General features: G+C 36.1%; 1 protein-coding gene across 1 annotated transcript in view; it reads left to right on the forward strand.

Moving 5' to 3' along the window:
• LOC133523889 (uncharacterized) overlaps nucleotides 1-2,299 on the forward strand; it is a 5,265-nt gene extending 2,966 nt beyond the window's left edge. Inside the window, exon 1 of the mRNA XM_061859642.1 lies at nucleotides 1-2,299. This exon is cut by the window's left edge and continues 2,966 nt beyond it. Within this exon, the coding sequence (XP_061715626.1) occupies nucleotides 1-2,299 (2,299 nt within the window).
• Nucleotides 2,300-144,179: the final 141,880 nt, after the last annotated feature.

Raw genomic sequence — 144,179 nt, forward strand, 5'->3', positions numbered from 1 at the left:
AACTGTCATCGCTTCCCTGTTTGATCCAATGGGTTGGCTAGCACCATCTGTAGTCATGGCGAAGATATTTCTACAGAAAACATGGTCAAGAGGATTATCATGGGACACAGAGTTACCTGAAGACTTGAAGACAGAGTGGAAGACTTTCTGCAGAGGTCTAGAGCACTTGTCAGACGTGAAACTTGAGAGATGGATTGGAACGAGCAACAAGAGCGAGTTAGTGAAACTGCATGGCTTTGCTGATGCATCAATGTCAGCCTACGCAGCAGTAGTCTACAGCAGAGTAATCCAATCAAATGGAGAAGTCAAAGTATCACTCATCATGGCAAAAACAAAAATCTCTTCGATGAAAAAACAACTCACTTTGCCCCGTCTTGAGCTGAGTGCAGCACTGCTACTGAGTCAACTACTGAAACACGTCGCTACAGCTATGAGAATCGAGCACAAAAACACATATGCATATTCAGATTCAAAGATAACCTTAGCCTGGATTCTCGGAGACCCGCTGAAGTGGACAACATTTGTGAAGAACCGAGTCATTGCAATCAACAACAATATAGATACTACATGGTCTTACGTGAACACAAAAGAAAACCCCGCAGATCCAGCATCAAGAGGAGTCACACCTGAGAAATTAAAAGAACATACACTATGGTTTAAAGGCCCAACATTTTTAAATCAAAGAGAATGGAGAAGAGAACCCTGTGAAATAGAAGATACAGATCTAGAAACCAGAAAATCTATCAAATGCGCAACTACTACAGTGTCAGAGAAGAAAGAAGATTTCATTCTTACTATTTCAAAGAGATATTCATCATTGAGAAAACTCATCTCAGTCATAGCCTACTGTCGAAGATGGCTCATCTTAAAAAACAAAGATGTAAAAGAAAACTTATGTCAATATGTAACTCATGATGAGCGAGAAGAAGCACTTACAATATGTATTAAGCTGTCACAACAACTAGAATTTCCAGAAGAAATCGAAGCTCTGAGAAATCACACAACTTTGAAGAACAGAAGTCGTTTACTGTCACTTACGCCCTTTCTAGATGACAAAGAAGTACTGAGAGTTGGAGGAAGATTGAAACATGCAGATTTAGAGTTCTTGAGCAAACATCCAATTATCCTGTCCAAAAACAACGTACTAGTACCACTTTTACTTAACGACGCACACAAGAAGACGTTGCATGGAGGCCCTCAACTGATGACAACATATCTTAGAGGAAGATACTGGCTGATTGACGCAGGAAACACTATAAAGACATATGTGAGAAATTGCTTTCCTTGCGCTAAACAAAAAGCGAAGACAGTAACTCAACTGATGGGCGATTTACCTGAAATACGAGTGAAGCCGTCAAGAGCATTCCTTACAACTGGTGTAGATTTCGCAGGTCCAGTAAATGTGCGCATGAGCCCTGGACGAGGATCAAAGACATTCAAAGCATATATAAGTATTTTCATCTGCATGGTAACTAAAGCTATACATATTGAATGTGTGAGCAACATGACTATGGAAGCATTCATGGCAGCATTTAGAAGATTTACATCACGAAGAGGATTCGTCAAGGAGATGTGGAGTGACCATGGAACTAACTTCATTTCCTCGAGCAAAGAGATACTTGAGATGTGGCGACTTGGCAAGTCAACAATCCCTGTTGAATTAGCAGCCCTATTAGATACAGAAGGCACCAAGTGGAAGTTCATCCCTCCAGGATCACCAAACCATGGCGGATTGTGGGAGGCCGGAGTCAAGAGTATAAAGTTTCATCTTAAGAGAACTCTCGGAGATGCTACACCTACCTTCGAAGAATTTACAACTCTCTTGAACCAGGTCGAAGCTTGTCTGAACTCAAGACCTTTATCACCATTGAGCGATCATCCTGATGACCTAGAGCCGCTGACACCAGCACATTTTCTTGTTGGAGAACCATTAGTCACCATTCCAGAGAGAGATTTGACACAACATAAGACAAATTCACTATCGAGATGGCAAAATATTCAAAAAATGCTACAAATATTTTGGAGAAAATGGCAAACGGAATTCCTAACAAGATTACAAGAGAGACCGAAGTGGAAAATCAGAAAACAAGAGTTTAACGTCGGAGATCTAGTACTAATTAAGGATCATAGATTACCTCCTAGTAAATGGCTACTAGGTAGAGTTTTACAGAAACATCCTGGACAAGACAACGTGACAAGAGTCTACGACATCCGCACAGCAACTGGAGTGCTGACCCGCTCGATTTCGAAGCTCTGTCCACTACCAGATGTGAGAAGAAAAGATTCTGTTATCCTTTAGGCGGGAGTATGTTGCGGCAAGCAAGAAAGTTTACTCAATTTCATGGTAGATGGCGCTGCTCTGCATACATCGCGCGTTACGAGTTCCCAGCAACCTATATAAGCGGCGGCGGATTGTCAAGCTTTTTATTTTTGCAATAGGTATTCTTTATCGAATGAACATGTATACGCGTTAAAATGTTATAATATAAAAGTGTGTTGTAAATGGCGTCTCAATTCTTATTTCACAAAATATGAGTAACTAGAGTGTACAGTAACTAAACTAGGAAGTTATGGGGCAACTCATCTGACATATCTAAAGTTTTTATAGCTTAAAAGCGCTGCATAAGAGCGATATTCGGTTTAAAACCTTTAGACTCATGTAGACCTATATTTAGACAACACAGGATTCTAACGCTTACATTTTTATACATTCTGGAGGCATGTACCTTTCTCAAAAAACACATGGATCTGTTTCTGATTAAAGACAACAATAATAAGCGAACAATTACACAAAAACCTCTGAACATGCCAGTAACAAAATTGAGCCTATTTAAAAAGAATTCCTAGTATATGCTAAGCAAAATTTATAATACAGTGCCGAAATCTATTACTAGTTTAGTTGGACATACATTTTATACTAATCTTAAGACATGGTTAATCGAAGAATTCATTAAATGATTTCTTTAATAAAAATAATAATTAATAATTTTTTTTAAGCAGCTAATAACCCTTGTTCGAGCTGCTGACGTGAAAATGTTATTATTTAGTTTCTGAATTTTTAAATTTTATAATTATATTGTATATTTGTATAGACTACTGTACCTGAATATTTCTACGCCCATGCATGCCGGCAGAATATGCTGACCTAACACCCTCTACTAACCAACATTGTTCCATATTCTCAGAAATAAATGATTGATTGATTGAAAAGTTCTGGTAATGAAGGTGAATATGTCATTAGTTTAAATCCAATTCTTAAAACGACCATCTTGAGTTAAATATAGTCCGGTTAGCCGGTGGCCTGCCAAAGAATGAAAATAGATGCTCTTCTATTTACTTTTTGTCTATTGAAAATAAACTCCATGAGCCTGATACCAGAAGGTCTATTCAGATAGTTTTTCTTGTTCTGGATATGATGTGTCAGCCATCAACAGTGACATTTTTTCAACCAGAAATGTCACTGTGCTCACAAGAAACAGGTCATATAACGAACCTTATCATAGCAAAATTATAAAGTTCGAATTGCCCTCCTGCGCAGTGCGTGCATTCAACTTTCGTAAAGACAAGAATACATTCTCAAGTACTTATTTTTTATTTACTGACATTAAAAGATGAATTCCACTAGAGATATAAAACGATGAAAGGTGCTAAAACTCATAGCGCATCATGGCGCTGCGTGCGATTTCATTTGTCAACACTATTAACTTATACCTAAACGTCGTATATTTGAGTTAGCAGCTGAAAATAACCATTATTTCATTTTGAATCAACTATCTTTGAGCAGTAAGGTCGCTATTTATATGGACTGTTTTGTCTTAACGGGACAAATGGGGAGAACAGTGCTAGTATAGAAATAATTTCAATTGGCCGATCACTGAAAATAACAGATTTTTCATTTTCAATCTTATATCTACATATTATAGACGCTTTTTGAATGTATTGTATATAATAACTCGGCAAATTTAAATGCAACAGCCTGTGTCAGTATCAGAATAAGGCCTTTACGTCTTTTGTTACTTTGGGCTGCGTTTGCGCCGATTTGTTAGCGCTGGTGATGCACGGCGCGCGCGCCGCGAGTGACTTCGCGCATTAGTTGGGATGGTCGAGGTGGATGATGTTATGCAACATAAAGGAGCTCAATACTGAAATAAACATTTAAATTTTGTTACTATTTTAAAAAGTGTCTTAATTTGTGCGCAACCTTTTTCGTAAGCGAAAAGCCAAACATATTAGAGTGTAACTGTGATTATTTTTTTACATTTAGCCTATACAATCCAGCAGTATACCGTTGGAGTCAGTTTCATGGACGGTCAAGGAGTTTAAGCTATGTACCACTTCGACCCTTGTCACAATGAGATGAGAATCTTAGGGGCTTTCATATTCAGAACACAAATTTAACAAGAAACCAAATTCTTCGACTTTACTAAAAGAAAACAATCCAACATTTAGTCATACAAAGTCAATATTTTCCTTTTCACATTGAGATATCCGAATAATATGCGTATATAAAATTACGTATAAGATTTATGTTTCTGGGAAATTCCTTTTTCCCGAGGTTTCAGACACTCGCCTAAAGCAAAATAAATTACGCAAGCAATTTTTATTATTAGCACTAAGCCTTAATAGCAATAAAATTTAATGAACTAGATATCAAGCCGGACAAACTGCAAAATGTTTGTTAGTAAACGAGTTATAGAAAATAGTTCCTGTCAGCATAACGTCACCCTCGACCGCACGCATAGCGTATGCGTGCGACATTGCAGGTGACTCGCGACCTCTGACACCGCGCCGCCGGACACTCGGTAATTATTCACATCTTCTACGCCATAAGGTCCAAATTCGGCTGCAGGGTCGCATAGGTCAGTCTTAAGTACCTGACCGATTCAGTTTCGCAAGGATAATAATTTTAATTTTAGTCATAATGTTAGGAACAGGTTTGCGTGGAGATTACTAGGTTTTTGCTGCTTTTTCATCAGGTATATTATGTTATGCACCCAGTATATACTGATACTATGGGAGTATAATCTACCTACCTTAGTACCTTTAATCTGGTTTAGGCGAGAAATAATTTCATAGGCGTGTGTCTTTTTAGCAGATTCTATTTGCATTAGAAAAGTAAACTTATCTATCGTATCTTGAAGTGTCATTTTAATGAAAATTATTGAAAAATGCTTTTTTTAATTTGTTTATATTACTTATGAAAGCAAAATAATGTAAAAAATCGTATATGATTTATTATTGTTACAAATTTGCTGTGACTTATTTTATTTTACAGTGTTAAAAAAAGCCATGGCTTGGTGGCTTACCTTCTTTCTAATCCTATTAAAAAAAATAACTATAGATAATAGTGTTAAATATGTAAATATACAGACAATATACAGTTGTACTGAATTACCGCTTAATTTACTTGGACCCTTTTGGAGTTACAAGGGTTATAGTAAATTAGGCATTGTTTGGCCCCATAAAGTTCTTACTTAGGAACAGTAATTAATCTCTTAGGTAGGTACCTTTTTAAAACCATAATGACTAGGATATAACATCCAATCAAAATGCGAATTGTGAGTTTTTATGACCAATACCATCAAAGGAGAGTACCGAGTAAAATCGTGAACAAAAGGTTCTCATCACAACATCATTAGGTGATACACTTGGGGACGTAAAACTGGTTTGTAAACTTAATTATAACATATTTTTTTTAAATATATTCAATGTTCTGACATTTACTTGATCTAACAGTGTGTCTACATATACCGGGTGTGGCCAGTAACAGGAGCAAAAAATTAAACTGTAGGCTGTACTCCTCAAACTGGTCAACATTTGTTCAGCAACTTTTAAAAATAACTTTTTATTTTGAGTTTTAGAACACTTTAAACTTTATTCTAAGACGCAATGTATTGCGAATTTTGTAACGTTTAAAGCGTGACCATCAACATCAATAACACTGATTCATGACAGCGTATATTGAAGGCAATATTTAATTTGTATGAAAAATAGGAAGTCTAAATTCATAATTTTCTAAAATCGCTGAATAAATGTTGGTAAGTTTGAGGAGTACATCCTACAGTTAAATTTATTGCTCGTATTACAGGCCACACTCGGTATGTGTGTAGTCTATGCATATGTGTAGTATGTGTATATTTCTAGTATAGGTAGTTGTTCACTTGATTATGACTTAGGTTGGTAATGCGTCTCGGATAGCAAATACGGGGCTAATTCGACGGTGACATAGTCCAACCGAAAGTAAAAAATATGACTATAATACAAACTGTTATGTAATTAATGATCTTTATTTAACAATATTACAAAAAGTATAGCAGTTTTCAGATGAAAGCGGAAAAACTAACATGCGTTCGTATTAGTGTCCATAGAACTCCATTTCCACCAGCATCTCTTATTATACAGGTAATGAAAAAATAATAAGTCAACTCGCTCCGGTTTTCCTATAGACATACCTATAACGCCGACATAGAAAACAAAAAAAAAGTTTTTTTTACCATTTTCTTTATATTAAACTGTAAAAGTATAATAAGTACATCAAAGTAAATGTGAATATTTTCCTGTTTTGAAAAAAGCTTCTACCATTTTTCTTGTCCGCAAGTGTAACCATCAACTTTCCGCAATACGCTATAACAGTGCTTAGAGCCTTTAAAAGCTTTGAGCCTCATAAAGATCTAACACCTAATAATCATGCACGTACGCGCGAAATTCGAAATAATTACTATTGTACGGAGTGCAGGTATGCTTCCTAGATTTGTATTCCTGAAAAGAGTGAAGGGTGATTTTAATTGTTGTTATATGTCTTTGACTAGACATATAACAACAATTAAAATGACCCTAATTTGTAAGCCAAACTTAACATTATTTAATATGAGAAAAATGCTGAAATATAAGTAAATAAATTTTCATTGTCTTTGGAATACCTAGTTGTAGTCAGCCACGATTTCGGGGTTGATTGCATTGTCCCCGTGGTCTCGGAAGGACACTGGCTAAAGTTGACATCAACGTCTTCTAACTGCGCGAGTTTATCGAACTAGCTATACTTGGTTTTGTTTCTCAACTTGAACATTTTGTACACTATGGATGTCACTCGATCGACACACAACATTCACGATGTTTGGTTTTTCAACGGGCGATATTCGTTTTCGCTAATGACTGGATTCCATGTGGATGAGATCCTGAAGCCGACGTTCCGGTTTATTTATTTATTTATTAGGAAAAGGTAAGCATTTGACCACAATCTCACCTGATGGTAAGTGCCGATGCAGTCTAGGATGGAACATGCTTACCTAAAAGATGTCTATTTACTCTTGAAATTAGTAGCTCAATCCAGTGGTCTGGTCCTGACTCTAGTAAATGCTCAGCCACGACAGACTTGTCCACTAGACGATTTTGTCGTAGGGTAGCTAAAAGGGATCCATCATAGGAATAAGTCTGCCTTTGTACTTTCTAATATATATCTGCTCTTGCCTATCCTTGTTTCGTAATATTAAGTATTTGTTACTTACTGACACTATCTGATAAACCTGTCCGCTTAAATCTATGATCCTTTAAATTATATGAAACAAGTTGTCCATCAACTACACAATTAACCAATTAATTATTACCGTCGTATCTCTTGTTAAATCAGCTAATTGTAAAAGGTATTAAAGGTATATTTTTCTTCTTCTTTATTGGGTACTCTTGGCACAGCAGTAGTGGTCATGTTGAACGACGGTCGATTTTACGCCAGTTATCCCTGACTGACGCTTCTCTGGCATATGTATTGTATATGGTCATCCAACGCGCAAGGGAGCGTCCTCTTGATTTACTGTCATTGATCTTTCCTGAACAACATGCACGAAGTAGGTATGCGCTCTGTCAATGTATGGTGGTGATATTTTAATAAGTGGTTGTCAAAAAAAAAATAGGTACGCTCTTTCACCTTCATTACTTCAAGTATGGAGACGTTGATGAGGTGTGTATCCTCCATAACCACATTTTTTTATTATAAAGAAGTAAACTTTCAATAGATCCGGTTAGGTATGCTATTTATATAGCACCTTTTATGATTAGTAGGGCAATCTTGTATTTTAGCAATGCATTGCGTATTAAAGTTGACGTAAGTTTAAATGCCACCTCCCTATCAAATTTTTGATTATTAATGTCATGGCAATGTCACGGATGGCATGGCAATGACGCAAGAAATCAATAAAGACAAGTCGAATGTAGCCCTGTTTCACATGTAGCCAATGCCAATGTTTTTATTAAGATTCATTGTTAATGAGTACCAAAGAACAATACCAACATGTGTACCACCATATTGGCAGGTTATATGACTAATTCATTATCATATTTAGGTGAAGGACATACAATATCAGATCGCCGGCATTGTATTATCATTTGCATTTAATAATATTTCGAAGCACTTCTACTTCTCTGATTTGCTTTGTGAAAAGTGCGCACTTCTGGCATGTTGGATGTTCCATAGGAATCTATCCAATCCTATACCAGAACAACAGGTGATGCAGCACAGAACTTTTGTGTCTACCAATGAGTTTCTAGGGATGATACTAACAATTCGTATCCAACCAAAGATATAAATCGCCAACCTGTAGCCTAACCACGGCTGCCTTAGCAGTGTGAAACTGACATTCGCTAAGTTATGCTCACGCTAACGAATATGCCTGTGTCAAACTGGTGGTAACCGTCTTAACTGACCATTTGTACACCTTTCATGTCATTAGAATAAGGTTTAGGGATACTTTGTATGATTTTTATTAATGATGAATATTTAAGCAACAATATCTATCACTGTAATTTTATCTGCATAATGAATAAAAGGAACATGCAATAAATAGTGACTTGCGTCAATCTTGCTATTGAACGCAACGTGGACGCCTTACGAATTAAATGTGTGTTCGATCGATATTTTATTCTCTTCATCATGGTCTGTTGGGGGATAGGGCTCGAATGATATTTTTCTACTGACTCTGGTCTTGGGCATTTTGAATTAAGATCCAAACTCCCACCCCAACCCCAATACTTAGACTCAATTCCTGCCTCACGTAACCGTGCCAAATAATTGAGGGCGACTATGTTACTGTGTTTACGTTTGCCGGGCCTTATGGACGATGGTACCTAAGAATCAATAATATATGAATGAGTAATGCATTAACAAAATCAGGTGAAGGATGTTGAAGGTATTGTAATATCAGATCGTCTGTCTGTTCGCGCACGGTATTAAATTATTGCAAACACTGCGAGGTGAATGTCAGGATTAGTCCTTGTGATTTTATTCTGTATATTTGTACATATACAATGTTTACGTTGCAATTAAAATTAATATCGAGAAAGAGGTCTCTCTTTAGAAACGAAATATGATCGGTAAATATTGATGTTTAATTGAAATACCTTTAGCGGATCTAATTATCAAGGAAACTTTTTGGTATGGGCTGGTATAGTGAAAAAAGTTCACCTGACATTAGTTTTGTTAAGCATACTTGGACATGGACATTATCATATGACGGATAGGAATAGTTTATACACTAGTAGTAGAAATTTCACATTACTACTTTCATTGAATGGGTACAAAGGCAAAATATTAAATTATGCCGATGAAAATTGAGTTCATCCAAACTAGTATACGGATTTCGGTGATTATTTAGATTTTTGATTCATATACCATTATTTTAGGTATCTAAATTAGACAAAAACATTAGAATTATTGAAACAATCAAAGTTCAAGTCAGATCGGTAGTTAAACCTACAAGTTACTCCGTGACGGCGTTATCGCGATAATCAGGTGATTTACTGGGGCGCCCGCGCAGGGTTCTGCGTGAATCACCGCGTTGGCGGAGATGCCACGATACGTTAGGCTAGGTTAGGTTACGTTTGGTATGGATTCTTAAAGAATAGTCAGAGACTTAGTTTATTCAGAGATAAGAATATTTTACTCAGATTTGATCTTCTGATGTCCTTTTTATTGTCATAAAAGTTATATTCCAGCCTGAAAGAATTCGACAATTACTAATATTATTTCAATGATCGAGAATCAAGAAACAGGCGTGAATAATAAAACGATAAAAAAAATGTTTTATGGAATTAAGAAAGGTATAGAAATATATTTTAAAACAGAAAGAAAAAACTTACTTTTTTAATATTTCTGATTTAACACGCCCATAATGCTCAAACCAATTCTTGATATTATTGCGTTCTTGATATGTTGTTTCTATTTGTTTTTTTATTTTATTTTATCTAATGATGATACAGCTAGTATAATATTTTACGTCTTTTTAACACTATGACCTTTAAAATGGCTGCCCACATTTCTCACTAGTCGTGTGCAAACGGCTCAATTTTTAATTTTGCGACATTTTCCCCTCGAACTGTCAAAATTAAATATTGGGCCTATTATGTTTTGGTTTGAAAAATGAGACCCGCCAAATTGTTGAATGATGACTCAGAATAACTGTTAGTATGAGTACACTGCGAGGCATTAAAACAGTCACATTAAATATAAGTAACTAAATAAAATAACATACTTCTCAATATATTGTTATATTGTAAATTCTTATTTGAGTTAATTAATATAAACAGGGAGGCTTAGGCATATCTGAATAAATTCCACCATCCAAATTAAGACAAACTTTCGTTTTATCCCTTTGCACACAAAATCTTCTTCACCTTTACGCTCTTTCAGTACATTACAGCTCTTGCTTTGTATACCTACCATGCCACAAAAGCACTTTAGAAGTCATTCTCCATGTATAATGTCTATAAATTTCAAATTAATTTAAACGTAACTAACAAATTAGGTGTAAGAACGGCCAGGCCTATAGTGAAACGAAAACTGAGAAGGTAAAAGTGATTGTATTTTTGTTACCACTAAGTGTAAACTTATAACAAGCGATGTGTAGGTTTCCACTGATTCGGTAAATGAGCCGCGTTGCGAAACTTATTAATCTAAGAGTGGGTTTAGATTATCGCACGATTGTGTCGCTCGTTTCAAAATAGCATCTCGGAGGCGATATATCATAGAGATGAGGTATGAAGGGTTAGCATAACTAGTGGTCGTATCTGGAAGACATCTGGTAATGCTATTATAATATTAATGCCTATGGCGTTATAGGTAGTATATCTGAGTAAGATATTGTGTATAATGATTACCGAGGAGCGGAAGACGTAGCTTTATCAGGAACGTTTTATAGGAAAACCTTTTTTTTTCCTTTTTAACCGACTTCAAAAAAAATTTCGACGATCGGTAATGTATAAAATAGTTCTGCATCCAAGTTCTTGGACCATTGGATCAAGAAATTGGTCTTTTACCGCAATCACTCTCCTCGTCTCCGAGAAAATTTTGTGTTTGCAAAAATAAATAATACTTTGTTTGAAACCCATTCTCAAAATTGTAATTGCACATGCGATACGGATCTGTGTAAGCGGTCCGCGCAAACACCTCAAGTGGCACCCTTGGCTCCTGCACTTAGCTTTGAAAGCTCGCGAAAGCTCATTAAGCTCTAGTTGTTGGCCCTGTGACTTTACTTGGCGAGATTATTCAAAATACGAGATGCATCCTCATCTGTTTTCATTAGCAAACTCGTGCCAAGTTTTGAGCGAATAGTATGATTTAATATTAGTTGGCAACAAGTTTACAGGCATGGGATTAAATAAATCTATCTACCTATTTTAAGTCATTCCTAAAGGTCATCTTGAAGTTTCTTGAGGACTTCTGGCACTATTCGTGTCCATTCTATTTTCCCTCACAGATCCTCGTAGTAGTCGATATTTTAGACTTGTGTCTGTCTATATTTTGAACAGTATTTGAACGGAAATCTCATCTTGAAGTATGTTGCTGATTACTTACGAATCTTATCTTAGGCCACGCTCAATTTTTTTGTAATCATAGTAGCTTAATTATATATACTTTACAAACATACAAACAAACCAGCGCACATCACAAGTATAGCCATTACTGTCGCCGGCGCTCCCTGTATTTGTGCTGGCGCAGAGCTGACAGGATCCCATACCATAAAGGTCTAAATTGCATTCACGATATTTCAATTCTAAACCTAATACGGCTGCAATAAAGTTAAATGTATGCTGGCCAAGTTGTTAAGTTAGGATATTTCAAAGATGATGTTGGATTAAACATCGATATCTGAGAGCTTCCGTTCAAGTTTACGGCCCGATTCGAAGAATGCAATACGATAAGTTCTGGGTTAGATAAGTTCTCATTTAGCTATCATTTGCATGTCGTAAAATTGACAGAAGCAGCTCGATTCGGGCATTCAATGTCACTTTGACGTTAGAAATATCGTAGATAGATCTTATTGGGATCATAGCGGAATCGAAATAAACGTCGATTTTGACATGTCGTTTAGTTATCGATCTTTTAAAGATCTTTCCAAGATCTTAAACGTGTCTTAATCATTCTTCGAATTGGGCCGTTAGTCCGCTGATATAGCAAATCGCTCCGTCTTTTTATTTTTGAAATAACTCTTTCTTAATATACAACCGCTTATACAATGGGCTGTGCTCTGAACAATTGTTCGACATGATGCCAACGGCCGCTTTCTATCGCTCTCGCCGTCAGCAACATGTTTATCCTCACACCCTAGAACCTAAATGGCCCCGCGGTTCAAGAAGAATTTCCTCCCGCGGCCGCTCCGGCTGTGCAATAAGATTTTCTCAAGGGAAGCGTCTTGGGATTTTATGGGGTTCTACAAAAAAAGATTGTACAGGTTTTTAAAGGGCCGGCAACGCGCATATAACGGGCTGGAATAATTTATAAGAGCTGTTTTTGGACTGATTTCCTTAGATTCATGTACTTAGACCTTATTTTAGAAATCAGCATATTTTATCTCTCCCGTTTATTTAAATTTTTAATGCTTGCATATTTGTGTATCAACATGGCCACCTTTTCCAGCAAGTCAAAGAAGTGTATCGAAATCCTGTGCGGCCACAATATCGGAACAAACTATATATACCTCCAACAAATCTGTCGCTGGTAGCAAAGAATTGCAGTATTAGCATTGTTATGTGCATGAAGATTATAATAAAGCGCCAGATGAGATTAAAGATTTACCATTCATCAAATTCAAAAAAGCTTTAAAAAATGGCTTGTAGATAAATGTTTTTATAGCATAAATGAATTTCTAGACTATAAGTAGCTCAATAAGTATCTGTCAATTGTACATTATGTATGACTATAAGTTAGTTTTAGTGATACCATCAATGTACATACTTTGTATATATATATATATATATATATATATATATATATATATATATATATATATTATATGTATATTTAAAATAAAATAATAAAAATATCAGAAATTTCAAATTAGATACAATCAATTACAATTCATTACTATTAAAATCTAGACTACATTGTTACATTGCTTGTTTGGCTACATTGTTTGTTTGTTTGTGTTATATATATATATATATATATATATTCATAAAAACTGTACCTCAAACTATGCATAATAAATATTTCATTCATTCATTCATTCATTGGAGTTGCAGGCGTCCACAGGCATGGTGACTGCTTACCATCAGGCGGGTCGTATGCTTCATTACCACCGGTGTAAAAAAATGCTTTGAATTCACTACTTCAGATCCTTACCCGGTGGTAATACAAAAACATATTTTCTTGGCACCCAACCCGCGGTTTTCCCGCTCGTCTGTATGCAGATACGACGCGTGCCAGACAGCACAATGCATATGTCAATAGAACTACTCCTAAAAACAACTTACAATGTTTATAATTGCATGCGATTTCAATCTATATTTCCATTATATTAAGGATAAATTTTGCAATCGATTGGAAATAGAGTTGAGGTTTACGATTTGAACTGTTGTGCGACTTGTGCGTTATAGATAATCATCAATAACATTTTAGTGCTTTGTATTTTTTGATATGTGTGTTATTGTTTGAATAAATATACTCTAATTTACCACTTTTTCAAGTGATTTATCTAGGGTAGAGGCGAGGCGAATCGGATCACTGGGCGAATCATATCAACCTAAAAATCACCGGATCAAACTAAAGAAATCAGATTAATCAAAATAAAATATTTCTTATGACTGGCATTGCCGGCTACGAGGAGCGACGTACGTTGTCATTTTAATGTTCTCTTATCAATGCAATATATCAAATATCACCCTGTGACCCGATTCGCCGCGGTCTACCCTAATTGTTATTTCTTGGATAAGTATTTCATGAAACTGAAGTGTTTTTATTTTTCATATGTTATTTTTTAAATGGTTAAATATTTACGCTTGTATCATAATATATGTCTTCATTATATATGTTGTAGATGTAAATATGTCATGTGTACTAGTTCTCTTATTTTGGGCATTCCAGAAAACACACTTCTTCTTTTAACACTTCTCATAAAGCTAAGAACGTTTAATAATTTAGCTTTAAATTTATCGGTAGATATGGAATATTGATTTCTGCAGGTTATTAATGTAGCTGTCATATGCGTCACGTCTCCGACCATTTTATTGAATGACCCGTTTTCTTCAATTATTTGCAATATCTGTAAATAAGTAAGTAAGTAAATATTCTTTATTGTGCAACCACCACAGGCCTTTGCTTCTATTGCAGACGATTTAAAAATAGACAGGAAAAGAAAAAACACGTAAAAGTTAGGTAACAACAGGCGGTCTTATCGCTAAGAAGAGATCCCTTCCAGACAACCTTTGGGTAGCAGGATTAGCGGAATAGTTATGAGATCTTCATTTCGTACTTTAATTTAACTTACTTTTGGGTTTTTGGGGGTATGGTAAGATAGTTTTGTACTACAATGTTGTAAAGTTATGTTTAATTTTTGATTACTTTGTTAGTTACAAAATGGTGCAATAAATAATATTTTACCTATGTCAAAAATGAATGCTCACTCCAGAAATTGTAGAAAGCCCAATTGAAAGAACATGTTTACTTAACTTCTAGTGCAAAATGTATATTACTTACTGTAGATTTTGAATTACACTCTTACTAAGATTTACCTACAAACATTATCTAAATTTTGAATAATTTGCTGCTTCTATCAACGCTACAGATCCTGCGCGTGGGCAGGTTGCGCAAGCGCTGTGACTCAGTCGCGCCTGATTAATGAAGGGAGCTTCTTAATTGGTTCACTTAGTGTGGGAAAACTGTTGGAAAAATATACATACTTAGTAGCCCCTACAGTTAGTTGCCAAGATAACTGGTCAATACATACCTATATAAACTTGTTCATATGGGTTCATAGGGGCTCAACTATCTCTGCAGCTTTCTGTACACACTCGTAAGTGTAGGATTTTGGAAATAAAAGTAATAAAAATATTCAACAATTAGTAATAGTAGGCAGCTCAGCACGTAGCGCGGCTGCTGAGCTAGAGGATGTGGGCTTGAACCCCAGCTTATAAAAGAAGTTCCTCGAAATTTATCGGTGAAAATATTGTAAGGAAACCGAGACAATTCCAAGAATTTTTGAATATGATATATTAATATTAATATTCATTGAGGTAATGTCATTAATAAACAAAATCTAATACATAGACCAGAACTAGTTATAACCATAAACGATATAAGGGGTCCGGTGTTTAAGCGCTGGATTTCTGTTCACATGGATCAGAACAAAAAATGACTGCACATACCATGTGCAATTTTAATTTTATACTTAATTTTAATTTAATATTAACATGAGTGGCACCTCTTTACAGTGTCAATTTAGTTTAGTTTAGTTTTAATTTAGTAATAATAACTTTGTATGCACTATGGGTACTGACAGCCTGAAATAAAAGCCTTTTAGTTTTTTTATTTTTATAAAAGGAGGAACTTTTACGAAATGGGTAAAACTAGTTCGAAGAAAGAACCGTTATTGAATGACGTCGAGCTTATTATTTCAAACTTGATTTCGGTAAAAGTACCTGATCACAAGTAGCTCTGATTTCAGGTGTATATTGAATAAAATTTCCAGAATAATAAATAGATGTCCTGGTTGATTTTGGGGTCGTGATCACGAATGTGAAAAATGTATTAAGATGGTCATACTGAACAAGGTTTCGCATGGCTCATACGTTTCACCTACTTTAACGCATTCATTGCCAACGTTTTCGTAGCGGTACACGCGTAGCCGATTCTAGCGTTTTCCCGCTTTGTAGAGGAAAGCGACTACGAACAGAGCGCCCGCCAAGCGGGTTCCCGGCACTCAATGTGTTAAGCCCTCAAGGTGTCCCATGGGCAACTTTGTACACCCAGTATCGGAGTAGCCAAGGTGCCACAAATATCTGACCACGCCTCTATTCTCAAGCCGCTACAGTGCGTGTTCAGATATTTATGAGCGCCGAGGCGCTCCCGTATATCTGATAGCGACTGTACCTTCTTTTACAGTCTATTAACTATCTCTCGCCTTTTATTTATCATAAGTAAGGTCATAAAAGTAATAAGTTATTACTGCGCCACCAAATTTGGCTCTAAAATCAATCAACATCTAATTCATAGCCATTGCGTCATGTCAGTTTGGCATCCATTGTTTCCCATTCAGAAATCTGCGTAAGAACACGTGGGTTTTACTCTACACTACCGAGGAGCAGTGTTTCATCTTTGACCTCGAAGTTATTGGGGCATCAATCTATTCTACTCAAATGTACACTTTATGTATGTATGTATAATTTTTACACATAAACACTAATATAATACAGGAAAGGCAGTACAAAGGGGAACTTATCCCTTTAAAGGATCTCTTCCAGTTAACCTTATTACTGACAATGAAAACTCTATTTTCTTCTGTATTTCTTTCTCTTTTCTCATGTTGTTCCCTTTATTTTTGTACTTATATACAAAGTGATTTTGTTATGTCTGACCATGCTCCGATGGTAAAAAAAATTGTGGATGCTCGAAGATAAAAACTAAATAATAAGCTGTTCAGTAAATCCTATTTGGGTTCTGTAATAAATCTTGGGATAAAACTAATCAATATTAAACAACTGAACATCGGATTCTAAGTTATACCTTACCTGTGGCCTCCAACATGGCCTAAGAACTACTGTCAAATAACACATTCAATAAAGTTAGGTAGACAAATAACTGCGACGAAAACTCCTGCAAATCTATCAAGAGCTTAAACCAAGAATCAGATATTCTAGTGGATGTTCGTAAGTTTAGTAAGTATAAAAAGTGTACACAAGTTCAGCATGTCCTTAGGCTGATTTAATTACTGTGAAACTATATAAATAACAATAATTACATATAAGTGGGCTATATTATATTACTACAATAGTGTTAAAAATTATAATGATTATTTTTTAGTTTTGTGAATTGGAACTCTCACAAACCGACATAAGGTGGTCTTTTCAATGACTCACATATATCCAGATCGCTAGTCGATAGTCACGGCATAATTCGGCAGCTCCCGTAATAGCTCGTTGGACCTGCGGTAAGATGACGAGACTTGAGTGCAAGAGGGCGTGCGTTCGATCCCCGGCTCCCGTAGTATCTTTTTCCATTTATTTATTTTAAAGTTTGCATTCCGTACTGCAGTTTAGATTTATTAGTTTAAGGTGGTTCGACTAGGTTACCCAAAGCTTAAACCTCACTAGATGGCGCCACAATTGCAAATTTTGAGTTTTAATTTTTTTGTGGAGTAGTCTTGGTATTTCTATTCTGTAAATTATGTTTAGCGCACTCTTTAAATAAATATTGAACTATTACAACAAACATTGAACACTTCATTGTACAAAAACTACCCCTTAATGTCGACAGAATGTTTCTTGACTCTATTTCTAAGTATCACTCACACATTCAAACAGTCTTACTGGGATCCTTGTAGTAGACAATTTGGGCACAGCGGGAGTAGGCTTCAATAGCGTTGCGGTATGTACGTGGAAATACATGCAAGAGGATGTGGGTTCGAGACTCATTAAATTTTTTTTTGTTATCAGTATTATCAAGTACCTATTATTAATAAATTATTTTATGAGAAATATGAGCGTTTTCCATAAAAATATTAAAAATCTGATCCTCACACATCATGATATTTTTGGGTTCTTCCAACTCAGAATCACTAGCATAATCAATCCTCGTGCTAAAAAAACCCGAAAATTTGTATTGAAATTTTAGTTTTACATTGAAATTTCTTTCACACTAAAATGTGACGTAATGGTATGGATATTTTAGGATATCTTTTTTTAATGCTAGGGTGGAGAAGATTCTAAGTAGAATGAACCTAAGAAAGTCCAAATTTGTAAGTCAGATTTTCCGGTATTTTTTTAAAAAAAAAAACGCTGTTTTGTTCTAAAATTAAAGCAATCCCTTACTGCCCAGCCTTTAAAAAAGTAGGTAATATTTTACAGTAGAATTAAAACATTTTTTTTACGATACATTTAATTAAATTACAGTGAGTTACAAAATTGGATGGCCTTCTATTTATAACCATTATAAAAAGAAATGAGATATTTACCATGTTTGTTTATATTATTGATTTCCCGATATTTTGACACAACTAGAAGTTTCACACAATGCCTAGAGATAGAAAATTATTTATTTATTTTATTTATTGTCAATTTCATTCAACGGATCACATCATATCCAATTTATGTGTTTATGTATTTCATTGTTTTCTACCTAGTTGGTTATTAAATTCTGTTACTGCAAAAATCTTTATCTACATAAAATATACCAACGAAAGTTTAATAAAGTATATATTAAAATGAAGTACACGAAATCAGGAATTACATATGACAATATCATTCAAAATCGCCTCCTCTGGCTTTGACACAGGCCCTCAAACGACGAGGCCAGTCATCAATAGCGGCACGCACGATTGTCATGTCTAATTCCGTCACTGTCTTAACTATGGCCCGCTTGAGGGAGTTAAGATTTGTGTGGGGTTTAGCACAGGCTTTCTCCTCAATAACCTACTATATGGCATAATCCAGGGGGTTAAGGTCCGGGCTGGAGGACGGCCAGTCTTCGTGGGCAATAAAGTCAATTTTGTTCCTTCGAAACCAGGCTTGAGTTGTTTTTGCCTTATGTGCAGGAGCTGAGTCCTGTTCAAAGATCCATGGCTGGTTTTGAAATAGGGTGTGACTTAAGGGCTTCACTATTGGTTCGAGAACGGTTTCCAGTTTCCGGTTTTCACACCTTTTTCATAGAAATGAATCTGTGTTAGCCCTGAGTATGACACACCCAAAATCATGTTTGGCGGGTGCCCACATTTGTGCAATGCAATAGGGTTGTTTCCATCTACAAATCTTAGAGCATAATTGTATCCCAAAAAATTCTTTTGGATTATAAGAACATGTTAAACTACTTTTAGGGGACCTGTAATGACCATATTTTTGTAAATATTGAATTTAAAATATCTTTTGGCACACGTCACGTGACCAAACCCGAAACGTCATTGAAGATTCTGATGACGTCACAACTCTCGGATCGACACTGTTGACAGTTAGGCGATTCACAACAAATGACAAATATCAGTTGACAGTTCGTATCTTCTACGTGTGTATGTAGTTATGTGTCAAACCATAAACTGTGACGTCACACAATTTTCAAAGAGCGTTTTGGGCGCGAAAGCATCTGTCAAAATATATTTTGTTAATTGAACATATTTAAAGCCGTTTTTAGTATAAAAGCTGAATTTTAAGGCAACTTTTAGTTAATATAAAAAGTAATACAAGCGTTTCAAAAATTTGGAATACGATTCTCTTTTAGGCCCCAATTCATTATAGATACGACGAGATAAGCGTTATTTGTGGTATATAATTATAGCTCACAAATCCACCACATTATGTCATTTTTTATTTTTTCGGTAGCATTTGTTTTAACGGAAATAAAGAGGTTGCAAATTGAGTAACAGAACTTCAGAACAGATATCATTTGATATTTACCAGTCGCTTTTCGGTGAAGGAAAACATCGTGAGGAAACTGGACTAATCCCAACAAGGCTTAGTTTTACCCTCTGGGTTGGAAGGTCAGATGGCAGTGGCTTTCGTAAAAACTAGTGCCTACGCCAAATCTTGGGATTAGTTGTCAAAGCGGACCCCAAGCTCCATTGAGCCGTGGCAATATGCTGGGACAACGCTAGGAAGAAAGAAAGAAATCGAGTAACAGAACTTAGTAACCAACTAGGTATAATAGTTATGATGTAAATGTCCATATCATGTTGGAGTCATATATGTATTAGCCAACTAATTATTCAAGATCGATACACTTAGCTCCCTTAGGTATTCGCCTAAGTACAATCTCGGGCAAAATTGAATTTTATAAAAGTGAACTAGTTTCTAGGTCATATTTTCTATGAATTGGTCATTTTTGTAGACTCCAATTACAGTTACACTTTTCCTGGTTTTTCGCGGACCAGAATATCGATGATTTTTGTAACTTGATTTAGACGTTGCTATCATTTTCAATCCAAAAACACATAAAATCACAATTCAGAACATGCGGCAGCGTTGCTTTCTATCAAGTACCTCAAGCACCAGGGCGGCTACCGGGACAATCGAAATTCGTCAATTTCGGGCATTTTTCTCTGTCACTCTAATTACGTCTTAGTGAGAGTAAAAGAGAAAGATCCCCGCAATTTGCGAATTTAGGTTTTCGCGGTAGGCCCCCAGGTCCTGTCAAGTTTCAGCAGTGTTGCCAGGTGAGCGGAAGAGAATTATCGTACTTGAGTGTCAATATTATTGTACAGTCAAGGTATTAAATATCGACACGTACAAAGTGCCAAAAATATGTGCACACGACCTTATTGCCTATACATTAAAGTAGTGTATACATATTTTTGGCACTTTGTCCGTGTCGATATTTAATACCTTGACTGTACCGTAAAAAAAAATATCGTACGCCAATCAAAAAGGCAGCCCCTAAAAATGTCTAGCAAAATAAGCTTAAACTTCCAATTAATAATAAAAAAAAGACAATTTTCGTCTAAATTGCGCAAAAAATCTGTTTATGTTTGTGTATTTTTGGGATAGACTCAAACGGTATACAGGAAATTGTGACATTTTAAACTTTAAACTTACACCAAGGAGCCGAACACCCAAAAGATACTAATTTTAGCCTATATCTGAGAGAAAGTGTCATATTTTGCTTCAAATTACTTGACTTTTAAGGTGGCATCATCCAAGGGCTGAAATTATAGTACTTTAGTGTACGATAATGCTCTTTGGAACATTACGTCATACCGGGGCCCAAATTATCGTACATGTACGACAATTATCGTACGCCTGGTCACACTGAGTGTCAGTGTCGACAGAGTCAGCTAAAAACGCGTCAAACATCGCAACGTCGCGCCGATGCATGGAGTGGCAACGCCGCAATGTATTTGTACACGACATTTGTCACACACACATGAGTAAAATTTATAAAAATATAACGTTGATTATTGCATGATTTCTGTATGAAACAAAGTTTTTCTATTAATTTAGCGCAAATGAATATTCGAAAGTAGATAGATGCGCAACTATTTATGTAATAATATTGTGTAATTAATTAATAAATAGCGATTGTTTTTTGTATGAAAATCGAACCACCTTAAATAACAGCAATGTCTGGTCGTAAGTCATTCCCGCTCATCTCTCGGATGTGTTCACACCGATGTAAAGACGGTGGTGTCGTCATGTGTTAAGTTTACCCTCCAAAATGGAGATGAAAATACAATGGTGTAAATGACAGGCAAATTATAAATGTAAAACCTGTGTTTAATAGACATTTTTGCAATTTGTTTGTGTTTGTACGGCGAAGGGGTAAGTGTTAATTTTAAGCTAAAATCAGAACCTGTGATTAAGCACTATTCCAAAATGCAGTGGAAATAAATTAGTGCAATTATTGTTTTAGCCTCTGGACATGCCCTTCAAGTTCCGGGTTACAATTTGTTGTTATTATAACAATATAACGATTGAACAGAGGACTATTCCGATTGGATTTTACGTCGCTAGCCGGTGGCAACTGGATAGGCAGGGTTCCAGATATCATAGAAAATCCCTCCTGGCGCCTAACAAAACTTAGTTTACGATAATTAGATTTAAGTTTCTCTTTCGCTGATTGTATCTTAGTATATTAGTACTCACTTATTAAATTTATGCAAACGTGTCAGTTGGTTATCTTTACACCTCAACAACCCGTAACAAATAGCGCCCAACGTAAAAATAAAAATAAACGGGTTTAGGTTGTGTTAGTGTTGATATTTTTAGATTTAGTTAGGTTAAATGTTGTGCTCATAAATCATAGTGCTTAAAAGATTTGGAATATTTTTTTTTTTTAGTTATTTTGTTTTGGGTTGCAAACAAAATAAGTGTGAATAGGATTTAAATGAAAATTACTTAGTAATTTAGCAATTATATTAGTATAGGCGTAGTCCTTAGTATAGAAAACTCTTAGTGTGGTAGTGTTATTTTTTTATTTGTCTAGTTTTTTTTCTCTAATGTCTTGATTAGACATTAAGGACGAGTTGTAGTTTTTGGTAATAAATAATCTTACAAGAGATATTAAATGATAATGGATCCGAACTTTTTGTTAAAGGATGAGCTGGAATTTGAACTTGCGTGCCGGGGTGTTACCATTAAAAGTTCAGTGCCGGTATTGAAGAAGCTTCTGAAAGAACTCATGTTAAGTGATACGTCGGGGGCCTCCGGGTCAAGTAATAAGCCGGTGTTAGGGGTCAGTGACAGATTATCCGCCGAGTTACATACATGTGCATCGAAGTTAACTGTGTTGAGCAATTATATTACAGAAGTCGAAGGGAAGCCTGACCGAAATTTATTTAAAAGGTTAGTCTCAAGATTATATCACGTCATTAACAGGCTAAGTCTCGTATCGCCTGGTACAGAAGCTGAAAATGCTCGGCAGGTAGAATTAACGCAACAAGCACACTCCCTCATAACTAAGTTGGAGGAACAGGATGATTTGTCAGAAAATGAGGACTTAACTGAAGAGGACAAGAGAGTGCTACAGGAGACATTAGGAGACGCAGGCCAGCAGATTATAGTAAAATTAGACAGCAATAGAGAAAGCACCTCTAAGCCAAAGGAGGTAGGCACATCTAAACAGAGGGAAGAGGATGCACGGATTAATAGAAGTATAGACATTAGGGTAGGTCAGTTGGGAATGCCGGGGAGTAATAGAGATAGACTCATACGAACATCTACCCTCGATGAAGACTTTTCCACACGTAAGCTTGTGCCGATCGTAAAATGGGGAATAAAGTTTTCAGGGAGCAATACCTCGAGTGTAAATGCGTTTATTGAACGGGTCAGTGAACTTAAGGAAGCAAGGAATGCGTCTGATGAGGATCTATGGAGGTGTGCGATAGATTTCTTTGAGGGTGACGCGTTAATATGGTTTAGAGCCAACAAGGAGTATGCCACTTGTTGGGAAGAATTAGTGATCCTCCTCAAGCGCACATTTCAACCACCGTTTTATCAAGAGGAGTTGCTTACGGAAATTAAAGCGAGAACCCAGGGTAGGGATGAATCGGTGGTTATTTACATTTCAATTATGCAAAATATGTTTAACAGACTACCTACAAAAATCACAGAAAAAGAAAAAATTATGATAATAATACGTAACATTCAACCCTATTACCAGCGAGCTGTGTGTAGAGATGATTTTTCTTCACTTATGGATTTATTTAATGTATTGCGGGTGGTAGAACGAACAAAGATACATTGCGACAATTTTAAGGAACCCCAGGCACCTAAAAACTTGCTTGAACCAGACTTAGCTTATAAACTACCACAGGTTGCTTCTGATGCTACGGAGGTGAGTGAGCTGATTCATATGTCAAAAACAAAGGTGGATCCGGTGGCTCAAAGGAGGTGCTGGAACTGCCGTGAGGCAGGGCATTTGTTCAGAGATTGCACTATACCAAGACAGCGCTTGTTTTGTTATCGCTGCGGTCGTTTTGGTATTACTTCAAAAGATTGTAAATGCACAAAGGGAAACGCTCCGGGGGAAGTTTCAAAACCTGCCCAGTAAACTTACCCCATAATAAAGACACAGAGTGGCAGGAATGGTTGTTGATAGTAAGAAAATTTTTCTCGCAGGGAGATAAGGAACTGTGTCCGGTGTTAGTCAACAAGGAAAATGATAACAGGACGTATGTATACGTGGATATATTGCAGGTGCAGTTAATTGGCATGCTAGATTGTGGGGCAAATCGGACAGTAGTTAATGACAAATATGCAGAAATTTTAAGCTCACTAGGATTGAGGCCCATTAAAGTTACTAGTATGCAGGCTTCCACAGCAGGCGGAGAGAATCACAAAATCACTCAGATATTCCATGTTCCATGCAAGTTTGATAACCAATATAAAGTCATTCCGATTTTAGTTATGCCCAGTTTGAAACAGAATCTGATATTGGGTAGGGATTTTTTTATTCAATTTGGGATTGCAATTAAGTTTAGAAACGAACTGATGTTAGATCAGACTGCAATAGACACCGTGACACTAAGGGATAAAGCGGTGATTCCCAGAGAATGTTTGGAAGCACATCAGCAAGCACAATTGGCGGAAGTTATAGACGAGATGAAACGGACAATTGGGACAGGTAATCTTGGAAGAACGGATATGTTAAGCCACACAATAGATACAGGAGAGGTAAAGCCAATCCACCAAAAGCAATACAATTTTTCTCCGGTAGTAAAAAAAGAAATCGAGCAGGAATTGAATGACATGCTTTCTAAAGATGTAGTCGAGCCCTCCGTCAGTGCATGGTGTTCGCCTGTGCTCATTGTTAAAAAACCCAACGGGGAAAACAGGTTGTGCTTAGATAGCAGGCAGTTAAATAAGGTTACAAAGAGGGACACATATCCACTGCCACGAGTGACTAATATCCTAGACAACCTTCGAAATGCGAAATATCTAAGTACGATTGATTTGAAGTCAGCTTTCTGGCAAATACCCCTGTCAGAAGAAAGTAAAGAGAAAACTGCGTTTGCGATAGCCGGCAGGGGCCTGTTTCAATTTAAAGTGATGCCATTTGGCCTGGTGAATGCTTCTCAAACCCAGCAACGACTAATGGATATTCTTTTTTGCTCTAATGAAGATAAGGTGTGGTCTTACTTGGATGACATAGTGGTATGCTCAGCAGACTTTGAGGAACATCTGACCTTGTTAAGGAAGGTCATGAACACTTTACAAGGGGCCAAGTTAACAATTAATGTTGAAAAATGTAAATTTGCTCGGTCCAGTTTACGATTTCTAGGCTATGTAATAGATAGGGATGGGTTGAGGACAGATCCTGATAAGGTATCGGCAATATTGAACTTCCAAAGACCAAAGACCTTTAGAGAACTTAAGCGATTTATTGGGCTAGCGAGTTGGTACAGACGCTTTGTACGAGACTTTTCAACGATAGCAGCGCCGCTTCACGTCCTAACAAAAGGCAATAAGAAAAAGCTCCTAGACTGGAATGAAGACGCCGAGGCAGCATTTATCAGGTTGAAAACCTTACTTACGACAACACCAGTAATGACATGCCCAGACTATTCTAAGCCATTTATTATACAATGTGACGCCTCAAACACGGGCGTCGGAGCTGTCTTGTGTCAAAAGGAGGGGGAAATAGAACAACCAGTGGCGTATTTGAGCAGGAAACTTACGGACCAAGAATGTCGGTATTCTACGTCTGAGAGGGAGTTGCTGAGTGTTGTGTATGCAGTTGACAAGTTTAGGCCATATATCGACGGAACGCATTTCACCGTCATAACAGATCATAGTGCATTGCAGTGGTTGCACAAAATGAAGGACCCTCACGGTAGACTAGCCAGATGGGCAATGAAGCTACAACAGTTTAGTTTCGATATTATTCACAAGCCAGGTAAAAATCACACAGTCCCAGACGCGTTATCTAGATCGAAGGTAACTTCCGAAATAAATAATATAGAAATACTAGACCATCATAAGGATCAATGGTATAAAGATAAAGTGAAACAAGTCATCGACAATACGGAAGCATCAGATTGGAAGGTAGCTGACGGGCGATTATTTAAGAAAATGAGTTTGAAGTTGTATCCTAAGTCAAATGCGTTGAAACTAGTGGTACCAGAAGTTTTACGAAAAGCAGTATTTAAAGAATGTCACGACAAACCCACAGCAGGTCATCTGGGGGTTCGTAAAACATACTTTAAAATTAAACAAAAATACTTCTGGCCAAATATATTACAAGACGTTAAAACATATGTAAGTAACTGTGAGACTTGCGCAAAATATAAAGTTTCCCAACAGGTACCCTATGGTCTAATGGGCCAACACAGAGACGCTACAGAACCTTGGCAAATAGTGTCATTAGATTTGATGGGTCCATTTCCAAAAAGTAAGAAATGTAATACGATGCTTCTGGTTATCACGTGCTGGTTCAGTAAATTTACACTTCTTTTCCCCTTAAGAACCGGAAAGGTTGAAAAAATATGTGAGATCCTAGAGGATCAGTTCCTGTTATTTGGAGCACCCCAAGCTCTAATCTGTGATAATGGCAAGCAATTTGTTTCTCATTTATTTAAAGATCTGGCGGTTAAATATAATTCAAAGATATGGTATACCCCGAACTACCATCCCCAAGCGAATCCCACAGAACGCGTGAATAGAGTCATAGGGACTATGATAGCATCATATACTACGACAAAAAAGCACAACGAGTGGGATGTACATTTGCAAGAATTCGGCAATGCCATTAGGACGGCTAGGCATGAAACTACGACATATACACCCTCTTACCTATTCTATGGCCGTGAAACGGCAGTTCCTAACCCATACACTTTTGATTTCGGAAATGAATCAGATGCAGAGAACATGCTGCCACATTCAGATGTTACGAATTACATAAATGAACTAGAACACAGGCGCAAAGTATTCTTCGAAGTGCGGGAACGGTTAAAAAAGGCACATGAAAGCAGTAAAGGGTATTACAATAAAACTAGAAGGCAGAGTGAGTTTCAGGTGGGAAATGTGGTATTACGTAGGACAAAATTTTTGTCGAGCGCTCAAAAAAAATTCAAGGCGAAGTTAGCTCCTAAATTTGAAAAGGCCGTTATTACTGCAAAACTATCAGAGAACGTTTATCGTCTTAATAATGCATATGGCAAAGATATTGGAGTATGGCATGCGAAAGACTTGAAAAGGTAAAAAATAAAAAAATAATAAAAAAAAATGATATTTTTTTTTTAAAGAGGGAGAGGGCATATATAATGATTATTTTTTAGTTTTGTGAATTGGAACTCTCACAAACCGACATAAGGTGGTCTTTTCAATGACTCACATATATCCAGATCGCTAGTCGATAGTCACGGCATAATTCGGCAGCTCCCGTAATAGCTCGTTGGACCTGCGGTAAGATGACGAGACTTGAGTGCAAGAGGGCGTGCGTTCGATCCCCGGCTCCCGTAGTATCTTTTTCCATTTATTTATTTTAAAGTTTGCATTCCGTACTGCAGTTTAGATTTATTAGTTTAAATAACAGCAATGTCTGGTCGTAAGTCATTCCCGCTCATCTCTCGGATGTGTTCACACCGATGTAAAGACGGTGGTGTCGTCATGTGTTAAGTTTACCCTCCAAAATGGAGATGAAAATACAATGGTGTAAATGACAGGCAAATTATAAATGTAAAACCTGTGTTTAATAGACATTTTTGCAATTTGTTTGTGTTTGTACGGCGAAGGGGTAAGTGTTAATTTTAAGCTAAAATCAGAACCTGTGATTAAGCACTATTCCAAAATGCAGTGGAAATAAATTAGTGCAATTATTGTTTTAGCCTCTGGACATGCCCTTCAAGTTCCGGGTTACAATTTGTTGTTATTATAACAATATAACGATTGAACAGAGGACTATTCCGATTGGATTTTACGTCGCTAGCCGGTGGCAACTGGATAGGCAGGGTTCCAGATATCATAGAAAATCCCTCCTGGCGCCTAACAAAACTTAGTTTACGATAATTAGATTTAAGTTTCTCTTTCGCTGATTGTATCTTAGTATATTAGTACTCACTTATTAAATTTATGCAAACGTGTCAGTTGGTTATCTTTACACCTCAACAACCCGTAACAAAATAAACTGCTATAAGCTACCTACTACCTAAATGTGCGGAACCCCCGGTAGGCGAGACCAGTTTTTTTTAAATAGTTGTCATTTCAACGGCTTACCTCTATTTTTCCATAAAATTGTACCAATTTTATTTTTATAATCTGTATACAATACATTATGTTTACTTGTTTGTTGCATTGTCACTTGTGCAGGTGTAATGTTTCACTTCAGTTCACTGAAAAACGTCTAAAAGTAAGTCACTCAAAGGCTATATATTTCGCTCAACATGGCTAAAGAAAACTTGTCATAGATAACACCTGGATCAAAACTCGGTATAAAAAACGATGACGAAACCCCAGACAAAACGAGTCTCCTTAAAGAGCTTAAAACAAGAATCAATATTCCAGTGGATCTTCGTAACGCCACAGTAAGTTTAGTATAATAAGCGCACACATGTATTAATCCGCTTTAAATTCAGCGTGTCGGCACCGCGCGTGCGCGGGCACTAGCACGCGTCGCGACGCGCAGGGCGACAACGGATTCAGGATTTATGTGGACAGTAGGCACAAATCTGTAACATAACTGAGAAGTTTAAATAACAATAATTACCGGCAAACCACTCAACTATACAAGGCGTTTTTTGGTATCGAGCTATGATTAGGATAAAGTTGAAAAAAAAAATTGTCGCGAATTTTTTTTCGCCTTTGTATGGAGGGGCTAGCTGGTTTGGTCACTTTGGACAACCTGCCCCATAGAAAAAAACGGGTCAGATTTTCTTCCTATAAGTAACTATTTCCTAATCGGAAGACGATGCCAAATATACTCTTAAACGGGTCCCCACTATTTTTGCTACCCCTTGTAAACCAGTACTACAAATATAGTCCATAATATAGTTGGGAAAAGGCTACGACCGTTTAGAGGGAGGACCCTTGCGAAATCGCCTGTTCATATAAACGTAGTTCTCATTTTCCTCTCTGGATATTCACATTATTGAATTGTATATCAACCGCAGCTATGCCCCTACGTTTAATTTTTTTTTCGAGTTAGGAGCATTTAAAAATTTGAATGAAATCTGTTTTTCGCTCCAAATTTTTACAATAATCAAAAAAATCGAAGCTATTGGAGCTATGGTTAATATACATTAAATTATGTAAACGTATAATGGGTACTACGTTTGTATGGAAAAGCGGCTGTCCCCTTTCGTCTTAAAGAAAAGACGCTTGCACAAGGATTTTCGACACTGACCCGCCTGTTGCTATCTCTATTGGACACGCATAATTATATTGCTGTCCTGCCCATGATGCCGGCTGTCAATGTTACTGTGCGAGCGTAACAGCGATATTATTATGCGTGTGTAACAGGCAGGCCAATTTTTTTAATTTAAAGTTTGCTCGTTGCAATTTCGAGACTGTCCCGCTAAAGCGTGGTCCAACTCCATCGCATTCCGCCACTAACTTTATTCCAGATCACGTGCGCCCGCGACGGTTGCCGCAATAACGTATAACGATCGTGCTATTGTTATTGTCACTTGAATTTCAAGTAAACGCGAGCTTTGGTCATACCTACGAAAATTGAATGGGTGGTGTTTAAAATTGCTCACTAAAAATAATTCCGTAGCATGTAAGTAGATACAGATAAATAGGGTAATTCGAACGTACACTGATATCAGAATGAAACCTTACTGAAGCGGCAAACCAGGTACGGACAATGGTGAGCGAAATGCACGATAAGTGTATAATGCTATTTAAATATAATTCTGATGTCAGTGCACGTTAAAATTGGCCTATATATCTAAGTACTAATCTCTATACACATAATCACATAAATATTATATGAAATGAATCTGAGTCTGATAGGTACAAAAACCTGTAAGAAAATAATTTATATGGTGCATTTTTTTCTAAATTTTTGTTAATAACTGACGATAATATTTCTTATGTTTTTAAAAATATAGCTTTTACATACGACGCTTGCGCGGTCAACGCCGCTATTTTTAAATCTTAGCAATTACCTAATTAGTTTACCTTGCCAACTGAGACGAATGAACTAAAACACAAACTACGTGCGATCCGCGGAATAATATTTGCCGATCCATTACTGGTCTTATTCCGCAGAAACTCGATCTGTTGATCAACTGATCTGGATGCAGTTTGCTTTGGGAGAAATCTGGGCTAAGAGTGTTTTCTACTTCGCTATACGAGTTAAGTCAATACGAAATGATTTGTTATGAGTATTTGGGCTAATGAACCGAGTTCAACGATTAGTGCCAGTTTCTATGATCGTTAATTATGTGCTGTTATATTCTTGTTTACATATGTATAGATCGTGTCATTCACGAGGACGCGTGCCTTAGTTCGTATTTTTTGAAATTCGCGCGTCATAGTCAGTGACACGATCTAATCCTTTCAACTTAACTCTTGCAGTATTAAATTGTAATCTGAGACATTAGAAGCTTGCGGTGATATTCAGATGCCAATTGTAACTGCATTACTGTTGCAACATTACTGCGGCGGCGAGCATCACTCATTTTGTCAAAAAGATACAGCGGTGATACTAACGCCGCCGCAGTAATGCATCTACAGTTGACATTCGAATATATAAGGTATATTAGAGGTGAATTCAGATTTAAATAAATAAATATTATAGGACAGTATTACACATATTGACTACTCCCACAGTCAGCTCATAAGGCTTGTGTTGTAGCTACCTACATATAATATATAAATATATATAAATACTTAAATACATATAAAACACCCATAACTCAGGAACAAGTATCATACAAATAAATGCCCTTACCAGGATTTGAACCCGGAACCATCAGCTTCGTAGACCCTGCGTCACGAGTGTCACACTACCCACTAGGCCAGACAGGTCGTCAGATAAAAAAAAAATATATTGATTTGAAACTATACCTATAGTACATAAAAAAATACTTATACTAACAAAGTTTGTATATCCACCGTTCTAGTATTATTATTCTACAGGTGTTTATTTAATCACCTGCAATAATTTACGGGTTAAATAATATCGGTCAAACTGAGCAACTTTTACTATGGGACCAACCCCGAAATCGCAAAAAAAAAAATGTCAAGGTCAAGCAGCCAAAATGTATGAAACAGCCAATTTTTTTTTTCGCGTTTTCGGGGTTGGTCCCATAGTAAAAGTTGCTCACAATCAGTATGACCTATACAAGGTGCCCGTGAGCATTGCGAGACATTTAAACTAAGCATTCCTGGTAATATTTAGAAACTAAAATGTCATATAAAATTTTCTGGATTAGGCCTAGTTTCAGAGATAATTAAATGTTTTTCTAAATCATTCTTTCGCCATAAGTCTGTACAAAACACATTTTTGACTGCGGTATTGCCACTTTGAGGTCTAGTCTGGACATACCTATTGATTGGCATCGAAAAATTTTAAAAATGTATTCGAGAGGCTACCCCCAAATAAAAAAAAAACTTTTTAGTTAATTTTAGGTTATGTGTTTATCAATAAAAAATACGTTTTATGTACAGGAGTGTTCAAAAAAAGGGGGAAAAGAAACAATACAAATTTTTTTTTCGAATTTCACAAAAAGGCTTATAACATTTTTTGCTTTTGTTGCCATCAGGAATGCACCGTTAAAATCTCTCGCAATGCTCACGGGCACCTTGTATATTCACTCCGTAAATTATTGCAGATGACTAAATATATATCCAGTATATTATGCGCTACTATTTTGTTTATCTTTATACTCGTAATAAAAAATAACGTTTTGTCACTTCTCATTTGACGACCGGTTTGGCCCAGTGGGTAGTGACACTGCCTACGAAGCTGATGGTCCCGGGTTCAAATCCTGGTAAGGGCATTTATTCGTGTGACGAGCATGGATATTTGTTCCTGAGTCATGGGTGTTTTCTATGTATTTAAGTATTTATAAATATTTATATCTTATATATATCGTTGTCTAAGTACCCTCAACACAAGCCTTATTGAGCTTACTGTGGGACTTAGTCAATTTGTGTAATAATGTCCTATAATATTTATTCATTTATTTATTTATTTAGTTTTATATAAATATTTTAATGCATATAGCTGAAGTCTTAAAATTATGTACATAGATTCTGCACGTGTCACGAAATCTATTGCAAAACGCAATGACCAGAGCCCACATACGAAACAAAAGCAACAATCAATACCTAACCTTCATCCGCAAAGTGGGTGCTACAAGTGTAAAATAAAACAATTAACTCACAAATCAATTAATGAATGCCTACATGTGAGCGTGACCTTTTAGTGATTGAACCGTGAATGCACTGTTCACTGATTCACTTCGAGGCCTTGGGAGTGATAGACAATGCAGCCAGGCCCACGATGAGTTTAATCTTAACGAAACCTACACAGTGTTCAAAGGTCGACATAGATCTTTGGTATTGCAGATTGCACGATGTCTAAATTACCAATGACAGTTTGTGTAAGTTAGCCAAAGGATTTTTTTAAATGACAGTACGAGTGTAGGACGGATTATACAGGATATTTATTTAGTTACCTGCAATAATTTACGGGCTGAATATATAGGTCACACTGAGCAACTTTTACTATGCGCACAAAAAAAAAAATTACTCTCCCTTAGAAAATGTCGAGGTTAGAGAGACAAAATGTATGAAATGTCGGCCGTATTAATTTAAAATCATGGTAAACATTACTTACATTCAGCATAAAACAAAACAAATATTGCTCCTTATTTCGTGGTAAACAACTTATGTATTTATGTTTTACATTTTTGTCTTTAATCTGTACTTTAATGATTGATATCTCCGTTAGATATATCATGTCGTATGTTAAATGTGACATGTAACTTCAAAATAAATAAACTACACTAATTTTGGACATAATTTGGGCGGCAAAGTAGCTTCTTCAGAGTTCAGGGGGCGGAATATTATCTGGTGGTCTCAATTCCTGACAACTTGCTTCGTAAATCACTTTGACAGGTAGTGACAGCCCCCTGTCATATTATATATAAGTCATGCGACTACTGTTAATTTTGTGACAAGATGCATAGGAATTTATAAATTTCAAACGAATGAAAATAAATGATACACTTTTTGCTAATACTAACATTAGGGAAGGATGCTGGTCTACTGGTTTACTATGGTCGTAAATTGTTTGGTCTTAAGTTACCCCGTAACCCATCGGACTCAGAATTTCTACAGCCTTAACTAAATATTTATATAATCATATTTACCCTAAGTACAGGTTCACCATATTTTCCTAAGAACTCATTTGATGAATAGATAAAATGATATAAATATGGACATAACTGATATCAAAAAGTTACGCATTTCCAATATATTCATATTTATTATTAATAATGTACACATACATTACATGTCAAAATTACAATTAGGGGGCGTCCACAAATTACGTAACGCAAAATTCCAAATTTTTTGACCCCCCCCCTCCCCCATGTAACAGGACCGTCACGCTTATCTGGGACCCCCCCCCCCTTCAATTCCGTTACGTAACAAGTGTAATATTCAGAAAAGAAAGACAGGTGGTAGTATATATACTTTTTAATCAAAAATCTGTCTGTTTTGATAAATCATTAAACTGTGGTTTCAAGGAATCAAGAAATTTAATCATCTATGAACGGGTTTTGGTTCCATTTCTTAATACATTCTATTAAAGGTAAATCAGAATCGCTTTCACAATCGGTATCGGCTTCGGCGGCGATCCCATCTTCTGTGGCTAATATTTTATAATAATACATAAAAAAACAAAAACCCCCCCCCCTCCCCAACGTAACAGGACCGTAACGCTTGGCCTGACCCCCTCCCTCCCTCCAATTTGCGTTACGTAATTTGTGGACGCCCCCTTAGTGAAATGATCATTAAGCAAATTTTAGTGAATACCAACATCTAAATAATAATATTAAAAAATATTCACATAATGTGTTCAGTAAAGTTACAAATTAAAAACTATAATATTTTACTATGTTCTAAGTTTGCAATATTTCATCAATGTCATAAAAAGCGTTGTCAATTAGCCATTTTATTTATTTATTATAAAATGGATTATCATTTGATATAGTGGCAATTTGTTCTGGAATAGCATTATAGATTTTTGGGCCCATAGCATAGGTCGTTTTGGTTGACTTAGTTAGTCTGAATCTGGATGTTTCGAGTATACCTCTGTTCCTATTCCTTAAACATCTTAGGTTACCCGACCTGTGGGGAAATGTGTCAATGTTGGATCGTACGAACTTTATGATGTTGAAAATGTACTGCGATGGTAATGTCATTATTCGTAATTATATCAATAGTTGTCGAGCTGGTGAGCCGGGAGCGGCGTTGTATAAGTGTGATTTCGCCTCCATCTAGTGGGTAAGTGGTCTTGTTTAAACGCCAGTAAACGGTTTAAAATGTTTATTACTAATGTTAAGGTTTACTTCTTAAAAGATAAACCTTAATGTCTGCAATGTTTTGTGTGTTAGCTGAAGAAAAAATTAATAAATGACACCAACAAAAAAAAAAAACCTAAGATACCTCATTTTCATATAATTTCCATAACAATCAAGCATGTTCGTGTCGAGATCAAGTAAAAAACTAAAGAGCTACTTAAAAAAAGTCACCAACTGTCATAGTACAAATCAGGGCACCCAAAAAAACGACCCTTTTTTAACCTCATACATATCCTGAGGCTTGCATACAATGCTTTGAGAACGCATTAGTGAACCCTTTAAGCCTCTTTACGATTTATGACAAATTAAACCCTATTGTAATGAATTAAAATTTAAACAACGCGAACTCATAAGTTGGTGCCTCCACACATTACTCTAAACAAAACAATGATAATTGTGTAAAGAATTAAGCAACGTTAAACCTTAGTACGTAAATAATAAGGGAGAATGTGGCAGAAAATATATGTTTGAAGAACATTCACAGTAGGTTGACTTTGCCAAGTGGAGACAATGAGTAAGTACACCTAAATAGTTTAAGTCTTAATGTACGAAGAAGTGAAGATAAATGAATGAGGTAACTTTAATATTGAACAAGTTTTTAAACTTATTTTATTTAAATTATAGGTTTATGAGATTTTAACAATACTAAACAGATTCATTGAAAGAATCCAGTCAGCTGAAAATCACCTGTAGTAAAGCCAAATTGTATCTAGTTCTCAACTCGTACAAAATATAATAAAATTTTTACCAGATGCATATTGGTGAAGACACATATATTGCAAAAATACTGGCACATATTTGCGAAAAACAAAGGTTTCTGTGAAGGTTAACTATAAGAGATCCCTGAAAGGGATAAGTTCGCCTTTGTACAAATTATGTGTGTTCTTTCCTGTTTTATGTTTCTTTTTGTACAACAAAGTGTTTTACTACTACTACTAAGACCCCAACCTGAATAAGCGTGGAGACTATAGACAAAAAACTTGTGAAATTGCCCTATGCCCAGCAGTGGAACATATTGTATACTGAACTGAAAATGACTGATGATAATCAATAGTTGACACCGTAGTTAATTTTATTTTATGAGAGTACCTTAATTTCTAACTAATACGCCACCTCCAAACAAAACCAAGTTACTACATCAACCGTCCTACTTAACTAAACTCAAACGACGCAGGCAGAACGCGGCACACGGTAGCTCTTCCCTCCCATAACTTATTAGCATAAAACTGACTAATGCTCAGTTAATGGTTGCACCAATACCCATCTATCAATCATCATCAATAATCATCTGTGTAAGCATTTTAAAATTAGAGCTAAGCGTCCGGTTTTTAAAAATAATCTAAATTTATAATAAAGTTGTCAACAGCATATTTATCACGGCGTCCAATTTAATCATTGTCAGCCCAAAAAAGAGCACATGACGTATTTAGTTTTAGCTTAAGGTGACCCTTCTTAGGATAATCGATTTGGCAGTCATTGACATTAACAGGAATAATTCAAATATCAACCATATGTCTTTGTTTGGTGATCATTGCGTGCTTTGCATGGTCTGTTTACCGTTGATGTCTGGGAGACCAGTATTGTATTTGATGCTTCAGCAAAAGTTAAATATGAGTGTATTATCGTTATGCAAGTACAAGATCTGAATGTGATTGGTTTGCTAAAAGGGGTGGTCGCATTGAAATGGTTATGGAGTGATTTGTATGATCGACGACCGCTCTGATATTGATATTTGCATACTAATCTGTTGACTGAATTGTGGGATGACTTTCTAGAATTATTTTGACTTTTCCTTATGCTGGTTAAGACATTGCTATATATAATTGTAATTGATAGTTCAAATGAAATTTTTACCGAATAAAATAAAGCGGACCTTCACCTTATTTACAGCGTCTTAAAGAATTTCGTGGTTGCCAGGCGACAGGAAAAGATACACGTGCTATTTATAAAAAGTAAGTGCCATCTGATTATCTAAGAGTGAAGCTATGTAGGTCTTGTTAGAGCCAATATTTCCTTGATGTTTGCTTTCGCCTATAAACTAATTTAAAATATTTCATGCAGTGCAGACATTTTGAAGAAATATTAATTTAATTAAAGAAAAACATATAAATACGAAACAGAAAAACATAAACGGAAAATAATTTAATACATTTATAGGACGTGAAAGACATGTTCAATGCAGTGCAGACATTTTGAAGAAATATTAATTTAATTAAAGAAAAACATATAAATATGAAACAGAAAAACATATAAACGGAAAGTAATTTAATACATTTATAGGGCGTGAAAGACATGTTCAAGCAGAGAATAAACGAGAATATTAAAACGAGACGAGTAGGTACCTACATATTAAAATATTTATATGTTGTTATTGAAAAAGTGAAAGGCTACGGAAAAATTAAAACATTCTCATAAATATACTATTCTTATTCTCTCAGTCAATGAACGATGTAAATCAAAACAGGTTATAACAAAAAAATCTACAAGAACCTAAAACAATGACAGTCATCATGACAATATGTAAATTATACCGATCTGAAATATAACTATAAAGGTGGTTGACCACCGCAGACTTACACCAGGTGTCAAGTTTATATGTAAGTACATTTACGGCCTTCAGAAGATAAATGACGTAAGGGCCTTATTAGTTTTAAGGCGCTTAAGCCTTTCTGTACTAGAAGTTTATGTTTTAATGTATACAAATAGGTTATGCGTACGCGTCGCACGTAGAGGATACGATGGCGATGATCTTTAGTGTAAGCATTTTGTAAGCTCACTTCTAAATTACCATGATATGATATTTGTAATAAAATGTAACATAAGGTCTTAATTAATTGCATTTATTCACATGGTCGGTGATTAAGATGATTATTCGATAACACAAAGTCTGATTACGTGACACTGTTATTAGGGCGTGGTTTTTGTACAAAACTAAAATTAATACCTAAAATGAACATTAAGCTAATTAATTACACGGTTTCACTCACGTATTTTTAGCCACTCGAGCGACAACATCTGCGCCACCAACCCCAACCTATTATCTCATCAGCGAGCTGCGCGGCGAACGGCAGTACGCGGCGCGCGGCTATCATACTGACTGCTACTCATGCACTGTTAGTGCTTGAAAATGGAGACCTAGGCTCTCCGAAATATGTCGCGCGAGTGACTAAAACTAGTGTTAGTATGACTCATGACGTTAGTTTAAATCCGACCTGAGGTTAGGACACCATGTGTTATGTACGGTCACGTCTGAAAATATCGATACGAGAAATGTGCCAAAAATATGTATACACTACCTTAATATATGGGCAATAAAGTCGTGTATACATATTTTTGGCACTTTTTTCGTATACCTACAAAATAAAATGGTTGAAGTTACGATATAGGTACTTGAAAAAATCTTTAAGCAATGTTAGTAGAGGCTTGCGTTGCTGAGATGATTTGGATTCCGAATCGGTACCGTCGCCAATTTCGGTGATGTACCATCAATACCGTCAGTACCACTAGCCATATGACTGTTGAATATCAATTGGACGCCTTGCATTCGCGAATCAAGGTAATAAACTATTTAACTGATCTTAACGAATTTGGCAAAATAATTTTAACCTAATAAAGCTAAAGGTTAATCCGTAAGGCTACCGATTCATATTTTTATGGACCTCATTGGAATTGTATAGCGTAATTCATCGAATTACCAAACCATTAAACCGAAATCGTGACAAATCTATAAATGGGCTTTTAATTGATCGAATCGATATTCAAGTAAACGATTCGATCCGATTTTATTGTGGGAATTATGTTTGACCGCGTCGGAAAGTCAAATAAAAGGCGAAGTTATTAATATAATAAAATTATTAATGTAATAAACTTGACTTTGAACTAATCTATCAAAGCACGTTTATTGATTCCAGGAAAGAAATTGAATATGAGTAAGAGTATAAATGTGTTAAAAGTGGCTGAAATTTTATTAAGGTCTGTCGATAACTAATAATTATCCTCAGTGATAGAAGCTAGCTATAAACCTAAAATATACAGGGTGCACAATCTAAGTTGGACATTGATCGAAATACAGAAACTATAAGAAAGTAAACTTTGGCGAAGAAATCTCGAGGTTGATTTGCGCTAGACTTAGAATACTTAGAAAAAACAGCCTAATACGTACTAAAGTGATGGTAAGCAGATAAAGTAGCGTGTAGACGTTTCAGCAAATGCGGAGTTATCACCTGCGTGTTTCCCACCTCGTAAGAAATCAATGTATTGACAGTTTGAGGGCAGAACAACAATTAGCAAATTATGCTGTTACAAATTGAGCGAGATAAGGGAATTTCGTTTCAAAACAGCAGCTTCTGAGCAACACCCATTAATTTTTGATATCCGTCTTTATTTGGCATAACGAATGTTCTCACTGCAGTTTATTACATACTGTTTTGTTTTACTACTGTCGGGCCTTCCTTTAATCATTATAAAATTTTACTATCACCATCCTAGACTATCAGTTCTAAGTATTCCTCTATACTGCCCTGTTTTTAACGGTTAGTACTAGTTTATATTGATTCGCATTGAGAAAAAATATCATTTAAAACAATTGAAATTGCATTTATACTTTAAACAGTTCCGTATGAGCCTATCGAACAAAACAGTAAATTTTACTGTTCCGAAAAGACAGTAAATTTTACTGTTTTGAGTAGCTAAAATATAGTAACAGTTCGCTTAGTGTTATCGTTTTTTTTATACTGAGTGTTAACGTTACTGTTTTGTATTTAACCGTTTTTCAAACATTTGTTGATATTGCATAGCAGTTAATCTTAATGATCACTCACTCACTTAATGATAAATCACTTTAATGTGTGCTCAATAGATCATATTTTTTCAGTGCGTTCCTTACTTTTGAGAGCCCTTAATTTAGGAAAACTTTATTCTAATCAAAATTATCCGATTCAATCCTTGAATTGGAAAAATGAGTCGCGGGCGCATGGATATTTAAGTTAGTCTTCGTAACTGTTCTCGCAGGAGGTTTATTGTCTTTAATGAAACTTATTCAAAACTATGAATACAGGGTGAAATTCTTAGTTTTGACCGTAAGCTAAATATGTGGGTTATAGTGAACAACTTTAACTATGGGGCCAATCCCGAAATTGCGAAAAAAATCAGCTGTTCAATAAAAATATTGAGATGTGATTCACAAAAATGTAACACGGCAGATTTTATAAGTAAACTATACCGAAAGTAATTACATATTATTACGTACTATAAACATATTATTTTCTGGGATAGATGAAATATTATTCTGTAATAGTTGTAATAGATAACTTAACCACCAATTGGGCCCCACAAAATCGAGCCCGAGGTCGCGGCAAACCTCGACGGCGTTGGCGAGATGACCTTGATGCCTTCGACAGGAGCTTGTGGGAAACAGGTCTAGACCAGGATACATGGAAAGGGAGCAGGGAGGCCTCTGCCCAGCAGTGAGACACTCTCGGCTCAAATAAATAAATAAATAAAGTTGTCTTACATGGAGCTGGCGAACTATTCGAAATTTGCTACAAAATGAATGTCAATATTTATAATTTAATATAGACAAAAAAAGCTTTACCACTATTTACGCCCCAACATAGAAAGTCAAGAAATCTCAAAAACACCTCCGCTCTCTTAGTCTAGCTTGGAACAATTCGATCTCGATCGTGGGAATGGTGGGCACGCGCTATCTCGATCTCATCTGATAGCGTTATCGCGGGATCTGCGCACGAGGCGTTGGCGCCGATGTTGTCGCTTTTAAATAGCTAATAGGTTTTTAGGTTTCTTTGCGAGGATTATTGGTAGGGGTGAGTTTGGAAATATGTAAAGTAAATACCTAATAAATTAAAGGATTACTAGGCTATGACGCACATGATTTGAGATCTGGGGAAAAAATAAAAAAAAGTCGCAGAGAATGGTTTATCGCTCTTTAATATATTTTTTGAGATTTTTAGTATTTTTCGTCTCATTATCATCATCATATCAGCCTTCTATCGTCCACTGCTGAGCATAGCCCTCAATCCAGTACGCCACTTATCCCGGTCCTGAGCCAATCTCATCCAGTTTTCGTCTGCTAGAGGATAACTAAACCGGTTAACTCATTTGATTATTTACCTACTTACTTACTGTTTTTTATAAGTATGTAATTTATAAATATTAAACTATCATTTTTAATACTCAACTTACTTACTGTTAACTAGCTCCTGCCTGCGACTTTGTGTAATAAATAACAAAATTCTGTGATAAAAAATTACTATTCTGTCTTTTCTGGGACTCATATATACTATCTCTAGAGTATCTAAACTGGGACCTAAGAAGTATATTGAGATAACTTTTGCTTAGAATAAAATGAAAATTATTAACCAATCAAAATAATTGGGCCCGCAATGTAAAGCAACACACAAGCTTGCGAGATGCGAGCTTTTTATAGTTACTTTCAACGCTTGTTGGCAGTTGAAATAAAAACCTCGTATCTTATAATGCCATGTCATGTTATGTTTGCAGTACATTGCCGCTCGGTGAATATTCAAAAAATAATTACGGGGTCATTATAATTAAGTGTAATTTAAAAAACTTCTTAGTTCATGATTACAAGGGTAAATACTATGTCTGGTTTGATTTATTGCCCGTATTGGATTTACACACTGTATACTAAATTTCACCTAGAATCGGTTCAGCGTTTTAAGTGTGAAGGAGTAAGAGAAAGAAAAATAGGGAAAGTTGCTTCTCATTTATAATACTTATTAGTAGGAACTATCGAAACCCTGTTAAACTATATTTTTTCCTGAACCAAGCTAATACTAATTTTATAGACCCACTTGAATCAAATGTTATAAAATCATATTAAAAACTATTTCCTTTACCGCCTATTAAATAAATTCCATGCTCGATCGTTCTATTGATAGAATCGATGCATAGTTTCAAACAATCGATATAACAAACTAGACCGATACAAATTGGGACCGACTCGAATCACAATCGAGCCGAACAAAGAGCCTTTTACACTAATTATCGATATCGGAAACAAAGTGAACATATTACGTTATGGGTACGGTGGGAATATATTTTGAATCGAGTTTTTTTAAGAGTAATAATATTTTAATATGAAAAATATAGAATATTATTACAAGGGCCGGGAAATGGTAATTTGTGGGTGAGATTCGATTTTAATGAAGTTGAGGTTCTATCCCGCTTGAAATGATAGCTGTACTTAGTATTGTTAACGAAGTTTTAATAATTGACCATTTGCATTGATTTTCCTTAGTTAAAGGATTTTTGTACAACTTTCCGTCCTGTAAAACATTACTGTTTACCGTTACCTTACGGTAATGATTATTTTTGAGTTTGTCCATAATCAAAAACTTACCGTAATATTTTTTGCGATATTAAGACATATAAACATTTCAGAGCATATAAAGTATATTTGCCGTGGTTGAAACATAAAGAAAACGATAACTTATAGTATTGTTAAATATATTTTTATGTAAACAATAACCAATGAGGCTATTCATATTAATATCTACCTTAAATTAACAGACGGGTATTTCAAGTTTAAAATTTTAGTTTTTTTTTGTTACCTCGTCGGTGGTAAATAAGCATACGGCACGCCTGATGGTCAGCAGTCGCCGTAGCCTATGAACGTTATCATTTGATCAATTTATGTTGTATACTAGTAATACAATTAAACAAATAAAATTAGTCTTGCCAAAAACACTAGTAAAACTACTGTTATCCGCCAAAAAAATTTTAGAACTTCGTAATTAACATAGTGAGTCATTCTAATCCAAAATCGCAATGACGCCTCAATTAAAAAATTAGCCATTCTTATTCCCATGCTGACTATACAGAAATAGCAAATCGAATTCAAATCAAGCGCAATCGACACGTCCATGATACAGAATCAATAAAATCATCGACACTAAGGCGGCGTCTTAGATCTCGGGTCACTTTTCGGCACTCTTTTGATATGACCCTTTAATTATGTAAAGACTAATATCCACAATAATTTGATATGGGATTTAGCGCCTTAAGAATATACAGAAAAGGTTTAGTTTTGCGTTTTAGGATGAATAATTGTCCTGTATTCAACTGACTCTTCAAATCATTTGATCTCATTACGAAAGACTTCAACGAGCGTGTCTAAGGCATTTAATTATTAACTTAATGGCTTAGATTATTGAGTCTGTTTTGTTTTAAAGATGCAATAGTTTTTTGATCTTTGATATTTACGTATTGTTTTAGTAATGCGGTTGATTTAAGTTAGAGACAGTGTGACGAATTGGGTTATCAAAGTGTTTCGTCGAGTTTTGGGGTGACGGTCTGTGCGGGTTAATGTATTGATTAATTGAAGATTATTATATGTCCAAGTAATCTATTTAATACCAGATGAATACTCGTACTTTCGATTGGTGATACTTCTAAATATCAAGTTAAATCCATATTTTTCCATAAAATTAAAAGACAAAAAGCGCCATTTACTCTAAAGTGCAAATCATTGAAAAATTATCAAAGATTTTGTTTTAAGTCACGTAACGCAAACTTTATTGTGATGCTAATTGATTTAACAGGGGAATTAACAAATCTTCTTTTACATAGCTGTCTAGCTAGGTCTTTCACACCTGAATGTTAAATGGAAAGGAGATGATTGGCCGTTCTAGTATTTTATTTATTACGAAAGACTTCAACGCGCGTTTGATGTAAATTAAACATATTTTTAAAGCAAAAACAATATTTCACCATCATAAACCATAATATTTTTTTACGAGATTTATCGTAAAAACATTTCTGAATTTGTTTATATATAAATTATTCAAACTTGATGTAGCAAAGAAATAAAATCAGAAAAGAAATAGTCGTCACCAGGAAGCTCAAGCCTTAGTAGAAAGAGCGTAAATAGTCGTATATTTTTTATTCATTCATTAGTTATAATGAGCCTGTGCACCGGAAACGTCGTGGCAGACCTAGGAATGTCTGAGAATGTCTGAGAACTTTAGAATAGCCTAGAAAGCGTAAATGAGAAATTTAAGTTGATCACGTGCGAATATTTCTTTAGTGACGCGTGATTGAATGCATTTAACCCTTTTTTAAAGTGAGACTGTTTTTTTTTTACGTTTACATTACTTGATTTGATTACGCCTGATTACACCTAATGCCTAATGCCTTGATTACACCTAACGAGTACAGTGGCGACACTAGAGAATGTCACTCTGCCGAGAGAGTTAAATGACCGTGTGAATGTTTGGAGACAATTCGGAATTTTGTGGCGAATCAATCAGACCGTCTAGCAATAGTTGCGTACTTGCGCGCGAGTCTATACTTGAAGTCGCGCAGGATGTAATGGAGTCGCGCGCGAGAACGCAACTCACGCTAGCTGGTCAGTTTCCTAATAGTAAGAAATAGTGAAATGCAAAGAAATCATTGGAAAATATACGAACCTTTATAACAACTTTTAAAAGAGGAATTAATACATTTGTTAGGCAGAAGACTTGCGTGTATCATCCGCCTTCACAAGTTACCTAATATCTATAGAAGTAACTTGTGTAGGTACAAATTTATAAATATCGTCATAGACAGTCAGTACCAGGTCTTATACGTATTGCTTTAAACAATGCACAATGGTCCCTATGACAGCTCCTTCAAGCCGCTTTTGATTGGGTATGATTATAAAAATAATTGAATAAATATGTTATTTTATTACCGTATTTTTATTACTTAAATGGCATATTTCTAAGTTAACGTGTTAAAATGTTATAACAATCATGTCGTATATGACATCAATCATCATTCGACGCACGAGGTACATAATATTGTATTCGTAGTAGTAAATATGGACATGGATTACACAGTCGACCGGTCTGGCCTAGTTGGTAGTGACCCTGCCTATGAAGCCGATGATCCTCGGTTCAAATCCCAGAAAGGTCGTCTATTTGTGTGATGAACAACAGATATTTGTTCCTATGCCATGGGTATTTCCTATGTATTTAAGTATTTAGTTGTCCGAGTACCCAAAACACAAGTCTTCTTGAGCTTACCATTAGACTTCGTCAATCTGTGTGAGAAGATGTATAATATTTAAATAAATAAATATTATAGGACATTATTACACAAATTGACTAAGTCCCACAGTAAGCTCAATAAGGCTTGTGTTGATGGTACTTAGACAACGATATATATAATATATAAATAATTATAAATACTTAAATACATAGAAAACACCCATGAACAAATATCCATGCTCATCACACGAATAAATGCCCTAACCAGGATTTGAACCCGGGACCATCGGCTTCATAGGCAGGGTCACTACCCATGAGGCCAGACCGGTCGTCAATATTCGTCGGTCGGTATTTATTTATTTAGTCTTCCAAAAGTTCAATTCCAATCGGGGCTAGGACCTTTCTACGTCCTAACCAAGTCTACACCAGGCTAAACGGTGCGAACGTCGGCGAGTAGCCGTACGAGCACGTTGACAGTTTACCAGCTACCGACGAACAGACGGACACGCACGCGATGCCTTTGTTTGACTGATATCTTCCGCAAACACTAGGTTTAAAAGCTAGCTTAGTGAATTTAATACATACGCATTAGTTGAGAGAAACTTATATAGATTCAAGAAGATTAAAAAGCAGCTCGTAATGTAAATAATTCTCTAACCTTTCAGGCGTAGAAATTCTGTTTTCTTATGGAATAGTAAAGATATCGTATTTATATTGGATATCGTTGTTAAAATAAAATCAAACTTGATGTGGTAGTGTTGGGCTTGGCAGACTAGAGGCAGAGTCTACATGGGGAGCCAGATTTCCCGGCGAGAGCCCACCTACAGAAAAAACTAGCCAAGCTGCCTGGGACTCGGTAAATATAAAATCGGTCCACACAACACTTTTGAACGACAGTTGTAACCCCAGCGAGCGCGCCCGATTATTGGCTGTATCTGAGCCAGAGTCAGGGCACTGGTTACACGCTTTGCCGTCGCGGAACATAGGATCTCTTTTAGTCCCGGCCGCACTGCGTGTAGCCGTATGCCTCAGGCTCGGGCTAAAGATCTGCGAACCGCACCCCTGCTGCCGCTGCGGAGGCCCAGTCGAAGCCCTCGGACGCCATGGACTATACTGTCAGTCAAGTGCGGGCCGAAATTTCAGGCACGCGGCGCTCAATGATTTGATCCGCAGAGCTCTCGGCACAGTCAATATACCGGCAACCCTCGAACCAGTTGGCTTGTCAGCGGCGGACGGGAAAAGACCCGATGGATGCTCGCTTGTACCTTGGTTTTTGGGGCGTCCCTTGGCATGGGATGTGACCTGCGTGGATACATTGGCTCCGTCCCACGTCCAGGGCTCGTCCCGAAAACCGGGGACGGCTGCAGAAGACGCCCAACTTAACAAGTGCCGCAAATATGCATTTTTAAAAAACAATTACATATTTGCGGCACTTGCAGTTGAAACCTTTGGGCCGTGGTCATCGGACACCAAACAAGTAGTTAAAGAAATTTCTCACAAACTTGTGTGGGTGTCCGGCGACCTTCGTGCGGGGGAATACTTCGCTCAGCGGCTAAGTCTGGCAATTCAACGGGGAAATGCAGCAAGCGTTCTGGGGACGATGCCCCAGGCAACTCTAATGTAATTCAATTTAATGTACCTAATCTTGACGTGTAATTAATAAATCTTCCCAACTTGGTTTTCCATACAAATGTAGTTACGCTCTCATTTTAAAACGACTAGCTAGATTGCTCTGTAACTTTCTCCTTACAATAGGATAAGGTATATCTAGTTATGTAATTAGTTTAAGTTGCTTGAGATACCATAGTTACAACAATACAGCTAATTTAAGTTTTTCATCAGAACTTGTTTTTGCTCTATTTTATTTGTTTTATATACTGGAACTATATAAACTAATTACAGGACTAGATATACCTCATGTCATTGTATGTGCAAAGTTTCATTATAATCCAACACGTAGTATTAAAATAAGAACGAAACTCCGTTTGTATGTATGGTATAAATACCCATACCTACGCTTTATCAATTTAATTGATAGACTTTTAAATAGTAGGTACAGTCAGCATCAAAAGTAACGTATCAAATAACGTTTCATAAGTATCTACCATTCTGTAACAGCTTAACAAAAAGTGATGTCCTTAATATAGAACAACTAAGACTGTAAAAGATATGCTTTTGGACGCGAACTTTAGAAATTTATTTATATTTGGAAAAGTTACCCGGAATATCAGATACTTTTGGCGCGTTGTTTCATCCGCTACTTTTGATGCTGACTGTACAGAGGTTCAACTCGTCTATGAATATTTTTTGTAGTTTATTTAGTTCAAGAAGCGCTGGTGGCCTAGCAGTAAGAGCGTGAGACTTTCAATCCGGAGGTCGCGGGTTCAAACCCCGGCTCGTACCAATGAGTTTTTCGGAATTTACTTATGTACGAAATATCATTTGATATTTACCATTCGCTTTTCGGTGAAGGGTAACATCTAGTTCTAGTTTACCCTCAGGGTTGGAAGGTCAGATGGCAGTCACTTTCTTAAAAACTAGAGCCAAAGCCAATTCTAGAGATTAGTGAGCCGGAAAAAATGCCGGATCAATGCGAGGAAGAAAAAGAAGAATTAATTTTCCCTTATGTAAACTGACTTTTAACCATAGCTACACGTAAGCTATTTTAGACTGTAGACTAGTTATATTTAGCTTTCATGTGTATCGCGAACGAAGTGCTTTGCCCTTACGTATTAAAATTCAAGATGGCGGTAAAGATAGTCATCATTCGTATTGACGTCGGGTCATTACAGAACCGCGTCTTAATTGAACGGTTATTTAGTTCGAGAGCAGCACTGCGGAGAACTACAGTGCATTTGGTCCTTTGATTATTGCATATTTAGTGTAAGATGTAAGCAATTATTTTAATTTGATATGTCTTTAGTCCTGATCATGAGAGCTTTATTGTGCAGTACAATTACATTGAAGATGAATCACGTTGCAAGCTTATAGATCGTGTCATTCACGAAGACGCGTGCCTTGTATTGTATGTTATTAAAGGTTAGTTTTGACAAATCTGTGCGTCATCGTGGATGACACGAACTATACTGCTTTAATCGTGCTCACACAAGATATTATTCTATATAACATTTTATAAGACTAATTCCTAATTTTATAAGTTTTTTTCCTCTGGAGTTGCAGGCATACATAGGCTACGGAGACTGCTTACCATCAGGCGGGCCGTATGCTTGTTTGCCACCGACGTAGTATAAAAGATTTATAAGGCAAATATTTTTAGCAGAATAGGCATTAATTGAATAGAAAAGTGGTCACGATTTTTTTTTTTATAAACCAGGGAGAGAACTTTTACCCTTAGTAAAAGAAATAATCCCATTTGAAGGGCTGATTTTTCAGTTACATTGCGGACTATTGAGGTTACAACCAATTCGGCCGACCGATCATATACCGCAATGTAATAAACCTCACATGCGTCAGGAATGTTCGCCGAGCGGAGCACAGACGGCTTTCACGCAGTGCTGCGTAAGAAGGTGGCGTTCCTGTGGCAACGCGTGCGGAGCAGCACCAACACTCTCCTGAAGGTGATTGCGGAAAGGGTCGATAGCCCTCTTATGGCTCACTGAGCTCCAATGAGCATTATATGTTCTACTAACATTAACGTTTTAGTTTTATAGTTTTGTTTTTCTTTGTTAGCTGTTGTGCGTTTGTTTGTTAGTCTTGTAGACAAAAATATGGATACGTGTTGTCTGAAATAAATATTTTCATTTCATTTCATTTCTAGCACCGTGTGTGCCCTAAATGAGCCCTAAATGTTCGTACCTGTATTCTCTTACCCTTCTTTACTTTTGTACATTCTTTATTCACACCAACTCTGGTATTTTTTTATTTCTATACATTTTGTGTTTTTTTTTTACAGTCAACAGAGTTAAAACTTTAATACTAGTACAGAACCCCTTACTTACTTACTTACTGCTGTGACGCAGCGACCCGAAGTGGATCTTGGCCTCCGACACTAAAGACCGCCATGCTTCTCTGTCCAAAGCTGTTTCTGTCCAGTCGACGGCGCTGAGTTCGCTAAGGTCTTTTTGCACTTCATCTCTGCAGCGGTACCTAGGGCGTCCAGACGGTCTTCGGCCATTTGGAACTCCAGAGTACGCCCTCCAGACTGCACGATCCTCACCCATCCGGACTACGTGCCCGAGCCATCGGAGTCTGGCGGCTTTCGTTTCTCCAATGATGTTCGGCTCGGACAACAGATCTTCCATCTCCTGGTTCCTGCGGAGTCTCCAGGTTCCATCCTCTCCACGTGTGAGTCCTAGGATTTTTCGGTAGATCTTCCTCTCCGCTACCAGTAGCGCGCGCTCTTCCTCAATCTTCTTCTTCTTTCCTTCTTTTTTCACTTTTTTGCGCTTTCCTCGTTTTGTTCAGGGGGAACAGAACCCCTAGTGTAAATTTATTCGATAGCGTGACGTGACGTACGCGTTTACGTTAAGTCTCATTTTGTATAGGATTTAGAAACAGCGCGCCAAGCGGGACGTTTTGGAAACTCAAAATCCCATACAAAATGAGACAACGCAAACGCGTAACGTCACGTTTCGCTATCAAATCAATTTACACTAGGGGTACATATATGGATGCTGTTCAGTAAGTTCGAGTAAGTAATCGTACGAGTACTCTACTACACCGATTTAATCAATACGGCGAAAGGCTATTCTGTATCTTAAATGTAAGATAAAGATTAATCTATGCTGTTACTTGAATACTAGATTTCATTCGTTTTGTTTTTCTTTTTGTTAGATATTAAAACGATTGGGTCTAATCTTAGTCCTTACCGCGAGTGCGCCAGTAATCGCGTTAGCTGGTCGGCGCGCGCGCACCTAATAATGATGAATGATCGCGCGCGCCAGAAAAATGCCAAATATTCCATACATCACCTATAGTTTGAATACTGACAGGCGGGCGAGGCAGAGCTACGATGGATAGAGGTGGCTGTCGAAAATCTATAAGTAACTTATTTACAGAACCCTTGAAATTATTCGCTGGAATAAACACTACCAGATATACCTATGTAGTCAGATATAAGTTTAATAAAATAATCTACAAACTTGACAGGGAAGCCTATCTGGCTGTACTGCGACAGAAAGAGCAACAAAAAATTAAACTGCATTGCATCTGAAAATAGGGTGGAAGGGATCACTAAAACAGGATTGAAAAAATACAAACAATAATTATTGTAATTAATTATCATGATATTTTTAGCTTGCCTTTTTTGTAACCATAAGATAATGACAGAGGTCTATTTATTGTATTTTGCAGCGGACTGTTTCAATACGTATTTTTTATTTAACCGCGATATCTTGAATTACATGTTACCTGTCATCTGTACCCCTAGTGTAAATTTATTCGATATCGTGACGTGACGTACGCGTTTGCGTTAAGTCTCATTTTGTATGGGATTTTGAGTTTCCAAAATGCCTAGCTAGGCGCGCTGTTTCAAAATCCCATACAAAATGAGTCTTAATGCAAACGCATACGCCACGTCAGGCTATCGATTAAATTTACACTAGGGGTTCTGTTGTATTTGTTTCTATTCTACTTCGTCCTAAGTCTACACGAAACCTAAGCACCGCATAAGGTCAAAAACGTAAACCTACAAAAAACGTTTGGCGAGCCACGAGAGCACTTTTGATTACTATTTGTAACGTTTATATTAATCCATCTGTGCGCTGACGTGATTGACGTGCCGTGTAACGAGGCTATTTTGTACGATCGGTCGGGACGAACCTGTCCGATAAAATATGTGCAGAGTGGTCAGTGCTTATGGAGGCCTGAAGGTGCTGTGCCGTTTAAGACCCGAGAGACCGAGAGCGGTCAAGTAGGACTCCCCGTTAACTTTTCTAATAGAATCCCATTTCTTATCTTAATCACAATACAAAACAATATTTCAAGTCAAATTATGAAACGCCTTCTTAACTGCCTCCTAGAATAGCCCGGGTTCGAATCCTCGTAAGGGCATATGTTTGTGCGTTTGTTCCTGAGTTATGGATGTTTGGTATGTATTTAAGAATTTATTTATATCTCTCTATTATGTATATCATTGTCTCGTACCTACAAAACAATCCTCATTGCGTCCTTGTACCACGAGTCACTGACAGTGTCAACACTGACAATAAGCTATCGTCTACGTAGCTTACTTTCTATACATCTCGCTCGCACTAATATGTCAGTACGAGCGAGATGAATAGAAAGTAAGTTACGTAGAATATGTTAGCGTAGGTATATGTCAATGTTGACACTGTCAGTGATTCGTGGTAAGGGTATAGGTATAGATTTTCTGTAAGATTGTCCTATTACAAAAAAAATAGAATATGAGCAAACTAGAACTACTTCACAAATGACTGAGCGCCTAATGCCAATGGCTTCAAGTTTATTAATGGTGGGTTTCTTTCAAGAACTTAGCTGGAAGCATTCTAACGCGAAGTTGTCCAAGGCTAGGTACGGTACTAATCATTAACCTTAGTAAAGTCAAGGTATTAGATATCGCCACGGAGAAAGTGCCAAAAATATCGATACACTACCTTATTGTATGGGAAATAATGTCTAGTATACATATTCTGATACTTTGTTCGCACATTAAAATTGGCAATGTATACTTAATTAATACCTTGACTGTACCAGTAACCAAAATCGATCTATTAGATATTATAACTTCGATCGCAGCAGTATAATAAGAAAGCAAGTCATTTCCTATAAATTACGTCGAGCTAACTAGATTGAAAATTTGGTGTCTTCCAACAACTTGTTCTGACAAAGAAATTACCATTCTGAACTTTAAGCTATAATCTTTGCCCGTATTGACAATGTGCGATACCGACAAAGCGTTTGACTTCGCGACCCCGCGCTTGAATTGAGGTGGCTCTGGGGGCCTACCGCGAACCACGATCGATGTTTTGCCTCTCTGTCGCTCTTGTAAACTCGTATATAAGCGTGACAGGGGGGCAACACGTCGAACGTGGTTCGCGGTAGGCCCTCAGATTACATGAGGTGAGCTTTTGGCACGTTCCCACGAGCTTCTGTTACGGTTGTTTTTAAGCGTATAGCTCTTGTAAGCGGACACCGCAGCCTATGGACACTTGTCACTTCAGCGTATTATAACATACCCCCTTTAAGTCATTGGAAATATTTAATTCAGAAATAATAAGTGATTGCGTAAAGTATTTTTTACATTTGTAATAGTGTATTCCAAGATATAATCCCTCATTGATCATCATCATCAAAGATTTTCCAGTAAGCTGTCCGCTAACCTTATGGCTCCTCTACACGATGGCCCAACATACTGGCCCACTAAAATGGGCCAGCGTGTAGAGAGGGTAGTGGTGGCTTATAGCGCGGTGGGATGACGATGGGATGGCCACAATGTCGGTTTTTCGTCCGCACATCAAAGGTGCACGTGGCCCATTCCATAGTGCGTGCTTTCAACCATCGCATGGCCATGCTGCTCGACTCGACTACAATCTATTTAATAAAATGTAAATGAAAACAATATCCTCATAATACAGCACAATATAAAAGTAAAAAAAAAGTTACACATTAGGAAATAAATCTAAAATAAACCAACCCGAATCGTACCTGTTACTTATGTTAGGTTGGAATTATTACATTACTGTTATATTTAAGTAAGTACCGAAAGTAGAGTAAGCCGCAGTACGTGAGCAGCCCTCCTCTATTTCAATTTGAAACGCATAACAAACGCTTTGCCGATGTTAGCAATATTTTGGTTTAAATTGTTATTTAGGTCATAGGGACATGTAGTTTAGAAGTATTTGTAAGTAGATGTCGCTTTTTCTTTACGTTTTTGCATTTTATTTTGTATGCTAAGCTTTAGGCTTGTAAGATACATTTACTGACAAGCTATGGATATTGATGATCCGAAAGGAACAAGCTAAGTCTGCGTGGCATTTGCAATGTCAAAGTGTGGGAATGTCATCATTAATGTCAATTATCTTTGGAAATGTTTATAATGACATTCCCTCACTTTGTTCCATTCAAATCGATGCAAAGTTAGCTTAACTTTTTCTATCAGGTAAGTCAAATTTCGACCCTAAAATTATTTACACGCAATAGTAGATTGTGTCATAAGGGAGCAAAATAATATACAGGTGTTTATTTAGTCACCTGCATTGGAACCAACTCTGAAATCGCAAAAAAAAAAATCTCCCTTGGAAAATGTCAAGGTCATACAGCCAAAATATATGAATCAGCCAATTTTTTTGCGCGGATTCGGGGTTAGTCCCATAGTAAAAATTGCTCAGTATGATCTATACACCCCGTAAATTATTGCAGGTGACAAAATTAACAGCCTGTATTTATGACGTAGGCTAGGCGTACATTGTAACAAACCTAAGGATTTAACTATATTTATATAAATATTTCTACCATGTGACACATCACCTGTGAGGAAATGATTCTAAATACTACATAGGTAATTGAGATAAATAAATATAATGAAAAAAAATTGTGTCCTACAGTAGATAAGTGCTACTTTGGCCCCTATTAGCAAGAAAGATAAGTGCCCCGATCCCTCCTAGCAGGGAAGAAAAAGCCCTTAGCACAAGTTAACAAGTTATTGTTACTTCATAATAAAATAAAAATTGCTTGACAGAATGGAGGAATTCTTAGTTTAATCGTCAAAATGTTTATTATTTCTTGAACAATCAAAGTTGATACGGTTTTTTTAACAACCAGAGGGTCAAAAAAAAATAATGACACGGTGACCGGTAGCTGTGGGTCCTAATTCTAAATAAATTATAAATAACGTTTGCCTCCATTAAATCCGTAATTGCTTGATCGGCTTGTGAATTAGGGATCTATAAAAATTAAATTTGAAATATTTTATTTACAATTAAGTAATAAATAAATAAATTTAAAAAGTTTTTACAGCTGACATTTATTATGGTCCATGTTCTTATGAACATATACCTATAATTCGGGTATCGTAATCAATTCGTGCCAAGTATTAGTTAAACATATTATTCTGGAACATACTTACACTGTTAATTGACCCAGTCACAAATTTGAAAAATTCATGTATGTAGTTACTATAGGTGATTGATTACATACGAATTTATATAAATAAATAGGATGATGCCTAAATAACTCTGCCTATAGACTTAAAGCGCGCTCAATCTCCTAATTATTTCAAGAGACTCATTAAACTTCACTTTTTATCTGCTCCGTAATACGTTTAGGTAGGTATCTGCTTCGTTTTCCCTACAGCTGGCATTTTTATATACTTTTTATATTTTAATATATGTATTTTATTTTATTTTTATTTGTATTATATATTGTTTTGTGTATATTTTGTGATAGACTTCTTTTATTGCATCTCGAACACCTACTGACATGACATAAATTTATTAGATTCCGCTACCTAAAGGTTGTCTGGAAGTGAGCGCTGTTAAGCGATAGGACCACCTGTTGTTTACCTCTTCATAATGTGCTGTATTCTTTGTATTGTTTCTGTATTGAGGTGTGCTTAAAGAGTAGTTGTATTGTCATGTAACTCCATTCTATAGTAAATTTCATAATTTGTTTGATTTATTCTATATAATATTATCTACCCCATTTACTTAGATATGTCTAAATATCGACACATGGGAATAGTATCCCTACCAATTGACTACGGAACCTTCGTAACAAAAACCATTTTTCGTCTTGAGTTTTTGCGAAGCGTCTCAAACCTTTAAATCACCAAAAAAGCGAACCTCCTTCAACATGCTGATGGCACGAGTCATGCAAAAATCCATTTTTTTTTGTCCAATCAGCCCGGGACCGCAAAAAACTCATTACAACACTACCTTTTTGTTTCAGTATTTTTGTAATTAGAACAAACAAAATGTGTGCAAAAATTACCAAATTATATTTACTGCTGATAATTTTTGTAGCTTTAGAAATATCCTTATATTTAATATGAAAAGGTATTATTTACAAAGTTTTCCGCTAGATGGCATAAGTTTGTAATAATATATTAAAATCGTGATCATCGGAAGGGTTTCTTAGTAAATTCCGTTCTGATTGGATGATGTCAAGAATGGCGGACGTTTAGCGTTTAGTTTTTTGACGCTAATCTTTTTTGACAGCAATCGACGCCCACGCATATGGTTCACAATTTTAAAGGTTTTAATGGACGATAAAAACCATGTCCAATTGATTATTTCGGGCAACAGGTTGATTGTTATTGAGGGTCAATATTTTTGTATATATTACATCATAGTTAGTAAATATTTTCTTATAGGACGAATCATCTTTACCTTCTTCATATTAAACAGTATCCTGTACTTATAATAAATTTTGGTTCGATGCGTCTTACAATCTAGCCAAATTGAAACGTCCTATTTATTCGGACTATATTTTGCTTATTATGTCCTGAAAAAGTCGGGAATAGGAAAATCGAATTTAATTTTTCACTAACCGGATGACGTATAGAAGCAGTCAGTAATTACAGTGAAAGTAACAAGCCCACCTAAGATTTGATCGGGAACCAAAACGCTTCACACGGGAAAAGCCAAGCGTTAACCATATTAATAACCGAATGCGTATTAGCACCACCCGGTCCACTATAAATTGACCTTCACTGACCTATAAAATTACCCGCTATTGTGAGAACTAGGAAGAATGCCGTAGGATGCAGGGGTCAGGCTAAAATTGATGATAGTGGACGGGAAGGGACAGTAAAATCTTTAGCGAGGCGAGGAATGCACACGCTTTATGACAGTATGATTTTGGAGCAAGTAACTGGACATTCAAGTTACTGTGGTGTGTCTATCAAGAAAAGATTTTTAAAAATGAAAGATAAAATTTTCACAAAGGTGGGAGTGGGAAACGAAAGTACATTTTATTTGGGCGCAATTGTGAGACCATGCAGTCCCCGTGCCAAATTGTTTCTAGCTTTAGACAACTTAGGAGTATGGACAATTTTTAGATTCTTGTAAGGGCGTGAAAAATTCTTCCCAAACGACGGGAGCTATTCTGTTGAAGATCCCAATCACTACATTCATTAGCAACTTGACACAGACAGACAGACGTCAGCCCCGACCTTAACAAAATAGACCACAAAACCTGAACAAAAACCGTGTCAATCCCACAAAAAGGAAAACAAACATTTATCACCATAACAAAGGAAGATGGTAAAAAACTGACCTATGTTAACGAATTCTCAGAAGGGTGTTTTGTCATGTGGCGAATTCTTAATATTCAGGAGTTATGTTTGTAAGGGGTGGGGAGAAATGGTAAAAAAGTGTCACAGGCGTGACATTAATAGTACATTGTGCAACGAGGGGGGTAAGTGAAATTTTGTATATGAGGGTGGTAATTGGTGGTGGTGGTGGAAAGTAAGACCCGAGTTTGCAATATTCTTACCCCCGGAGTGACACACAATGTTTTTCATCACACTTGCGAAGAAAAAACTAAATTTTAAGCGAAATCATTCTTAAATACGGTGACATTTCAAAAATTCGTCCGCCAGTTTGCAATTTCTTGGCAGATGAGGCACCGAAGGCACAGGCCTATTCGGCATTCAACTACGATGAAATAAGATCTTTTTCGAGCAAGTGTGATGAAAAAAAATATAAAATAAAATAAACTTTCCATTAAGAAAGTTAAACTAGCAATACCATACAGACTACATCTCTGTTGTTTTGTAGTAAATATTTATTTTAAGATTATTATAATGTAATGTTTACCCAGGTATTGGCTGTTGTATTTATAAATATTGTTGTATTTTTCATATCACTATATGATATTATTATAAACGTTGAATTGACTTTATAAAAGAGCCCTTGAGGCCTACTTGCAGAATAAATGTTTGAATTTTGAAAATTGAGCATTGAGTGACAAATGAAAATACCTACCCTATAATCATACACTATATCTGTTATTAATAGTACATTACGATACAAGTGCGAAAAATAGGAAATTCGAAACGAGTGGCGATAAATTAAAACACGACCGAAGGGAGTGTTTTAAATCGACACGAGTTGCGAATTACCTATTCGCACATGTATCGTACAACGTTTAACAGTACATATGGCCCTTTAAATGTTCGACACAGTAACGTAATATGCAAATTTTCGCACTAGTGCGGTAAAGTAGCACCATATGTACTGTAAAGGATTTTATAAATTAGTACTCAAAAATAGCTCTAGGTAATACGATATTAATTTGTTTTCAGAATCGAGAAAACCATATTAATGTTTTGTACATAAAATAAGCAAATTTCCTTTATCTCGTTTTTATTCATTGATATAAATAAATAAATAAATATAAATATATATAGGACATTATTACACAAATTGACTAAGTCCCACAGTAAGCTCAATAAGGCTTGTGTTGAGGGTACTTAGACAACGATATATATAATATATAAATATTTATAAATACTTAAATACATAGAAAACACCCATGACTCAGGAACAAATATCCATGCTCGTCACACGAATAAATGCCCTTACCAGGATTTGAACCCGGGACCATCAGCTTAACCATAAACCAACCATAAATAAGACAATATTTTCCAAAATAACTTTATCACCTCTCCTATCTTCACTGCGGGCATTATACCTAAAATATATGAAAAATAATTTTAAATATCTAAATAAAAATCAAGCGGTGGTGACCGAGTGGATATGACGTTCAACTTTCAATCCAGAGGTCGCGGGTTCAAATCCTGGCTTGTACCAATGAGTTTTTCGGAACTTATGAACCAAAAGTCATTTGATATTTACCACCAGCTTTTCGGTGAAGGAAAACATCGTGAGGGAACCTGCATACATCTGCGAAGAAATTCAAAGGTGTATGTGGAGTCCCCAATCCGCATTGGGCTAGCGTGGGGACTATAGCCCGAGCCCTCTCGCGCATGAGAGGAGGCCTGTGCCCAGCAGTGGGACGTATATAGGCTGAATTATTATTATATATCTAAACCCTACTTATAGTGTTGTGTTCCTGCCGGTGACTAAGGTTGCCAAAGCTCAAAGAAGGGGGGGGTGGGTTTGGGGTCGGCAACGCGCATGTAACTCTTCTGGAGTTGCAGGCGTACATAGGCTACGGAGACTGCTTACCATCAGGCGGGCCGTATGCTTGTTTGCCACCGACGTAGTATAAAAAAAATCCGGTTCTCTACTATACTATTAGAAACTTTATTTACAATAGCAATATACAGAGGACTACTCTAAGTGGCTTAAGTCTAAAATAGGTCCTTGAGGCATTGTACCAAGGATGCTGGCGGGATTTCCTCATTGTATCGCAATACTGATACGTTGTGCGAGGAAGCTGCTAGCTCTTCGGTCACCAGTTACGTCAACCAGAAAACAATATTTCAACCAATTATGCTATTATATGAAAATATTCATATGTTCACCTATGCTAGGTATTTAAAATCATTTTTTTTTAGTAATTAGAGATATCAAATAACTTTACTGAAGCCAACAAATATACCTCAAATATCAGTTAAATGGTACATACATGGTATATTACCAGATTACTTAACTTAGAACGGTTTGAGTTTTGTCAAAATCAGGCTTGCTGTAACACTGCTACTGCTGTTCTCGGCCAACTTTAATTTATTTTATGTGCTGCTCCCAGTTTATGGCGGTTTGTTCGTGTAACTTTTCTGCGGTGGCAGATGACAACTACGCCAGATAGAAACAAATTAGTTAAGTGATACTGTGACGAAAAGTCTTGATAGTTTGTCGGTTACAATGTCGGTACAAGCTTTGAATAGAAAAATATGGACATATAATTTGATGATGAATGAGGGAAGTAAGTATATGAAAGAATACATTATTAATTCTGCTAAATGCGTGTTATAAAAAGTTACTTGTATTGGAACTTCTTCTTGTAAAAACGAAAAATCAATAAAATGAAATATGTATAGACATAACTGTTATCAATCCGTAAGTACCTCAAGTCTATAGAGAATAACAACATTGTTTAAGATAATATCTAAAACAAACCGCGAAATATTACTTTAATATATGCATCATTCCTAAGTCCTCTAGGGCATCCTTTATATACAATAGTTTTCGTTTTAATAATCAGGTACTTTATATGTGTATTTGGATTTGATTAATATTCTTGTAAAATACTTCTTTTTTGCTATACAAAGTTCTAAGTTTAATTAAGTAAGTAAGTAAGAAATTGTGTTATAATTTTATTTTTTAAATCGTTATTTCCATTATTGAACTTCGCGTACTATATAGGAGATTGTTGTTACGTTCCCGATTATAGACTTGAAGCAGCTTAGAACAATAGGCTTATGTTTGATTTGACCAATAGTTGGAAGATTTGGCACAGTATGATTTTCCTAGTAAAAATAATACCTGTTTTGAAATTGAAGCTTTAACTTCATTGAATCTACATATAACTTAAAAAAATATAATTTTAAAATACCTACTTCAAACGGGAACTACAATGCCATGTAGAACAACAATGATCAAAACATTTCGCACCGCACAATACTAATCTCATTGCGGTAACCACCGCGGAAGTGTAAAAATATAATCTATTTTAAACATTTCGTGACGCTTCCTCCATTGTTGGCGTAATGATACGGCGGCTAACCATGCCTTTACGAGAACTCAATTACTTTACTTTGTCCTGGATGCGTTCGGTTTCCGCTTAGCAACAGCGGTTTTAGGTTCAGTTGTATGTATCGTATAAGTATGCTTAATCTTTTCGCCGCCATTGACTTGATATAAAGTCAGTACATTTCGTGCCCCACCCGCCACGACTTTATATCAATTATTTCATTGACGTAGCGGCGAAAAGATTAAAGTGCTCTTAGACGGGCATATTCCTTACTTAATATTATAAGTTGTATGGGAGGTATGGTTAATAAGTTTTAATGAATACTGTTATGTTGACTTCTTATTTCTCTATGGTTGTATCTACAACTTGTAGCTGAAATGGACTTAAGCTTGGACCTTAACCACATAGTAACTTCATAATAACTATGACTTGAAATATTCATACAAATGTAAAGTTTACAATGATATCGTATTTGTATATAAGGATAATTAATTTAAAACGCTTGTATGTAAAACATATTATAACATAAAAAAACATTACACACATCTAGTGTATTTCAGGGAATGCAGCTTTAGCAATATTTTATAGAGAACCTTATCTTTTTGGACAGTCGGTAAAAAAGTAGATCGTGTCACAAGGGAGCCAAATGACATATAATAATGGGCGTACATTGAATAGTAGTGAGGGATTCAAGTGTTAACGACCAAGGTCTAAGTACCCTCAACACAAGCCTTATTGAGCTTACTGTGGGACTTATATGTATAGTCAATTTGTGTAATAATGTCCTGTAATTTTTTTTTTTTTTAAGGTAGAAATAATTTTGCTACCATGTGACACATACTGCTTTTCACATCATCTATGAGGAAATTGTTATGTCTCTAAATATTATTTACGCAAAAATACTAGTATGCAAATCAATAATCTATAAATGATGTGCATACTTACAATTTTAATATTTCATTGTATTAATATTTTATACTGGCAATAAAATGTCCTGAACAGAAAAATGCCACTTTGATCCCTCGTAGCTGGGAAGAAAAAGCCCTTTTTCCTTCATGTGAAAATGTATATTTCATCTGGGTTATGAATACGAATCGATAAGCACCTAAAATGAGGATATGTTTAAAATGGAATAAGTTCTTGGAGATTTAGAAATTGTTGAAAGAAATTTTGGAAGTTAAAAGCGGAATGTTTTGCAAATTTGGAAACACTCTGTCGTCATTACAGTAAAATAAGAATATCATAAGCCGCCTTGTATTCAATTAACCATATTTTAAAATTCCTCATACTTAAAATGTAGAGTAGAAAGTAGAATAGAGTAGAGAGAGTTTATTCGTGGTAAATTAAAAAAGAAAACAACAAGTAACATAACATATAAGCCACGAAATGGTCCCGACTCAACATGGTGCTAGCCTGGCTGGGCTAGCGCTGGTCTTCCGTCGGGGCCATGACCGTGTACAACACGAAGCGGAACATAATATTTACAACAACACAAACAAATTGGAAAGTAAAGAAGTAACTTTAAATAACGAATTTATAGAATACACATTAAAAGAATCAAAGCGATAAATGTAAAAATCGTGAACGCTACGAACTTTGACATAAGTGACAGCTCGATATGGTATAGTGGATATAGTGGATAGGATAATCTGTTGCAGGAATTGAGTCACATTTAGCAAAACACAACAAAACATAGGTCGTGGTTCACTGATCACGTCTTAACTACAAATGTAGGGTAGGGGGGGTTTTTGTAATCAGATATTAGAACTATATTTAAAACTTTTAAAAACAATTCAAATGAGAGTGAGCGGTGGTTGCGGAAGGGGTCCCACTACACAGTATCTAGCAGGTGCTTGTAGAGAATTCGTTTGAAATTCAGTTTGTTTGGGGCTTGTCTAATCGTTAGAGGAAGCGCATTTCAAAGACGTATTGCTTGAACAGCGAAAGAAGACGTTAGGAAACCAGTATGGTGATGTAAACACTACAATTAACCAAGCATGTTGGTCAAAATCAGCTAATGATACAAACATTAGTAAGTAATTATGCTGAACTAAACTTGTAATGCCCTTCAGAAGACCTTTTTTATCAGCCCGCATCAATATGAATTACCTTATTGCCACTTCCTCCTGCTTTTTGCACTGTTCGGTTATTATCATGGAATGATGATCATCCAGAACGTTATTGTTTTATTAAATTTTGACAAAAAAGCAATCTAATTTTGTTATTCTTAGTAATCACATCGTGACCTTAGTGTTTCAATAAGTTTCATTATGTTGAGTTTTTTTGGTAATAGAGTGTAGATAAGACCAAAACACCGTTCGTACGTTTTGATTTTATATAAATAACAATATGATATTGAAGTCTTGTGTATGCAAAATAAAAGAGAAAAATAATTGATAAGCAAGCGTCCATAAGCAACGGCATGAGTATCTACTTTGCATCAGGTGAACGGTGAACCATACGTTTGTTTGTCACCGATATTTTACATTAGAAACTATCAAAAAAATATGGCAAATACATACATTATAAATAGTTAATCTAGATTTAAGTAAAATTATATTGTACTCCTGACAGGCAAATTATCAAAATATCTATTATAACCTGTACACCTATAATTATGCAATAAATGATATCTTATCTTATCTTATGAAATAATTATGCATTTATGTATAATTATTCAATGGCCACATATGACATCATAATAAAAGAAGGGAACAATAAACTAGCAAAACATAAGAACATCCATAAAAAAGAAAAAAACGTTTCATTCAAACGATTCGAAATTCAAAATTCGAAACCGTATCGCGTCCTGGCGTTTCCTCTACGTGCCGTTTCCGCTCCGAGCACGCGCTCGAATCTGTAATCGCGCACGTTTTTTACTTTTTCAATAGTTTTTTTTTTTCTAGGGTTCGTTTAGAGTTAGACTAAGTCGCAAATACAACGGTAGGTATTTAGTAAAAATACTGGTAGTATAATTTTACTGGTGATTTGAACGAAAACGTCTTGAGATATTATAGACCTACATGTACTTAGTTGGCTCATAAATTCTGTCAAAAATGTTTTGACTGATAAAAAAACTATAGGTTAAGATCCCTTATTATTCATGTATATGGGTTGAAAGCTTATATGCCAAATTACTTACATTGTAATGAAACTTAATTTGCTGTCTCAGTTTTGCACCATTCTATGTAATATTCAGAAAAAATTTATAAAAAACACACGACCTGTTCGAGGTGATTTTGATCCCTAGTTATTTATTTTAAAGCTGAATTTTTTATTTTTCTTAAAATATAGAATTCATGTGTATTGGTATTGCCAACCTGCAACTGTACGTGTTTTACCAAACGTACTCATAGGATGGCAGTCAAAAATTTGCTTATCACTGAAAAATACCCTAAGTTTGAAGTACAGTACAGACTTGTCGGAAAACTAATTGCAGGTGATAAAATAACGTTCTAATAAAGTAGGTTCATATAAATCAACGATTGTAGATATCTATTTTATTAATGAGACACTGATTTTTACTCCTTTTGGTAAAGTATAATTTTTCACAATCGAGCCGTAAATTTGCGTCTAACGTTAATCCCAAAGTAAACACGTAGTAAATTAAGGTGTGATCTAAAGTTTTAAACTAATTATATTACGTCTTGATCAGTATAAAACAAGATTTCAATTCATAGCAAACTTTTTTTATAAAAAAAATTGTAATACAAACATGTTATCAGTCAAAACCTATGTGACAGAACTTATGACCCAACTAAGTATAAGGACCTTTATTTTTAATCAAATGTAAAGCACACAGACAATGCTTGATTGTTTCGGGCATCCAGTTATTTCTTGGAAATAGACGGAACCCTTTGTCTTAATCCAAAATATAGAAAAACCTTTTTACTCCAACAATATGTATCCTGTGTTTTGATTGATGAAGAGGAGATAGCATGGCGTCGGCACCAAACGCTTTTATAAAACGTCAAAACCTTTTGTTACTACAAATTAAGTTGTTACCTTTTTTAAATGGTAACTAAATTACGTAGTCTGAACTCATAGTGTTGATAAATTGGTCAGTTGTATTCTAAGTGTGTGACGCCATTTTGTGCGATTGGTTTTCAAAGAGCTGATGTTATTTTCGGTTGAAGTCTCACTATAAATTGTACTCTTTACTGCGAGAAAAAATGTTTAGACTTTTAATGAAATCTTTGGTATAGTCTTGGTTTTTAATTCCAGGTTTGTTATAAATTAAGTTTGCTTCAGATATCAAATCCTTACCCACTTAAAAGCATCTCATCTATATAAAGCAGGCAAGTAGGTATGTATCTACATAATTTGTCTATTGCATTTTTCACCAATTTTCAAAAGAGAGAGAAAGTTTGACACCTGAAAATATGGAAATAATTTGGTAGTTTACTTCGAGAATCATGTAAGAAAACCTGTGTGTTGGTTTTATTGGCGATGGTGGCTTGAAAAACTATATTGGTTATGTGTTATGGAGTTTCTTGGAGGGATATGGAGTATGAAGTATGCAAAGAATAACGAAATTGATAGTTTCGATATTCCAAAGAGAATTTGAAATACAGGCGGATTGTCAAAGGAAACATTGTAGTCACGTAAATTTACTGCCATCTTTCGACACGTGATTAAAACTTTTAGAACGCCATTTGACTTTGATCCTTATTTTTTCACTGATGTGCGTTAAATAGTAAAAAACTTTAAGTATCAAAAAGTGGCGCCATCTTACCGGGCATAACCCAAGGGTTATGGCGCCATTGCTCGAAACGATGCTGCCATACCTTTGGCCTTTGATCTATTAGATGGCGCCACTTTTTGATATTTAACAAACTTAACACATATCAGTGAAAGAATAAGGATTAAGTCAAATGGCGCTCTAGAAGTTTTATTTAATCATGTGTCGAAAGATGGCAGTAAATTTACTGTGGCTACAATCCACCTCTATTTCAAATCCTATTTGGTTATTCTTATAACTTGTTTCTTATGACAAGTATAAGATATCGATGATCTAAATCTCGGAAGCAAGTCACAAGCGTTGCCGTGTTCGTGCTAGAAAAATCTCTAGGTCTATTTATAATATAAGTTATAGAAAAAACTCAGACGACACTAAATAGAACACGGTTTTTACTGTACAAGTCTAGATAGGATGAGTCATAGACAGCAGAATTCTAGCACGTGTAGCTATAAATAAGTGTGGCGTGCAGTCTGGATCACGTTCAACGTGGCCGTTGACGGGTGACGTCACTGCAGGACGCGAGCTAAGGGAATGCAGATAATATTGTTAATTCATTTGAAATACCTGATAATAGTAAGTTTTAGATCATCTCTTTGGTCATCGATTGGAGGTTTTACGTGTGACCCGTGGGTCATCGTACCTGATATTATGTAGGAATTAAAAAAAATTGTAAAAAGATAATCTAAACTAGGAAGGAGTATTTACTGCCACCCTTAAGAATATTCGCTCTTATGTTACAACTTGATTTAAGATATAGACGCTCACACATGTGTTAAGTTAAAAGTTTTGCTGATTCTGCAAAAAAAAATCTATAATTATTACTAACAGTCCATAATTTGTTTATTTTTTCTTTTTTTTTTCTGGAGCCCTTGTGACTATGGCGACCAAACTATAATTAAATTCTAATTGTAATTCCATTAACTAATCAAAACAGAACAATCACAGCCACTCCCCATTACGCGCGTACTAATTCTAATCCCCGATGTACTTTCTGATATAAGTTTGCCTCTCTCATCATACTGTCATTGTTTGATTTTCAACCTTGTCAACTACATCTCAAAGTTGATTGTAACTTGTGTTATTTGAAATAAATTGACTCAGTTTGCTGCTGAGGGTATATGCTCGTTTGTATTCTACGCAGGAACAGCGGCGCGCGCAGGTTAATACTGAACAATATATGATCTATATACGCGCCGTACACGAGTCTGTGTCGCCTATTGAATAGTAAAGGGATGGCAAAGACTAAAGTATATACAACGAAGATGAATTCTTGCCTACAAAGGGGCAGTCTTGATAGTCGGTTTCTGTCATAGATGTGCCTCTTCGTGATAGACATGTTTTTGCAAATCTTATTTTCATCTGCTATTATTTTGAATGTAGTAGTGAAATCAACGAAATTACAAGAAAAAAGCTGAAAAAAAATGCATAAGTATATACAAGTATGAATAATTCGCAAGTTGTATGCCTCTGAAACTGTTTTTTTAGAGGTGCTATAAAGAGTTTTTAGCTATAATAAAACCCAATAGTAAAATTACAAATACAACAATGCAAAAAATCTTCATTTAAAATTAAATAAAAATTAAACCTAAACTCAGTACATATACATAATATGTATACGGAATCTAAAGGTGACACTAAAGATGCACGTATGATTGACAAAATTAACTACATATTAACGAATCGCCGACATTCCTTAAATATTTAAAACTGTATTCAATTCACAAACAGCCGGGTTCATTCATCGACCCGCTGATGTCATTTACAACTTTTGACTCATTCACATTGACCGTTACCACTTTTATCTATTTCGACTTCACAATAAAACCGAGACATTGTAAAACATATATTTGGTTGATAAAAATGTCTTAGATTGATTGGAGTGCAGCACACTGGTTTGTCATGTTGTAGAATCTTTTACACGAATCAGGAAAATACGCTGCTGTCATTTATCTGTGTGTAGCGATTTGTCAAAATCTCTAGTGTATTTTTTGTTAATCATTGTTTATATCTTTTTGTCTAAACTTGCGCTAACGAGTGAAGATCTAATCATGGCTAATAGATTTTTTTTATAGTGGAAATGTTCGTTCTATCTAAACAAATAATTAAGACAAGTACTGTGATCTAAAACTTATTTGGAACAGTCGTATCAAATTCTTTTGATATAATAGTTCGAGTAGTAACTTATGCCTAGAATATAATACATTAAATATAATATCGTCATTAGAAGAAATTGAAGAAAATAATACATAGAATACAGTATCTAACAAAAGAAGGTTATCAATACTAGTAGGCGGTTATTTTTACTACTCCATCCGACCTAAATCTGTCACATTCACATCAACAACCAGATCAACTGAGATGTAATTAAACGTTTAAAGAAAATCTACCAATCGTTAGATAGTAAGATATCATCTTCATCATTCCAGTAAAGATGACCCTGCCCCCAAACGTGCGCTGTAACCAATAGTTTCCCGCAAGCTTCATATCAATTTACATTGTTTAGGGCTTTCTAGTATTGCTTACTTTTCTAACCCTTTGGTTGTCGGTTCTTATGGTATTAGTCTTTGCCAATAAATTCTAAACTTATTCAAATGTCGCATGGCAGTGATAGCATCTTTATGTACGGGATTTCCGGCGTCTGTCATCCCTGTCTGCATACATGTGGAATTTAGATTCTTTTTGCCTCAGTTATTACTTATTACGAATACATATTGATGCTAAGTGGAATCTTAGCATTTCTGTTTTTTTTTTTGTTTTTAATAAAAAAACATTTATTGTAAAAGAAAACATACTAGAAGTTACTTACAATTAGGAGAATCCATAACCATAAGCATTGGTTTAGTTATGGTTTTTGGATAAGAATGAAAATTTAAAAGAACTTCAGGTGTTACTTTTTGATTTTCCGAGCACTCAATATTATTACCAAGTATGTAATTGAGAATATGTGTTAAATAGTACTGATAGGATAGTAGATGCAATATAATAACAAGATTAATAGAACATTATAATACAAGTGCGAAAAATAGGAAATTCGCAACGAGCGGGGATACATTAAAACACGACCGAACGTAGTGTTTTAAATCATTCATTAACACGAGTTGAGAATGCGAATTGCCTATTCGCACATTTATCGTACAACATTTACACTACACTAGTGCGGTAAAGTGGCAGCATATGTACTGTAAAATGATATTTTAGTATTAATTTATTATTTTCTGATTTTCAATGCGCCACGTTCATGACCTCCAGAACGGCACAACTATTTTCATGCACATTAATTTAGTTTTGCGTTAGTTTCTTTAACCAGGATGTACGTTTTCAATACTTAGGAAGATCATACAATTAAAATATCAATAATTTACCTTATTCATTGTAAATTAATAATTAATCAACGCCTCGACTTGTTTAGGTAATTATATTGTCAGGTTTTAATTAATGGCTCTAGTTATATTTAATTCAATAACGTAATTATAAATGTGCAGCAAAATATCACGAATTATGTTTTTTGCTTACCGCAGTTTTTGTAGGAAGGTACAGCAGTTCTGGTATCAAAACATTTACGTCACCTTTAATAATCACTTTTATCGTAGTATTAAATGTAGGATGTAGCCTCGTTCACATACTTATTGTGTAAGCTAAACATGGGGTTTTTGGGGTGCATATTTGTATGATGCATCTGTATAATATCTAAGTATTATATCATGCTGGTGATTCACGGCGGGCTGAAAATCGGCTTTCATAGAAATAGAACCTCAATATTTAAAGTGTTGTTTTTTTAGGGTTCCGTACCGCTGTCCGTCCGTCCGTCCGTCTGTCACCAGGCTGTATCTCATGAACCGTGATAGTTAGCCAGTTGAAATTTCCACAGATTATGTATTTCTGTTGCCGCTATAACAACAAATACTAAAAACAGAATAAAATAAATATTTCCTTCCAATCTCGAGGTTCTCATCCAATCACCGAAGTTAAGCAACGTCGGGCGGGGTCAGTAAGTAAGTAAGTAAGTAAATATTCTTTATTGCACCAACAATTATACATTTTACATACATGTAAAACTACAAATGAATTTTAAAGGAAAATAGAACCAGGTAACAACAGGCGGTCAGTCTCAGTACTTGGATGGGTGACCGTTTTTATAGATAATGGTACGGAACCCTTCCTGTGCGAGTCCGACTCGCACTTGGCCGATTATTAATTTATTTAAAGAGCTTTATTTAGCTATAATTATATCCTAAAATGAATATAAGTGAATTTAGTCGGGAATTTTCTTTATATTACTTTCTCGACCAAATTCATTTTGGAATATAATTATAAACACTAGAACACTTTTCTCACGTATTTATAATTAAAACTTTCTAAGAAGCGAGAATAAGAGATCCAATCGTCTTCTGTTTAGTATGGCGCGCGGGCGGCGAGCGCCGATTTACAAGTATAGTGTGTTTCCTGCGCATTTGATTTGGATCGGCGCGATCTATTCTACGAAACGTGCCGAGGCGTCTTAGTTAAAACAATGAGAGGCCATAGACTAGTAAGTGGAGTTTGAGACAGAGGGGACAAAGTTAACAAATTGACATTAAAACTTTTACCATATTCGTAAAATATATCAAGAAACTAGGTTTATTTTTCTGACAAAATATTAATATTAATTATATTGACAAAATATTAATTTATTTTATTGTTCACATTAGTTACACAGCATTGCAATATTACAACTAAAGCAATATAATATTGTTATATGAATATAGTCATTTAGTAAAAAATATAATGGTGCTTTTGGCACCGGTATATAATATTGTGGGACAGGCACAACATAATATAACACTATTACTATCAATACTATCATATTGTCCTTGTCATACGATGTTATATAACGTTATATAACTGTAAGTGTGGGAGCGCTATTATTGAAACATTTCGATATACATTTACTGTTGTATTATACTACAACAAGCTTTAAGTCTTTTAGGTTATTTACAATCATCATTGATAATTTTCGTAACACGTAACCAACTTCATAACTTTGCCTATCAATTCACTAGGTACGAGTATAGATTTACCTCAGTAGATCTTGCCTCCCAGATGCTTTCCTCATCTACCTATAAAACTCCCGCTAAAACAAAAACCTAGAAAACAATATGATCTATAATTGTATTATGGATCATCTGTACACGGAGCGTGGGCGCCATTGGGGCGTGACGACGCATGCGTATCGATCCTAATCAATATATATCAAGGAATTAGTAACCAGCCGACGTAGTGTCCAAGTGACGTAAGTGTGCATTTTATGACAGCTGATAAGATCATTTGGTTGTGAGGTATCGTGGTATAATGAATGTATGTGGGGTGACATTTGCAAAGCGTCATGCGTGAACGCAGGCTGACGTGTTTTTATTAGGAGACAATGTGTTATTGAGACATTACCGCTATTAAGTGCGCGGTAGTTTTATCCGATAAACGCTGCGTTGACCGCATGCGATCATGGAATGTAGGGAAAACGATAATGCGCTTACCGTTGCGTTTGCCGCGCAAAACAATATACGGACCCGGGTATGTTCTACGTCCAAAAGAGAGGTATGTGCACTGTGTACCTATGTCATCTCGATTTGTGTGCCAGCATAGCAGATGTCATTCCAGATCTAAAGCAGAGCTCAACTGGGGAAGTACCTCCACCGCAGCCAAATAACACTAGACCCTATTCATAGTGTTGTATTCCTGCCGCCCCTGCCGGTGAGTAAGGTTGCCAGAGCTCTTACGAGTGTTAGGGTCGGCAACGTGCATGTAAATCCTCTAGAATTGCGGGCGTCCAGAGGCTACGAGGACTGCTTACCATCAAACGGGCCGGGTAGTATAAAAAATACGGTCATTATATTATCTGATTTAAAATGGGTGTGCGGCAAACGTCTTTACGTATTATAGTCTGTCCGTATTAAACAGACAAACAACGGAACTAGTACCTATCAGAAGAAAATATATGTGACGTAAATGTTTATGCCAAGTTTCATATAATTTAAGTACTTATGACGTTTTAAAATGAGAACGTAACTCCGTCGAACGAATGGGTGCGGCTTTTTGGCGGCTATTGCCGAAATAGTGACGACTAATAGGACGCATTCCAACGTAAAAAATATTGTGTTTATATATTTGCTATGTTTAGGTGTGATTTTCTCCTCGTCAGTAGGTACCATAATTTCACAAAACTTCACCGCCTAGTAATTTTAACAGCACTCAACCTGAACCATTTCTCAGCCCCAAGTGTTAATATGTACTAAAATTAATGAAGCCGTCTTGACGTCTCAACTCGAGGAGAGCCAACATATATGAGAACATGTCCGTACCTAGCCTTCAACCTATTTACATGCGAACAAATTCATCCAAACGTTTTCTCTATTCGCTAAGGTAATACATCACTGTGATATGTTTTCAAACAACCTGTATAACTCAAATACAAATCATCCAATTTCTAATTCTATGCACTACATTACTGAGTTGAAATTAACTTGTAGCTTCGTCAAAATTAGTCTAGCTTAGCTGCGTTCAAATTTGAACTCTGTTTCATAATATTTAAGGTAGCTTTTGGAGTGTGGTTGGTAGTGAACGTTGAGTGACGTTAGGAAATCAAGTGGTGCGCGTAAAAATATTGCCGGCAACATTGCAGGCGCATCTCACTCATTAGCACGCGGCTATCGATCTTGCGATGCTGATGGGAACTGTCTGTGCGTCCTATTAGATGCATTTTATTAGTAGATAAGTGAAGGCATATATTTGTGACTTTATCTCGGATCCGTTTGTTTAACATAATTATTGAAAATCATAATTTAATGATAGTCAGATTTTCATTATTCATAACTCTAAAATCGATATTTTTTTAGGATTTCCTTAGGTTATCCTATAGATAGGTTAGGTTTGTTTTATGACAATCCTGACAAGTTACGCATTTCTGAGACTTGAAACGTTATGGGAAACAATAGAGACCCGACTTATCTTCTATGGATGTACCTATATCATAATAATAAAATTCTGGATCCTAATTCCAGAAATGGAATTGATGCAATTAATCTGTATAAAAAAAAATGCGATTACGATTGTTGCATCGGAGAACGGCTTGGTTAATTCGGAACGATGTTATGCCTTACCTACCCCATATTCATCACAAATTATTGGAAAACCCTTAATATATCATGTCAGTTTCCAATGGCTTCCTGCATACTAATTTCACACTAAAACGTTGTGATATGTTATTTGCCATTACTATTAATATTCCCTTCTGCAAAAACGCCACTGCATTAGACATTAGTCTGGCATTACCGTATCTAAGCATACGTTCATCTTCATAACGAATAATTTTATTCTAGAGCATTACTCATATAGTTAGGCTGCTCCGGCCCACGGACCATATCTCACGCGTAATGAACTCTCGAGCTTGTGACTTCCGACCTTGTCTAACGAATAACAACTTTAACTTTGTGGTTATATTGTATGTTGATAATGTTTCAAAAACAAACAGGTTCAAAAACCATTTTAGGTTTTCTGAATGACGTGCAATCTTTTAAAGGTTTTATACCTACCATTACTAACCTATATACCTATGCCGGTGGACCTGGATACAAAACTTTACATGATTAAGGCTAAGCTTTTATCTACATTGTATCTACATTGCTTTTAACTATAGTTCGTGTCACGATGACGCAAAGATTTGGCAAATCTAACCTTTAATAACGTGACAATACGAGTCAGGGCATGCGTCTTCGTGAATGGGAGTGTATAGATCTTTTCACCAAAATCATTAAAATTCGTGTGGGAAAAAATGCGAATGGAAAATTTGCTACACGGAATTAATGATTTTGGTGAAAAAATCTATACACTCTCTATAAAATATATATTAGTAAAGTAAGAATTCATAATAATCCATAGGTATTTCAAGAATGCATAATAATGCACTGACTGATTTGAGCTTACTATGTGACTAGATCGATGTGTGTAAGATGCGCATCTCGCGTGTTTATTCCATTTGCATTACATTTTTGTCTACTTAGAGATTTGCCAATTTTCATTCTCAAGCACTTTTTTTTTAATTCTTGTAGGGCGTCGGTGCTCCACGGTCCTAAGGTCTCTACTGCAAACGTCGCAAATATGTGGTTCTAGTTTTATAGTAAACAAATTATATTATTTTTGATGACTCGTAGAAAAAGTATTTTATACAATAGTGATATAATCAAGCTTTTCAATCTCGTGCCTTACTTAGGCAACTCAGCAAGCTTTGTTGTCTAAACACGGTGCTCGACTAAAAAGCTCTCAATTATATAACGATTGTATAAAATACTATTATGTTCGTAAAGTACTCGTTAACCGTTGTAACATTTCGTTATATGGGACAATATTAAACTCGCTAAAATGTATTTTTAATGGTTTCCTCAAGTTAGGTACCGAAAAATATTCAAATGTTCTTCGTACCTTTATTTAATTAGCACCTCTCTTGTATTATCTTATTTGCAATCTGCCATTTAAAGATTGATAATAAATTAAAATAGAAAGTGGTCAACGGTTTTTTGTCACAGACATTTCTCATATATTAACAACTAAACTATAATAAAACGCCCACGTTTGCGTTAATTTGATTAAAAAACTGCGCCTTTACAAATAAATGAGGTTATAAAGTCTGAATAATTTCGACAGGTCCTTAAAATGAATATAATGTTGCTAAATTAACGATAAAAGCTAACAAAAAAAATGTTAAGTGTGTTTCGTAATTGACTGTGTTAGAAATAACCATTGATTGATCCTGAGCTACCTTAGGATAAAGTAATGATTATCGCACCACTCCAATTCAGCAGGTAAACCTGCCTGTTATTATGCCTGCCTGCCTCTATATAAGCTCATATTTAATCTCATGCGAGCCTGGGGTCCACTGGGCAACTGATTCCTAGAATTGGCGTAGGCACTCGTTTTTATGAAAGCGTCTACCATCTGACCTTCCAACTCAGAGGGTAAACTAGGCCTTATTGGGATTAGTCCAGTTTCCTCCTCATGGAAAATTTATATACAAACACAATATTAAGACAATTTAATATTTATAACACCCACGTCCAATCCAAACGCTCCCAACAAATGAATTCGTCACGCTAGTAAAATTAGATCATCGAATCAAACCGATACAGTCATCGATTATCGAATCGATTGATAATATTTACGTTCCCAAGGTGAGGCGGGGTCACGAGGATCACGATTGTTTCTGAGGATAGGAAGTAGCTTCGCAGGTGCATATTATTAAAAAAATACACAAAACTTTTAATTGAATAACACATCTTTTAGCTTTTGTCTGTATTTGTGTCGGCATTCGTCATACATATACAAAATGAATATGTATGTAATAAACTTATAAGACGAAATGAATAAAATATTTTTTTCGCTTTAAGCCAATGGTGACGGTATCGTTAGATAGGTCTTTCAAAACAAATAAGGATTTACACCAACAAAATGAAGCGAATATTTTCGGAAATAATCGCTCCGAAATAAATTTGTCCCTTGGCCGATTTTTATGTGGTTATGGTAATGTAAATTGCGAGACGTGAATAAATTGTATTTTCCTTATTTATTTCTTTCTTCTAATTGTTATGAAACTGAAATGCATATCAAATTGTTTCAAAGCAAAAGGATAGAAAGTTTAATGCAAAAGGATATATAAGGAAGCATCAGTATGTTTTTAAATTTCTTGACTCAATCATATCGATTACCATTCCAAAGAATCGAATGCCTGATTAATTGATCGTGATAAACATTAATCGAGTGATTTATTTTAATCAAGTCATTCTATAACTTCATGGTAAACGTAACACATAATTCTGTGGACCATTTAAGGAAGTGTGAGATGTAGATCATTAAGTTCAACACGATTCTTGGTACATTACGTCACTCTCGCTTTATATGTCGATAACTTATATGGGCAGTATATTCGTATGCCATGCGTGCATTTTCACGTTTAGTTATTAAAACAAAAATCAAAGTACAGAGAAGAAGAAATCTTCTTATATATTTAAGAAAAGGATACCCGGGATCTTTACGAACGTAGTAAATGAGAGCGTCTGTCTGTTTCCACTTTTAATCACGCGGTGTAAAAAGTAACTGCTGGTCTATAGAGGGCTTCCGTTTAACTGCAACAGTTCGTAAGAAGCTGTTATGATTAACTACAGATTAGTTGACGGCTTGGCTGCATGAGGCACATTTGTATTGTGTAAGTAAGTAAGTAAATATTCCTTATAGTGCACCATACAGTTAAAAATAAACAGAAAATGAAATACAGTTAAAAGCTAGGTAACAATAAAAAAATAATGTAACAATGTATGCATAATCACAGTGCATAATGTATGCAATAATGTACCTACATGTCGGCGGCCGATCGCAAAGTTCTTGTGTAATGTTTTGACGGTAGTCACATTAATGCAATAGATAGGTAGGATAGGTTAGGTTAGATGCCCGAAGGGCAAACTGTACAGAAATAGGAGCACCAGTCGACTCAGGGAACGAGACAATGATTTTCACGTTTTACAAGATGCCTAGGAATTAGACTCCAGTCTCTTTGTTAATAAAATGAAGCATCGGCTTAATAAATACAAATTCAATTTAAAAAAATGTATAATATGCAAAATGTCTTTTATAATGGTTAAATAGGAACCTATATGGGAACGCGGAATAGGAAACAGAAAAAGATAATCCTTTGCAAATTAATTATTTACCTGATAACCTAAAACCAAAAAACCAATGGCCTTAATTCAAATGTATTCGGAACCTTCAAATATTAATCAATCTAACTTGAAAAAATCGTCCAATTAATAAGTTTAAATAAAACATTTAGAAGGACACGCATGATTAGGTATAATTATAACGATACCGATCACGATTTCTAAGAATTCAAGAACAGTGTTGGATTGCATGATGGTACCTTATATATCGTTATTAGCTTAATTAATATGTATATTGCTGCTATATAGTAAATTTCTAAAATAAAAATATAATACAGCTGGTGCAGTGTAAATCGAAACGGTACCTTAAGCCTTAACATAGTCTGTTCGGAGATAGTTTGAAGATTTCACGCAGGCACCGTTATAAAATGTATTTCTTTGACTTGGAGCGTTTAACTTTTAGTATACAAAGTTCAATATTTAAATTATTATTTGAGCCCTTTAAAACTGTGCGCAGTGTGTCAAAAAATAGGTATTCTTTCAACAGAAAGTCAACATCCACGCCCACTATTTCACGGACAAGAAAATATCATTAACCGAATAGATATCACGAGTTTATCTTCTCCAATATTGAAACCTTGTAAAAGAGCTAAGATTTCATATGATCTTTACATCTTCTTCTTCTGAGCAGCCTGATATCATCGACAAAGAAATGTATAATCGGTATCCCAATATCACATTAAAATTAATTGAAAATGTTCATTCTAATGTTTTGAAAAATTATAAGTTTTGTGAATGAGCGTGCTCAGATACGCATCGGACAAATTATTAATTTCTGTAATATTATGGGTCCTATTATAAGAATAAATAGTGAAATCGTGTCGAACGGGTTGTTCTCGAGACTTTATTGAATTATAACTTGCGCGATCTTATTCTTTGTGTGGGGAATAAATAGGCTTGATACTTAAGGTATTTCAATTATTTGTCACCTTTTTAGTATTGTCAAAGAATAATCACAGTTGCATAAAGGACAGTTGTTGAATATATTTGCTGCATTTGCCGACAGCAGAAAAATTATAAAGTAAATATGCGTAGATTTGGATGGCGGTTAAGGTGACGTTCGGATACCAACCGCAACTCTATTTACTGTTGCGGTGTCGTTTTCCACGTCGATGTAATTGCCAATATCTTCGGTAAAATGAATGACGTTCACTGCTGCATAACTGTCGCTATTATGACGTTCATTCCGTCACTCATTTTAACAAGGAAATTGACAAATAAAGCGACGGCAAGAACGACGCCGCAACAGCAATGCGGCTGCAGTAGACATCGAACGGCACCTTTTTGTAACTAATGCCTGAGATCGAAAATAATGATGACACACGATAATGGCTTATGTTTAGTACCAAATGAAATTTCGAAATAATTTTCATGCTAGAGACGAATTTTAAATACTTACAATAAGAAAATGAAGTGTACAAAATAAGTACTGATAAATAACGAGAGGGATGAATAAAGAAAATAAATGTGGTTTAAAGAGAAAAGGATAAATAGTTACCTCCTTTTTAAGTAGTCAGATTCTCATGTGACTCAAATATATGTAATTCTTCTTCTTTGTAAAGTATCAAGAAGTTTAATTTCCCCTACAGGGCAGAAGTAAGGAAGACTCTACGCTTTGGTAGTAAAAAATTGAAATATAATAAATCAATTTGGAGGTTATCCGGCCATCTGCGCCCGCGCCGTTTCACGACTGACGGGCAAAGTCGCGGTCGCATAAGAATGACGTAAGCGCCGTGACATCGTCGACACACAGACCTGACGAGCCTTGAACCTTAATGCATCGACATAAGATATAAAAATGGTTACTTAAGAGTGATGGTGTTAGAACGATTGACAAGAAAATAAGACCTTTTGTCTAAACAGAACAACATATTTATTGTGAGAATTTAAAACAAACTCTTGCCACATCGTTACTTATTTAATGAGCTAGCTTTTCCTATGACTTTGCCTGTGCAGGCTGAGTGGTATAGTGTATTACTTTACGTAGCATTTTATACAAAATATTTTTTTTACTTTTGTGCGATGTTTTTTTCTCATTATTGAGCTATATACCTATTAATTATTTTGGCATGGCGATGGCGAAAGTTTAACTTCTCAACGGTCTCTTTAAAGCAAGAGTGAATAGGCTAAACTGAACCGGTGAACTCCATCTTAGGCCCAGTCTTCACTTTCCATCAGGTGTGACTAGGGCCAACCGCCGATCAGTTTCTAAAAAAAATGTCATTAGCGTACATTCATTGGTAAACACAACAGGCCATAAAATTGACAATTTTGAAAACGAGCAGACTAATCACCTAATAGTAAGCAATTACCATGGACATGGACATCTGCTACACCAGAGGAATTGCAAAGGCGATGTCGGCTGTTCAAGAAGGTCGTATCGGCCCGGATTTTTTTTGGACCCCTGTATGTCCTTAAACTACGTCCTTAAGAGAGGTATGGGTACTGTGAATGTTATCTCACTTTGCGTGGTAGGGTACAGCACAGCGGATGTCATTATAGATCTAGAACAGAGCCCAACGGGGGAAGTACCTCCGACTTATAAAAAAACCGCAGCTAAATAACTCTAGACCATACTCATAGTGTTGTGTTCCTGCCGGTGACTAAAGTTACTAGAGATCAACAAGGGTGCGGAGTGTTAGGGTCGGCAACGCCTATGTAACTCCTCTGGAGTTGCAGGCATACATAGGCTACGGAGTCTGCTTACCATCAGGCGGGCGGCTTGTTTGTCACCGACGTAGTATAACAAAAAATACCACAAATGACAGTTTAGCTGTGCGAGGTAGCAAGTTTTTTCATAAATGCACAGTTGAGGACTGCCAATCATCTAAAAATGGTTAAGGGGAAGTGCTAAAGATGGAAATCTACTGCACAACTTTTACTATGAAACCCCAACACATGTGATTCGCCAAAATATATTTGAGGGTAGATTACTTTTTCGCGATTTAGAGGTTGGCCCATAGTAAAAGTTGTTCAGTATGAACTACATATCTACCCCTCAGCGTATGGTCAAAAATAATAATTTCACCCTGTAATTCCTGTATGTAGGTACGAGTATGTATTACAGATTACAGATAGCCGGAAATATCGTCAGTTTGCAGAATGGACAATATTTTTGCGCATTCAATTGATTGGTTATTTAAAAACCCATTAGGCTTTAATTTAACACTTTGGCTGCTAAATCGATTGTAATTGAAAATGTATAAAGTCAGGTAATTGGTTGCAGGCACCGAAGGCAGTGCAATTAATAATCTAATCTTGGTGAGGCGTGGTTTCTGCGGGTTACATTCAAGCTAGGTTTGAATAGGATTTATATGCTGTTGGGTACCTACCGATTTGTAGTTATTAGTGTAGGTAGATGAACTAAAAGAACGAAGAAAAAAATACAATCATATTCTTTATCCATAAAAATAGAATACAATACAAATATTATTTATTTTACACCAAAAACAAATAAACAGTACACAAATGAAGCGTCTTAATTAAATTATGTACATATTATTAAAGAGCGATCTCATCTTGATAACCTTTGGAGACAATGCAAAATAAAACAAGGGATGACGAGTTACCTAGCCACAGACGTTTACCGAAATGCACCGAGCGAGCGGCGAGTTGCAACTGTTGCAAGTGCGGTCGGTCATACTAAAGGTGATGTTCGGATGTCAACTTTTATTGAGGAAATATACAGATACAGCAGCGGCATCAACGACGCCACAACAGTAATGCAGCTGCAGTTAATGTCTAAACGTTACCTGTAAGCGCTATTATAAGTGCCGGCAAACTTCTTGAACACGTGACCTTGTCTTTAAGTTCGTTTAATCCTATTATTATTTGTTGGGCGGAGAAGGAAATACAGCACAACAGTATAAAAACAACAGTGTTAATCTGTATTGTATTTCTATAACTATCACGCAAATGATGACACAATTAAACTGTCTTAAAGGCAAGGTCACATGTTCAAGAAGTTTGCCGGCATCTGTACTGCGCTGCGAGTTGTCAACGCACCGCTTGGCTTGTGTCGACGCGAGGCGATGCTCTTGTGTGACGTACGAATGACGTTTGAATGTTAACAGCAGCTGGATTACTGTTGCAGCATCGTTTTTGCCGCCGCTGTATCTTACAATTTCCTTGATAAAATTTTGTTTTGATTACGTCTGTGGCATAGGTGTAGAGTAGAGATCATCAAAAACACAACAAAAACCGAATTTGGTTAGCCTACGATCATTGACACCATAAAGACCATTAAGTCCATGGTTCTTACTTTCCTAAATAGAAGTTGAAGCCATAAGGTTTCAACTTGCAAGACGTTTTTTCTCAGGGCTAATAAATAGCCTTGACAAATGCGTCTTTACAGAAAGGGCAACGAAGTGATCCTACAGTTCCTGTTTATATGACTCGTCGAATTTTTTATAACTTTAAACTCAAAATTTAAATTAAAGGAAATATAAAATTCACAATTCACCCCTCTGGGCAGGTTTAGACATGCGACCGTTTGGAAAACTGAGCAATTCGCTTACCAGAAGCAAGGCTCGGAAACCGGTTAAATTTCCAAACCGGTTCATATACTTAGCGCAAAACCTTTTAATTTAGATTTTGCTCCAAACACCGTTATTATTAAATTGGTTTTTATGAGAACCGTTCTCGTATAATAACCAGTTTAGAACAATAAAAACCGGTTTTTTCTCTGTCGGTATCTATGTTTACTTGGCACACAACCAGGCTGGCCGGCCGTTTCGTTGCTCGTCGAATTAAACCGGTTTTTGTAGGTTACAATAAAGTTCTTTAAACGTTCTTCTTATAAAAGTTCGGAGGAAAACCAAAATAAACCGGTATTAACCGGTATTTTATAAACCGGTTTCGAGCCTTGACTAGAAGCGTGCAAATCTTTCCATTTCTTCCTTTAGTTTACACGCCTTAGAGAGCTGCATAACCAAAGCGGTAAATTCACTTTTACTATTAATTTCAAAATTTGCAGAATCTGCTCGATAAAAAAATTACATTACACTCTTACTAGATCAGCGTAGAAGAGGTACATAAATGTCTATTTAAAAGGACATATTTCACAGGAACTTGAATAATGTTAGACTCTTATTAGATTAGCAAGGCAGAGGTCGGGGTCGACGTGGGCGGGTATTAATTACACGCGCCTGGGAATCGAACCCGCTATCCTCACAATGTGATCTGCAATGGAGATTTGAGGCAATATTAAGTCTTAGTGAACTATGAGAGTGTATTAACGTATTTTGTGAGTTTTGACAAGAAATAAAGGAAATATGGGTAAATAAAAACTTATCCAGAACATCAACATGAATATGCAGATAGAAAAAATCTACATTAATTCCTACAAAGAGAGACTTTTAAATCCTTGTCTATTTTATTTTCGCTTCTACTCTGACAGAACGATTCATATTAACTAAAAACAATCGATATATTTAATAATTTACTATAGGTACAATTTCCGTCTATATTTATAGTTAAGTATCTAATCTTCAATTGGTACGGTTATATCTCTATAATATTTATTCATCCTATTACAATAATAACAATAGGCACATCGTGCTCTCTTTTTATATTTTTTAATTAAATATTTATTCGTATTGGGCGGAGCAAGCATACCCTGGATATTGATATTGTTTCTAGATCGAAGATAAGAGCATGGCCATAGAAAAGGCGGGTTGCAACTCACTTGCAACCGCGTTGGTCAGGCGGAAGCGACGTACCACTTTCGTTACTTCATCACCTGTTATTAAGCATAGTCAACAATGTGGTATAATATTGAAAATGTTGAAATAAATATAAAAAATAGTTATAATGAGTGTGAAATACCTAGTTCTCCCCTACTTTTCAGTTCCTTCATATATTTTTATTATGAGGTACATTAATTCATAGGATATCAACAATATTTTTGCTTATAGTAAAAGTAACCTATTAAGTCCCGTTGTCCTTATACAATCGTTCATCGTCATCATCAATTTGACGTATTCTAAATACAATATACATATTTCAATATTTAATTTATGTATCTAACAGCCTCCGTTCAAGTATTCTACTTCTAACTACTAACTCATCTCTACTAATTTCTTAATATAACATATTACACTCACAAATCGGTATTCTTAGCAGCACAAAGGCGTGAGGCCGAGCAGTTTTGCAACTAAAGTAATACAAGGATAAAGGTGGAATCCTGATGTCAATTACTTACTTTCCACAGCTGAGGGGTTATCATTATTCATTATTGAAAAAAAAAAAAAAAACGCTATTTTTATGGCCCCCAAAACTCGACCTCGGTGTGGGCACATTTATCAAAACAAAGGTCAAGTGTGGCGATGATTTTATGAGATCAGCGAAACCGAGAGTGACTCATTTTAATAACGACCGTGATGTATGTATGTTCGGTATTGTTACTCATTACACTCAACTGGGTTGTTCGAAAATGACTTACAAGCCTTTGCGTCTGAGGAATCATAAGTGGTCAAATCTTTTTTAGTAGGTATGAGTTAAGGTTAAGTGTGTATTTTGATATTTGGCGCCCTGGGCCAGTGGGCGTTTTTCGGCGTCTTTTGGAAACGTAGTCAAATAACAAGAGTGTTCTTGTTATATATCGTCTCGAACAGGGGCAGGGAGTAGTGCAAAACCTTAAGAGGCCGTTATCGATTTTAGTCGTAAAAATGTCAGATTGGTAGATTTAGTCGATGAAATTGTACATCTTTTGTTAACTATTAGAAATAACAAGTACTGGTTTCTACTAGCACGTCTTGTTATCTTTCAATTTAATAAAATAAAAAAATTAAACACACTCAATTACTAATGATTTTTTTCTGCGCGTAAATTTTAAAGCTCTTATTTGGACTGCTAAAAATTATAATTTTGTATATCACATATCCTGTACTTCAACTTTAATAAACATTTTTGATAATATACATTTTAAGTAATGTAAATGAAAGTTAGACGAAATCTAGTTTCTTCAGAAATTACTTCAAAACAAGTGACAATTTCTCTGAAAATCGATTTAATTTCAACGTAATTTTGATACTTTAACGATCGACAACATTCGCTGAAACTGTTCTCATCGTCATTCAGTATAATTTACCATCATAACTTTTTGATGAATTTTTAAAAACTGTCCTTTCTTGTCTCATATTACCGGGGACGCACGCTTGCGACCTCATCATTAAAAGGCAAGAGAAGACGTGTTAATAAAAACCAATACATACTTGTTATTTAGATATTACACTAGACCCTACTCATAGTGTTGTGTTCCTGCCGGTGAGTAAGGTTGCCAGAGCTCAACGAGGGTGGGAGGGGGTTAGGGTCGGCAACGCGCATGTAACTCTTCTGGAGTTGCAGGCGTACATAGGCTACGGATACTGCTTACCATCAGGCAGGCCGTATGCTTGTTTGCCACCGACGTAGTATAAAAAAAAATATTACGTAACAAAAGGTGTACAATTGCAACGACTAAATATATCAATTTTACATTTTTGCTCTAAAATCGTTACCGGGCTCTTAAGTGTGAAAGTAAAAGACCGTATAGTCTCTAAATACCTGCCCATACACGTTAGGTTGCGCTGACACAAGCAATATGCATGCTACTCTTGCCAGCCCAACTCCTCGAGGAATCCTATCAACCCTTTGATGCCTTTTATACCACAGGTCAATTTTGTATAACAACAGAGACAGATCGAAAACTATAAAACTTTTTGTTCTTAATCAACTGCTTAATTAGTGACATTAAGGCCTAACTTGTACTAAAATCAGTCATAAATGTGGTTATCATACAAGGATATGGAAAATGGAGAGATTACCATATAGCTAAAATCAGGAAAATGTAGAACGACAGAATGGAACGAACTATTAGAAGAAAGGAAGAAAATATATCAGACAGACGCGAAAAAAAGCGGATATAAAATATAAATAAGGAACATTCTGTCTGAATTGTATATGTCAATGATTGTGATAGTTTTAGTTCACATAATAAAATAAATAATTGTTCTCAAGTAAAAAGTTTTAAAGTGAGGCAACCTCTCTGTTAGGAATACCTAACTATATTCGAACTTTAATAAAAGGTTCGTTATTTTCACTTAAATTTAGTAGAATGTTCGATTTCCATCTTTTTAACGAGTCTTTAAACATACTGCAAAAAAAGGAGGTTATCGTAGTGGTAGTAAATCAACTAATGTTTTTAGTTTTGTATTTATAAGCTTTTTTGTATTCAAGTGTATAAACGCGTCGTGCATTGAGTTATAAAAGTGCTATAAACACTCATGGACACTTCATAATAACAGTCATGTTTGCAAAGAGCTGTGAAATTAATATTAACACTCGTGCGATACGTTATATAAATTTCTAATTATCATAACTGCTTAGTCACTATTAAAATAATAAAGGCTCAACGTGCTATGAATGTCATAGTTAGTTACTTCATTTTTCAACTAAATATACATCATTTTTGCGTTCAAAGCGAAGCCAACCATAACATAATTAGGTTAGGCTGAGTTTTGCATGGCAAGCATTGTTATTTAGACATGATAGTTTATAATATTTGCTATTATGTCGTATCGGTTTGCAGATGGAACTATGTCAAGCTCACCTGCCGGCAAACAAGGAATATTGTTTCACACGAGCTTTCTCTCAGTGTGTTATGGGGTACGAAAATTGTTGATTAAAGCTCTGTAGTGATCTATCTCGGTGTCTGTATTATGAAATAGGTTTTATGATAACTGGGTCTCCAGCTAGGTGACAATCACTGATTGAAAACGCCAATAGACACTTAGATAATATATGGAAACCTATATTTTGGACCTGCCTATGATAAAAGTAATAAACACTACAGTATGAAAAATATTTACCACCTTCTTAGATCTTCCAAAAACATCTTTGAAATTAAAGGCTGTCAGTAAATCAATGTTTTGGGAAAATCTTACACAAATCGAATCAAAAGAGATTAAAACAGTGATTCCTGAGAAAATTAAACAGATGCACATTTATAAGTATAATTCAAAAGAAATTTAGACGACCGGTTTGGCCTAGTGGGTAGTGACCCTGCCTACGAAGCTGATGGTCCCGGGTTCAAATCCTGGTAAGGGCATTTATTCGTGTGATGAGCATGGATATTTGTTCCTGAGTCATGGGTGTTTTCTATGTATTTAAGTATTTATAAATATTTATATATTATATATATCGTTGTCTAAGTACCCTCAATACAAGCCTTATTGAGCTTACTGTGGGACTTAGTCAATTTGTGTAATAATGTCCTATAATAGATGTCCTATAATAATAGAAAAGATCCCTTTGATCAGTTAAAATAACATCCTAATACAAATGAGCCCCGTGCTCAAAACAAACGGTTACGTAAACGACAAGAATTAATTCGAGTGCGCACACGCTCTCCACTCGATCGCACTACAAATGAATGAAACTGGAGAGCTTATGGACAATCGATAGATTTTGTCGTTGCGACATGGCGTGGACACAGATAATAACAAGACAGAGGATGTAGGAAATAATCTGTTGTACGAATGACCTCATCGGATTAGAAGGATTAATGTTTTTCTTTTTACTTTGAAGTTTCGTAGGTGTGCTGAATTTCAGAGTAATAAATAATATAAATACTGAGGTAAAATTAAACCTACAAGATCTAATAGCAAAAAAACAGGCAGACATTGAAATCGCTTGTAAAAAATTGTTTAAACATAGTACTTATTGTTCAAATAGGTCTAAGAAAAAAAATTACATGAATGGAAAACTCATTATAAGTATCATCATACTCGAATGTAGGAGCTGGGTAAAACAATTTTTTTACAACTTTGATAACATTTTATATTAAGGTACCTTTTGTATTCTTAGATATCAATTTTCAACATTATTAGAGCAAATTTTACGTTGGACGTACCGTTTTCGAGATACAAGCAAAAATTTGAAAGGGAGTAGGTACTTAAACTTATAGTACTTAGAATAAGTCATAATAACATCATAACCTTACTACTTAGATAAATAAATAGTTCATAAGATAAGATCGGGTACACAAAAACTGTGAGTGCAACATTCGCCGATAAACGTTTTGTTTGGCGAAATATTATGTAAATGTATATTGCACCAACTTTTTTGATAAAAAAAATATAATAATTGCTAACCTTCTGGGATTGCACAAATTCGGATTACACGCAAGACCAAATGAACCTTGATCTAATACCTATTAAAACGATTTCTAGCTGGCTGGGAATTAAATCTATCAAAAAATCTAATTTGATTGGCCTAAAACTAGTTTGGATTCTCACAACTACTTTTTTACTAGGTATTAACTTGTTTGTTTAAACCAACTTAACCGTCAACAATTGTGTTTTAATAATCTATTTATGGCTCGTTTATATGTTATTGTTCATTTTAAATGAGAATAATACTTCAATTTGTGTCCACTTATAACCAAAAAAATCAATTTAACGTAAACCAACACAGTGTCTCCTCTGTTTACTTTTTTCTCTATATTTCCTAATGAGGATGAATTTATGTAATTAAGATAGTGTTTTTCTATCCATGTAACACGATCTCACTGTTTCGTCCAAGTGGTCTCTTTCGAAACGAATTAATTTGTTAAAATTATTCCTATTGTTATTTTAATCATTACTAACGGTTTCTTGGCGTGATATGAGGTATTTAAGGAGGAAATAAATTTGAAGCTGTCGTTTACAATTACTTTTTTATTTTTATTGTTATTGGTCTGTGTCTCATTGGTTTTTGAGCGGTGAGATATGTTGTTTTAATCATAATAAGAAATTAAATTGAGCTGATAGTATTGAAAGCGTCATTTTGAAGATTACGAGAATTTTAGTGGGCCTAGTCGGTAGGCACTCTGCCCACGAAGCAGCAGGTCTCGGGTTCGAAACCTAGTAAGGCCATTCGTTTGTGTGTTCATCATCATGACGAATACTTGTTTCTGAGTTATGGATGCTATCTATGTGTCTATACAGATGTATATCGTCGCCTTGTAATACAAGCTTTTCTTAAATAAATAAATATTATAGGACATTATTACACGAATTATAAATAAAATAAAATAAATAAATAAATAAATATTATAGGACATTATTACACAAATTGACTAAGTCCCACAGTAAGCTCAATAAGGCTTGTGTTGAGGGTAGGTACTTAGACAACGATATATATAATATATAAATATTTATAAATATTTAAATACATAGAACACACCTATGACTCAGGAACAAATATCCATGCTCATCACACGAATTAATGCCCTTACCAGGATTTGAACCCGGGACCATCGGTTTCGTAGGCAGGGTCACTACCCACTAGGCCAAACCGGTCGTCAAACGGTGTCGCCGGTTTCTTAGTATGAAACTAAGTCGATCTATGTAAAATGTTCCCTAAAATATTTATATTTATTTATTTATTTAGGGGAGATGCTCGTGAGTTAAGTTTACATGTATTTCAGGCATTCTATTCATAATTAGTTTTTTTTTTATATATTGTTTAGACCTTTATAATACTACAGATAAAAAGAAACATTACTGAGTAATGCTGCGTCCACGTTTCATATTGCATTTATATTTTCGCATTTGTTATAGATGGAGATGAGTTGTACAATTTCGTTATTACCTTACATATGGCCCCGCTGGTTCAAATCACATAGCACATAAATACAATGGTGGTTATTTACAACTGGTTTTAAACTAAAAGCTCTCGTCTGGAGACCTAAGAACGTGCCTCGAGAAGTTTAGTTTTATGGCGTTATTCCTTCTAATCCTTACTAATATCTCTACTAATGTTTTGAATGTAAAATTAACTCTGTCTGTCTATTTTAACTTTAACCGCTGAATGGATTTGATAAAATTTAGTATGCAGATAATTTGAGGCCCGGGAACAGACATAGGGTAGTTTTTATTTTATTCGTTATTATCATCATCAACAGCGCTGGTGACCTAGCGGTAAAATCGTGCGTCTTGCAATCCGGAGGGCATAAACCCGGCTCGTACTAATGACTTTTTTGGAACTTATGTACGAAATATCATTTGATATTTAGGTACCAGTGCTTTTCGGTGAAGGAAAACATCGTGAGGAAACCAAACTAATCCCAATAACACCTAGTTTACCCTCTGGGTTGGAAGGTCAAATGGCAGTCGCTTTCGTAAAAACTAGTGCCTACGACAATTCTCGGATTTAGTTACCAAGCGGACCCCAGGCTCCCATGAGCCGTGGCTAAATGCCGGGATAACGCGAGAAAGAAGAAAATCATCATTATTCCAAGCAAACAAAGTCGCAGGAAGCCTCTAATAAATAATCCGTCACCAATCGGTATAAATAATATGAGTATATACTTACTATGTATTATTATTTATGTTTCATTGATTTATCAATATTTCACACTGTTGCTTTGCTATCTTCAAGGAGTAAGTAATTCTTTAAACCTTATATTAATACCAGTCGCTAATTGAAAAAAAACCCAGTGGAGAAACTGGACTCATCTTTACTTTTTCCACTAAGTTTGGAAAATCAGATGGCAATTGCTTTAGAAAAAACGTTGTCGCCAATTATTGGTATTAAGTTGGCAAAATCAAACTCTGTCCTTCTTAAGCATGAAACCAGAAAAAATATTGAAATGAAGAGGAAAAGAAAAATCTAAATAGCTTTGGTGAAGGTACCCTGCAGCTTGGAGCTTAGCGATCAGTCGCGATGTGACAAAAGTGGGCGTGAAGTGAAGAGAAAGTATATTTTTCAAGTAGGCATATTACAATGCGCTTATGGACGTTAAATATAACTACGCCGGCTCTAACCCTACACCTCTGAATTGTAGGAGGGTATCCTAAGTAGTAATTTTTAGGTACATTATATTATCCCTACATAAATAAAAATAACTATGTATAGTGACTAGTGTACTGTTACTTTTTAACCTTCCCTTTGCTTTTATTCTCAATAGCCCACAAAACCTATGCACTGTGTTATTATCATATCACATACAAAATAAAACACTTAGAAATCTAGCACGGACTCTCTAAGCCCCTTCTTAGCACCTCACAGGCAATACTAATGAGCCGCGATGCGCAGGGTCGCGCGCTGACCTATGTGCTCTGCGTCTATACGCTGACCGCTGCGCTCGCGCACAAATGAAATGACTGAAGAACTCAAATATTACGCTTACTTGTTACCTTTTGGAATTAACTCGGAATATTCAGTTGGAGATACGTAATGGTTTATGTGTATAAGGGTCGGTAGCTAGATAACACCTTTTGGGATCAGTAAGGAAATGTGTGAGATACAACGGACGATATTGCGATGATATTTCAGCTATGAAAAGACGGTACAATTAGAAATCTTGTTCTAAATAGATTAAGCTGGATATGGGATAGTTTCAAGGCACATAATACCGGGTGTTTCCTGTAACAGGAGCAATAAATTAAACTGCAGGCTGTACTCCTCAAACTGACCAACTTTTGTTCAACAACTTTGAAAAATAACTTAAGTTTTGATTTTTATTACACATTGAAGTTAATTCTAAGACGCAATGTATATTTTGTTATGTTTAAAGCGTGAAAAGCAATGTCAAACACACTGATGTCAGCGTACATTGAAAATGATATTAATTTTGTATGAAAAAGTTAAAATCTAAAGATTTCATAATTTTTAAAAGTTGTTAATCAAAAGTTAGATTAAAGTTATTTGTCAGTTGTTTTATGAGTACAATATATGGTTTAATTATTTGCTCGTGTTACAGGAAACACCCGGTATATTTTTTATGCGCTCTGTTCTATTATTTTTGGGCACAAATTTTTAAATTAGTGTTTCTGGTTATTAATGTGTTTTATTCTTGTAAGGCCTTAATGTGCATAATGTACACTCCAATTCTTTTGATTAATTTCTTTCTCAAACAAACCAAATTCATCCTAATTTACTACACAACAAGGTTCAAATTAATAAAAGGAAAAATTTATACGGCTAAGATAAACTCCAAATTTTAGTTTGCAATACCTACTTACAGAGAACTTAATAGTACCGAAAGATTGTACCTTTCTAACTACTAACTACATAACTCAAAATGAGAGCATGTGACAAATGTCGTATTTTCTGATACAGTCACTTCTAAAAATATCAATACATCATCATATTTTTGTCACTATGTCTGTATCGATATTTTCAGAAGAGACTGTTCAAGAAACTATGTGCAATGTTTGATATTTTTATTTTGGATAACTACCAGACTTGCCAGGCGCAGAGCTGCTTACAAGATTTCTAGACCAATGATTTAAAAAGAATTTTATTTCAAAGTTTAAGTTTCAATGATCCTTAAAAGGAGCAATAAATAGGTGCCATCTTTTTAACAAAGATTTTCATAGTGGAATATTATATTTTTTGAGTGTCTCTCATTGGGTGTGGCGTAATTCACGGCAAGGTTATAATCGGCACCGCTAGGTGCCAAAACCTATGCACCGTTATTATGCCGCACTGAATAATTAAAATCCAATAAAAAATCGTGTTTTTAACCAAAAGCTTAGCAACTTTTTTGTGCTTTTACGGCGGACATTTTTCTTCTTCTTCTTTGCTGATTCCCACTTTATGTGCGGGTCGGCTTTCTTAATTTTTCTGCACCATGACATTCTGTCTAGGCTAGTCAGATTTTTAAGAAAACAAAATATGTAGGACACTTTTCGTAAATAATGTTTAAACCCTTGGAATACATAGCTACTACTAAGTCCGTACAGTAAATTGCGCATACATAATAACATAATAATAATTCAAGAATAACTATATCTACTACAAGTAACATCTTAACTAGTTGCACAATTATCAATAAATCAGAACTCTCAGGCATGCGCTACGTACAAGTTGTAGTTTGTAATAACAAGTGCGTAAGCTTGTGTTTCAGGTTTAGATGCCACACATTACGTTTACTGGCATTGTTCTTGAATTTTATACTTGACGACGCAAAACATTATTATTTATGAATAAATTTATAAATAGTTACCATCGTAGATGCAGAACAGGAAGCCTCAAACAAAATCACGAGACAACGGATGTCGAATCTAATTTAACAATTTGTCAGAGACGATGGCAAGAAGCCTGATTGGTAATCCTTAGTTCCTTGGAGCTTGGGACGGATGTTAGTGTGGGATGCTGGTGACCGAAGAGCGGGCAGCTTCCTCGCACAACGTATCAGCATTACTATACAACTAGGAAATGCCGCCAGATTCCTTGGTACAATGTCTCAAGGGCCTATTTTAGATACAAGCTGGTTATAGTACCTTATATATCCATTATGTATACTCTTATTGTAAATAAAATGTAAAAAAAAACAACCTTTCAATTAATTTTGCATGCAACAATCAGCCTGAGCGATCTTTAAGGTCTTATCAAAATGAAATCAGGACTGTAACTAATTGTTAAATCAGAATCGGGCTCCTGGCATACGATATCAGGGAATAACTTTTTAATTTCACATGCTCTGAAAATGGGTAGTTGTTGTTCTAAAAAATGTGAAGATACTTTCTAAGTACGTTTTTTTTTTCTTTTTTAAGAAAAGCAATTACAATTTTGATTTTACATGCATTTTTGTACAATTTACATTCTGATAATCAACTCCCAATTCCGTAAATAACGTTATTTTTACTTAATTTCTTAATTGAAGTTTATACTTAGCCGTGTTTTTAAATACATATGTATTTTACTTTCATCGTATTCAAAATGAAAAGTAGGGCGAGGCCACACTAGTGCGTTGCGTTTGCGTCGCGTCGTTGCAACGCCTCAATGCATGTCATAAAAAATATATGTAAAACGACGCAGCGTTGATGCTGCGACGACGCTTGCGAGAGTGTTTAATTCGGATGAAATGTACCATTTCAGTCTCGGACTCACTACCTTGACAAAAATGGGTGCCTTTCGTCCCTTGGTTAAAGTTAAGTAGATTGCTACTATATATATATATATATAAGAGAGGCGTACAACTGGTCGCTGTCGCTACGGAGATTCCTTACTACTGTATGGCGTTACAGCTGATATGATGATGGCGATGGCAATGATTAAATTTACAACTGGAGATTCTTTTTCTAGTAAGATAATCGTCTATTCTACGCTTCGTTACTTTCTTGTACGTCTAGTAGGCATATTAACAAAACTAGACTAGTATATAATTTATCCATAACCGAAACTTTTTATCACCATGAAATGTAATTTGAGAAAACAATAAGAGATTAAACAAGCATAAAATAAGTAAGTAGCTTTGACGTAGATTTTTTTAAACAGTGAAGAAAAAATAGTGCTTAAAATAATAATCGTACCGAAATCGTTACGTAAGCAGGAAACCTGCGTCTAAGGTCATAGAATAGAACAGCCGCGTAAAACTAAAGTCCGCAAAGCTCATAACAGTTTTATGAGCCCTGGCACAAGATGGCCGCTGGTATCTGAGGGCCTACCACGAACACCGAAGTTCTCAACTTGCTGGCATCTTTCTCTTTTACTCCAAATAAGGCGTAATTAGAGTGACAGAGAGAGATGCCCGCAATTTGCTACCTTCGGTTTTCGCAGTAGGCCCTCTGGTTAGGTTAGGCCGAGCTTTGTGCGTTACTGGACTAGGGGCACAGTGAAAATATTTGCAGGATATTTTATCGAGTAGTATTGATAGGTGAAAATTTTATAAGAACTTGTTTCAACTGGCACGAAAAACTAAATAAAAAAACAGCGGAAGAGACTAATTCCAGGAAATTTTACTAGTATAATCTCGTAGGTTTGCAGAAATATATTAATACATATATGGTCCATACTTGTATTAATATATTTCTGCATACCAGCTTGATTATATGAGTTCAATTCAATAGCAGGTTCTAGCAGCTCAAGTTAATCCCAATAAGTGTATTATTCAAAATATTGTTTTACCGCGAGACTTACTCATGAAATAAAACTATCGAAAAAGATTATATCGCGTATAATGAATTTAAAATATATCCCGATTTTTGTGCTCAACGGGTGACATCATACGTGATATAGTCCGTTTCCAGAGTTTTATTTAAAAAAAAATCAAGTTGTATCACTACGTCTAATGGATTACTAACAAATTGGTAAAACTACCGTCAGTCCTGTCATCAGCGTCAGTGATATCAGTGATATTACATAATTAGATTCCAAGTTCTCAAAAGGTGCCAATAACATTTACATAACTATAAATACTTTAATTGTTCGGATCGTATTGTTCAAATTTAAAAAAGAGTTAAAGTACTGTTTTATTTGTACTTTGGAAACGATGACACTTTCTGTTGGCTGTACCATTTTGTTGTGGTTATTGTAACTGTCTCATTTTGAAGAGTTACACGAAAGGGGAAATTTTATTTTATACTATGAACCTTAGCCCTTCATCAGGCTGAGGGAGATAAATATCCCACATACGGCATTTCAAATATGTATTCTATTTTCAATGAGTAAGACTGAAATTCAAGTGTCGGTTTTAAATTGTAACCTGATAAAATGTTAGTAAAATAAACACCACGTAGCAAGTAAGTAGCTAAGTTATTTTTCCATATAATACAAAATGTTGCGAAATATGTCAAATCTTCTCGTGTGAAGGGAGCAAACGACTTAAAACGATACACACAATGAATACATGAATATATGAAGACATGAATGAAAGTTAACTAAATAATATAAAATTTGGACATTGTACACCAGTGCCATTGCTCTTTACTACCAATATGATCGCCATGTCATTAGCTGTCGTTAAAACATGTCAAATACCTCCCCGGAGTTAGAACTTCTTGCACAATCCAGAGTTTAGTATTCCTAATTAACCTCTCGCCAAAACATCTCAAGCCTACCCATGAATCAGACTTCGCATTAAGTGTGCCCCATAAATTCACTCAGGGTCAAGGGAGGCAATTAATAAATTTATCGTGTACCAAGTATAGTACGTTAACAGAGAATATTCATAGCTGGCATAATGCATGATAAATAATAGTAGAAATATGCATAGTCACAGGTCCGGAGAACACAATGCGGTGTAGAGTGCGCGGTCTTCCACACACTTGTTATAAAATACTTGAGTGAATCGTTAAATACAAAACTTATTTTCATCTAAAACCATTGGCTTGGAGAGTACTGGTGAAGTATCCACAATCGTAACGTCCATCAGCGATGAGGTTATGACAAGGAAGAGAAAACCATTCAGTTAGTGTTTTATGAATTTGGAAATCTAAGAATTGTCAACTCCTGACACGATATCTATTAACATATTCTTGACATTTGCAACCTTAAATATTGTCAAACGTCAACAAGGTGTTGAAAGGATGGTTTTATGTTCACCCCACACTAGCGTCTTTAGAGCGTCGGCGTCTAGTATGCTATGGAAAATGGCGTTGCTGCGCAGTTGCGCTAACGTTGCGTCAAACATCAGCCATAGAGTTGACTAGACGCCGAACGCTAGTGTGGGGTGGCCCATTAGAGCCATGCAATTAATTGTAAAGATAAGATCTGAAATCTTCTTCTTTTCATTTAGGTTGTCTTAGATATTATTTCAAATTTGATCTTTTCTTCAGATTGTAACAGGGTAAGCTAATAAAATATTTTATTACATTTTCAACTTCTTTTTGTTTTCTTATTTAATATTTAAAGCCTTATGTATACGCTGCAGGGCAGAAGTCTTCTCTAATTTATGCTAATCGTTTTATTACCTCTCAATTAGTTTCCACGTTGAACTTATCACTTTCGCAATATCATCGCACCAACAGGCCACCTGCCTTAATTTCTTCGGCTTGAATTATGGTCTCTAAGCAAGCATCCAGATGGTCAAGCACCTATGCCATGCCATTAGTAAAATATGGTAGTGGCTGCTGGACTAACCTGTGCTTGCGGCGGCCAGCGCGTCCGCCATTGTTTTCATTTTTACCCGCGAACAATAAGAGATCATTCGACGAAGCGATACCTGTTGAATGGAGCTTAAATGCAAAGCGACCTAACTTTAAATCGTCACAGTACACACATACGACGTTTTCAAAGTAAGATGGTGGTGTTGAATAGTGGACGGGGAAATTCTTCGGATAACTTAGAGGTCCCGTAAGCTTTCCCAACAGATTAAGGTTAGGTATGTGGTGATTGAGACCCTAAATCGGAGGCCGTTTCGTACTAGGTGAATTATTGTGAGAAAGCACGTGAAGAAACGATTTTTGACTGTACAGGCTGGCCCAAAATTACGTTTTTTTATGACATAGGGGGCAAACGAGCAGACGAATTGCCTGATGGTATATTATAAGCGATTACCACAATCCATGGAAACCTGAAACACCAGAGAGGTTGTAAATAAGTTGCCAGCCTTTGAGATGGGAATACGCTCTTTTCTTGAAGGTCACACTTGAAGGATACGTATCGGTCCGGAAATACCGCAGGCGATATTTCATGCTGTGGGAGGCAGGAATTTTCTGGAGAAACGCACAGTTTTATTTTATTAGGAATATTTTTCCTACGTACACGTCCTTTACAAAACGTAATTAAAAATCAAATCTACAATAATTTCATTAAAACAAAACGTATTTTTATCATAAAAATATCTCTCCTCTAGCTTTGATATACAAACTTATTTTCGTCATTTTTCGTCCGCGTAGTTCATATTGGTCCTTCCGACATGGTCAAACTATAAAGAGCATATCTCGTAAGTGTCTTATTTCGAGAACACCTACCATTTATTTGGCCTCAAATGAACTTCTCCAGAGCGTTTTTGGGAAACCAATCTACTAGAATTTAAACTTGCATTACTTCCCTGAAAGATGCTAGACTAAATTTCAATCGAGACTTAAGTACTCCGGAAGCCCTAAGGACCAAATCTCATTCGCCCACGCGATACCGTTCCAAGCAAACATACCTACATATCTACTAAGCAATCTGAGTATCTCAACTTGAGTGTTGTCGAGATTATTCTCTAGAAATGAAGCGCTCAGTCCAGTTCGGCCGTTGAGTACACTTGACTAGCTCTGCCCAAACAAAATCATTTTGGGTCAACAGATTTAGATTGGAGCGCGGATTTATTATAAAATGGATGCGTTATTTGGATAGAATATAATGACTTGTCAAAATTTGCATTCTGAAAATCCATTAAAACAAAATTCTGTAGGTCACACCCGTAGAATAGTTGGATCAGACGAATCCAAGAGTGAATACGTCGCGTAGAACTCCCATGTTTAGTGTAACGTTCCTGCATCAGCTGATATAAGTATCGCCTTTGTACTTGAATGTACATATTGTACTCATCCGATGATCACACAGTGAACCCGAACGTAATTCTGTTTATTCGAATACCGGTATTACACATTCCAATGTGCTTTCTATGATAACAATGCTGTAACATAAATATGATAGTCTATATATGATAGACTATCATATTTATGTAACAGTACAAACAAAAATATGAAGTCAAAACATTGTCATCTCTTCTTCGTTAGTCGAGTAAGAATACCATATCCATATTTTCTGATCCCATACCTCTCAAATTCGGTACAGCATTGTTATCATAGAAAGCACATTGGAATGTGTAATACCGGTATTCGAATAAACAGAATTACGTTCGGGTTCACTGTGTGATTGCTCCCGCGTGTTTGAAGAGCACTCGCTGTTTATTTAAGCTATGTCAATTATCGATAGGCGATTGTTTTGTGGGATTCTATTGTTCATTTGAAAATGGAAGGATCTATCTCAATATCACGTTGCTTCTGTTTTCAAACTTATTGTAGAGACTTAAGATTGAAATTTACGTGCATTATGTTTGGAGTTACTGTATTATGATTGATCTGATATGATCACAATATGGCGACAGTGAACTTTTAATGTCTACATATTAAGTAACCGTTGAAACAAACAGTGGAAGATAAATTTTATTGTGTTATTGTAAGAAACGAATTAAGAGATGCTTAAACACAGAGTTTTATAGTCGTTTAATATGAATGCTAGCATCTTGAAAGCATTCTTGCCTCCAGTTATAAGCATTAGATAAAAATTCACGTAAACTAAACGTATAACTTAAAAACGAAATAAAGACTAGGATTATTTATGAAATTAACATTTCCGTTTTCCCAATATATCCTCTATTCGATTTAATAAATACATATTTAATTGGCTAAGCAAGCGTTACATATAGTAAGAAACTGCGAATCAGTGCGAATAAAATGTCCTTAGTCATTCAGAACATTACCGCGTGGAAACTCCCGCGCACGCTGTGTCACAGTAGACTTGTAATCAGTAGCGACTTGGTAACTCTTTGTTATTCGTATAATTAGTTGTGTGTGATTTATGCACGCAAGAATAAATTACAAATCGAAATTGCTAATTTTTATAGTAACCTACTAGTGAGTGTAAGTGCCACCACACACTAGCGTCTTTTGAGAGTTGGCGTTTAGTCTATGGAAAATGAAGTCGCTGCATAGTCACGCCAACGTTGCGTCGAGCAGCAGCCATACAGTTGACTAGACGCCGACGCTAGGAAGACGCTAGTGTGGGGTGGCCCTAAAGCAAACATGTATAATGGAAATACATAGAAAAGGTTAGAAATAAGAATAATAGTATATATCTAAAACAAGAATAATCTATAGTATTGCGAAAACCTAAACCACTCCCACTTTACTGAAACGAATCTAACGACACGACGGAAAAATCATGTGTGTTGAGACGGTACGTATCCCTCCTGAGATCCGGAAGCATTTGTTTTGTTTTTGAGTCTGGAACTCTTAAGGCTGATTTAGACGGCACGCGAACTCGCATGCGATTTTAGTTACATTGTGGACTATTGAGGTTACAACCAATTCGGCCGACCGATCAAATACCGCAATGTAATGAAACTCGCATGCGAGTTCTCGCACCGTCTAAATCAGCCCTTAGTTACTCAATAAAAGTTCAAAATAGATTGTGCAATATGAAAAAAAATCACACGTCAGCCGCTCATATCATATTTAACTAGACCAAACGGTTAGTAAGAAAGCGCTGGCTGGACGATGTGATAGCGGGAATGAAAGAGAACAATCTCACACCTGAGGATGCCGAAGACCGGGCAGTGTGGAAAAGATTGAGTAGGAAAACAGACCCTAGCGCTAGGCCGGGAAAACGCTAGGCTGAAGAAGAAACGGTTAGTAAGTTGAATAATTAAAAACGCATGGGGGACAACTGGAATAGTAATTTATTGTTATCAAACGGGTATATATTCAGGATCTAGTATTACTGTTCTGTAGCTACGCTGCGCGAGCTGTGCGCGGGAGCACAATCTAGCCTCGACCGCAACACTGATTTGCGAAAATAAAACGAGACCGGATTACAGACGGCGCCGAGGTAATGAGATAGTGCCGCTACTGGGCTTTGTCGATGGGTTTATATTAATGTTGGTTGCTATATCACAATATTTTTTTAATTTTAAATCACGTGTTTAAGAGATTAAACATATTACATATAAAAATGTGTGGTTCTACTTATGTAGCGATTCTTTGGCCATCTGCAGCTAGATTAATAGCTATAATAATCTTCAAATGTACAAAAATAAACTTCTGAACAAAAAACATGGCTAACAAGTAATAAGGACTTGTAAGCACATATCGATAACTTTCATATAACTATTTGTTTGTTCTAGGCAAGTTACTAAATACATAATATATAATCATATATTTAATATAGATATGTTGTGTTGTGCGATCCGACTGAACATCTAATGCCCTTCACCAAGCTAAGGCGAAGTTATGGCCGAAGGATGTCAAGTTCCGGCGGTTCCACGGGCGGCTCCCTGACACAGCGGGGTTGTGATATGCATCGCAGCCATAATATTTGTTTTAATTTTTAAGATATATTTCATAATATGTATTTATGTAGGATCTATAGGCCAAGCTTAAGAATAAAGATTTTAATTTCATCTTCATTTCATTCATTCATAAAACGTTATTCTTAATTGTCAAATAAAAACACATATTATTTTGGAAACAAAAACCAACTCATCTTGTTTTGTAAAATGGAAGCAACACCGAAATCGTAAATAAAATGGACAGTTTCATACATTTTGGCTGTCTGACCTTGAAATTTTCTATGGGAGAGTAATTTTTTTTTCGCGATTTCGGGGTTGGTCCCATAGTAAAAGATGCTCAGTGTGACCTATATATTCAGCCCGTAAATTATTGCAGGTGATTAAATAAACACCCTGTATATTATAGAAAAACATGTATCGCCAATAAGGACTTAGAAATACATATCGATAACTTTCTCTGCCAACATGCAACACTAGTCGGCGGACTCCGCGCAAAGTAATCATTTGTCTACTTGACTAAACTGAATTATATTATTTTTTATTATTATTTAATAATGGCAGAATAAATTGAAGGTTGGTTCGGCTTCTGTTCTAACTGCGATCTCTGGGCTTATTCGAATCATCGTTGTTAAGGGTATGCACTTTTATGTTTAGATTCCCTTTTGGATTTTCTTGTAGATACGCTGCACGCTGAGCCGCTAGAATATTACCTATTATTATTATTAACGTACAGTTCAAAACTTCACTTTAAAGCTGAAATCAGACTGCTTAAAAAAGGTAGATAACTAAAAATTAGAATACTGATAACGCCACAGAATATGTTAGTTACATATTTTTAAAAAAACCTCCCTAAACGAAAAAAAAGGCTCAAGCCATATCTCTTCTCTATTGCTTCTAATTCCAAATATTAGTAGCAAAAAATCGTCGAGTTGATTAGGTACTTGAAAACACTTACAGGCCAATTCCAACAATATAATGTAATACTGATCTAACATGGATCTGACATCATTCCAATATGAGATGGTTCCAATCTACTTTAGAGGACTTGCTGAAATGCGCATTATCATCAACCAAAATGACACTTTTGGCACTAAAAGATCAGTATCATTTTGGAATGGGCTCTTATAACTAAATCTTGAATCCAAAAACGTCACTTTTAACACTGATAGTTCATTATCATATTGGAATGAGATTTAATCGCTAAAACTCGATTTGGCCTATTAGTTAAGAACATGATTGTATCAAGGACAGAGCTTCACGGCATGTATGTGTCCCCTGCCGAATGTTTCCAATACCTTATGCCCATACGCTGAAACGTTTACCATCACGCGGAAAACATTGGCTATTGGCCGCCATCATGGCATACAAAATAAAATAAATAAACAAAAGCCAGCTTCGCCTTAAGTCATCGTTATTAGATTACGAATGGGAACCATACGGGTCGGCGTCTTCGCACGAACTTTGTTATTACTCCTCGTGACCATCCCAATTATTTCATTCAAACGTTTTTTATATGCGAAACCAATCTAAAACGTTACATGACTCGAATTTGTCAGTGACTTTTGATACCTTTTGGATTTAAGTAGCATGCATTAACAATGATATTTACATTATACTTAAGTAAGAAAAACTGTAACATCTTTATGTTAGAGTTAGTAGCTACTGGTTTTCTCACGATCACATGGCTTAGGAGATTAATAGCAAAGCAAAGATCTCGTAAAAGCCGAGAAGGACAAGCCCAGCAAGAACAGTAAGCGCCCCAACTTATTTAAACCCACGTTGCCATTCTAACTGAATAAAAAAATTGGGTACTTATGTTAGGGCACTATGGCATCGACTGTATCTACCTTAGTTTCTCTCTTATATTAGCTCAAGAGATGTGAGATGGTGAAGTGCCAACACCTTGAGAGACTCTCGCTTGGTGGCTGGATTAAGGGTCAAATGCGGAAGATGGTAGTGGCCATGGCGCGGGTAGTCCTCTGGTTCCTCTCTCTGCGACCCTGAACACCAGCAGCTTGGGCCTTGCCTTGCTTGAGTTTGTTACAATTGTGATGAATGTTAGTTGCCTGTTAAAGTAGAAGTACAGTTAGCAATAAAAACATCTGGCAAACTTAGTTTTCATTGATCACTTTTGATAATTCAGTCAGATCCTGAGTCACGGAAGGAAATTGTAGCGACATCGCATTTCTTTTTCACATACCGCTATGTCCTACCAAATTTCTATATATAGGTAACATCCTCAAATCGAACTGACGACAGTAAATCAAATAGGAGATAAATCGGCGGCATCAATCGAAATTGTTGATAATCGCCTTAAATCACGTAACTGCAATTAGCAATTCCTTCAAGGGTTTAATAGAGTCTACAGCAAAATCTACTCTTAAGACTCATCTTATTAAGGTTTTATTTACATATTTATCTATACAACCTAGGTTTATCTAGATTTAATTTACTTATTTATCTGTAAAATCCCTACAGCCATATACGATATGTTTAGCTGTTTAAATAGCAATAGCCAATTACAATATGTTCTTACAGATATAATTTATAATGACCAATTTTAGTGCCTCTAAAGTAATATGTCAGAATCCAATGATCTTGTAATCCAAAGCCTTTTTCTCTTTTCTTCAATGCTAAACATAATCTAAAATATAAATATTCAGACATACGCTGTATCATCGAAGCAAGCACTTAATATAATGTCCATGGCCATATGGCCAGTACGGGGCAAATGTGGCCCATTAAAAACAATAAGCGGTCGCGTAATCACTGTGCTCAAATTGATTTAAGATTTCACAGGCTATTTGTAGGTAAAGCGTAGTGCAGAAATGTTTATGTATAGTTTTATAAGTTTTTTTAAATTTTGGAACCATTGTCTAGGTGGGATTTTAACTTTTAATAACGGGCAGTGTGCTCCTTATAAAATAAAGGCATCAACGCGTAGTGTTAAAAAATCATGTTAAAAAATAATAGTAAAAAATCGACAACTACAAAGACTTGAATGGAAATTATGAATTACTATTGTGATGTAACTTTGTACGGTAGTTGTTTACATTGTTTTATTCATGGTTTTGTAATACGTCTCAGATATTTAGTTTTATTGCAATTAATTTAGTACAAAGTAATTTTTTGTATACTTTACCTGGCTATGCTATTATAAGTATCTTTCAATACATCAACATTTTTTGTCTTTTTCCAAGAAATTAATAAATTTGCACTTAATTGTATTGACAAATAAAAATGTACTCGTCAAGATAATTAATTCTTAATATAAATATGTTAACTTATGTAAGTTAATTCTAATATTCTTATGAGTAATAAAGATTCTTTAAACCTAATCATTACAGAAGGAGCGGACAGACATCTCAATTATTTTACTCGGCGACGAAACCCCTGGTATCTGGAAGTATTATACCTGTTAAGTTTTTTCAAAGCCACCACAGGAGAAGAAAAGCTGGTAGCTTCGTTATCTAACGCATCGAGGGTAAAATCGCAAAGTTTCTTCTGTACCATGCCGAGGGGGTCATTATGAAATAACATTTAGTACTAAGTTAACTTATTTTTTATTTTCGTATATTTTAAGATTCAGAGGATATGTATTGTAACTTAATAATAATATTTATATTGATTATAGACAAAAATTATTTAAAACATATAAGCTTAATTCCATTCATTGTACACTACTCCTAATGCTTGACCCTTCGACCACTGCCCTCGCCTTCCGATGCTGGATAAACACAATCATTACAGCATATTAGCATTATTTGTTACACTCTCCGTAAATATATCTTCAAATTAATTGAAATAACATGTTATTTAAACCTACGTAAATGACCCACGGAAATTATGTCTAAGGCCGGGCAATAGAATTAAGTATTTTTCAAGTTTGTAAATATAACAATTTTGACACTTTTCCAAAGTATGGAAAAGTGACAGAGACAGTAAGAGAGAGAGAGAGAGATACTCGATAGCAACTGTAGTGCTTCTAAATATGATTAATAAATATTTTGGATACAACCATTGTCTTTATTATCTGGGATTATTTAAATGGATAAACGCTACATACGAGTACAAGGTGGAACAAAAATAGTGAGGAGCCGTTTAAGGGTATATTCGATATCGTATTTTGATTAGGAAAAAGTAGAAAAAAAAAACTAATGATGGATCTCACGCTAAAATACTGAATTAGTTTACAATAGTTTATTTGTATTTGAGTTTTTTACAATTAAAACAATACAAATCTCTTATTCAACCGCTTGAGTTTTTTCTCTCAGTCGTAATCTAACTGTCAATGTCACATTTTACCAAAACCGCGGCAAAACTATCTGTCATTTGTCAAACACTTACAAATTAAAACTAAAAGATCGTACGAGATATCCTTAACATCTAACACTAAAAATTTTTGGTCTTTGCCCCACAGAAAAAAAAACTTTTTCGTGTAAAAAAAAACCTTCTACTTGTTCTTAATCAGAACACAATATCGAATATACCATTAAAAGGATCCTCATTATTTTTGTTACACCTTGTATTATCATAAAGTTAGTCCTGTTTCCTCACGAAGTTGTCTTTTACTAACGATTAAAAATGAAATTTCATCCGTATGTATTGATTTGAATAACTCATGGTTACTTGAAGTTAAGGTTTAAACTCTCGACCTACAGTTTAAAATTCGGTTGCCTTACCGCTAGGCTAGCGCCTTACCAAAATAATTTACTCTAAAAACAAATTAAATTACTTGCTTTGAAAATAAAATATTTTAACACGTTCACAGTCCAGTGGAGTCACGCTAAACTATCTTCAAACGTCCGTGCCCCACATATGGGTCACAAAGATACGACCAGGTACGCATTTAGATTAGTATAACTTCATACTGCACAATAATATAGGGATAATTCTTATATAGTAATATTTTTGGCTGGTTAGACAACAGCATACAAAAAGTATTTGTTTTAATTCGAGTGAATGCTTGTTTTTGTCTCAGTGACCCATATGTGGAGCATGGAAGTATGATTGAAGTAATTTGTTTGGACATACGAGGAAATGCATACATTTAGTATGGGGACTGTTAACGTGTTAATTTGTGTTTTTGTACAAATAGACACACTACTATTCCATAAAACATAATTTAGCTAAAGCTCATACATTTAAATTCTAGAATAGAACGCTAACATAAATTCTCCATAAGCTCCAAATCGTTTTTGCCAACAGAAAGAAACCCATCCTAATAGTGCGAATACCCTTTTTGCTAACCGCGAATTAAGAAGACACGGAACAGTGCTGCCACAAAAACAACAATGTTGCCCGACACAAGAACGCCAATGTTGCCGTGTTACAAAAACAAACGCACTTAAAGCTTACCTCGTAAACGCAGTGTTTGAACTCGCAAAAAGTTGAGCGATGAAGAGCTAGAAATGTCGAAGAAGGTTTTTGTACAGTGTTAGTGAGTAGTATTTTAGACAACTTTTTTGTAGTATGAGGTATGTTTGACGATTGGTTTATAGTATTTTATGCAACAGTTGTATAAGAAGTGTGAATGTGAGCCGGAGCCGAAGGCGTAGGCGAACATTGTAAAGGAATACGCCACGAGAATTTTTTGACCTACTTATACAACGTTGCATACAATATTTTTCCTACGAGTCAACAAAAATAAATCTTAATTTAGGTAAACAAATTACGGCAAAAATATATAGCCAAGACGCGCGAGCATACCTTGTTACGCGACCGGCCCGCCCCGGGCCGCGGCCGGCCGGTCGGCGACACCTCCTCGTAACTCATGAGGCCCTGGTACTTGCTACTTGCTAAATTAATTTTTTGGACAGTTTTTTCTCAATTTTGGCCACCGTAGCCTACGGAGACTAACAAGCAACGCTAAGCGGTCTTCGTAGTCTATGGGTGTTGCTTTATTACGGGTGTCACATGCGTGTTTCTGACTTATGAAGTAATTATTTTTACTATGCAACCAAATGAATATTTTGTAAGTTGGCAGCAATGCACTTAGTTTAAAACTGTATTCGTTTTGGTTTTGTTAGGTTGGTAGCCATTAATCGCAGTAACATTATAGCGTATAAAAGCACAAGAGCTTTTATGAGGAATAGACAATATAGATTTTTCTTGAAATCTTTTATGTATGTTCTTATATTCGTGTTAATGAATGCATAAATGACAGATAACAGTAGAGGAGTAGGAAAAAGGCTTTTAACATCGCCTTCGCTGCGGTAATTAAGTAGTGTACGTCGTATTAACCGTAGTTTGCAAGGGGTCTTTCGACTCCCTACTGCAGTGAAAGCAATGTACTTATACGTACGTAAATGACATATCAAAGATTTATGCCAGGAATTCTTTTATTGATTTGAAGAGTTCAGTTATTTTATTTCGACATCCTTAAAGGGGGAAAACATGTTTATGGAGAACAAAACTTATTTTAAGTCAAAAATTTCTAACAGTGCGTTAATGTTCTCTGTAGGTACTTAATGCAACAAAAATATTAAGTAAGTATATAATAAATAATAAATATTATAGGACATTATTACACAAATTGACAAAGCCCCACAGTAAGCTCAATAAGGCTTGTGTTGAGGGTTTTTCTTTTTTTTTTTTATACCACGACGGTGGCAAACAAGCATACGGCCCGCCTGATGGTAAGCAGTCACCGTAGCCTATGGACGCCTGCAACACCAGAGGCATCACATGCGCGTTGCCGACCCTTTAAAAACCTGTACACTCCTTTTTTGAAGAACCCCATACTGTAGCCCCTCGGGAAAACCTCGGCAGGAAGCTCATTCCACAGCCGAAGCGTTCGCGGGAGGAAATTCCTCTTAAACCGCACAGTACGCGACCATTTAGGTTCTAGGGTGTGAGGATGAACACCCTGCCGATGGCGAGCGGTGCGGTGATAGAAAGCGGCCGTTGGCATCATGTCAAACAATTCTTCAGAGCACAGCCCATTGTACAAGCGGTAGAACACACACAAGGAGGCAAAGTCTCTCCTTAGACTTAAAGGTTCAATACCGCTTGTGAGTTTGGGATCGTCGACGATTCGTACGACATTCATTCGCCTTTGGACTGAGTCGAATGGTCCAAGCTGGCATGCAGGTGCTCCCGCCCAAAGGTGACAGCAATACTCCATATGGGGTCTGACTTGCGATTTATAAAGCAGCAGTCTTTGCCCCGGAGTAAAGTATCGCCTCGCTTTATTGAGCACACCCAGTTTTTTGGATGCCAGCGCAGCCTTTCCTTCCAGGTGGCTACGGAATTGGACGTCACTGGAAATGTCGACACTGAGGATCCCAATACTCCCTGATATGGTAAGAACTGAGCCTTGGAACTGTGGGACCACAGTAAATGGGGTTTTCTTAGCGGTAAACGCGCAAACTTGTGTCTTGGTGGGGTTGAATCGGACTAGATTGTCCCGACCCCACACCGAAACTCTGGATAGAGTGCTCTCAATGTCCGACACAAGCTTTTCACGACTCTCCAGCACCACAGAACGAGGGATATTGGCACGGCCTGTGTAATAGGCATCCCCAGTACTGTCGTCCGCACAGCAATGAATGTCGTCGTTAGACAACATGTCATTGATGTGCAGCAAAAACAGCGTTGGGGATAGCACAGAACCTTGCGGAACGCCAGCGTTAATGTCCATGCTATCGGAGCAGCTTCCGTCTACTACGGCTCGTATGCGTCTGCCGGACAAAAAGCTAGCGATCCATTTGCATAGTCCCTCCGGCAGTCCATAAGATGGTAACTTCGATAGGAGACCCCTATGCCAGACCCGATCGAACGCCTTCGCTATATCTAGGCTAACTGCCAATGCCTCACCTTGACTCTCAATGGCCGAAGCCCAGCGGTGTGTGAGATACACTAGAAGATCACCAGTCGAGCGACCGTGGCGGAAACCATACTGGCGGTCGCTGATCAGGTCGTGTTCTTCTAGGTATCTCAGGAGCTTTGCGTTAATTATACGCTCCATGACCTTTGAGAGAAGAGAGGTAATAGCGATAGGCCTGTAATTCGATGGGTCCGATCTGTCGCCCTTTTTAGGCACAGGGTGCACAAGGGCCGTCTTCCACGAAGATGGAACATGCCGTTTCTTGCTAGAGAGTGTGAAAAGGCGCGCCAACACGGGACACAACTCAGGAGCACACTGCTTAAGTACAATCGCTGGTATGCCGTCTGGCCCGCTCGACTTATGAACGTCCAGCGATAGCAACTCCCGCCGAATATCCCTCTGCGTGAATGAGATCTCTGGCATGGAGTATACGCACCGCGGGATGGTGGGCGGCACGGCGCTACCGTCGTCGCTCAGGGTCGAGTTTGAGGCAAAGAGAGTACCAAGAAGATCGGCTTTCTCCTTTGCACTATGGGCCAGATCACCATCAGCTTTCCGCAGTGGTGGTAAGGACGACTGACAAAAATTTCCCTCGGCAGCTTTGGCAAGCGACCAGAACGCGCGACTCCCAGTGGGGTAGCCCGCTAGTTTCTCACCAATTCTGCCGACGAAATCGTATTTAGCCCTGGCAATGGCTCTCTTACTGGACCTCGAGGCAGCGTTTAATTTGCGTTTCACATCAGAAACGTTCGGATCCTTATTAGCTACGGCCTTGGTCCAAGCCCTGTAGGCGGCTTGCTTGCGAACTGTAGCTTCTTTACAGGGCCGATTAAACCAAGGACGTCTCTTCGCTCCCGCAGCTATTACCGAGTTGGGAATGAAACAATCCATTCCCATCAGTATTGTCTCGGCGACACTGGCTGCGCAGGAGTCAGGATCTTCTGATGTGAAACAGAGCTGCCTCCACGGGTACGACGCGTAGAATTCACGCAATCCATCCCAATCTGCTGACTTATACTGCCACACGCGTCGCGAGCTAGTTGGCCGTGGTGGATCGGGCCGCGCGCATGGTACCCGAGTCTGGACGAGACAGTGATCGGATGAACCGAGAGGCGCGTTCACTGAAACGGAATATCCGTCCGGACGTGTGGTCAGCAGGAGGTCCAGTAGAGAGCTTGTATGGTCCTCGATATCTGGTATTCTCGTGGGAGAACGTACCAGTTGCGAGAGTCCATAGGCCAGAGAAAATTCGTGAGCAGACCTTCCCGCGTGGTCAGTGGACCGGGAACCAAGCCACTCAATGTGGTGGGCGTTAAAGTCCCCCAAAATCACGAGCTCTGCGGAAGGGTACTGCTCGAGAAGTCTGTCAGCCGTTAATTGTAGGTGCTCGAAGAGCCGAGTCGTCTCCGTGTTGCCGCTGTGAGACCTGTACAGGCACGCGTAGACACGAGTGTGGCCGCTGTAGTCCACACGCACCCAAAGAACCGACAGGTCCCTGTCTTCATAGGCATGAAGGCGGCGACAGCAGACATCCTGCCGGGCGTACATACACACACCGGCGTGTCTCATGAACTTGTGTTCCAGTGTATAGCCGGGGTACAATAGGTATGAAATGTCCACCGGGCAGGATATCTGTGTCTCCGTTAGAAAAAGAATGGTCGGCTGCGCAGATTCTAGGTGGTAATGGACTGCGCTTAAATTTGAATGCAGTCCCCTGATATTACAGAAGTCCACTTGCGTGGAAGGGGATGCCGCCGAGAAACCGTTTCTTTTTTTACTCTTATTAGCCATTTTTTTTTTAAGTGTACAATGAGGATTCGGCGTGTTGACGGCTTAGAGGACAAGATAATGGAACAAATCTGCCAAAAGGTTATGTAGGGTATTGCGGTCCACAGGCGCGGCGTACGGAAGGGCCCCCGGTCCCCCCCTGTTACAGCAGCCGGGTCCACTCCGGTCTCCTTCTCCGGCACGACTACTACAACAGGGATTTTGCGCGAGGTTGGTGGTTCAGCCTCCCAGGGCGGAGATTAAGTAGTCCCTGGGTTCGGGAACCCTACTGACCTGCGGGCGGCCAGCGGACAGCCGTTTCACCGGGTCTCCCTGATAGCCGCGCCTGTACTCCGCGCCCACACATACCAATTGCAGTATTAGGAGTTCCGTAGGTCCCCCGTCGTCAACACGCCACATCCTCGTTGAGCTCTGGCAACCTTACTCACCGGCAGGAACACAACACTATGAGTAGGGTCTAGTGTTATTTAGCTGCGATTTTCTGTAAGGAGGAGGTACTTCCCCAGTTGGGCTCTGCTCTGGAATAGAAATGGCATCCGCTGAACTGTGCCCTACCACACAAAGCGGGATGACAATTACTGTGCCCATACCTCTCTTTTGGACGTAGTTTAAGGACATACCCGGGTCCAGGTCGGGTGAGGGTACTTAGAAAACGATATATATAATATATAAATATTTATAAATACTTAAATACATAGACAACACCCATGACTCAGGAACAAATATCCATGCTCATCACACGAATAAATGCCCTTACCGGAATTTGAACCCGGGACCATCAGCTTCAGTTTTATATATTTTTTTACTGATTTAATAAATATTACATATCAAGTAGGTACAGTCAAAAGATTTCGTACCTTATCACAGTGAAAATAGTATGAGGTCTCTAGCGACAATCATGTTGTTTGTCACTGTAACAAGGTACGAAATGGGTCACAAATTAAATCTATTGACTGTACTTCAAGGACCAAATCAGAGGTGTTTGGATCTTTGTAAGTTGGCACTTACTCGGCCGAGGTGCCAAAGACCACGACCGATAGAACTGGGGTCTACCCCAAAATTACGTTCATGAAGTCTCCATATTATATCTAAAATTATCACCCGGGCCATACCCAGTACCTCCAAAACTTCATAGCTCTTTGTTCCAAAGACAGCTGTGGCTAGTGCACTACGACCGCAGAATAATGCGCCATAATAACTAAAACATAACTTGAGCACTTGCGAGATTCGGCGTTTATGGCGTCGGCACTCGCAACACCTTAGGTACACTTAACCTACCTTAGGTCACTTTACTGTTTCATTTTATTTACCTTATATGTATGTTATATATGTCTATTTGTAGGCTTTAGTCAATTGTTTTCCTTAAGTTGTATCTTTTACTGAGGTGTGCCAATAAAGAGTGTTCTATCTATCTATTTAATTATTTTTATAAGCAGGATAACATTGAATATGAGATCAAAATGTTTTACTTGATCTGTTACACAATGTCTAGGTTTTTTTTTTTTTTATATACTACGTCGGTGGCAAACAAGCATACGGCCCGCCTGATGGTAAGCAGTCTCCGTAGCCTATGTACGCCTGCAACTCCAGTTACATGCGCGTTGCCGACCCTAAACCCCCCCCCCCCGTTGAGCTCTGGCAACCTTACTTACCGGCAGGAACACAACACTAGGAGTAGGGTCTAGTGTTATGTTAGGTAAAGTCCTGAATAATCTACTTGCCACTTATTTGATGAATAAAGTCATCGTTGGCGTTTCACAAACTTCGAATAAGCTTGACTGGTAGATAAAGTGCAAAGTTTTACAAATAAAAATATCTGGCAGTTAATTTATTTGTTAATTAGCTATCCAATACTTTTTGATCCAGACTTTATGAAATAGACCCTAAGAAAAATACTGGCTAGTCAAATCTCTAAGTGTTTTTGTCATTATAAAGTTTGTATGAATGACTAGCCCGTGATGTAATTTGTAGAAGAAAAGTCAAATGATTTCTTCTCCGATTCTGAAAGAGCAAACATGTGAGGAAGATTATTTCATTTGGCGATTAATATTTAGTAATGTAATAAATACAACTATTATTATATAAGGTAAGGTGGGATAAGACTATCACAGGGGTAAGACAAACACTTGTATGGCATCGTCATACTGTTTTTGTCTTGCCCTAAACAAAATAAACTATGTTCGGTTTACCCCACCTTACCTTATACAGAAAATAAGAAATAAATATTATAGAACATTCTTAAACAGATTGACTAACACAGTAACTTCAAGAAAGTTTGTGTAGTGGGTACTCAGACATCAATATATATAATATAATAATATATAAATACTTAAATACATAGAACATACCTATGACTCAGAAACAAATATCAATGCTCATCACACAAATAATTGCCCTTACCTGGATTCAAACCCAGGACCATCTGTCACTACCCACAAAGGCCAGATCGGTCGTCAAAATTAAACAACTGTACTGTATGTGTATACAACAACTATATGTATACACAATATTTTTAATGTCCTACAAACAGGAAAAGTACAACTAAGTCATGCTCTAACTAATCCTTAATTAAAATAAATTTATGTTGAAACCCAATTTGAGTTCAGTTCGCATTTAACCAATCTCACACAAACTCTTCAATCGATTCCCTACCATTTATCTATACGAATTAAGCTCATAATTAAAAGATCTAGTGTAACTATAAGTGTAACAAATCTATATTGGCCACACAACGATAAATCGTAACATATCTCACACGTAACGAGACCGCTATGGGTGGTCCCACAAAAATGATCGATTCATAAAATCGATTACTTCAATTAAAATGCGAATACTCACGGACAATAAATAATCGATACAAATAAATCATTCAGTAATTGGTGCTCTGGTTGTTTCTATTATTGGGTGCTTGGGGCATAGCTTTCTAAGGTTTTCAATAAGGAATGGGCCGGTGTATAGGTACGTTGAGTCGCGAAAGGCGTTTGGCTTGCAGATTTGAGCTTAATAAAGTCGTGTTAGCAAACTAAGGTAAGGTATATGTGTATTATACGTGGCTAAGATGACACATGAACTTCTGCCCTTTTTTGTTAAAGAAGTCAACCTCGATGTATTTTAACTGTAATAATTCTCCACTATATTCGCTACTGTACCTTTATTGAGACATTCCTTTGGCAATGAGAAAACATGACCGTCCCATGTCCGATGTAGCCTTAAATAATACGAATATCCCACTTAACAAGATTAAATTGTCCAACCAAATGTAAACGACAATAATAACTCATTTTTATAGCAATGCCTCCTCAATTGGCAGAAGAAATTCGACAATTCATTTCACGTAAACAAGACACTGCCAGTAAATAAAACGAAACGAGATTTTCATTGCGAGTAACACAAAAATAATCGAAACTATAATTATAAGTTTCCAGCCAGCCTTAAATATAAATCAAAGCCAATCGAATAAAAATTAAAAAGTTAACTTTTTGCTACAATATGTTACAAGGAATGGGCGGAGGCGTGCTGTGATGTACACGAGCATTACGGTTTAAACGATGTTCTAATTTTGAAAAAATCGGAACGATTTTTTTTAAAGGCTATGTCGTAATTGACCAGTGTTTAGGAGCATGTTCTATTTTGATTTACAACGTTGTTGACTTTTTAAACAAGGTTAATTTAAATCATCCCGAACATTTCTTATTTAAACTCGAGTCATCTTCATCTCAATCCATCAAAATTAACAAGGTTCTCGTAAAGTTCAAGCTTGCAACGGTCTTGCATGTCAGAAGTTTAAAATTATAGGTACTCATAAATTTCACAGAAACAATAATTAAGTAATCAGTGAAATTTCGTCAAACCAGTGATACAGTTATTCACGATGTGGAAAAATGGCGCCTCAGCAGTCGAACAAATTGCATACTTTAAAAAAATCTCGCAATACTTACTTACGCACATAGGACATAAGATTTTCAACTTACTGTCTTTTAAGATAAAGTTGAAATTGTCCATGTAGCTCTGCATTCGCAAATGAGATAATAATTTGTATTTCGAACAGTCAAATATTTATATTTGAAAACGGAACTTTCCCCACGCGGGAGTGTTCAATTGCTATATTTTAAGGAACTGCTAAATACATATTTCGATGAACATAACTTTGTATACCATAAATTGTGGAAGATCTGCGTTCGAATGCTTTTATAGTAGTTTATGTGATTGTTAAATAATAAAAGACACGAGTGTTTTAATGCCTAATTGTGTTCAGTTATATACACTGTTTTATCTACGCACATATCAACATTGAGAAAGGCATTTTGAGACGGTTTGGACACGTGGAAAGAATGGGTGAAAGAAGGCTAACAAACAAAGTGTATAAGGGGTAAGAGGGCCTAACAGGAAGGAAGAAATATGGAGTGGACTTCGGCGGACTTTCTCTGTTCAAATCGGGGAAATCCTCAAGAGCACCCTAAACCGGAGACCGTGTATCGGGAATGTTATGAAAGTGAAGGAAGCGAAAGACGTATGTCAGGATCGTAGCAAGTGGAAATCCGTGGTCTCTGCCTACCCCTTCGGGAAATAGGCGTATTATATGTATGTATGTATGTATATATTATAACCTCTCTATGATGTGTTCAGGAACCGTATTTTACGACCGCTATTGCGGCATTTGATTACAATGTTTGTAATTCATGTCGAATAAAACGTCATCATGACTGATACTAGAAATGTTTTCAGGAATGTCCGAAAAGAAAAATGTTTTCAGTTACTTCATTTTCGGTTTTTGAACGCATCATTTAGGGTTTATGATATGTGTGTAGACAACGATTTTAGCATTATGCACGAGTGACTGTATCAACACAATTGTTCTAAATGCAAAAGATTAAAATTATTGTTTTAATTTATGTAGTCCTAATTTTAGTTATATTTGATAATTAAAGTTATTATTCGTCAGATCTTAACATTTATAACTCCAGTGAAACTCAAATATGGTTGTATCGAGATTCTAGCAAAATTCACGCGGCGAACGCGAAATTCGTTTAACACATTGAGTACCGGGAACCCGCACGGCGGGTTCTCTGTTGTCGCTTACCTCTACTAAGCGAGTAAACGCTGGGATCGGCTACTGGCATAGCGCTACGAAAACGTTGGTAGCGAATGTGTTAAACCTTCCGTTTCAATATTTATTAACACGGTTGTCGAGGTTTGTACTGCCAAAATCAATGTCAACGTTATTCTGAAGTTATCAAAACAATTTGGCAAACGTTTATCAAATTAAATCAAATCAAAAGTCGAAAGTCTGAGGTAACTGCTTCCCACCGGGCGGGCTTTGCGCTTGTTTGCAATCTCGGTAAAACATTAAGACCGAGTATCCGAACGCACACTGAAATTACCAATAACAAGATTGTTATTAAAATTAAATAAATATGAACTCGTTTCCAGAATTGCGCTGTAGCAAACCGCTTATTAATTTTGGGCGTTGGACCTCACGTTTGCTCACGAAATGGTGAAATTTCTTAATGAAAATGCAATGTTACGAGTTTTCAAGTCATTTCACTGGTTATTATGATTTGAAGCTCCTAATACAAAACTATTTCTGCAAATTAGTTTACAAACATATTAATAGCTATTTTAAACACACCTTTATATAAATAAATCACTCAAAACGTGCCTGAGAATACGTTTAATTACATTAAGACTAATAGTTTTTAAAGACAAGAAAAGAAAACCAACTGTTCCTTATTCATCATACAGTAGGTATGTCATTATACCAATGCCTTATGCGGTGTAAAAATCCGACGTCTTTCCAAAGAATTAAGTTGTTTCATTTAGCGCCAAGTACAGGCCTTAGTCCAGTCAATGTCAAAGTAAATTTAATATAAATTCGTTCTGGCGTTATTGGCAAAGCATTGAATTCCCAGCAATCGTCCTAAGTGATGAATCTAAGTGGAGACGTATTAAAATTGTAGGGACGGAGCATGCGCGAACGCGCTCAGATAGATCCGTATCCCGCTCACGGAGGGCGGGATAGCGTAGTATGGATGAGGCTTAAATAAACTTGAACGGAGATAATTAAGCTGGCCATACATACTAGGGTACGCCTGCCCAGTTATGCCAACTGCGCAGGTAAAAAATATCATATGTTGCATTCGACTGTGCAGTTTCCTATCTAACTTTACCTGTGCAGTTATAGTTCCTGAGGATATTTTTTCGCAAGTCATTCGGTGTTTTCCATGTATTTAAGTATTTTAAATATTTATATATTATATATATATTTGTCTAAGTACCCTCAACATAAGCTTTATTGAGCTTACTGTGGGACTTAGTCAATTTGTGTAGTAATGACCTACAATATTTATGTATTTATTTATTTAATTAAACTGTACAGGAAATACTGCGCAGGCATACTCTAACGTGTATGGCCAGCTTTAGAAGACAAATCAATTATTTTGTGAAAATATTTTATTTTGTATTATTTTAAATAGGAACACTACTGATATAAATCATAAACTAAAATAAATGTCATATACGAAAGGAAATGGGACCAAGGCCTTTGGTGCTGGAGCTGGAATCGAACCTGCGTCTTCTGTATTCACGGCAGATGCCTAGACCACTTGACCATCCGGGCCAAGGCGGTATTTTCCGTCTTAGTATTTTTTTCTTTCATATCTGACATCTATTTATGTTTTTTGATTAAACGGGAGTCGTTAAGTTTGAATTTATTGTCTCGGGCTCTAATCTCCTAAACAAAGCTCCCAGCCAGTAACTGTGGTAAGATAGGAACCCCAGGAACCACATGGATGCAACATGGAAAACGCTGTGGTTGATTCTAAATACTTGAAGAAGAAATATATCGGCCAAGTGCGAGTCGGACTCCCCCACCGAGGGTTCCGTACAAATTAAACTTTTTTTTTTTTTTTAATTATCGTTTTCATATTTTTTCCTGTACTTGTATTATAAAACAATATTACATGCCCTATAAATTTTGATTCCCTGAGAATGTCGAAATATACGCTTTTTGCGGCATACACGACCGTGTCTTTTTTTAACTTTAAGTAAAAAAATTGTTTTTCACAGCTTCAATTAGCTGTAGACTTGAGTTTACTTGGTTTTAATTTCAACTCAATACCTCCACGCGTTCCCAAGATAAAGGGTCTTAGACATACAGACGGACGGACGGAGAACAAAGTGATCCTATTCCTATAAGGGTTCCGTTTTTAGGGTTCCAACTACCATGTCCGTCTATCTGTCTGTCTGTCCGAGGCTTTGCTCCGTGGTCGTGCTAGAAAAATGAAATTTGGCCGATGCCAAATTACATTATTCATTGTTTCATTTTTATTTTTCTTTATTTTTTTTATATTTCCATACGTATAAATCAATAAAGCCGACAAAGTCATTCATTCAAATCAAGAATGCCATTTGACATTAAGACCGCCATTTGTACATTGTTGTATATATTTTGTGCAATAAAGTTTAAATAAATAATTAAATATTCGGAGATAATCGCTCCGAAAGAAAAAATATATGTGTCTCCTCTCTAACTTTTGAACAAAAGGTCCAAATAATATGAAAAAAATCGTGGAAGTAGAGCTTAAGAAAGACAGCGGACATGATAAGTTTAGCGGTTTTTGAGTTATCGCATAAAGTTTCCCTTTCATAAAAAGACGTGCATCCACAGTTAAAGGTTATTACGACATTAAATGGGTTGCTAAAGTTATTTGGCATTAGTCATGTAAATAATTTGCTTATTTTACTCATTCTATTTTTATTTAATATTGACTATTGGCGGTTTTAGAACGAAAGAGTAAAAATTAAAAAGTAAGAGGCAATCCCGCTAATTTTATATTTATATTCGTTTATTGCACTCATATACGACGCATTATGTCTAGGACTTATTGTTATACTTTACTTTTTCATGCTTTAAAGAACAAAATCATTTTAAAATTACTGCAGTTTGCTTGCCGTGGAGCAAGAGTTGGGTGTATTGGGGATGGGGTGGGAGGAGGTTACCCAAGCTGCCCAGGACCGGAATCAGTGGAAGAAAATGGTTCGAGCCCTACACCCCAGCAGGGGGTAACAGGATGAAAAGAAGAAAGAAGAAGCAGTTTGCTAAAATATGTGTTTTATTCATCTATATAGCAAACTAAATGTTTTTAGTTATGGGATGTTTATCTTTAGACATGCAAAGTCTCCGATTGCAAGTAAGTCTGTTACTTTAATTAGGTACTGACTATGAAAATTTGCCTATTTGTTTAACTCGGGTGAAAGGTACCGTTTCATCCCTTGGTTAACAATCTATAATACTTTAAGCTCCAGTTTAGCTTATTGTGATGGAAGAGTAACTACGGAACCCTACACTGAGCATAGCCCGACATGCTCTTGACGGTTTTATTTTCTTTGTAGTCACGGGACCCTAAAACACTTTATTTGTTTTCTTACTAAAGGAGCTCCGGCAACTTAATAGGAAGAATTGGAGACGATGTTAGTTTTTACTAAACGAAATTCCATTTGACCTTCTGTAATCGTCATCAGTTATATCGGAGCGGCCAAGGTATTCACTAATATCTGAACACGCTTCTATTGTTACGGCGCTCGAGTGCGTAGAGGTCAGGATTGTACATATATGAATTGATGGATATGGGTAGACTACTTATATAAAAGAGTATTCATTGTTATAGAGAGGTAAGTCCCGTAAGTCTAAGAAAGAAACGCACCCCCCCCCCCCCCCCCCCCCTAGATTGACAGCTATACTACTGCGCCATAAGTTTTGTGGGCTTGAATTGTTAAACGTCAACTTTTGACAACGGAGCCGTACTTACAGCGCCATCTCGTTTAGCAGGCACGAAATTGTGTTAGACTTAACACGTCTTACACAATCAGTATATAAATAATAAATAAATAAGCCTTTTATAATTTCTAATTTTTTAACAACATTTCATTTACATGTATCATAAAAAAGCCGATCAGTGTATATTTTACTGAATTAAATGAACTAGGGATTGTCCGCACTAGCCTGCCGTTTGGCATTGCGTGGGCGCCGGTGCAGCATCTGCACGAGTGCGATAGCATTGTCATGGAACACTGGGCTATATCCGGTCCTATCGTCCGTCTAGTGGAAACATAGGAGTTAGGGAAATTCTACTTATTTAGAATGAACTTTGGTACAGCGTGAGAAAAATATTTTATATCCGTATATTTACTTAGTACTTCACCTAGAGAAATGAGAACAGTGACAATCATTTTACAATCATAAATGCCTTGCCAAAAAAAACGTAGAATTTTAGAATGATATATAATATAAGTGACTTATCGTGAAAGAGGCATTGGAAAATGGCTGGAGACGCGGACAGACGGACGGACGGACATGACGAAACTATAACGGTACCGTTTTTGCCTATTTGACTACGGAACCCTAAAAACAAGGTTTTTTAATTATAATACTTTACTAAAACATTTTTATAATATTATGAACTCAAAGAAACGGGACTTACTGCGTATTATATTTTGAATTTAGTCCCGTTTCTTTGCGTTAAAAATGTGTAAAAATCGTGAATGTTTAAATCAGTATTTTTATAATACTTATAGTTATTCTTGAATATTCTTTTTTGTATACGTTGACGTTATAATTATTTGTATTTTGACTTAAACTCCCATATCGATTACGTATAGGTCCAATATGGTAGACGGCTATAACCTTCTGAAATGTTGATCGAGGTCTGCCTTAATAAGCAGTCATCATGATGCTTGCAAGAAACATCACACATCAGTACCCCTAGTGTAAATAAATTCGATTTCTAAACGTGACGTACGCGTTTGCGTTTAGTCTCATTTTGTATTAGATTTAGAAAGAGCGCGCTAAGCGGGACGTTTTGGAAACTCAAAATCCTATACAAAAAGAGACTTAACACGACGACGTCAAAGATTAAAGAGACGTCACGTTATGATGTCGATCAAATTTACACTAGGGGTACAGTTGCCAAACCTAAATAATACAGCGGTGGCATCATGGTTCCATTTTTATCACTTGTCACTATGCCCGTCACTTTCGCGCTTACATACTTGTTAGAACGTGACAGGCATGGCGACAAATGATAAAGAGCCGACCATCTTAGCCCTACAGGATAATACAAGTTGTTACATCCTAGATTACTAAATTCATAATCATCATCGGGCCAAACCGGTGACGTCTGACATTTAGTGTCAAGCTCAAATGTCATCTCACTGTGCAGGGCTCGCGCAGTGAATCACGATCTCATTACGGTTGGATTTGTAATCAGAATGTTGCTTTGTTTGACGCATTATACTGAGGAAATTTGAGTAATAAGGTATCTGGAATTATAAGCAAGTCATAAAATATACCCATATAACATTGCTTTTGTAGCCGGTGGTTCTGGTTTCAAATCCCGGTAAGGGTATTGATTTGTGTGATGAGCATGGATATTTCTTCCTGAGTCATAAATAAATAAATATTATAGGATATTTTTACACAAATTGACTAAGTCCCACAGTAAGCCCAATAAGGCTTGTGTTGAGGGTACTTAGACAACGATATATATAATATATAAATATGTATAAATACTTAAATACATAGAAAACACCCATGACTCAGGAACAAATATCCATGCTCATCACACGAATAAATGCCCTTACCAGGATTTGAACCCGGGACCATCAGCTTGGGGCATCAGTCATTGGTGTGATGTATTTATAAATACATATTATATCGTTTTCTATGTACCCACAACACATGCCCTATTGAGGTTACTGTGGATCTTAGTCGATTTGTATAAAATACTTATATAGACCAAATTATTTTATTTATATATATATATTATTTGTAAAGGGTGCTGTGGCAAAATCTGGAATAACGCGCGGTAGATGGAAACGTGTGACCACGCAGTGTAGTTTTTGGCGCTCATCTCAACAAACATGTTTTGGCCACCCATGTGCATTAAATGCTTTTGTAATTCAATTTGTGATGCAACTTTTGAGTTATTTAAATGCATTAAAATATATTCAATTTACTTATAAGCCATAATGATTTAAAAATAAATGATGGAGGCTCTGAGTTCCGGGCCCAGCAGATAGTAATGGGTCATGTATATATGTACTTAATTATTATTTAGTTTACTGAAATTCATTTTATAGTGTATAATCTTAAGCGTACCTATATTTTAATATATTTATATTAACAATAATGATCTCAGTTGATCTTTGAATAAAAAAAATAAAATAAAAATCTGTCTCTATAACCAAGGAAATAATCGCGATAAAAACAGACTTGGCCTCGTTTTTCACTGGGTTTGACAATCAGTCGCTTCATAAAACTAGTACCTGCGTCAATTCTAGGCTTCTTTAGCGAGCCGTGTCAAAAGGCTATGACTGAGTTGTTTAAAAGTTCTGAATCAAATTTATTATATCCTATACTGGTACACCCGAAAGAGTGAGAACAATTTCCTTGAATGCGCCCCGCGAACCCGCCGTTAGCACACCCGCATACTATAAGAAACTCAAACGAAAACAATATTAATAGTAATATAAAATAATGCATTTTTTCATTCATTTGTAAACTAAACTCCAGCTATGGTAAACAGGTTCTTCAGAAAAAAAAAATGTCCCATCATTTGAATTTACGTTGAACGTTAATCCTTGGACTGTTTCAGTTTGATTAAGATTTATGATTGTGTTGGGTTGCCACATGCAATTTGATATTAAAGTTCATTGAGTCACTCCTCAAGACTAATGTTTTATTGGACTGGATTCCTGAAATACCTCTAAAAGGATTCATTCGCATGGTCTTATCCTGTTCCTTCTTACCAAATGATTGCTAGGTTTGTATTAGATTTGTTTCCACAAGACGTTTTTCTTTAAAAAGAAAACCAAAATAATATTGTATACCTGAATATCTGCAGGTTTATTTATACCTAATACTACTGCTCAAAGACATTGAATAAAGTCAAACATTGGATTCTTTGAGAAATTTGTCGCTTTAGTTGGGTACTTCACTAACGTCCCGATTCGAAGAATGATTAAGACACGTTTAAGAACTTGGAAAGATCTTTAAAAGATCGTTAACTAAATGACATGTTAAAATTTACGTTTATTTCGATTCCGCTGTGAAGATTCCCAATAAGATCTATCTACGATATTTCTAACGTCAAAGTGACATTGGTTGCCCAATCGAGCTGCTTCTGTTAATTATACGACATACAAACGATATCAAAATGAGAACTCATCTACACCAGAATTTATCGTTATCGTATCTCATTCTTCGAATCCGTGTGAGCCTGTTTCACAATTCCAACTTCAACATTTATTCAGCAAATAGGCCACAAGGGCACTTATACACGTCAACATGGAAATTACATACAAGCAAAAACAAGCACATCTACAATTATAAAATACAATTCATTGAAAATATTAATTGAACAATATCCAAGTAAAGTCCTGAATAAGCTACTTACTACTTATCATAGTAGTCTTGACTTGTGTCGATTTCCATATCAACTCTTTACATTCCTGCACCAAACTATTTCTGTTTAACCCAATGGTTGACTGGTAGAGAATACCTCAAGGCGTTAAGTCCGCCATTTGTACTCTTTTTGTAACACAAACACACAAACAAACTTACCACTTGTCTGACGAATAAAGTCATTGTTGGTGCTTCTCAATCTTCAAAGTGATAAGTTATGCAGGATTTTTTTTCTGGCAGTTAAGTTATTTGTCAATTAGCTATCCAATACTTTACTTGGACATTGTGAAACACGCCCTAATACTAATTTATCAGTTCTGGGGCCTATTTCACCAGTGACGATTTACACCTGCCACTGACAATAGGGTTGTTTCCATCTACAAATCTTAGGGCAGAATTGTATCCCAATAAATTCTTTTGGATTATAAGAACATATTAAACTACTTTTAGGGGACCTGTAATGACCATATTTTTGTAAATATTGAATTTAAAATATATTTTGGCACACGTCACGTGACCAAACTCCACACGTCTTTGAAGATTCTGATGACGTCACAACTCTCGGATTGACACTGTTGACAGTTAGGCGATAAACAACAAATGACAAATGTCAGTTGACAGTTCGTCTTTTCTACGTGTGTATGTAGTTATATTGTGTCAAACCGTAAAGTGTCGTCACACAATTTTCAAAATGCGTTTTGGGTGTGAGAGCATCTGTCAAAATATATTTTGTTAATTTAACATATTTAAAGCCGTTTTTAGTATAAATAGTTGAATTTTAGGCCAACTTTTAGTTAATATAGAACGTAATACAAGCGTTTCAAAAAATTGGAAACAACCCTATTCCCTGTCCATTTCTGGGTCAAAAAGTAATGTCTGTACCTTACGTCAATATTAACTAGTTGGAGCAGCAATCTACGGCAATTATCACCTTGGTAAAACAGGGGCCTGAAAAGGCGTTGGTGTTTGTTCAAGTCCAACTTGGTGGATTTTTTTATTGTTTCCTATATTTATTTTATTACTAACAAACATTATATTACTTGTCGTATTTTCATCTCTCCGTATCAAATGCTTGATCCTTTTAGGATTTGAACCCAGGCTAGTTCGGTTACAAACCAAGCATTATTGACCATAATCTCATCTGGTAGTATGTAATGACCAGAGGCCGGAATTCTAGTGTTCTTAAATTCTAACGATATATGTCATATATGTATATCGGAAGTCGAAAAATTAGAAGTCGCTATGATAGTTCAAAAATGCCACGAGACTTCCGGCCTCTGGTAATGAAAGAGCCAAAGAATCTAGTCACTAGTTCAGCAATAGTTTACACTGAACTTGTAATAGTACATTACTATAGAGGCCGGGAAACGTAGGGTTGCAGGCCAAGTAGATATATACGGATAGAGATACGCGGCTGGCAACCCCGTTTCTCGCCGAGATATGTATAGTGCTTTTCTCAAACTTGCAATTAAAACAAAAAAAATTGTAGTCAATTTGTTTTGTTGCGACCTACTCGGCTCGCCACTCTACCAGCGTTCTTAAACCTTACGCGCGTAAGTCCGCGCGCCTGCGCGATGCATCACCGCCGTTGCTTAGCAACGAATATGCACAGCAGATCACCGTGCCAAGCTAACTGATGGCAGATGCTAGTTGATGGTTGGATACCAAGACGTTGTGTCACAATTTGACGTTAAAAAACAAAAGAAGGTTGCTTTACAGTCCTAGGTGTGTAAGGCAGTATGAAATTCGTTTACATATCATCTACACATATCGAGTTTACATATCATCTATACAAGTTTGAGAAATAGTACATTTACGATACAAGTGCGAAAAATAGGAAAATCGAAACGAGTGGCGATAAATTAAAACACGACCGAAGGGAGTGTTTTAAATCGACACGAGTTGCGAATTTCCTATTCGCACATGTATCGTAGAACGTTTTACAGTACATATGGCCCTCTAAATGTTCGACACAGTAACGTAATATGCTGATTTTCGCACTAGTGCTATAAAGTAGCACCATACGTACTGTAAATAATTAAGTTTAACCCAGCCTGGGTAAGTTTAGATAAAAAAAAACATAGTTTGCTCTAAAATTATTACATAATTCAAGCAGACTGATTTAACATGTCAAACATAACCACTAATTACACGTTTACAATGATTCACATCCTCTAACCTTACTTGCTGGATTGGAAAGCAATTACTTTGAGCCATAAGCCCACACTTGACGGGCGCCTACGCTCTACTTGAAGATGGTTAAGTACCTACTCATCTGTAGTCTTTATAATCGGATGCTGACGGGAGCTTTCGATAGCGATAATCAGTATTTCGCTATGTACCGAATTAAGTTTTCGGGGGCATTTTTGACTAAGTAAAGTTTGACGTAGTTACGATGCATCCACTTGCATAGTGATACAAAGTACCCACTTCACACCTGTCATGTTGTACTTTATGACATTGGTTACTGTACTTATTTATGTTTATTTTAATTGCAAGAAGAATATAGAAAATTAAGCGTAGACTCGAACATATTAAAATTATTTTTTAACCTAAGGTTGTTAAGTCGAATAAATGCTTGACATATTATGATCAAAAGGTGGTTCGAGAAGAAGATCCTCTAAAATTGCATCGAAACATGTCGAGCGTTTATTCGACTTAATTTTATGTGAGTAACCCAGTTTAAATAATTTCAGTTAAGCATAATAGTATATAAAATATAAATTATATCATTTAGGTACATATGTAGGTATATCAAATATCAGAAAAGAAAAATACCTACCCAAACAGTTCAGGCGTGCTATGCATAGCTTGTGTTTTTAGCTAAGACTTTTTTCAATGTTCAATGTATTTCTTTATATTATATTATATTTGATTTATTATTTATTTTTAATTTAAGCTATTATTTTATCGTAACGACAATAGCGTGTGCATCGTGTGACCAATATTACAACTTGGTACATATAAAAATATCTGAATCCTTTCCCTATTTCGATAATCGCTAACGAAAATATTATTCACTCCCGTTAAACCAGAGAATTCGTTCACTAAGAAGCGCATCAGACATGTGCTCTGCTATTGGAATAAACTATAACCATAACCACAATAATAACGTCTAGATACACTTAACTCATAAAATAAAAGCCATAAAGATTAGTTTTGCTTATTTTTCGTTTTTTTAAGGGTAAAGTTAAAATGGTAAGCAAAGGTGTTTTTTGGTACAATAGAAATAATTAATCCAGTACAAACCAAGGTCGATCTTTAGTTATTTAATTGGTACAACTGTTTGAGTACGGAAGTAAGTTTAAGTAAGTATAAAGCTTAATGTTACTTAACCTATTGCGTTCACTTATTAACACCGTTTTGTAGAGTCATCGTAATGACAAATACTTTAATTGTATTGACAATTAGGTAATTTTACGAAGCGAAATAATATTTATAGCCTGTTTCACAATGCCCAAGTAAAATATTGGATAGCTAATAGACAAATAAATTAACTGCCAGATAAAACTACCTTAAGTAAGATAAAACCGGCCGGATTGACGACCGGTTTGGCCTAGTGGGTAGTGATCCTGCCTATGAAGCTGATGGTTCCGGGTTCAAATCCTGGTAAGGACATTTATTCGTGTGATGAGCATAGATATTTGTTCCTGAGTCATGGATATTTTCTATGTATTTAAGTATTTATAAATATTTATATATTATATATAATTATATCGTTGTCTAGGTACCTACAACACAAGCCTTATTGAGCTTAGTGTGGGACTTAGTCAATTTGTGTAATAATGTCCTATAATATTTATTTATTTATTTATAAAACTACTTACTGATTATATGACTTTATTTGTCAGATGCCACTTATCTGAATAATAAAGTAATTAATTCAGGACTTTACTTGGACATCGTGAAACGGACCCATAAATTACTAAATGGATTAGTCAGCAGTGGTATCTGAGAATTATGTATAAGATTTTTTTTTTAATTTGATTTTTTTTGTACATTCAGCTTCAATAGTAGCGGGTAAAAGTATAAGCGCTAAAAAGTATCAGGCATTTTTCAATAGTTCTGCCCCTAGTGTAAATTTATTCGATAGCGTGACGTGATGTACGCGTATGCGTTAAGTCTCATTTTATATGGGATTTAGGAATAGCGCGCCAAGCGGGACGTTTTGGAAACTCAAAATCACATACAAAATGAGACTTAACGCAAACGCGTACGTCACGACACGCTATCGAATAAATTTAGACTAGAGGTAAAGAACAGACTATAGATGTAGATTTATTTTCCTCAATGTACTTTTTTATCCAATATTACATAAAAAAATCCATAGCAAAATTTGGAGCAATTGAACAGCATTTAGAGGTCAGTGAAGGTCAATACCAATGAAACGATTCTGCCGTACAAAATACATGAAAATAAATTAACCCATTCATAATTCTGGTTTGGAGATGTTCTAATGACTCTTTCATACGTTTTTTCTATTAGTTATAAGTATGTAAAAAAATGCCGGTCAAAATATTTGTTAAGAAAATATTCTATTTATTGACAATAACAATATACATAATGGATATATACAGATGATTACTATAACTAGCTTATATCTAAAATAGGCCCTTGAGGCATTGTACCAAGGATGCTGGCGGCATTTCCTCGTTGTATCGCAATACTGATACGTTGTGCGAGGAAGCCGCCAGCTCTTCGGTCACCAGTTACGTCAACCAGACGTTTCGCGATTTCTCCAAAAAACTTGTGCGCGCTGGGACCCCATGGACCTAGAGTTTCAACGCCAAAAGGTACAAAATGGTACTCTCTACCGAGGCTCTTATATTTATTACGTTTCAAAATTTCGGCGCTTTCCGCCGCTGCGCCCGCTTTTTCATTAGTCCGTTGGAGGTGGTTAGGTAGTTTTTTGTTTTTTGTTTGTTTGATATTATTGCAAGTCACAAAATTATAGCGACCACTAAATCTTTAGCAAATGAGTTCAAAATTTGGTACTTACATACATACATATATACATATAATCACGCCTATTTCCCGAAGGGGTAGGCAGAGACCACGGATTTCCACTTGCTACGATCCTGACATACCTCTTTCGCTTCCGTCACTACATACATTACTACTTAGATTACTGTCATAATAGAATAAAAGGAGGCTAATAGAGACAATATTAATTTAAAAAAAAAATCTCCAATATTGGACGACCCTAATATAATGTATCGTATATGTAAGAATAACAGTTAATCCGTCTATGATTAATACTTACTATTATTGCTTACTTTTACTACGCAGGTACATATTAGGGATAAGTAATATTGGACAGTTATTCTATCCGCTACTATCGATGATAATTGTACATCACCTAACCTAAAACTGTGTAAAGGCACAACATACTTCAAGTTAATTATAGAGGATACGAATACTTAATCATATAAATCATTGAATTCCACAGCTTTAGAGGTATCACTGACATCGAACATTGAGACATTAAATACAATCGCTCCATTGAAACTAACCTGCGACATGTCTTATAATGCGCCATGAATGTAGATTATTTTAAGACGGGGTGTAAAGCCAGGAAATTAGAAGTGAGCATGAGAGATGGCGCACCGCGCAAAACTTGCTACTGAAAAAATGGTCATCGCCCGGGATTCACGGGTTGTTGATCATGGGTCGTTAATAGCTGCGTTTACGTTACTCCAAATTTTCGCTTAAATGTCCTAATGTTACTAAATACACCACATGTCAATGTTTATGCTCACGTTGTAAATACTTAAACATACTTAAACTTTGCAAAGTTTAACCAAATCGCAACAAGCTCAGGAAGATCTCAATTTACGACCGCGATTATACGTGATGGCTTCAACTATAAAATAAATAGCTTATCCAGTATTGTCACAGAGTATCACAACTCCTAGTATTCCGAACATTAAACCAAGAAGTTCTAACTACCTGCCATATCATTCAAAATTAGACCTAAGTGTTCAAAAATAAAGTTGAGATTCCTTTGTGTCTTAAAGGTAAATACGATCTTTTGGGAAGTATATCCAAATTAAAAAATGAATAGGACGGCGAAGCTTCCCGGGCGCAGTACAAATCGCTAATTTCCATATAACAAATTCTGGAGTCACGTTTTCTGGCAGAAAAATCTTTAGTTTTAGCGCAACGTAGTCATGCATTGTGAGTACGGAGGACTATTTTCAACACCATTTTGCGTATGGAGGGATGGACACTTATATAGCAGGGAGAGAATGAAATTCCCTATCATGCGGCTGAATTGGCGTACTAAATAGGTACCTGCTATGCCTTATTTGAGAGCTTTATGTCAAAAAATAAACAAAAATATCAGAAACCTTACATTACATGTCATTTTGTCAGTTGATCACATAATATAGGTAAGTATATGAATATAATTTCAATCCAATATTTATACTGTGCCGTAATAATGGGAATTCGGCAAAACAAATATATGTTCATGGCAAATTTCGATAAGATACATGTAGAGGTAATTCCACTTTCACTTTTATTTCCTCAGGTGAATTATATATTTACATAATCAATTACAATAGCTATATTATCAAAAAACTAAGCCTAAATTAGCCTGAGGCATTGTTCCCAGGACACTGGCCGCGTTCCCTCTCTGCACTTTCACTTTTATTTAGTTTAAACTCAGTATTACAAATTTTATTTGCGTAATATCTAGATCAAAACTCACAACATGAATAATAAACTAAAATTAACTATAATTAAAATAACTCAAGCTAAAAAGCTGTAAAGGTGCGTATTTCCGTAAAAATATATTAGAAGAAATATTATTTGGCAGGATCCTAAATGTAATTTTTTCTTACAACGTTAATATTAAACTTTCACACGTGGCTATCAATTTTTTCTGTTGAATCAGTGATTTGGAAATTTTGATTAAAGTCAGACCTGGCTAACGCACGCTTTTTTTCTGCTATGTTTGTATAAACTAAGCGTGGTCAGAGTCTAGGAAGGATACGGAACAAGGCATCGAAGGTTAAACTGATTGCAATTAACCCTACCTCCTTTTCACCCCTGCTATGCAGAACCTTTTGACCTGGAAGATCGAAGATTGCCTTCAACCTCAAATGTGAATTAACAATGTGATATTGTTCACGCGCCATGACGCGTGGATCAAGTATTTTGATTAACAACTAAATACTGGCTTGGTACTTTATTCCTATGAACTTACCGATTTATAAGCGCTTATTTGTATGAGTATCTTTAAGTATATGATGACCGGTCTGACCTAGTGGGTAGTGACCCCGCCTATAAAGCCGATGGTTCTGGGTTCAAATTTCGGTAAGGGCATTTATGTTTGTTTCAGTCATGGGTGTTTTCTATGTATTTAAGTATTTATATATTATATATATCGTTGTCTGAGTACCCATACCACAAGCCTTCTTGAACTTACTGCAGAGCTACTTAAGTCGATTAGTGTAATAATGTTCTATAATATTGATTTATTATTTTAGTGATTTATTATAGTATTTTCGTCTTTTTCAAGAACTATTTCGTTACTGATGGTTGGCCCAGCCAAAGTCTACCTTAAGATTTTCTTTATCTAGCAGTAATCTATAACATTTTCAATTTCTTTAATGTCATAAAACACATACTTACTCTAACTCCTCTGGCGCAGCGACCCAAAATGTGTCCTGGCCTCCAACACGACTGCTCGCTTCTGATCCCGGTCCTGTGCAGTTTCTTGCCAGTCTTCAACCTGGAGTTCACGTAGATCCGTGTCCACCACATCCGCCCATTGATACCAAAGTCTACCGGCCAGGCGGCGTGCTGTCGTCGGTTTTCCCTCAAACGCTCTTTTCACCGCCCAATCGCCTCCCATTCGCTCTAGACGGTCGAGCCAGTGAAGCCTTTTCGCCTTTGTCATAAATCACATGCAAAAAAAAAACAAAATAGCTGTTCTATTAATCAATACTGGTCTTCATTCCCGTCCACTTCTTGATCCTACGTTCTTGCCTTCTCCAGCTTTTTATGCTTTACGAGGATTTTTATTCAATAGTCTGCAGAACCTTTCTATGCTGGCACTGTCCCACCTCCAACGGACTAATGTAAAAGGGGGCGCAGCGGCGGAAAGCGCCGAAATTTTGAAACGTTATATATATACTCTTATACTCTCGGTAGAGAGTACTATTTTGTACCATTTGGCGTTGAAACTCTAGGTCCATGGGGTCCTAGCGCGCACAAGTTTTTTGGAGAGGTCGCGAAGCGTCTGGTTGACGTAACTGGTGACCGAAGAGCTGGCGGCTTTCTCGCACAACGTATCAGTATTGCGATACAACGCGGAAATGCCGCCAGTATCCTTAGTTCAATGCCTCAAGGGCCTATTTTAGATGTAAGCTAGTTATAGTAATCATCTGTATATATCCATTATGTATATTGTTATTGTATTTATATGTGAAATATCCAGTGCTCAGCAATATTTCTCTGCAATTGCAGGGCGCACACGACGCTACGCTATTTAATAGGTCAGATGGAATTGGCGGAATGTTACAATTGAATTGTCAGAAAAAGTAAGTAAGAAAATATTCTTTATTGCACAAACAATTATACATTTTACATACATGTAAAACTACAAATAAATTTTAAAGGAAAATAGAACGAGGTAACAACAGGCGGTCCTATCGCTAAAAAGCGATCTCTAAAAATTGAGACTAGGACTTGATGGAGACAATATACATCATCAACAATAATGGGACAATTTCAATGTCATCGAAAACAACCCGAGCTCAGCCATATTTCTCTGCAGACACGTGGTAGTAATTGGAGGGCGCACGGTTTCGTTGTCGCTGCTTCGGGACACCACGCCGCCGTGGGAACGGCTGTGTCGCTATTAAACAGGTCAAATAGAAATTCATTGAAATGGATTGTCCATTGAAAATGGTAGGATCGATGGATGAATTTTGCTTCGGCTCTTGTTAAGCCGTTATTAATTTTAATAACACGTCACATGGTGGTTATTCTGTATCTAAAAACTTAAAAGGCCCTAATTCTACCCAATCATTAAAATTTAATTGAACTTAGTTTTACTTCGCCATAAGTACCATAAACCGTAATGCTGTAGAGAATTTAAAGAGTGAATATTTAAAGCACATTTTACGTATTTCTGTAGGGATTAGGCAATAGGTATACGGAAGAGATTATGAATATTAAGCTAAAGACCGATTTCACATCATCATGATGGCTACTGCGCTGTGCTTGTCAGAAACAAGCACGCGCTGGTGAAGGAAGTCCGCACGCTTTACTTGTTCATATGGGTTCTGACTGAGGCAGGCCGTGGGAATGATAAAGGTATAGAGAGATTTTATGGTGAAGGTCGATTGACAAGGAATCTTATTTAGAAATTTTTGAAAATGAAACATTAAAACACGCCATCAAATAATTAATACCTGCAAAAATAAGGACAGAAACATCGGATATTACATTCAAGCGTCTATTGAGCAAGTTTTTATAATTTATTATTGCATACCTATTTATTTGGATTAGATAATGCTAATGCTTGTTAAATTTATTTATGACGAATACAATATAGATTCGTATAAATTGACAGTAATGTAATTTATACTGTAATCATTTTTTTTATACTACGTCGGTGGCAAACAAGCATACGGCCCGCCTGATGGTAAGCAGTCTCCGTAGCCTATGTACGCCTGCAACTGCAGAAGAGTTACATGCGCGTTGCCGACCCTAAACCCGCCCCCCCTAGTTGAGCTCTGGCAACCTTACTCACCGGCAGGAACACAACACTATGAGTAGTATTTGGCTGCTGTTTTCTGTAAGGTGGAGGTACATCCCCAGTTGGGCTCTGCTCTAGATCTGGAATGACATCCGCTGCGCTGTGCTTTACCACACAAAGCGAGATGTCATTCACAATGCCCATACCTCTCTTATGTTGTGAAATAAATAAATCTCATCGAATCTAATAAGTTTTCGAATTTGCTTAACAGCATTGTTTTTAACAATGCAATGACAACTTTATTTCAAAGTCCATGCGAATCGTAATCACCGTATGCATTAAGAAGCTATTAACCACAGTCATCAGTTTCAATGCGGACATAATACAGTTTTTCTAGTCTAATTAAACCCAGATTAAACATTACCAAGCCATACAATTACAGCAACTGTACTCGTATTCACACGTACGTCTCTACTCCGTTTAAACATACATCAAACAGTTAATAGGACTACGAAAGATGATAAGAGCACGCAAATGTATTCACGTGCGAACCCGCGTGGCTGAGCTTGTAAAATAATATGATGATATTGGCTTAATAGGAGACGTCGTGAACCCGGGTTTGGAGCAGCACGACAGGTAAGGCTGGCTGCAGAACTAGCGGTTATTATATATTTATTTTAAATTACATTCATTTGCAATTCACAACTAGCATTACTTTACTAATAAACTATATTGGCCTATTTTGACCTGAAATAAATGAATGGAATTTAATTACAGCGTCAAAAACACAAACAGATACTACTAATTAACATATTATTATTTTAAGATTAGAATTGTAACCAAGAGCGATGTTAGAGAGGAGAAGAAAGTTTTAAAGGAATGATTAATGATCATGACTAAGCCATAGCAACATCTTTACGGTAGCTAGGCTGTCTGAAGAACCCAGGTTTTTGCAGTATTACCAAGCTCGTTCTAGAACTCCGGCCGGACTGGAAATTGAGAACTACTCAGTATTCAGTATATTTATTGCATTATGTTGTTCTTTATAAGGTGTTAAGTATTACATTTCTGGATCAGACATGTACCCTGTTAGGGTATAGCAAATCTTATAACTAATATCTTATATCTAATAGTTTACATAATACAATTCTCGAATAAAAAATTAAAACAATAAAAATTACATTTCCACATATCACATTAAAATTTGTTACAAATAATATTTTAAAATAAATTTTTAACTATTGGCTTACACTAAATTATACATAAATATTTCATGGAACATTCAAATTTGTCAAAATTGTACAGTCAAGTGTAAAAATATGGGTGTACACATCTTACTCAAAAATATGTCCCATAGCATCTTATTCCAGTGTAATAAGAGCGTAGTACCATATTTATGAGACAATTCTCTCCATACAGTATATTTTCGCAGCATACCGGATGATCTATTTCCTTCAAGTTCCCGCCCGGCTAGAACGCTAAGTATGCAATGTTCCTTACAACAACAGACTTGCGCCGGTTCCCCGCAGTATCGGACGGAAATGCGACATGAACGCGAATCGTGGAGTTTTGCCTGTGAGACACAGAATAAACAAGACTGTAGAGGAGACGGCTCTTCGACCTGCTCGTTGCGGATCGGCAACAGAAAAAATATTTAAGCGATACTGTTACTTATCTAATTAGATTCAACGGTCCTTGAAAAAACCTCCGAGCAAATTTGTTCGATGCTGACCCTATACTATCCGTAACCCAAACCGACGAGCGAATATTACTTTTACTACAACCATGCAGACGTGAATGAGAAGTTTTACGCTCGTCAGTTTGGTTTGCAGAGATCATATATCAGCGATAACCGCCATCGTTTACGTCACCAGAGTCAATGTTGAGCGAATTCTGAGGTATTTTTCATGGCCGTTTGGTTAGTCCTTCACTCAAGGCCTCGGTTTCCTAACGCTGACAACCTTAAATTGCTGATCCCAGAAGTACATTAACGCTGTGTACCTCGGGGCTTGCAGGCTTAGCTGGACCCAAGAGGCATCCTACTTGGGTGTTGCAGGACGCCACGTAGTCCGCGACCTCATACACAATCCTACATAATGAGGCGGGCTGCGAGGCGGACTGCTATGTAGAAGTGTGAAGGGGGACTTAAAACTAGTATTACAATAAAACACAGTCTGTTCCCGATCATGTAACTCATCTTTACCTATAACTCATGAATGTTTTAATACGGCCAGTTTCACGCTTCTGTGATAATTTATTTGGTCGGACTGGCAGCTTTGAATAGTCGTGGATCCGATCTTATTTATTTAAAAATATTTCCAGTTCACGGGGTTACGGAGGTGTTAGTTTAATTTTATTATTTTCTTGCACGTTGCATGATCTACTTATGCAATAGCTTGTAGTTGTTTATTGTTTTTTGCACAATTTTTTTATTTATATATCAAAAATACATGCTTACGTAAACGGTAAATATTAGTCTAATTTAAACGAATTTGTAATTCTTTCGAGTTTTAGACAATATTTTCACAATATTACACGTAAGTACAAGTTCAAAATTAATTTTTGCACTTCAGACGATGCCAAGACTATACATCCACTGTCAATTAATTTGTTTTCGTACCCATAACTAAAAATAGAATTATAATCCCCAATTCCCCCTTCACAAACCCCTTCCAATTCAAACTAACTGGTCTTAGTATAAAAACCTAATATGTTTCAGTTTTACCGTCTATTTGACATTTTGTTACTCTTTAACATTAATTTATAATTAGTAAAAGCAAAAAATGTATCAAACATTGTTTAGGGTTCCGTAGTCCACTAGTAACCATTAAAGTTTTTCGTCTTGGCGATTTGCAGATAGCGGGATTACTCGTCCATGTTTCTTAGGCAACGAACATCGTTAACTCTAACATGAATCACATCTAATTTTAACTGTCAACGTCCGAAATCAACACATTTTTAACATTTATCGTGTTAGTTCCCGTGACAAACTGTCAAATTAACCAGGTGTCGAAAAGGAAGTGCCTGACCCGTTACTGACCTCCTTCCGGTATTCTCATCATCGACAAGATTGTGATGGGTTTATAATCTATGGTTACCCGTTGATGATATCATTATGATATCAAAGCTATCGAAATTGTGAGAACTGTTTCGGTTGTTCGATATTTTTTGCTTTTTTGGATAATTTAGGTACGTCTGATTGTCGTGAGATCAGTTGAAAAGGCCGTTGAGTAACTAATGGTTGTAGGTGTAAGTAGTTTAACCAATTATTATAAACTAGCTTCTGTCCGCGACTTCATTTGCGTGGAATGTTGGTGATGATAATGATGATTGATTTAATCTATCTTATCTAGGGCCTCAAATTGTCTCCATACAACATTTCATCTATATTGCCTCAGTGGTTTATTTATTTATTTAACCTTTACTGCACAATACAAAAAGTACAAATGGCGGACTCAATGCCTTAAGGCATTCTCTACTAGTCAACCATTGGGCCAAACAGTAACTTACAATTGGTGCGGAAAAGAAAATCAGTACAGAGAGATAAAAGTCACTATCTAAACATTACGATAAAAAAAAAAAAAACATTACCTATGGCTTAAGCATGAAGAGGTAACAGACATCAGACAGAATCGCATTTATCATATTACATATACGTTTATAGTATAGTAGGGATAAATTACTTTCCTGCTTCAAAATTACTACAGGGTGGGCAAATAAGAAGTATACATTTTGTTTTTAAATTTTAACTGTATTAAGTTCAAAAATTATTAAGTATTGTTTTAAAAATATATTCTTCAGGGTTGGCAAATTCATGCGAAACATAATGTCTGACATATGTCCACCTCTGACATCAGGCAAATGTAAGCTCTTATCATCCCAATGTTCAGCATCTATTCGCATATTTTTCGCATTATCTTAGTACATTTGTGTCGAATATTCGGTTTTAACTGTTTAAATTTCATCAGCTCGTTAGCATAGACACGTAATTTAAGATAGCCCCACAGAAATAAGTCAAGATCTGCAAAATTTTGGGAATTTGGGTGCCAATCACTGTCACTTTTTTTCAAAATTAATCGAGCAAACAACGTGTTTTAAACAACAGAAACATTTGAGATAAAATTGCTTGCTGCTAGTGGTAGACATTTGGCAGAAATTATCTTCCGTATACAATTGCCAACCCTGAATAATATATTTATGAAAAAATATTTAGTAAAATTTCCACTTAATGTAATTAAGTGGAAATTTTACTACTACTGTACTTCTGCGTCAACTTCTAGGGCTATTTGTAATTGACAGAATCTAATGAATACCCATTAAAATACTTTGTTATTAAAAAAGGTGCAAATCAAGTTGGTTAAAAATGCAATCTTAACCAATGTTACTGGCGTCATGAAATAATCATTTCCCTTAAAATATCAAGGGAATAATAGCATAAAAAGGTTTTTTTTTTCGCTGCGATAATCGTAAACTTCGTAATCGCAGAATTCACGCAGTCATGAAGGGCAGTATAAATATCATTCCAAATACATAAAGATAGCTTTTAACTAGATACCACAGTGTCATTACTGGCAGGTGTAAACAGATATGACTTTATAATTTTAATGTTAATAGCCAATAGAAATCAAAGTCACAAATCCAAGAGATTACGTATCTATGAAGCTATTTCTGATGTGTTAGTTATAAGGTAGGTAAATATAATTGCCATTAGTACCCATTTACGAATTACGGTGCCTTTTCTTAGACAACTGTGTAAGTAATAAGTAAAAGCGATACTCACGGCGTTTTTGTTCATAAGTATTGGTCATGTCATAGTTTATTTATTTTAATAGTAACTTCGTAGTATTTTTTAATTTCATTAGTGCGCTACATAACAACGATTTTACATACAATTATTTGCTACTTTTATTGTTTTACGAGTATGTATTCAGAATACCGCCCTGAAAACAGCTTTTTTCATGTGCTGCCGGCTCGAGTATTACGGGACAGATTAATGTGAAATAGAAAATATGCCTTAATAATATCTCAGATAGGGAATGCAATCCCGATCCCGCGGGATCCCGATCTCGCGAGATCCCGTGTAATTTTTCGAGATCAATCCCGACGCATAATATGACGGGATCCCGTTTGGGATTGACGGGATTGGGCGGCAGTCGTCAGCGATGTAACACACGTATTATATCGTAAAGAACCGAACTAAGCAGAGATTAATACGGCAGTATTAAACGAAGATGACTTGCCTCTTTCAATGATTGCAGAAGATTTGAATTTACGTGCTACTGCTGTACAAACTAATATGTCACTTAAAGAGGAATTAGAACAAAATTTGCGTGCATCTAAAAGTCCCTTTACACGTGTATTCACGAGCTTAGACTGAGCCGAGCCGAGCTGTCATAAAAAAGGAAATGGATTTATTTGAGTGTGGAGGAACAAGGGGGAGATTTTTGCTTTTTTCATATAATTGCTTCGACACGCTGTTGCCAACCAGTGTTGAGTCGGAGAGGGCATTCTCAGCAGCTGAGTACATTGCAACGGATGTAAGATGCCGTTTAGCAGATAACACTCTTAATACCCTTTGCTTTTTAAGAAGTCACTTTCAAAATCACTTGTAATACTCTCTAATTCCTTATTGTTTTGATTCTTATTACAGTTATACTTATTGTTTTGATTACCTGTGTTAATTTCCAAGGAAAACTGATGATGATTTGGTTAATAATATTAAAGAATAAAGGTTTTTGTTTTCTGTCTATTAATACGTTATTTTAATTAACGTCACCATCACAAACATGCCGTTATTATCGTTTTAATTCATTCGAATTTTACTTTTTTTTAAATCTACTCGGGATCCCGAAAATTCCGGGATCCCGCGGGATTGATATTTCTAATCCCGCGGGATCTCGAATTTGCAATCCCGAGTCGGGATTGCATTCACTAATCTCAGATTACTGGCAAAAATTTGTTTGGTTTGAAAATGCCATCACAAAATAATCCGCAAAATTCATTGCATGAAAAATCGAATATCGATAAAGTTCTCCATACAAAACGCCAATTTCATAGGTAATGACCTAATATGTATACCTACACACCCCGGTGTGACGGGGGCAATTTTATTTTAACGTTAAATAGTGCGATGAAATTTAAAATTGCCTTTTAATGATTTGTTAAGATTTATTTACAATAACAATATAGATTACTGATTTAAACTTTCACAATTTTTACACATTATTAACTAACGCAAACGGGAATTAATTGCGTCAGGTGAACAAGTCTGCTGTGGCTGAGCATTTACTGGAGTCAGGACCAAACCACTGGATCGAGCTGCATAACCCTAAAATCCTTTCCACGGATCGCCACTTCTACAGCAGAAAAGTGCGGGAAGCCATTGAAATCAAAAAACATTGCAATTTCAATCGGGACGAGGGTTTGGGGATCTCATCCACATGGAATCCAGTCATTAGTATATGTAAGCGAGAACGAATATCGAAAGTCGAAATATCGAATATCGTTAGTGTTTTATTTTTTAATTTTTTAATTTTATTGATAAAAATGTTTACATGACATTACAGTTGAACCAATGCGTCACGAAACTTAAACTAACTAATAATTATAAGTATTAACAATTATAAAAACAATAATGGCACATTAACAAATTAAATTGGGACAGTTGAGCACCTAGCATCCATCGCCTCACAGAATCTCAAGCATTCACTATACACTGCCGCCCATCGCCAACGTTAATTCACCTTGCCATACAAATATATGCCTTTTATGAGATTCTTACATTTGCTGTTTTTTGTGTGATATTTCAAAATATACACTATAATTACTTTGTTTATTGAACTTCATAGCCGTATGTATTACGAAGGGTGGCTTTATCTACACGATTAACACCACTTATAAGTATTATGCAAATCTTAATTACGGTTCGATAAATATAAACTTACTCTTATTATCAAGCACATAAAGATCAAAATTAGTCGACTGGTTATTTCATAGCGGCATGTCAGCTTAAAACGTCTTCATTTCAATTACTGTCATTTTGCAATAACAGTTAGTATAATTTGTATAAATGGATCTTGACTGGATATAGAAATGGGTCTGGTTTTTTGAAACAGTTGCTGATACCAAATGGGCTAGTCAGATAAGGTTGAATGCGGTAAAAGAAATATTAAGCCAAGAGAAAAACTTGTAGGGAATAGTCATACTGTCTCTTGCCTCAAATAAAAAGACTATACCTCTTGTCCCAATGATCTTATCTAGTTTGATTTTTATACAATAGTAAGTTTATTATTTTACAAACAATGTGTTACTACGAAAAATTTCGATTACAAGAGGAATAAAATTTATATTCCAAAAAGTTGTATATAACATAGAATGTTGGTTCCATACCCAAGTGGCATTCGGGGTTCTATATGAGATGTCTAGTCGTTCACATGTACTCCACAAGCTGTGTAAGTCAGCTGTATAAGAGCTGTATAGCTTGCTATAATGCTCTTATAGAACCAGTTTGGGCACAAATTAGACAGCCTTAAGTTCACTATGGCTGTACTTTAGCAGTATAATAGCATTATAATAGCAGTTTAAGTAGTAACATCGGACTTAAGGCTGACTAATGGCACTATATGGGACGCAGTGTGAACCATACAACGTACATGAGTGTAATAAAGAGTAACAAGTGGCTAAATACACAGCTATCACAGTTATAAAATCCGACAAAAGTACTCCAGTGCTACCTAAAATTCACGTGGGTCCATAATATTTCTTTATTTTATTTATTCCTCATTAGTTTGGTTTTTTGTGTGTCATCAGAAACACCGGCGGATATCCTTTGGATAAATTTTATGATAACACGCGGTAAAGTACCTGTTTTAAATTCTTAATAATGTTAAATGCTATGGGAATGCAAGTTTATCGTGAAATGTATACATATTTACAGCTAAAATATTCACGCGCCTCTGTAAAAACGCGATATTCATTTTAAAATATTTAAAACTGGCTGAGAGGAAATCAACAATTTTCAGTTTTTGACATTATATTGGCATTATAATTATACTACGGTAATTAATTATAGTATGAAACCAAAACTCAATCGCTCTATCTGCGTATTTTGTGATAAATCTGCATGATAATTTTGGAGATTTATTTGGTAAATATTTTAGGTTACGCAGAACAAAATGGTGGAAATGAAATACGGCTATGTGAACTGATATAACTCCAATTTAATGCGGTGAGCGTATAATAGGTTCACATGTGTTCTGTTAGAATGCTGTTACCTATATAAAGTCCCACATTTGTACCACTACAGAGCCAATGTCTATAAATTTATTCTTTTGCAATTTTTCTTCTTATTCCACCGGTTCTCGCTCTTATTTTCCAAGATTTGTTATTCATTTTCAGAAATTTTTGCACGCGACGTAATATAAACACGACACAGCTTGTGGGATAAGTGTAATAGAATATCACATTCACATTCATTTTCAGCTTACAGCAAATTAGAGTAGTACTTGTGGACAAATAAACTGCTATTGATGTTAATGGACAACACATATAATCCTTTTAACAGCCTACAGTGCACATGCGAACCATTTAAACACTTCTGTACAGCTAGTAAAAAAAGGTTATTTTAATGATCACAAACAAGTCCTACTACAGCTACTAGCTGTATAACAGTCTCAAACAAGTAAACATAACAGCTTTTGGCTTTATAAATGACCATGTGTGTTCTATTAAAATGCTAGCTCTACAACATCGTACAAGTAGGCTGTTAAACAGCGGTTGCCGTATCTCTACCCTCCTATAATGCTCTTAGTCAGACGGCTGACTAAAGGATAGTTGTTAGAGTATTATAACACCAACAGTCGTATAAAAGTATAACTCTACCCTCCTATAAGTCCCTTAGACAGGTATAGGTGTTATTAATCGCAATAATGCAGCTTATACATCACGAGTGAACTGTAATAATGCTTCAAGTACACCTGGGAACTAAATGTGTACTCTTAAATGGAGTAAAATGCTACTTGGGATATAACCTCATAAATAAAGAAGAGAAACTAAAAAGGATTCAAGTCAGACCAGGCTAAGTTGGCAGCGATTTTGATAGCCCAAGTGTAAACGTCATAATTTCATGGAAGTTTGACGTTTACAGTAACACTTGCACCTTCTAGGCTATCAAAATCGCTGCCAACTTAGCTTGGTCTAACTCTACATATTATTTTCCACACATTGTAGTATAAACCTAACACTTCGACCTAGTCTCAGAGTAAGCCCAATACGCTAGGTACATGACTGGCGATGCTCTCTTTTCTACGTACCGGTAAAACAGGGTGTTTTAGGAAAATTTAAGGTTTCTTTGATAGTTTAAAAACGACCCTAAAATAAGTATTATTCATTATTTACTTAAACTGATGTTCACCTACTGTATAAACACTTGCCTAAAAATAATGACTGAAAATTTTACAGTCGCCCCTGCATTTGAAAGCTACCCCGTTTTACTAAAATCCTGACAAAATTATGATTACACGATTTCTTTAAGTATTATTTATTTGTTACCACGTTTAATCATAACACTTTCTGACACAATTTTTTTTCCCCTAACTTAGTAAGTTCATCTCATTGGAAACCATCCATATTTTTATATATAATTGGCCGATATCATTACAGACAGATGGCCCGCTTCATTGTTGTGATAGCTACATTATGTGTGTGAATTGATAGCGTCTCCTGAGGAACACACATGCACTTTATTGTCAAGCTCTAAACCGTGTACTGTGGTGCTTATAAATAGGCTTAACTGTATTAAGGCAGTGTTACATGGTGCAAATTATTAAGATATAATTAATGAACTTGGTTGCACAATTTGAGTAAATTCTTCTAATATTTTTATATCTAATTGGCCGATATCATTACAGACAGATGGCCCGCTTCATTGTTGTGATAGCTACATTATGTGTGTAAATTGATGGCGTCCCCCGAGGAACACACATGCACTTTATTGTCAAGCTCTAAACCGTGTACTGTGGTGCTTATAAATAGGCTTAACTGTATTAATGCAGTGTTACATGGTGAAAATTATTAAGGTATAATTAATGAACTTGGTTGCACAATTTGAGTAAATTCTTCTAATATTTTTATATCTAATTGGCCGATATCATTACAGACAGATGGCTCGCTTCATTGTGTGATCGCTACATTATGTGTGTAAATTGATGGCGTCCCCCGAGGAACACACATGCACTTTATTTTCAAGCTCTAAACCGTGTTCTGTGGTGCTTATAAATAGGCTTAACTGTATTAAGGTAGTGTTACATGGTGCAAATTATTAAGGTATAATTAATGAACTTGGTTGCACAATTTGAGTAAATTCTTCTGAGTTGTTGGTAACTCGCATGCAAAACTTTAAGTTGGCCAAAAGCAAGACAAAATATTTAACAAATAAAAAACATACATTTGTGATTTTTTCTCACCATAAAAATATGTATATATATATATATATATATATATATATATACAGTGTGTATTTTTGATACGACCGCATATCCAAAGAGTAGTTAGTTTAGGCTTTAATGAACACACTTTCACAGGCGTTATAAAAAACAAATGACTTTAATTTTTCCATATAAAATAATTCTGCAAGAAATGTATCACTACTTTGTTTTAACTCAAAACGTCGCATTTAATGACGCGATGTCATCGTGACAACGGTCACAAGTGACTATGATGTACGAAATACATACTAAAAACGATAATTAACGATGCTCGAAAAAAAAACAATAATTAATTATGCTCTGCTAGTTAAGACTAAATTAAAAAATCATTTTATATCACTAAAACCTACGTATAGTTTAAGTTTACTGTTATACCAAAAATACACACTGTATATTATTACATGTCTTAATAATACTTTGAGGAATTTGCACAGACTTGTTTAAATGATCAAAATTGTTTCATACACTAAAATTGTCAAGTCAAAATATTTATATAAAATATTCAGTTTTCTATTAATAAACTTCCTTACTTCACATAAAAAGTATGACAGTTTTTCCATTTTATATTACAATATAAATAGCCAACACAAAGTAAAGCAATTAAAACAAAAAGTAACTGTATAATATTCAGTAATTTTCCATATAAACCCTCCCTAACGGAGGCTAATGGCTTACGATACGTCACGCGATGACGATAAGACCACCGCGATCCGCGCGCGCCGATACACGATAACGCGATACTCCACCGCGCTTGAAAAATACCCCGTGTCGCGTTTAACCGATTGGCCGATATCGCGGCTAGTTTTTCATTGTTGCACTTGGGTTTATTATGATGGTTTTTTACTGGACTCTTGTATGAACTGTTGAGTTAAGTTTTGTTTATTGGCCAAAAATGCATGACGCAAAACTAAAACAAACCATTAGTCTTAAAGCGATACTAATAGTTTATACTTATGTCTAATTGCAAAAAGTCACACGTTTACTAGAAACAGACCAAGACAAGTCTGTAACGACTTTGATAGCACACGCAGTGCAAGTGTTATTTTAAACGTCAAACTTCTATGAAATTATGACGATATTAAAATAGTTGTCTTGGTCTGACTCTAGCATCATCACGTCGAATCCGGTTCGAAGGACCATGAAGAATGAGGTGATTTCTTGATTGAATTTAAATCCGAAATTTATATAAACGGAGACATTTATTTCCATGACAGATGTAAGCAGGGCCCGTACTTTTCATGCCGTTGACGCAAAAATGACGTAATTTAACATACAGCAGAGCCCAACTGGGGAAGTACCTCCACCTTACTGAAAACCGCAGCCAAATAACACTTGACCCTACTCATAGTGTTGTGTTCCTTCCGGTGAGTAAGGTTGCCAGAGCTCAACGAGGGGGGTGGGGTTAGGGTCGGCAACGCGCATGTAACTCCTCTGGAGTTGCAGGTGTACATAGGCTACGGAGACTGCTTACCATCAGGCAGGCCGTATGCTTGTTTGCCCCCGACGTAGTATAAAAAGAAAAATACAGGGAGTTGTTTTACAATACTACAAATTTAGATAATTTACATATTGACGGGTATCAAAATAAATACTTGTTACGAGAATAAAAGCTTGTTACACTGTCAAAACTCAAAAATATGTTTTATTTAATAAATTAATAATCTATTATTTATTTGAGTGACTATAAGATGAAAGTCAGTTAGATGTTTCTGTACTAATTGTCAAATATATGTATATAAAGAGGTTGATAAATGATAAATTTTTACGAAAATACTAATTGGAATCAACTCTATGTAGCGTGACGTCATTTTTCTGTCAACGGCATGAAAAGTACGGGCCCTGGATGTAAGTGATTAATGCGTGACACAATTCTTTTTAATTATTCAATTATTTTATTATTCAAATTCAAAATATGTCATTATCAAATAGGTAAATTAAAAACGTAAAAAGGTTGCAATCTGAACAGCTATGATATAACTATTTTTGACCACTGTAACCGAATTAATAGCAATCTGCTTTGTATTGCCCCGTAGATTTAATGCAATTGAAGAAATAAAAATAAGTAGGTAGTTTTTTATTGATAAATATTTTGATTCAAATAGATCCGTTATCATATATGCTTTTGCTCTCGATTGTAATAGTATTTTATGCAACAGTTGTATAAGAAGGGTCAAAAAAGGCGAGTGGCGTGAGTTACAATGTGAGCCGGAGCCGAAGGCGTAGGCGAACATTGTAAAGGAATACGCCACGAGCATTTTTTTGACCTACTTATACAACGTTGCATACAATACTTTTTCTACGAGTCAACAAAAATAAATCTTAATTTAGGGAAACAAAGCAAAAGTATATAGCCAAGACGCGCGAGCATACCTTGTTACGCGCCCGGCCCGCCCGGGCCGTGGCCGGACGGTCGGCGACACCTCGTAACTCATAAGGCCCTGGTACTTGCTACTTGCTAAATTAAATTATTGGACAGTTTTTTCTCGATTTTGGCCACCGTAGCCTACGGAGACTAACAAGCAACGCTAAGCGGTCTTCGTAGTCTATGGGTGTTGCTATATTACGGGTGTCACATGCGTGTTTCTGACTTATGAAGTGATTGTTTTTACTATGCAACCAAATGAATATTTTGTAAGTTGGCAGCAATGCACTTAGTTTAAAACTGTATTCGTTTTGATTTTGTTAGGTTTTTAAACCCTTTCAAAACAGAAAATCGTTTTAAAGTCAGTAGTCGCCATCGGCGTGTCCAGAGTCCGGGCTGGCGGATGGTATCTGGGTTCGATTCCCGGTGAATGGGCGATGTTCCATTCATCGCGCACGGCACCGCGCCAGCTTGTTTTGTTTGTTTGTTGTGCGCGGGAGTGGGTTAAGTGTCAAGCGTAAGTTGTTAAGTATAGCAGTTATTTAACCTTTTTTTTATTGCACAAAATATACACAACAATGTACACATGGCGGACTTAATTCCAAATGGTATTCTCTACTAGTTAACTATAGAGCCAAACAGAGACACTTACAATTATGTTTTCTTAGTCTGAAAAGTACTATAAATAAATCTTATCAGATATTTTCGTAGCTCGTCCATATCATCAATGTAGGGAACCCTCAGTAAGGAGCTATGACTGTGGCGTTCACAGGGAAATGAAATCTAGGGCGCTAATATTAAATTTGTGAAAACGTATTGATTACGTGCGCTCGCATATATGAGTCCCTACATAAATTGCTGAATAAAGGCAAAAATCAGATACCTAATGATAAATGAAATTGTCGTTTCAGCGACTCATAGCGAAGAGTCAAGACTATCTATCTTGAGAAATTCTCGCTAGGTGGTTGGATTAAGGTTGATGCAGAATGCGGTGATCTTGGACACGACGCGGATAGTCCGGCGGTTCCTCTCTCTGCGGCCCTAACCATCGGCAGCTTGGGCCTTGCGCCGCTGCTGGCACCCTAGGTTAAGTTTTTTATAGTATGTTTATAAGTATTTTGTATTGTTTTTGTATGATTTTTTGTATTTCTAATTATGTGTGTGAAAATGTCTAAATCGTATTATAGGTACCAGAGGAAGATATTACACACTGAGATTATTAAATAAATAGGACATCTATAACTCAGGATTCATAGAAGAAACAAAAATAAGTTTTAGCAAAAATTTAATTTTTTGTACAAGCTTTTAGCGCTGAGTGTACTTTTCTTTCCATAGGCAACTAACACTCATCGAGGCAATCCTAAAAACCCCAAACACAATTAGGTTGTGTTGTTTTATCACAGAGTTCCCATGGCTACCTCATGTCTTCACTATCAGATCAGCTTGATGGTACCATAATATTGCATTGTCACCAGACTTGCATATATGTGCAAATTTTCAGCTTCATCGGAAACCACAAAGTGGGTCAAATTTAATTTTTTAAGATTTAAATAAAAGATACATAAGTACATTGCAAGTTAATAATAAGTTTTTGGCAAAAAAATCATTTTTGGTACAAGCTTTTATCGCTGACTGTACTTTTCTTTACACAGGCAACTAATCCACATATCCTCAACGAATTATCCGAAGTAACTTATAATAACATTAGTAACAACCCACATAAATGTAAACAAATATTGAAAGCCGCATATCTTAGGTAAGATAATTAAATGTATGTCACACTTATAAGAATATCTCATTTCACGAAGGCGGGTATAAGCGGAACCGAGATCCTAACACCTTAGAATAGGGATCAAGATTGCCGACTTCGTGATATGAAACACTCCATGGTTTTTAAATGTAAATAATAAACCTACTTATACCCTAGGAGGCTTTGTTCGCTGGAATTATCTTGAGAATATCGAGCCAATTCTAAAACTCCCAAACACAATTAGGTTGCGTTGTTTTATCACAGAGTTCCTATGTCCACCTCTTGTCTCCATCATCAGATCAGCTCGATGGTATCATAATATTGCATTGTCACCCGACTTACATATTATGTATGCAAATTTTCAGCCTAATCGGAAACCGGGAAGTGGATCAAATTTAACTTACAAGATTTGATTACAAACAGACAACGGTCAGGTGAAAGTAAATAAAAGCTTGTAATAAATGTCTTTACTAATATTCAAACATGAGACCTCCAGCTTCATATGCATGGTCACTACTAACTAGGCTAAGATA

This window comes from Cydia pomonella, chromosome 12 (genome assembly GCF_033807575.1).
Source record: "Cydia pomonella isolate Wapato2018A chromosome 12, ilCydPomo1, whole genome shotgun sequence".
In the NCBI taxonomy this organism is placed as follows: domain Eukaryota; kingdom Metazoa; phylum Arthropoda; class Insecta; order Lepidoptera; family Tortricidae; genus Cydia; species Cydia pomonella.